A 110,900-nucleotide genomic window follows, 5' to 3' on the forward strand; every position below is an offset into this window, starting at 1 on the left:
AGACACAAAAGACCATTATATTAAATGTCCAGAACAGGCAAATCTATAGAGACAGTAAGTGGCTTAGTGGCTGCCTAAGGCTGGGGGTAGGGGTGAGGAGTGACTGCAAATGGACATGAGCTTCCTTTTTGGGGTAATGGAATTGTTCTAAGGTGGATTATGATGATGGCTGTACACTATATAACTATCCTAAAAATCATTGAACTGTATACTTTAAATATTACATATTGGTAAATTATACCTCAAAAAGCTATTTTAAAAAACTGAAAAAAAAAATTCTAAGTGTCTGTACAAATCCTTCCGTGATGCCAGCTTTCTCAAGGACATTAATTTCTATGCGAGGGGATCTACTACCCTGGAGGGAAGGTGAATACAGAACCTGCTTGAGCAATGACTTGTCCAGAGTCAGCTGCTACGTGTAAGGAATGAGTCAGATATCTTCTAAAAAGATTTCAGGAAGCTTTAAGGTCAATCTTTAAAAAAATTTAATAGCAGAAAGAAATAAAAGAACACCATCAATGACATATAATTTGGGCTATTTTAGAAAACTAACTGCTGAAATATTTACATTCTGAAAAAGATGCTTTCTTGTCAAGAGATTATTCAGCAGTATTTACATTGACCCAGTTCCTATACATCTTGATATGAAAATAAACTGAGCCCCCAACATGTGATAACAAGGCTTCAACTTTTATCTGTTATAAACTTGCAGTTAATATACAAAGATTTAAAAGGGCCTCTTACATCCTTAGTGTTGTTTCATTTATCTCTTTCCCTTTGCAGCAAGGAGATTCTAGACCCTGAAGGAACTCCTAACCCAGCGCCCACCTTCAGCACACTTGATTGTACCCCTTCTGTTGAGGAACACATGAGTGACAAGGACAGACCTCTGTATCAGATAATGTGTTGGCTCTGAAGCTGATAACCATTAAAAGACAATATAACTGAGCTTTCCTAAAATAAACCATTTATTGAAAAAAGAACCTTTTTCTTAAATTTCATTAATCAGCCTTTTGCATAACAAACCTGCGGCTTGCCAACAACAACAAAAGGTAAGGTTTCACAGTCAGTGCACTCGACAAACAAGAGATTAACAAGGCCCAGGACGCCTGATAACACTACAACTGCTTTTGAACCTAGAAAGGTCAAAAATACTACACTGATGTCACGGTTCTCAGTCACCCGAGAAACAGAGGTGACGGAGGCGATGGTCCGTGTACAGTAGTAATGGCACTTAACATGCAGCTTCTTTACCTCGTGGACACCATCACTCAGGAGGGCCCCGTGCCACATCGAACAAACAGGAGCAGCAGGAGAAGTGACGCTTGTCACCTGTGCAGTCTTCAGTCTTGGAAGGTTAAAAAGGCTTATACTGCTTCTCAGCACAGTCTTTATGTAAATATTACATACAGTAGTGATTACGAGAATTTTCCGAGTACACACACTACTAGGCCACAGACTGATCAGCTTCATTCTTCATCTGTGCAAACCTGTGAGGAAGGCAGGAGAGAGCTGAACCCTATTCATGCCACATGTAAGGTTCATAGGTAAGTCATAATCAGTGCATCCTGAAGCTCCCAGCACCGTGCCTGGCACAGAGCAAAGGCGTAATCAATGCAATGAAATGTCAGTGCTAAGTTACTGCTCTACGAATTGACTATTGAAAGCATTTTTAAGAACGTATTTGTACAATATCAAGTCAATAAAAATTGCTTATATACTTCATAAAGAATAAATACATTTTTATTTAATTACAAATCCCTAATATCTAGGCAGCAAATCCAGCTATTGATTACTTAATTTCACTCACCCAGGAATAATGTGACCCCTCTCTTGCATCTTCCTTTCCTGTATCAGGAGCTCCTCTGCAGGACCCTGTAAATGTTTTCTCCAGGTTTCCACTCTCATTCCATGTCTCCTCTAAATGCTCTCCCAGCAATATTTCTCTCTCTCAAATCCGTATCCTATCACAGTTCTCTCGAGTGCCAGTCCAAAATATCCAAATGCCTGTCTAAAATCCCCCAGCAGATATTCCAAATACACCTCGAACTCAATCTACCAAAGAGGAGACCATCATCTCCCGACCCAACCCTCAACCAGCTGCCCTCTTTACCTATCTTGGCGAATGGAATCTCAATAACCTGGTGACACAAGCCAGAGCCTGGGAGCCGTCCTGGACTCCTCCCCGTCACGCACCTTTCACATCCCATCAGTTACTCACTCACGGCCATTCTAACTCCTGTATACGGCTGGTAACTCACCCCTGACCTCCCACTCCCAACCCAGCAGCTGTGTCAGCAGCTTCCCAACTAGTCTCTCACCTCCAGAGTGACTGTTCTAAAACACAATTTAATCATGTCATGCTTACAATAAAACTGAAATCCCTTCATGTGGTCCCTGCTTACTTTCCCAGCCTTATGTTTTGCCACTTTCCACATCCTGTGCTCCATCAGTATGTACCTATACACAGTTCTTTGGCTGCTTTACCCTCTTAGCAGTGAGCCTTTCCATGTCTCTTCCATTCTGTCCGCCATACTCCTCCCTGCGTTTCCTGACCTGGCTAAACCCTCCCAAACAGCTCAGGCATCTCACTCTAAAGAAAGTAATAGGGACTTTCTTAACCACTGCGCCACCAGGGAAGAATCCGCCTGCCAATGCAGGGGACCCAGGTTCGAGCCCTGGTCCAAGAAGATCCCACATGTCCAGGGGCAACTAAGCCTGTGCGCCACAACTACTGAAGCCCACACGCCTAGAGCCCGTGCTCCGCAACAAGAGAAGCCACCGCAATGAGAAGCCCGCGCACCTCAACAAAGAGTAGCCCCTGCTCACCACAACGAAGAACCAACACAGCCAAAAATAAATAAAATAAATAAAAAGAGTAAAAAAAAAAAAAAAGAAAACAAACAGCAATAGCTGGGATTACCCGACTGGATTAAATTCCTCTTTTCAGTGACCCTACAACATGGCATATATACCATTATCACAGCTCTTAACATAATGCTTAGTCATTACTCCCCTGTCTCTACTCTCCCAGTAGAGATTAGTTGTTACTAACCTGTACTCAAGGAGACTGCGTACTCTAAAAGAGGGAAAATTGTGTCTTTCATCCAGTCCCATTTAAAATTCCATTTAACAGTCCCAAGTACACCTCAAACCATCCACATGGATCAAGGAGGAGAACCTCGACGAACATTTTCCAAAAGAAAAAACATACAAAATTCCCCGGCATAATACATTTAGTTCCTTTCCGTTTCAGATATAGATATTTTATATTTAAGTTTCCAAATTTCCTTAAGTGCCAGATGCGAACAGAACTCAAATATTTAAACAAGGAGAGGACTATACAGCAATCTGCCAAACCTTGACGAAGGAATGGTCGAGGAGCTGGCTGGCCGTCCACCTCATCCTGGGCTCACTTTCTAGGCAGTGAGAAAGGAATTCCTTTCCTTCTGGGCTTAATCTTTCAGGGATTGGTGGCTTATGCCCCATTCCCACTTTGTACATAATCTGAAAGTTGTGTTCATATTCATGCCAAGGTCTCTAAAAACAGAAAAAAAAAAAATCAGGTTTCAATACTACACGGCCATACAGAAATGCAACTGCCCAATCTCTTTTTAGGCATCTCAATGTTGATACATATTGAGGCTGGCAAACTTTTACTTAAAGGGCCAAACAGTAACTATTTTAGGCTTGCAGGCCATATGGTCTCTGTCACACCTATTCAATTCTCCCACTGTAGCGTGAAAGCAGCCTTAGGCTATAATATAATAAATGAATGGGTGTGACCATGTGCCAATAAAACTTTATTTACAAAACCAGGTGGTGAGCATAGTCTGCCTACCCCATTTAGGTGTCCAATTAGTCCAGCATTATCTAGATGCCATCATCATGTAAATAAAAAATGTAACATATAAAATAATATAAAAATGTCAATCAAACAAAATTCAACAGTTATCATACAGGGATGTTTAATATGCTACCTTGTTGAATAATCGGCATCAAATTATTAATAATTTGCAAAGCTTAGATTATTTTATTATGATTACAGGGAAATGAGATTCATGGCGGAAAGAACTGAGTTTGTATGGCATTCTAATTTGTGTACCATCGTTTAGTTGTTGAGACATATGTTCTTCAGTGTGAGAACTTGTTCTTTCTCTGATGCATGGCTTGACTGAAATAACAGATATCATGGGCATCTTTCTATGTTAATGCTAATAGAAATAATATTAGCTAATAGTTACTAAGCACTTATTTTCAGCAGCTGCGAGGTATAGCTGTATAATAATTTCCTACTAGTAACACTTAAGAGGTTTCTAACTTTTTTGCTTTATAAGTAATGGCTACACCCACATACACACTGTGCCTCTATATATTTGTATAATTGTTCATTAGTGGTATCTTCATCAGAAGATCAATTTTCAGATACTATGTCATACACAGCAGTTTGCAAATGCTTGTGCTCTACCTATTTGTCCTTCCCTCCCTCTCCCAGAGCCCCTGTCAACCACTGATCTTTTACTGCCTTTATTGTTTCGCCTCTTCTGGAATGTCATATAGTTGGAATCATACAGTACGTGGTGTTTTCAGATTGGCTTGTTTCTTTTTTTGCCCATGCCTCAAGTCTTGCAGGATCTTAGTTCCCCGACCAGGTATCGAACCTGCGCCCTCAGCAGTGAAAGTGCCAAGTCCTAACCACTGGACCACCAGGGAATTCCCCAGATTGGTTTCTTTCACTTAGCAATATGCTTTTAAGGTTTCTCCATGTCGTTTCATGGCCCAATCTCTTTTTGTTGCTGTACAATATTCCATCATGTAGATTACCACAGTTTATCCATTTGAAAGATATCTTGGTTGCTTCCAAGTTTTGGCAATTATGAATAAAGCTGATATGGGCATTCTTGTGCCAGTCTTTGTGCAGACGTAAGTTTTCAACTTCATGTTTCTCTTCACAGCTGCTCACTTCTCTGTGTTTTAATTTGAGCTTTATGCTTTTTTTGTTCCTCTGGGGAATTCTCTAAGTCAGGTATCTTATAAATATTTGGTTCCCAGTTTGTCACTTGTCTTAACTTACTTATCTTTTGACAGGTCATGTTCTCTATTTTGCAGGAAATGTGTCCACAGTATTCATAATGAGAGTAAAACCACAATTACTGCTCTGTTCACGTAAAGTGCCCTCCTCAAGTCCCCCTGCCCCGGTGCAGGCTCTGCTCACCTTGCCAGTCACCATCTCTATGACAACACACCCTAGACTCCAGACGTCGGCTGCACGCCCGTGGCCTTCTCCTTTTGCACGAGTGATGACTTCTGGAGCCATGTATGCTTTAAAAGTCACAGATATGGTGATAAGAATGGGTTATACATACAGCACCATGTAGTACTAGAGCCAAGCAATACACTAATATCGCCTAATATTCCACATAGAAGAAACAACTAATTTGTTCGGGGGTTGGAGGGGGGGAACTTTCTCTGAATTACATACTAAAAAACATCAAAACTTGAAAATAAACATTTCAAATCAATTTCTCGGATGGACATTTTAGGAGCCAAATTATCTTCTGAAAGACAATTTTGAATGTGCAAATACTCAGATAAATTGTATTTGCAATGAGAATATGAAATTTAACCTGCAAAGGAGGATGTAAAATTTTATGCCGTGTTTCTAAACAATCAAAACAAATAATCACCATTTAATCACATGTTGTTTTGACTAGAATAGTTTTAATAAACCCAACGTGAATGACAAGGTTTTTCTGGGAAGAAAAGAGGCCTTCTTCCCTCCTTTAAGTCTAAGGGAGAAATGTGATTTCCCAATCTGACAAGCGCTTTCGGGGGTGGCCCCTTCCCCGCCTGGTTAGAAGCCCTCACCTGCTCTCCACGTCCGCTGACCAGGAAGAAAAGGGAAAGCCGGGGTCCCAGCACACCAGAGTGAGCCCCAACGCAAAGACAAATCTAGCCGGACCCACCTGCTGTCCCCAGCGTGCTATTCACTTCACCAGGCATGGTCTGAGCATTGTTTTTAAGCTTTACTGAGCATCCAAAATCTCCCAGCTTGATTAGTCCAGATGAGGTAAGGAAGATGTTGGCACCTAACAAGAAAGAAGCAGTTGTGAGCCTCTAAAACACAACGCAGGCATTTTAAAGTTTACATGGTAACCTAAACTATCAGGAACTTGATTTACAAAAGTTATAAAGACTTATGAAACTTCACTTGCAAAGTGTAATCATAGAAAGATTTTAAGCCTTATTCACAAATGTTAATACACAGCAAAGAAATTTTAGTATTAGTGCAGACAGCTCTGACCAATAAATTCTGAACTGAAATACACGCATAAATTCTAACATTAAAAACCCAGGGAGATACTTAAAGAGAAAGTACACATAAAACACAAATGCTTGTGGCGGCAGTCCCTGAAAATTAAGAGTCTGTATATGATCAGCAGCGCCTGCAACAGAAAGCAACGTGTAGACAAGACCTGGCACACAGGCTGCTGGTCTGCAGAGCTGTATCCGAGGCCACCATTAGACTGATTTCAGACTGCCTGAAAAGAATGTTCTGTGACTGTCTCTCATCTCCGCAAGCAGTACACAGGCCCGGCCTGTACTCCAGTTGGAACCCGGGGTTACCGCTCATCTCCCAGGGCGGCTCTGCCTCCTCCAGAGGCTACCAGACGCGGCCACTCCAACCGGGCCACACAGCTCAGCGCTACGTGTCGACGGCACCTCCTTCCAAAAGTGACCCAGAGCCCCTCACGCTAGACAACCAGCCACACGATGAGCTGCAATCTGTTGGTCCTCGCAGCCCGAGTGCTCCCAAGGCAGGTGGTCCCCCCGGGAGCACACGGGCGCTAACGGCATGATTCTGCAGCTAGCTCACAGGCCCACACTCTCAGACACGATGAGCTACAAAGAATATCCCAAGGATGCACACGGACGGACTTGACTCAAGGACTCTCGGGGATTCTCTTTACGGCCGTGGCCAACGACATGAAGGTACCATTTCATGAGTGTGGAATTTGTGTCAGAACAACCGGAAACAGGCAATGCCATGGCGTGACCCAGAGCCATTTAAGCAAATGCCCAGAATGATCCCAGACAGCAAAGCAATGCGGTGGACGGGCGGGCGGGCAGCAAGACTGGGGTACGCTGGCGATTCAGGAGGAGCCGCCTCAGAGAGTGCGGACAATTCTTCCACCCAGCAAAGCAGATGACGGGTAACCCAGCCCCCTCTGAGGCGAATGCCTGGTCTGAAGTCCGGCCATTCTAGAGTCAACCTGTTTAGGCTGGCCTCAGACTATGGGACAGAATGGAATCCTTCAGTCTAGGGCCATTAGAGACAAAGCTAATTTGTCACTCTAATTATCCCCGAGACTCCCAAATACAGAGGTCAGGGGCACGGTGTGGTTAAGGTAAACGCAAGAGGGACAGTTCTGGGTCAGAAGCATGGCCACTCACCACACATGAGAAGGGAACAGCACTTTTAGTCAGTCAGCATGACCAAATCGATCTTTAGCAGAACTCTACACTGGAGGAGGGTGGTGTAAATAAACCCTCCCCAAGCTCAGCTGCACATCATAACTTACACCGGCATTCCTGATTCACCGTCACTTTACATATTCACGACGTTCATATATAACTACACAAGGTTCTTGACACAAGGAAAAGAAAGGATGCTCTGATCACGAATGTCTAGTAAATACACAGGGCAGGCGAAATCAGCCTCTACAATAGCAAGTTTCATTTTGGGGGTAATAGATTTGGCTAAAAGCAGTGCTGAACAGAACAGCGGACTTATACACTCCTAGACAGAGACACGTGTCCTGCACAGTTTCTTAATGCTGGGTTCTTTACAGAAGACTACTGCAAGTAAAGGTATTTCTTTGTAGAGAAGTGATGTGTGGGCGCCGGAAGAAGCGACGTGGGGGCAGCTACCGTGTGCTGGGCACAGCTGGCTCCGGCGGGGAGCTGAGTGTGGGCATTACCTTTAACGTCACGGTGAACTATGCCATGCTCGTGGAGGACATTGATTGCAACGGTGATCTGCTTAGAATACAGCCTGATGACGTGCTCCTGAAGTCCCAGCCTCGACACTTCCTCTAAGGTACCCTCGTCACAGTACTCCATGAAGATGTACATTTCTTCCTGCGGGAGGAATCAAATGCAGCCTTGTGTTTACGTGGACACTAAGTGAAGAACCTGGAACGCTTCACTGGCCACACCCCAGAGGACTCTTCTTTCTAATGGTATGCTACACTTGCCATCCTGAATACTGAATTCGTCTCAAAACGGTCATTTCTAACTCCCCTACAGCCGTGTCTCTGCCTGCCTCCTCTGTCTGGAATTATACAGCTAGTTGGGATAAGAACATCTCCAACTCACAGGTGATAAACGTCTATAATCCTCTGAAATTCAGTCCGCTATATAATCTCAGACAGGGACCAACAGGGCTGTCCCTATAAATATATTATTAAGTACTGAAACACATCCTTTTCAGATACGAATTTATCTGTGAAAAACGTAAAAAATCACCAATATCCAAATTCCCCAGAAGCTCATATTCCACCAAGATGCTCCAAGTGGTCCTCTTTCCCTCAAAGTGTTTATCTCTAAACACAAGGGGGAAAATAATCTGAGGTCTTAATTTTCTCTCATTTCACAATGGTTCCTTAAATACATATAAAAGAAAAAATGTTACCGAACAATGTACTCAACAGTGGTTCAGCAAAAAATGGAGGGAAAAAAAAGCGACACACAGCTGTGTAAGGGGCATTAGAGAAATCTTCTGGTTGGCAGGATGGGTTTCAGTGCTTTATAATGTCGGGTTAAATGACTACAGTCTACAACTTACATTTTAGGAAGAACTCCTCTAGTTTCAGAGAGAAGGCAGAAATGATGTAACTCATGGAGATTTCCTGATAATTAGGCAAAGTTACTGTGCTCTGAAATGAGAAGACCTGTGATGTAGGACAGGACTCCATCTGTGCCCTCACTGACCGCTCACACCAAACAGTGTGATCAAAGCTGGCTTACCCTATGCAGCTCCACACCAAAATACCGAACCAGATTGGGGTGCTTGATGCCTTCGAAGATTTTCAGTTCGTCTGCCGTTTCCTTGATAGTTTTGTGGTCGTTAGGTTGAAATCGAATCTGGAAAAGGAAAACTGCTGATTACTGTTGGCAACGTCACAAGCTAGAAAGACGCCGACTTTGAATGCAAGGGCCCGGATGCTGACGCGTCCACTGCCCAGCCCCATGGCACCAAGGTCAGTGTGTCTGTGACTTCACTGCCAGGCTTCCTTCTCCTTGTCGAATTAAACACGCCTGCTTTAGAATATGTGGTCAGATGACAGCTAATGGGATCATTTTCGTAACTACAGACTGAATTAACCAAAACATGAAACATTCAGGAAGCAATCACAGGTGTTTAGGTTCTGGGCAAGATCAAAAGAGGAGATAAGATTCTGCCCTCACGAAGTTTACAGCCATGCGGGAATGAGGTCATAAAGCAGCACGGGTAAGTGCCACACAGGGAAGATGGAGAGATGCCGCAGGGGTTGAGGAGGGGGCCACATGTGCCCGCTGCCCCCCTCACAGCCACTCGGGGACCAACGGTCCCACGGCTCTAGCCTCACCCCCCACGGCCCTCAGTGCCTCCCGCCGGGGCCTTCTTCAGGCGCTCCCTGCTCCTGCTTTCTACCTCCAGCAGATAAAAAGCTGTTCATTTCTGAACCTTATCACAAATCCCCCCCCACCCCAAGTCCCCTCTTGGTCCCAGTGGTGTAAATGCTAAGAAGCAGACCTCAGGCCTAGACGACTCACTGTGGAAGCACTTAGGCCAGCTCTAACCTCACAAACACAAGTTTTGTTTCCAAATCTCTACCACACAGAGGCCTCAGACAAAAAGGCCCCCAGAGGGCCGGAGCACCCACCTCCTTCATAGCCATCAGTTCACCGGTGTCCACGTTGATACAGGTATAGACCTTCCCATACTGCCCTTCCCCTGTGAACGGGAACAAATGAGCTGCTCTCAGCCAACAAAGCCAGGCCATTGTAACTCATTCAAACGTACAAAAATCTCTTCCAATTCCAAATCTGTATTCATATATCTATAACCATGCTTACTATAGTCTACTACAGCAAGATCTAAACTATTTCTGAATGTTCCCTAATAACCGTAATAACTGAAGTCTTAGGCGATCTTTTCACTATGTCTTACCTGTAAATGCCTGTGGATAGAGTAGAACTGACCGGTAAATCCCAGAAGAGGCATGAAGGTGAGTACTAAGCCCCCTAGTGCACACCTCTGAGCCCCTGTGGCCCTCAAGGAGGTCTGGGTGAGGTGGGCGGGCAAGGCTAGTGGCCAGGAGTAAGCCTGACTGTCGTCTCAATGCACCTCATTGCTGTACGTCCAGGCGTGTGGGATATTAGTGGGATATTCTACTAACACACCTTTTGGGACATTAAACTAAGGGGATATATGGCTGAATAAGACTGATAACAAGAATTAATACAATTTATAAAGGACTTGATTCTTTTCAGTGTTTTCTTCCGATAGCTCTACGAAAACTTCAATGTCCTGAGGCTCCCGGAGTCCTGTATTACAACTTTGTTTGCTTCTTCAGACCTAAATGCTCAACAGATAAATGCATTTATTTATTTATTTATTTTTAAATGAGAGTTTTGTTTTGTTTTTTTAATTTATTTTTGGCTGTGTTGGGTCTCCGTGGCTGCACGCAGACTTTCTCTAGTTGCGGTGAGCAGGGGCTACTCTTCGTTGCAGTGCGCGGGCTTCTCTTGTTGCGGAGCATGGGCTCTAGGCAAGCAGGCTTCAGTAGTTGTGGCACACAGGCTCAGTAGTTGTGGTGCATGGGCTTAGTTGCTCCGCGGCATGTGGGATCTTCCCAGACCTGGGCTCAAACCCATGTCCCCTGCATTGGCAGGTGGATTCTTAACCACTGCGCCACCAGGGAAGTCCAGATAAATGCATTTAAATGGGGGAAAGATCTGAAACATAATCAGCTCCTTCTCTCACACAATCTTATCGCTAATTATTTTACAAGAAACTGTTTCACTTGGAAAATAATTAATGTTTTAGAAAAGACTGTCCCCTCTTAATTTGTATCCAGTCTCGCTTCAATAATGATCTTGTGGGAATAAGATAAAAAGAATACAGACTAGAACAAACGGGTAAAAGTTAGGTAGTTCTCCACTAGCAACTTCTGGAGTTATCAGGCAAAACGATTCCATTTAATGAACCACTGAAAACTCTCTTTCTAAAGTCTCTTTTGTATTGTTCTTAGAAAACACTTTACAAATGAAACAAAAACCAAACCCCTCTGCAAAAGATACAATGTATATTTGCCACCTCCCTAAGAGAAAAGTACCAACCATGTAAGATTTAATCTAAAGAAGTGTAACTATTGCTATTTCTAACAGAGACAATCTTTGTGTCGTGTTCTTTAGTTTCCTTACCAATTTTGTTTCCTCTTTGCCACTTAAAGGTCACCTTCCTCAAGCCAACGTGCATAACATTGTCATAAGACTTAGGGGTGTCACAAACTTGACCAATGATATTCTTTCTCCTCATTTCTCGATACCTCTTTTCTTCAAACAGTCGGACTGACTTCTGAATAGCTTCTATGGGTCCTTGCCTAGAAGCGGTATCTGCAGGGAGAAGTGCAAACTCAGTCGTCCCAACCACTATAATCAAGTCAATTTCCAGCAAATAATAATAAAAACAGAGCAACAGACATTAGCACTCCAGCACAGCATTATCTATTCAGATACACAGCAGGTGAATTAAAGTCCATCAAAACCTAGCAACTTCAGAGTATATCACCCACTACAGAAATATGCACATAAAGCAGAAGCTACTCAGACAGAATCAATGATTTCCTGTAGCAAGAGCGTTGGTTAGACTCTGCAGGAACAACCCGCCTGTCTCCTCTCTCCAATCCGCTCTCAGTGACCAGGATTCTCTTACTAAAACATAAAATCTGATTGTGTTCTTTTCCTGCATAATTTATTTCACGGTTCATCATGACCTGTTTACCAGAAGTCCGAGGCCATTGTGCATGCAGGCTCCTTCCCGGTTCACTTCTCCTACAACAGGCTCTGGACCAGCCCAGCTGAAAAGCCTCTGTGGGTCACCCCAAACCGCTTCTCACCCCATCCCCTTGCTCACACTCTCCTGTCTTCTTGCTGTCAGAGCTCTGCAGAAGTACTACACCTCTTCCTGGAAGCGTCTCTGTTGGGAAGGAAATTAAGTTTTCCTTTCTCTAGAGTAAGGGCTCTGGAATCAGAATGCCTGGAATAAAACCCTGGCTTCACCATTTTCTAGGTGTTTGACAATCAGCAAGTTAGTTAACTTCTTTATACATCAAATTCCTAATCCGTGAAATGAAGGTAATAATACCTCATTCAGAGATACTGTGAGAATTTAATGAAATCACACACATAAAGCATTTAGCCCAGTGCCCGGAACATTAAAATACTTAGTAAATTTTAGCTATTGTTATTATTATTCCTTATTTTCCCATCAAGCCATCTCTATTTCTCCAACATATTTTATCATGATTTACAATAAGAAATATCTTTTACACATATAGATATCTAAAACTACAGTTTCATGAAACACTATTACTCTTTCTACATGTGACTAGGACTCCGTCCAGTTTTTTTTTAGTGCTGATTTTACACCCACTAGAGGGTCAAAACCCATAACGTGAAAAGCACTGCTTTCTTTATGTACATCTCTACTACCGTATTTCTCATACTGTACCCTCACTAGCCATCTAAGAGCCTGAATGTTCTGTCTAAGAGATCACTGAGGACTGGGATGATTGAAAGGTTACTTTGAGAAGAGAAATCCCCAGAGATTTATAATGGTCCCATTACAGCGTCTGACTACAATCGTTTCTTAAAAACATGGATCCTTGTTCCCTTACCTCAATACATGACACATTGAGTCTACTCAGCATTGAGTAAGATTTCATAGCTGTGAGGTCATGGACTCCACTGTCAAATATTTCTGGGAAAGGCCTACTTTTTTTTTTTAACAGGAAACATTTCTCAAGATTTCCCAGTCTTTAATACGTCAGTGTCAACTGTAACTCTCCCAAGAGTTCCCAAGTTTACTTGACAACAAAGTATTTGTTTTGAAAATTATCACAAAGACCTGGTATCCGTGGGAACTACTGGTTATGTGAGAGCCCCTGGAGAGACCCTCTTCCCTGTCACCAGGCTCAAGCTGAGGAAATCTCCGCCGAACTCCAAACCCTCTACCACACCTAACCTGCCCAGGCCTGTCAAATGTGGCATCACACTTGTTTTTGCTTCCATGGCTTTTTTAAAATCCCACCTTAGTCCAGTACCTTGTTTTACACCATATAACTACAATGGCATTCTAGCCCTTCTCCCTATTTTCCTCCCCAATTCAGGCCGGCAGGTCAAGCTTCCTCAGTGCCCTCCTTACCCCCACCCTCGCACTCCCTGAACATAAGAGGTTTTCCAGCTCAAGAGGCTTCAGGGGCTGCCCACCATCTCTGGGTAAGGCCTTAATCACCTAGCCCATCGCTGAAGAGTGGCCGTGATCGGGTCTCCCCTACCCTTTCAGTTCCACCTCCATTTACATCTACGCTATCCAGGCCGGGTCGGGCCAGGCCAGGCCGGCTGGTCTATTCTTCAGTCACTGGGCCTCCAGATGGGTTTCTCCTTGGGTACTTTTCCTCTTGGCCTGAGGCAGACCTCTTTCCTTCAGGGGCCAGCCCAAGCCTCACCCCTCCCTGGAATCCCTCCTGACTGCTCCAGGCCCGGTGATGGCTCTTCTGCTGCCCAGTCTCACACTTTTCGAAGGGGAGCTGTGGTGGGAAGAGCATGGCCGGGAGGCAGAAGGAGTGCAGTCTGGTCGCAGCTCTCATTTACGACGACCTCGGCCAAATTATCTAGCCCCTCAGAAACTTTTATCATTTACAGAAAGAAAACAGGTTCTATTCTGCCCATGACTCAAGACTGTTGTGACGAAGAATACGTGAAAGCATTTTGTGCTAGACCACAGATTTTTCTGCTGTTTATTCTTTGGGTTTATATTGATGACTTCTGGTTCATACTGATTGACTGCTTTATAAGATGAATGCTTTCTCTCAGCTTCTTAGCATAAGACATACATGGCTATTCATTCCGCAAATATTTATTATATTCCTACCATGTATAAAGAATTATGCTAAGGGCCCACCCAGGTGACATATAAAATGAACCATCACACTGCTTAAAGAATACAAAACTGAGTAAGACATGGTCCTGCTCCAAGGGAGTTTATAAGAAATAGGAAATGCACACAAACACAGCACAGACAGAAAGTGATGTCAGAGGTATAAAAAAGATCACAAAACATTAACGTAGAAGGTCTAATAATTCAGAAGCTAAAGCATATTTTAGCGGAAACTGCTCACCTTATGCTTAAACGTGTTAAGTTCAACATTCTTTCTCTTACCCTTAGTCTGACTGATAAGTGTCCGAAGTTCCCAACTTCTTCGAGTGGACCCACTTGAATCACCTTTTGGATATGCTGGTTCTGCAGAAAGTATTTTTTCATACAAATTAAGACTTACAAAACAAATAAGCTTATTTAATTCAGAGCAAGACTGAAATGGTGAGTAGCGATGATTAGTTACCATCAACCTGTCATTCCTGGTGGTTAATTTCTGTTTGAGGTGAGTGTGAAAAGCTGTCTCTACAATCATTTATAGCAAATTGCACCAAGCTAAAAAGTTGTTAATGGAGTTACAGGACTTTAACCACAAAAACTTTCCACAAGTAACAGACCTTAGAATACTGAGCAGAAACTGGATTCTTTGGGGGCCCCCCTCCCGAGGCCCTGCCCAGGAGCCCAGCAGAGCTACAGCAGGAGCAACCGTGTGGTTTCTGAGCAAAGACTCCTAGTTCTGCATTATAATAAAACTTCAGCATATCATCAACAAGCACAGTGCCACTTTATATTTTTAAAGTGAATAAGCGTGCTCAACAATTAAAATATCAGGAATAATAACTTTTTAAAATTATTTAGCAACAAAAAGAAAAGATGCAAATATAGCTAAAAAGGCATCTATTAAAAAGCCGACGTGTTCAGCACTAATCCTTCTCACAAGGCTCTGTCACTCCTTTTCGTCATTTCTTTTAAAAGGCCTTAACAGCAGAAACTGGTGGACTGAGACAAATGGTTAGGCTGACTGGAGATGCAGGTGACACCTTACACACTCACCATCTCGCTCCTCGGTGGGGCTCGAGTGACGACTCAGGGACCTAAACTGCAATTCGGCCGCTATGGAAGCCAATCGATCATTCTCAGGGACGCTGGAACCCCTGTTTTAATATTTTTGAAAATTAAGCTATCAATTCAATGGAACTCAAAATGAAAGATCTGTGAGATTCTTCCAGAGCAGGGATTCTCAACTGGGGGTAACTTTCCCCCCCAAGAACACCTGGCATCTAGTGGGTAAAGGACAATACAAAGGACAGTCCCAAACAAAGAATTATTCTCCCAAAGTAGCAGTGCTCCTACGGAGACACCTGTCCCTGGAGTTTGGAAGGAGAACACATGAGAACCTGACTGCATCATGTATCGTTTTATTTTAAAAACAGCAACGACAAAAAAAATAAAACAGTATTTACTAAAGTGTTATTGACATGTGCTGAAAGCTCCATACTTTAAGACCAGGATGGATAAAAAGTATGAGCCAAATCTGGCTAATATTTAAAATCATCACATTATATTTATGTACTTAATTCTATTTGAAGTGCTAAAATCATTACATGATACAAAGAGCTCAAATCTCTTAATGAGCAAATGTAAGGGAATACCTAGCAATTTCTCAAGCAGTAGCCAAGCAAAAGTGCAGAAGAGCAGGAAGCTTAACGTATAAAGGGCAAAGTTAATTTGCTGCTTTTCCAGAATAAAGTGTTCAGCCATCCAGAATGAATCCATAAAGATTAAATAAAGCCCAGAATTAAATAAGGGAAAGTGTTAAAATTATAATTCAAATCATCCAAAATAAATACAGTGTTAGTTTATTAACAAGTTTAGTGCATATTTTTTTAAATGAATGATATAATGAAGTATGGTAGCATTTATGCTCTTTTTTATTATAGACTGAGTAGGTTTAAAGTAACATGGTCTACTGGACAGACATTCACAAATTATGAAGTATGCACTGCTCCTCTATTTCCCTAAACTCTCATATCTGGTATAGTACTTGTTAAGTCTGAAGTGACGGGGACACCTTCCACTGCCATTAGTTCATCAAAGAGTCTTGGCACTGTTTCCTGGAAAAATCACTGATGCTGAAGTGAAGAAACACACCCCACTCCTAAGCTGTGCCAAAGCCTGGGACCACGGAGAAGCCACTCGACATTTCTAGTTTCCTGATTTCCCAGAGAGAAGATTAGCCAATTCGACATCCTCACATTTTTGCCAGTGTAACAGGCAAGAAAACACACTTAGATGAAGTGATGCACGGGTGGAACGTTTAACAACCAGTTGCAGGGGGAGCGGCAGGGTATAGACTTCAACAATTTCCGTGGTGTTAACAACTGGCTTGCAGGGTTCCTGAAAAATGAACAATCAGCTCTTGCAGACCAGTAAGAGGCAGCAGCGAAACTGCAAAAATGTTTTCTAAACAACAGTAAAATAACTGAAGCCCAGACTATTTCCTAAGTCAAACTGTATCGAATCAAAATATTTATCAGAAGCTGTGGGGCAAAGTAAAATTTCACCGTGGCTGACGTACCTCTAAGACAGGCAAGGGCTGCACACATGCCTGCTGACGTCAGAAAGCACAGGTACCAGCCTGCCTCCTCACAGCCTGTTCACGGCCCAGGGCTGCTCGGAGACCCCGGCTGAGGGGCACGTGTGGTCCCTGCACAGGCGCAGGAGGCTGGGCCATGGGGTTAAGGCTGCAGGCGGCCGGGAGGCTGACGACCCGCGGCTCTGCACGCCCTCACGGCTCTGCTGTTCTGTACCTACGGCCACACACACCACCACGAAGGACAGATCACTTTATTCCTCTGTGAACGAAGGCCTTCAAGATGGCATGTTACAATGGAAGTAAAATTTCTAAATCTCAAGGATCGTCCTAAAGCATAAACGAAGAACACTTCTGAAACACTGCTCAAAACATGCTGAGAAACTACTTAATGCAAAGCCTGGGGGACAAAACCTGGGGAGAGGCCGACTGCATGTATTTTAACTTCTATACTCAAGTACATTCAACGCACACACCGCCAACTTATAAAAGCCTCAACCAGAGCTCACGAAACCTCCAGTTCTGGAGAAATTGCGTGTGAACCACAGTTCTGGCCGAGTGTTCCCCTCAACTATGACTGCGTTTTAGGGCACATTGCTTCCCTTACTGCGTTAATAAAAAAGACAGTTTCAACCCCCCGCAGGGACATGAAGCGCGTGTGGAAATGTCTGCCATGAAATGTTCTAAACATGAGAAAAAGAGGGTAAATGGGAATTTGTTCAATGTTAATTGTTAATTTTTTTAATTGACTGCTTAAGCTATAAAGTACTTCGGCATTTTTTTTTAGGTTATAGACAGCTGTCGCTAAAAATTAGGAATATTAATTATTTTAGTAAATGAGCAAAATGGAAATATCTGTAGAAATTTTAGACTGTTATAAACTAAGTCTAAAAATATTTTAGTCTACTTTAAATTCTAAAAGCATGTGTCATGTTTCTGCCAACATATTAATATTTTTTCTTAGGAGCAGGATACAGAGCACTGAGTTCTTTCAAAATTTCATCTTTTTTGGTCAATTTTGTTCGACTCTATCATCATCCTTATGGGAAGATGAGAATAGTGACGGTGTCCATTCTACCAGGCACAAGGGGGGAATTAAGAGCCACCAAATGTCCTTTCTCCATTAAGCATACGAGACCTTGATGAAATCCTCTACCCTCCCTGCCCACTCCCCCCCCTCAAAGAAAACCCAGCTAGAATGGGAAAAACTGCCACAGCCTCAGTACTTGTACAGAAGACTTCATGCAAGAGACTTAAATTTTTCTGGAGCCTGCCAAACATCTGACAGCTCTCTCCAGTAATGATCTAGTCTCCATATGAGATACAAACCACATGAACTCATTTTTCCACTACTATAAACTACTTCTAATCAACAACTGTATAAATTAGGAAACCGAGTGAGAAAAGTAATCCTCTTAGAAAAACAAATCACCACCTAATGGTATTACCTAGAAGTCATCTTTGAGTGACTCCTCAGAAACTCCTCAGGAAAGGCACTATTTGCCAAAACTCTCCTATCAGTGGACCGGGTTCTTTCCTCTGACACTCTTTTCATAGTTATTATGAGCAGAGACTCCGGTCGTTTTGGTTAACATTTGTGCCAAAGGAATGTAAACATCAGGCAGATTACCGACTTGTGCTGGAGCCTTGGGACCACGACCCCCCACGGAGGGCCCCTGAGCGTCACACACCGCGGGGAAGCGGGACACTTCCCACGTGTCCCGGGACACATCCCCAAAGCTGAGGTCGCGGCGGCCGCGCACCAGGGCTGGGGGGAGGAGACGTGACGCTGGTCGGGGGGCTACCTGGTCTCATGGGCACTGCTGATGGGTTTGGGCGGCGCAGAGTCGCTGCCGGAGGGGCCGGGGCGACCGCTGGCGGCGGTGGCAGTGACAGTGGCAGCGGCGGGGCTGCTGAGGCTTCGCGTGTCTGCAGGCACGCTCCGGGTGCTGGGAGGAGAAGAAGAGCTTCAGGAACACAGGTGAGACGGGGGGTGGGCTCTCACGTGGTTTCCATTAAAAATAAAGTCGGGTGAGGAAGCCAAAAATAATTTTCAAATATAAAATGCAAACTGTTCTTTGAGATTCTGGTCTAGGTACGAAAAAGAAAAATAACTAATTTCGAACTAATTATTTTCAACAATAACTGTGGTCCTTTCCTAGCAAGTAATGTAAAAAAATAAACTTTTAAAAACTGATTATACAGGGGAGAAAAAATGCTCACTACTTCAAGATGCAGAAATGCCACCACATTCAAAGTAAGTATTTTGAATGTACTAGAGTTTCCGAACTCACTTTAGAATTTAAGTTGCTTCGTAGTTACGTACACATATAGAAGTCAAGAGTGGAAGGATCACTCCAGTTTTTTCTCCACTTTTAAAATGACATTTAGTTCCGTTTTTCAAATGTTTACCATGCTATGCACACTCAAATTTGTTTTCCTAAAGTTATTTTTCAAAGAAAGGAAAAGAAGGAATTATTCCAAAGCTGGAACGCATTTAGTAGCTTGAGGTTATAAATAAGCTGAGAAACTAAGTTATCTTGAAAGGTACAAGTCTGTTTCAAACTTGCAAGTCTTCTTTTGTAACTAAGGCACTGTGGTATGTCTTCAAGATAACGAAAATAAGAGCTTTTTAAAATGTATAAACAAGAACACAGAAAACAGTATTTGGTATCAGAGCAAAAGCATGAGCAGCTCCTGGAGCGTCAGAACGCACATCAGAGAAGAATCCATAAAGCGAGCAACTAGACAAGCACCAAATACCTGAATCCCTCTGGAGTTGGGATAATCAGATGCGGGTTAGGAGGGTCGCTATGGCATCGTGGTACCTTCACAGGACGGGGGCTGTTCCGATGAATGGCTGCCAGTGAAAAGAGCGACAAACGCAACTTGTTAAGGGGTCAGCAGAAAACTGTCAAACCAGGCAATTCAGTGGAAATGGGAGGTGGCTTGCTTTTGCTGGTGATCAAAATAAAACCATTTATATAAGTAAGAAAATCGTACTACATACACAAGTGCTGGGAAAATGTCACTTTCTGAAAGTTAATAAAATTATATTACACATTTTAGAGACCGATGAAAATGTGGTTTATGTGGCATTTCTCCACTAAAAAGGAGTTCTTTATGTTGTCTGAACTTTTAAAAAGATTCTGGTCAGGGGTGATACTTCAATAGGTCCTGAGCTGGGGAGAGGTCACTGTCATTTTCGTGAGTACTGGGAGTTTTATTTAATTCCTTTAAACCAAATCAGGAGGATGGACACTGGTTTAAATTGATTATTCTCTTCAGAACATGTTTTCTTCTCTTCTTCTTTTAAATATTCTGGTAGAAGGTAAATATGGATAAGATTTAAAACAAAGTTTAAAAACTAGATAAAATTTTAACCAAAATTTAAAAAGAGACCTTACCTAGCAATTACAAAAATGCTGACAATTCTACTTCCCCAATGACTAAATGTAACTAGTCATGAATATGATATATTTTGTCTATTTCTCCCTAACATGTTTTCCTCTGATTTTTAACTTTGTTTTAACCCTCCCTAGTTTTTTAAAAAATGTTATATTTTCTCTTCACATGTTAATAATTTTAGTCTACATATGTTTTACTCTAAATATGTTTATCCTAAATGAAAATACTTCCTTCTTCATGGTTTTTGTTTACTTTTAATAACACTACACAGGAGAGAGAGGAGTACCAAAAACGGAGAGATCTGAAGGGAAAACTTGCAAAACAAAAATCAAGTAATTGTTATAAAGAAATCCAGGCAATTTGTATCTCTGGCTCATTATCTCAACTATTACAACCCTGAATGGAAGTAATTCAATAGGCAAATTCAAAGGCAAAAAGAAAAAACAAAAATGATTTGGTGAGAATGCTTATGTCTTTAATTCAGCAAACGTACTGAGAACTACTGAGTCAAAAATTACTACAAAATTTTCCCATGAAGGTATAAAAATAAAGACATTCTGTTAAAACACACACACATATGGGGCTTCCCTGGTGGCGCAGTGGTTGAGAATCTGCCTGCCAATGCAGGGGACACGGGTTCGAGCCCTGGTCTGGGAAGATCCCACGTGCCGCGGAGCAGCTGGGCCCGTGAGCCACAATTACTGAGCCTGCGCGTCTGGAGCCTGTGCTCCGCAACGGGAGAGGCCGCGATAGTGAGAGGCCCGCGCACCGCGATGAAGAGTGGCCCCCACTCGCCGCAACTAGAGAAAGCCCTCGCACAGAAACGAAGACCCAACACAGCCATAAATAAATAAATAAACAAATACTTAAAAAAAAAAAAACAACACACACACACACACAAGTTTAACGTTCTTCATTCATGAAACAGAACATTTCTTTTAAGAGTATGTATATCTGTTACAAAACTGTGCTACTTCATTGAAAAGAAAATCCAAATGGCCAATAAACATAAAATAGATGCTCAAATTTCACTAGTGGTGAACATTTATCATAGAGATGTTTTTCATGGCAAAACTAACCAAACAAATAAGGAAATGGTGGAAAGAAGGGCAGAATATCCACAATGGACACAACGTAGCCACTAAAGAGAATGAATTGGATCTATACTTGTTGACATGGAGGGATTTCTACAATTGTCAGAGATTAATATCCAATGTGATCCAATTTTTATACAGTAAATGGCAGGGAAAAAAACAATGGCATCTGTGCTTGCGTGATTATATGGGCATAAAGAAAGGTGTGGTAGAATGCATCCGTGTAATTATATGAGTATACAGAAAATATAGAAGGTTCTATACCAGACTGTCACCATCTGCTTACAATGACAGAGTGTCTATCTACCCATCCTTACGAGGGTAGAGCAGAGGGAGAGAAAACAGTAAGCAGCAACAACGACAATGTGCTCTCACTTTCATTAATTCCTCTCGTAAGGAAAGAGCACAAAACCAAATGATGACTCCTGCCATGTGCAGAGCGCTACAATTCACAAAATGTCATTACATTATTGAACCCTCATTAGCATCTGATTTTAAGCATTAGTAGGGGAGGCTCAAAGATGTTCAATGAGCAGCCCCAGGTCACTCAACTGCCAGGCAATCTGGCTCTCCGTCCAGGACAGTTTCCACCATCCCAGTGGCTGAGAGGACGAAGGCCAACTCGTGCCCACAGGGAGTGCTGCGAACCGACTGTCCCACCCGCAGTGTGGGGCGAGGCAGGGTCAGCGGCTCACATGCCAGCAGTGACTACCTGTGAACTATGTGGGTATGAGGTTTTTTTCCCTTTGTAATATTTTTCTACATGTATGTTTACTACATACATTTTCTACATTGTAATTTTTTTCTACAATGAAAATGATTCCTTATGTAATAAAATACTTTAAAGAAGTAATTTTTACTGAATTATTTATCATGTATTCTTAGAGAAATATTTTGGGAAATCAGAAACAAAGTATTTATGATAATACGCTTAATCAAAAGATTGATGAGAATATAGCACGTTTTATATAAAATGTTCAAATAGTTTTATAAATGATAACTTTCATTTCATAGCAGCCTTGGGAGAAAAAGAGGTATAAACTGGGTGAATTTTAAAGATAAAGAAATCAAGCATTAAGACCTGGTCTACTAAACTTTGAGTAGCTAGCAAGTACCCTTTAAGATACAGCTGCTGCTCAAAAAATATACCATTTCTGAATTATTTTCTTTTGTGTAAATGAAATGTTTAAAATTTCTAAGTTTTCATTTTTGGTTGTTTATTACATATAAATATAGTTTTGCTTTGGTTTACTATCTCAAGAATAGGGTAAGACAGCCGTTTTCTGATACATATTTTGTTTTAAAGTTTCAACATACACTGTAAAGCTACATATCAACTGGAACTGAAAACTGTAATATAAGTATATTATAGCAGAACTTAACTTTTTTCTTTTTTTAAGTAACACCAAATAGGAATGGGGGGGGGACCAATTAGGAATTTTCTACATTAGTGAGGAATGGGTACTTGGGAAAGCTGTGAAGAAAACAAACTCATTCTCTTTCAAAAGGTGAGGAAGGAAGGGCAGAACAATTATACTCACCCACCTGCAGCAAGAAAGGCCTTGCTTCTTACCAGACAGCTATTTCTCCAAGTCTCTCCTCCCCAGAGGAAAAGAATTTCAGGGGGAGAACAGAATGAGAGTGTTGGTGTAAAAAGAAAAAAAACCTGTAGTTTAATACTGTGGACAAGCACAGACCACCTTGTGCTTGCATTTTAATCTTCCTGTTAAATTCAGAAAGACTACTGTGGAGTTCTCTATGTATACACCTCATTCCTGTAACTTTCATTGTCATTTTCCTGAATATTCTTAAAGAACCTCTATAGCATTTTAAATAACTGCAATGATGAGACAATGTGCTCACCCAAACCAGTAGGTTCTAGGAGAGGCGCTCTAACTGTTTTCTTACCAAGGTACAAACCTGTAATAGGACTGTGCGGCTTTCCTATTACATGGCCAATGCATTCATTCATCAGGGCTTGTAAACTCTAGAAACCAAAGGAAATGGAAAAGGAAAAGAGAAAAAAAGTACACTCAATTATATAAGTCGCACAAATTAGGCTTTCGGTATATTTAAGAGAAACAGGCTATCCCTAAGTAAATATTTTCAAAGTTAGTTTAAAAGAAAATAGGTATAAACATAAATCGTACATAATTTAAGATAATATACAATTCCATTTTTTATCGGCTCCCCACAGTGCAATGATGTACACAAACAAAGGACTTCTGTAATCACCTCTACTATTTGGAGGCTAAAACAAATGAATTCACATTTGAACAACATCTTTCTGATCTGATGGAATTTATCTGGATACTGGTGATAATATTTAACATTTGCCATTATGCTCTATACTGACGCACACTGGACTTCCCTGGCGGTCCAGTGGTTAAAACTCCGTGCTTCCACTGCAGCGGGCGTGGGTTCAACTCCTGGTTGGGGAACTAAGATCCCGCATGCCGCACGGCGACTAACACCGAAGTGAAACAGCTATTCCTTGTTCTTCATTAAGCTGCTAAAAAGCAGCAGCACTTTATAAAATACAAAACTGACACGTATTTTGTAAGTGCCAGGCTGCACAAACAACTGTATGCTGACTTGGTCAGCTGAACAATATTGTTATAAAAAGAGCACTGAATGTCCTACTCTGCTATTAGTGCTTTAACCTCTCAGCATTATCATTACAACTATGTGAAAATATTTAAGAACCGCTTTTAAATTAATAAAAAGATACACAATCAGAACTAGAGAGTGATCAACTTATTTGTGTTTTTTAAGGAAAAACACTTTAGAATATCCCATACCAGGAAGTCATCTTCTGGTAAAGCTGAAATGAAACCAGGTTCAATGGCTTGCAGAAAGTCAAAACCTTGAGTTGCCCACCTGTCACGAGGAAAAGTTCAAGAGTCACAAAACAATCAAGAAGATGCCATAGCCGTTTTAGTCTATACAATACTGAAAAGTAATCTGATTGGAAAATTACCATCTAGGACAAAACACATTTGTGTCTCTATCATCTGTCTCGTGTTGAGTAAGTTTACAGCATGTTTTGAGAAAGACAAATAGCTTTTTAGTAAAGGAACAGGTTACCAATTTCTTTTCCATTTACACTAAATAACGGGCGTAAATTTCATGAAGAAGAAAAGAAGATTAGCAATCAGGAAGACCTGTCCAGGGAGAATGTGAACTGCTTAAAGATAACTCATTTTGGAACAATTACAAAAGAAAAAGTTTTCCAAGAGTTATGGGGGTTTCTATGTAAATAGGTTCGTTTTTTAAAAAGGAAGAAAAAAACTGATCACCAAAGAATTCAAAATGCTTTTTGTGTCATCTGCTCAGAAATCCCACATAAAATATAAGAATGAAGTATCAGCAACCCCACATGGCTCATGAAGGAGCCATCCTACGTGGTCATTACCTGGGTCTTGTCCCTCTACCACTCTCACATTTAGTCAGGACGTAATTCATCCATTTCCGGGCAAAGCTTATATACTTGTCTCCTATCTTCTGTCTAAACTCGCCAGACATCAAACGAACGACTTCTTTATGATACTGTAAGAAGATTTCACGTATATCAAAATTAAGAAGAAAATGATTACACAAATACCTAAACACTATATAATGCTGTTTAAATGTCACTTTTCTAAAAACGAAAAGCAAAAGCCAATGAACTTCACATATTCTAAAAAGAGTGCGAAGAGTTATAGAGAAAATAATGTCTTAAAATGCAATTTCACAAATGTCTTCCTCATAAGTTGAAATTAAGAATATGCTTTTATGATATTAAACATCTCTTAAAGAAGGTTTTTAAATGTAAGTGGATAGCTGTTAACACAAAATAAAAACTGGGTAAATATCTGACAGTTTAAAAGTAACCCAGCATTTCTGATATTCAACAGGGATGTAAGATGCCATTCTTGACTAAGCTGTGATTACAATAATGAGATCATGAGATTTGCTGTACAAGATTCCCAATGCTTTCTGTAAGTAAGTTACAAAGCAATTGCAAAATTGTACTGGGTTTTTCCTCTTGTTTTGTACCTACCTCGAACCCAAAATTGTACCCTTGAATCATGGCTTCTCGGTAATACTGCTGCAACGTAGCAGATTCAGATTCATCAACTTCAGCGTCAAATTCTGAAGTGAACATGTGGTCCACTCGGTCAATGGCATCACTTATTCTGTTGCAAAGCTCTAATGCATCATTCTAAAGAATCCCAAACCATAATTAATCCAAAGTGAAACAAATCACACAATACTTATTGTATTTTAGAGGAAGATTTCTTTCATCATCACACAGACATTGACCATTGTAATATATTCCAGTCATATTTATTTTGGTTATTCAAAAGGAATGACCAAAAATAGAAAAAAATTTAGTATTTTCATTTTTATTTGTATTAGGTATTCTTAAAAACTTATGAAATACAAGAGGAAAACAGTCCATTTAAAATATAATGCCTAATTACAAGGTGGTCTTTGAATAGAGGCTTACAGCTTCAATATTTCTGCCTGTCAACCACCAGTTGTTTTCTCCCCTCGGTGGGTGCTCAAGTGTAAGTAAGGTTTCAGTTCCACAGAGTGAACTATGATTTCCAAATGACCTCCACAGTGTTATTAGTCGCACTGCCTTTCTTATCTCCCTGCTCAGGGGTTCTCAACGGGGGCCAATGTTACCACCCCAGGGGACACTGGCAACGTCTGGAGATATTTCTGGTTGTCCAAACATGGGGTGGGGGGTGGGGTGTTGTGAAATCTACTGGCATCTACTGTGCAGAGGCCAGGGGTGCTGCCAGACATCTTACAACACACAGGGCGGCTCCCCCAAACTAAGAATTATGGACTGGCCTAAAATGTCACCAGTATGGGGGTTGAGAAACCCTGCCCTAGCTCAGGCTTTGTAGTCTTCCCTAATTAATAGTGCAACAGCTCCAAATTGGGTTCCCTTTCCGCCCACCCTTAAACACACACGTATGTACACATGTCTCTATCAGGTAGTTCCTCTACATAGTATTCCAAAATATTCTTCCAAAATCTTCGACAGTTCTCTGGGGTTTAGAAGATGAAATCCAAAATCTCTCAACAGCCTGATTTTTGCCCACCTGATTTTACTAGCCTCATCTCTCACTACTTTCCACTGTATACACCAAGATCCAACCAAATCAGACTGCTTGATATTCAGTGAGCGTTCTCATAACCCTGGTCCACAGACACCAATGCCCAAATGTTTCTCTTATTGGTCCCTTCCCAATCTGCATCTTTTGAAATACTCCCAAGCTGAAATGCCTCCATGGCAGCAATTCCCAGATGCTACCAGGAGGATCTAATCTCTCCCTCCTCTGTACTTTAGTGTGACAGTTTAGATCCTTAAGGCTACAAATTCCTTAAGCTCAAGAATAATCAATATCTTATATAATTTTGTACTCTCCAGAATTCATTAACTCAAACTAAAAGAAAAAACAAAAGTCCCCTGCCCTGGTATCTGAGTGGGGTGACAATCTATAAGAAAGAATGTTTATAGATAAATAAGACAAATCAGATTGACAAAAGGGAAACAAACGTTTATCAAAACTACTTGTAATTTCAAGAAGTCCTTCTTCTTCAAGAAGTCAAGCCTTAATGTGACTGAGAAGACTGACAGGCTGTGGGAAAGTGTGCATGAGACCAAGACTGATAAATGGAGTGCAAAATAGGAAGCAGGTGAAAACGGGAAATAATGGCAGAGAAGGCAAGGCTCTGCCTTGTCATGAACTTGAAGGCCTTTCTGCCTGTCTGCAGCTAGCTTTCTCAATTAATTTGACTGAATCATCTGTTAAATGAAAGAATAAATAACTCTTCTTTTAAATTACACATTTTTGACTTAAGGTGCCTCTAGTAAATACTGGTAATTGCTAAAGGAGAAATAAACTTGGATTAGGAATGAGGAGACCTAAAAGTCCAATACTGACCAACCACGTGACCATTAAGAAGTCATGTAACGATTCAAATGTTTATCCTCTCCCATTCTAATGTTACACAGTTCCAAGAAAGATCGAGGAAATTTTTAATTTAGACATGGGAAAAAATGCGAAGAGAGGGAGAATGGGGAGGACACTTTAAGAGTTCAAGTCCCTGGAGTGACTTAAATTATAACAAACTGATTCTTCCCTAGCATTACACCAAACATAAAAAAATTAGCTACGGTAGAGTTGATGGTGAAATACCTTCAGCTGCTGCAGAGCTTTGGCGATGACGGGCTGACTGGATGTCTGCTCCTGGCGTAGAGTCATGAGTCCTTCAGTGGACTGCTGGAAAGTTTTTCTATGGATTATGAGATGGGCAGACTCCATGACGACTAGCAAAAGATTATCCACCTGGGAGGAAAAGCAAGCACAGGGCTTAGACACAGACCCACTTAGCTTTCCACTCTCGCCCAACCCCCAGTCCCCGAACACCACCAACCCCAGGACCACCGGGCCAGCAACCACCTGGTCAGAGAGTAGCTGTCAAGCGCAGTTGCTCCCATGGGGCAGCACACTGCAGTGGGCACTGACGGTTCCACTCTCCAGCGCAATGGGGAGGAGTCCCATGGGATTGTGTGGGCATGAAGTCTTTGAAGTACGCTAGAACTCCAAGAAATTCATTACTCCTGGAGCAGAGTGTGTGTCTGTGTGTGTGTGTGTGTGTGTGTTGAAGCAGCATGTGGAGATAGAAAATGCAGGAGTAAGAGTGGGATGAGATGAGGGGCCTTGCATGAAACAGAAATCAAGACTTTATGGTTTGTATTCTTTAAGTGATGGTCATTGCAGTATTTTGAGTAGACCTGTGATGAGATGTACGAATTGTAAGGATCATTCGGGAAGTACCAAAACAAGCAAACAAATACAGAATTGGAGGGAGGGAAGGCGAGGGTTGAAGCAAGGAGGGCCCTGCAACAGTCCAGGAAAGGGCTGATAAGGTCTGACCATGGCAGCTGCTCTGGGGATGCAGAGAAAGGCTCATGTACTAGAAAGGCTTCAGTGCTGGGGCTTGTGACTAAGTGGGAAGGGGGGGGAGGCTGAAATTATATGAACTGTCACATCCTGGTTTAAACAACTGAGTGGACAGAGCACCAGTCACTGAGACAGGGAATACAAGAGAAAAGGCAGATTCGTAGAGCTGAGGGGACAGCTGGCCAGGGTGCCCAGCTCTGGTCAGGCTGAGTTCAAGGTGCACAGGTGCACTCACCACTGCTGTTCCAGAGCTGAACACAGAGGCATGAGGAGGCTTCTTACAGTTTTAATTACTGAGCTACACAGATTGTCACGGCATCCCTGTTAGGTAGGCAGGTGACAACCTTGACTACAAAAATGAACACTTAAGTAGCCAGCAAATCAGAGTACTTGGAGAACTGGGATTTCTGGAACTACAAATTAAAGGAGTAGATAACTGCTTTCAGATCAGGGGTGGTTGGATCTAACTACATACATGGCTGGAGTAAGGAAAGATATAAAGAAAACATTTCAAATATTTTGGTATAACTGAACATACTTAAAGAATTTGCCCGAATATTTTAGTACAATAATGCTACAAAACTATCTATCAAAACATCAAGATCTATTTTGGGGAAGTGGATACTTGAGACTGCTTAAACCGATCATTCATGAGCTGCTAACAATTCCTTTTCCTAAAAGTATTTTACGTAAGCAATGCTGCTTCCAGGCAGCGGGGGAACGGTGGGGCAGGGACTGGGAATGAGACAGACCTGCATGCTTCTCAAGGTATCAACAGTCTCCACCTGAGGCACAATTTTGACAGGCTGTGCCTCCCACGTGGCCCAGCTGCCATCTGAGTCCTGAGCGCGGTCACTATGTTTGGTTAGAAGCAGATAGGCGTCAATTAGTAGTTCATATGAGTCTTTCGAGCAGTCCTTTCCTGCGGCTGCATTGAGTAACTGCAAAATAATACTCTTCTCCTCAGCAATGGTGTCTGGAACAAACACCTGCAAGTTTTCTAAGCCAGGAATTTGTACCTGGAAAAGAAACAATCCAAAATCTTGAATTAAAGAACATAGTATATTATAGAAAAAAAAAAAAAAACTAGAAAAAGACAAGTGGGTTTGGGCAAGGAGATGTGGGAAAGGCATTAATTAGAGCTATGAGGGGAATGGCAAGTCCCGTCGACCCTGGGCATCCACAGAGGCCTGGTTCCGAGATCCCCTCGGATACCAAAATATAAATATATACGCCCTTATATAAAGTGGCGTAGTATTTGCATGTAACCTACACACAACCTCCCGTACACTTCAAATCATCTCTAGATTACTTATAATACCAAATACAATGTGAATGCTAGGTAAAAGGTTGTAAATACAATGTAAATGCTATGTAAATAGTTGCCAGCATGTTGCAAATTCAAGTTTTGCTTTTTGAAACTTTCAGGAATGTTTTTTTCCCTAACTATTTTCAATTTGCAGTTAGTTGAATCAGCGACTGCAGAACCCGCAGATACGGAGAGCCGACTGCAACTCAGTTCAATGGGACCGGAGGAGGGAGAGTGTGACTGTACTGGGGGAGAGGTTTGGTAAAGTTTGTCCACGTACAGGGCATCCTCCAATTTCTTTATTGTCAACAACAAAGAGAACACTCATCAGGGGAAGCATGTCAGCCTGAAACAACCTGAGTGAATGCCGCTTTGCAGTGCGGTTTTTAGGCAAGGCTGTCCCCACAGAGCAACGCACTGCAGTGGGCACTGGCGACTAGGGTCTTCAGCACCAGGAGCGGACTCCCAGGGGAGTACGCCGGCACCATGTCTTTGAAGCAGAAAGTCACCTGACTCAGTGAAAGGCAAACAATGTTAATACAGATCCACTAATTATTCTTGACAGGGGCACCGTAAAAAGCCTTTTAAAGATCACTTTAACAAGGGGTACATATGTGATTACGTTGTGCAAGTCACACATAAACACACGTGGGATAAAACTTCCAGTGACATCATACACAGATTCTAAAAGTACTAAGCTCAAACAGCTTAAATGGGAGCAAAGATGGTGACTCAAAAAGTGGGTCTAGGGCTTCCCTGGTGGCGCAGTGGTTGAGAATCTGCCTGCCAATGCAGGGGACACGGGTTCGAGCCCTGGTCTGGGAAGATCCCACATGCCGCGGAACAACTGGGCCCGTGAGCCACAATCGCTGAGCCTGCGCGTCTGGAGCCTGTGCTCCGCAACAAGAGAGGCTGCGACAGTGAGAGGCCCACGCACTGCGATGAAGAGTGGCCCCCGCTCGCCCCAACTAGAGAAAGCCCTCGCACAGAAACGAAGACCCAACACAGCCATAAATAAATAAATAAATAAAAATTAAAAAAAAAAAAAAAAGAAGTGGGTCTAGTGATGGCCAGGACACTGACATCAAAGATTCATGTAGAAAGTTTGAATTGTTTCAGGAAATGTGAGGGCGAGAAAACAATTACTTAAAAGCAACACATTACTTTATAGACATTATTTTAAATATATATGTGTAACTAATTTGATAAATTATATTGTATGAGTAAATGTTTGGGGTTTTTCTTCTGCATTCTTAAAACAAGTTAGTAAGTCAAGTATGAAAAACTTTGTTTTTCTAATTGTTGCATTGGGAAATTACGGGACAGTCTTAAAACTGGGGTCCACATATGGCCTGCAAAGCCTAAAATATTTACTATCTAGACCTTTAAGAAAAAGTTTGCCTGTTTTAGAGTAAAGTAAGAAAGGTAAAATAATTATGCCACCTTAAATACATACCTTAACGTACTGTTTTGATTTCAGGACATCCAGAAGGTCTCTAACTGGGGCTGAAAGTATGAACTCTGCAGCTATTTCCAGGTCCTAGGATCACAGTTACAAAGAAACTTCTTTAGGGTTAGCTTTTTAAAAAATAAGATAAAAGAAAAATAAGAAAAAAATAATAATTAATCAGGATTGTTAACTCACCTTTCTCAGCATTTTAGCAAATCCAAGTGCTTTGGAGGCTCTTTCTCTAGCCTCGTGAAAGAGCTCCTTCAGTGCTCGACTGATCTCTATAACAGATCTCCTGCCAAGTTGATTGAAATCCAGTTAGAATACATTACGGTATGCCAAGAAATACACAACAATACAGATGAAGCAAATTCCAAATCACGTTAATGAAGACCGAAGATTTTAGAAGCAAGCAATTGGGAGTGGATTCATAATATTCAGAAGCTTGCTCCCTACAGCTTTCTAGAAAGTACTTGTATTTTTTAAACAAGTAAGGCACACTTAATAACCTCCAAATAAGAGTATGCTCAATCTTCTAAAGACTTCATTGGAATAATTCTTGGAGTTTGAAATAAGTTCTTGACTCCCAGCTCATAATCTAACTAAAAAGGAATATATATATAATAGTAGTGAACCAGTAAACGTTTAACAACCTGCTCCCCCCAAAAATATTGTCTTGTGTGGTGTTTGCCAATTTTCATGGTGTGAATACTCCCATCACAGCTGTTTTCAATCCACCAACAGGACATCACTGAGCTATAACTTGGGAAGAGATGTGCACAAGGCACGTGGCCTCTCTGGAGCCAGGACAAGTCAGCCCCACAAATCACTGCACATGAACCCACGTCTAGATCCATCCCTAGTAAACAACCAGAGCATTATCAGAGCCATTCTCTAGTTCACCATCTTAATTCTTGAATTCTCACATTTTGACTCTTCCATGTTAGCGTTCAAAACTGCAAGACCTTCTACAAACTAATTCACCCCATTTCTCAGCTATTAGGTATTTTCCCAGGTGACAGCCTATGTGGTCACTTCTTTCTCTAATCCTGGCATAAAGACATCCCAGTGTTCTGAAACCCAAAAATGCGTTTTTTATCAAATTTTGGAAAGTGAGAGAAAACATCTCTAGAGAAGTTAGTTCTGCCTGAGCACTTCCTAATGTTGACTCATAGGATATTGCTGATAATTGGCCACTAAATAGCTATATGAGTATTACATATGCCACAAAAACAGCACTTTAATGTGGTTCATCCTCAATGCCATCTGCACAGAATTGGAGGAAATGCAGTAGATGTGCAAGCCGTGGTTTCAGGTACTCAAGCTTAAAGTTCAACAGAAGGGATAAGCTTAGTATAAAAACAATAAAAATGTACCAAATATCAATTAGATGTATTCATGGACTGCTACAGAGTCTTTAAAGGACAGAAACAATTATTTAATTAAAGACATTCCAGAACATGTGAATGAATTCTACCCTACTCATTTTTAGTCAACTTAAACAACATTTTCTCTAAGGACACTGTTTTTATTAGGTTAAATAAAAATCACCTTCAAAGACAATTTGACATAAAACCATAACTAAGAGATCATATAAAAAGACAATACAGTAGTAAGAAATAAATCCCTTTATGTCTACTACCCAAATTCTTCAAGTCTAACATGATTTGGTTTCAACAAGGCTCATTTCAGGCTCATTACCAAGACTAAAACTACATGAAATAAAAAATGGGAGAGGAAAGAAAATGCAACTTCAACCTTATTTCATCTGAAGCACTACTATCATCAGCACTGGTCCAAAATTCTGCACAGCTCTCCTGTAAGCCAAATTCTAGAAAACTTCCTGTAGATTTCAGCAGCATTCCTGCAATGTCACTAAGGGAACAAAAACAACAAAAGTAAACCAGAGAAGAAAAACTGTCCTCACTCATTCTAATTCTTGAATGAGAAACTCAAAGACTCAGCTATTATTTTAATAGTTTAAAAATCAATGACAGTGAGAATTTTCTTTTAATATAAAATCATGATTAATGTGAAAAAAGAAATCTCTATTATGGAATGTATGTACCTTTGTTCTACGGCCAGTTTTTCATTATAAACCTTAAAATCTTAAATTACATTCACAGTAGCTATGTAATTATCACACAAATGTTATTTTCATCTTAAACAAATGTTCAAAATGGTATAAAATGGCCTCAAACATATATCTACAACAAAATATTTTTTAAAAGCTTAAAGAACTAAATGATGGCATAAGAAATAAAGTGAATTCCTTAAATGCCAATTGTTTTTAAAAACTTCCCTCACAGTTAGCTTTCATAGTCAATAAACATGAGCTACTCTAATCAGCTGATGCTTCTCATCAAGTATACAATCTAAATACTAGGGTTAAAATGCAAACCCAATCGTATAAAATAAATCTAAATGAGTTTAGTAAAAATTCAACGGCAGCTTACTGGTTTCTATGATGAAAAGGAGCTTATAACCTAGTAAAACAGAGCAGGTAAGTCTACAACCAACATCGGATGGGGCAGAAGGTAACTGCTAGGGGAGCTGTCTGAGGAGCGAGATGAAACCCAGCCAAAGGTATGAGTTCAATGGGCCCTGCAGGCAATGCAGAACTGTAGCAACTACAACAGTGGGAAGAGTGGCTCTGACAGGAAGAGAATGGAGGAGGGGGAAGGAAAGTCCAGGAAGAACAATAAATATGATCAAAGGGCATGACGATGTGTTAAGCAAGACGCATGTTTGTGAAAAGAAACTGTCAACCTGGAAAGAGCAGAGGAGGGGGGGATAAGACCAGGAAGGTAACCGGGCCATGCTGTGGAAGGCCCTGGATGTCATGGAACTGTGTGATCTTCCTTTGGTAGGCAAAGAGGGTGGGCTTTAAAAATAACCGAGTGGGAAAATGTCCTGATTGGAAACATGCTTTTAAGAGCAGTAGTATACAAGGATATTCAGGATCAATTTATTCAACAAATATTCAGTAGCTGTTATGGAGTAAGCAGTACAGAACAAAACAGACAAAATCCCTCCAGTGAATGAAGAAAAATAAATAAATAAAATTTAAAAATATATATACAGTATTTCAGATACTGATAAGTTCTATGGAGAGAAATAAAATAGGGAAGAAAGCTAAGGTGTACTTGCAGGTAGGAATTTCAACTTTTAATATGCAGAAGGTAACACTTGGCCAAAGACCTACAGGAAGTGGGGAAATGAGTCATGGAAATAACTGGTGAAGAGCAGTCCAAGTAGAGGGACCAGCAAGTGCAAAGAGCCTGAGGCCAGAGCAGGCCCAGCCTGCGAAAAACAGGAAGGAATCTCCCGTGGCTGCAGAGTAAGCACAGGAGAACCCAGGAGACGAGGACAAAGACGGAATGAAAAGCCAGACTGTACCAGGCCTTATGGGCCATGGTTTAGGCATTCTCACTTTTATCTGAGTAAGGAGGAGAGCCACTGGCATATTTGGAGCAGAGGTAAAAACGGCCTGATGTACATTTTAACAAGATCACTGAGAATAAACCATAGAAGATGAAGGGCAGAAGCAGAGAGACTACTTAAGAGAGCTACTACAGCAATACAAGTAAGAAATAACAGGCCAGGGCTTCCCTGGTGGCGCAGTGGTTGAGAATCTGCCTGCCAATGCAGGGGACACGGGTTCGAGCCCTGGTCTGGGAAGATCCCACATGCCGCAGAGCAACTAGGCCCGTGAGCCACAATTACTGAGCCTGCGCGTCTGGAGCCTGTGCTCCGCAACAAGAGAGGCCGCGATAGTGAGAGGCCTGCGCGCCGCGATGAAGAGTGGTCCCCACTTGCCACAACTAGAGAAAGCCCTCGCACAGAAACGAAGACCCAACACAGCCATAAATAAATAAAAAATAAATAAATAAATAAAAATTTAAAAAAAAAAAAAAAGAAAGAAATAACAGGCTGGGAAGAGGGGAAATAGGCAGCGGTGAGCAGAGGTCAGATTCTGGATGTGTATTCTGAAGGGACAGCCACATGGAATTAGAGGTGGTGTGTGAGAGAAAGAAAGGAGTCAGGGTTAATGCCAAGACTGACCGAACCTGGGAGAAATAGTGTATGAAGCAGAATGTTGCACTAACACAACAAATGCCCAGAACTAGAACAGTGCAGGTGGACAGTCCCACAGCAGAGGCAATGAAAAAGCTCTGGAGCTTCTCAGAACACGAATATGAAGTTGAAGGCCAGAGACTGCACTGAACGGAACCTGAAGGACAAGCAAAAGATAAAAACAAAAAGACTGACAGGGTACAAAGTGAGGGTACAAAGAAATTATATAACAAGAATTGGTAGTGAAATGAAACAGTAACCTTTTAAAAAAATTTCCTTAACAAAGCTTGACAGCCTGAGAACAGAAGATGCAAACAGAAGAAATTACAGGCAAAGCAGAACAATGGAAAATTAAGAAGGGGAGAGATGTTGAAAATGGTAGTGAATGCATTTTTTCATAAGGCTGACTATGAGAGCCAATCTGAATAGGAAAACAGGACAGACTGGGAACCTCGGCCTGAAGGACTGGATGAGTCCTGAGACAAGAGCAAGTTCACTGTTCACTCAAAATAAAGACAGAGGAAAACATAAAAAGAACTGGTGGTTAGGGAAGAAAAGTGAATACAACATCCTGAGATACTGAGCATGGAACAAAGACCATCAGGGTGAAGACAATGAGTTTCTGAAGTGAGAAGGAAACTCTGTAAAAGCTGAAGTCCTAAAGAGTGCACATAAAGGGAGGTGAAGGAAACATGAGCTGGGTGTAAAAGAACTCATAAAAAGGAAATGAAGAAATAAAATGGCTGATGGGGCAAGTGAGAGAAGGCAGCACCAAAGAACTGCAGCAGAGTTTAGAGCCAAGGAGAGGCCTGGTCCTCAGTCAGTCAGCAGGGGAGTGGCCCCCAGCAAACACCACGCACCCCACATTCAACACTCAGGTGCCTATACTCGAGAAGATACATTCATTTCCTAGAACAGACAGACCAGTGAGCACTCCCCCCCTCCCTAATGCTTTTCCTTGGTTTACGTTTCAATTCTTTCACCATATATAAATACCCAGTTTATAAAGAGATTCTGTGACTAGTACTACATTCCCAAAACCAGTATCAGTGAAAATACGTACTTGTTAGGCTTTGGAAGTGCCCACCAAGACTGATACAAAAGGTCTACAGGTCTACTCCACTTGTCAGAGGCCTTAAATTCTCCTCCTTTTGTATAACCAAGAGGGTGTACTCTAAGGCAGGATGTCTCAACTTCAAAATTGACATTTTGGGTGGATAATTTTTGTTTGGGGGGCTGTCCTGTGTCCTGTGCATTGCGGGATGTTTAGCAGCATCCCTGGCCTGTTCCCACTAGATGCCAGTAGCCCCTCCCAGTCAGTACAATCAGAACTGTTTCCAGACACCGCCACACGTCCCCAGGCGGCAAATCACCCCTGGCTGAGAACCACTGCTCTAAGGATAACAAAGCTTCGGCACACAAAAGATATGAATGATTGTCATTTTCATGTAACTAAACATTCAAACGTGTAGAATAGAACGGGTGAGCAAGCCAGGAGTACAAGTGAGAAAGGAAGACAGGCGTATAAGGATTCCTACCAGAAAAGTTTTCCAGCCTGTGCTTCGCCTCCCCGGATGTAATGGATTATTTCTTTGGTGAAATTCCATTCTTCTTCTAACAGATTCTTTAAACTATGAGACGCTTGAGGTAATTGCTGTAGCATTTGGATCCAGCTTCTCATGTAATCAAAATATACCTTAAAATACAAAAATGTAAAAGGAGATATCTGAGAATAGAATTCAACAACCCACAACCTTCATCTCTGTTAACATGAAAGCTATAAATCAGAAGGGCGAGTGGAAGAGGGACCACTGAGGCATGAAGCTCTGAGAGAAGCGAGATTCTGCATCACTGTTAACTGATGTCTAAATAGCATTTTTCTTTTAATTGTATAACTCAACTCCTCAGCAATTTAACACATTATTCACAACTGCTGCAAGTTACTAAGAAAGTAACTACAATATTTGTACTGTATAGAAAAGTATGATCAAGTTAAAAAAAATCAAAATAGCATACAGAAATTTTCATTATTAATATATTGTGAATAACATTCCTTTAAGAGGTTGGGACCTTTATTTCTTTAATTACTTACTTTAACTTTAGATGGTATCTTACGTGTTAAGAGGAGGAAATGAGCACACTTCTTCCCACTATACCTTCCCAACATCCAGATTTTCGTGATATAATTTTTCAAGGTTTATGACATATAGATTATGATCTATAACCAAAATACCCAATCTTTCTAAGGTGGGGTTTATGCCCACCACAAGTCCTCTACAACAGCTTTCCCAGTCCTCAATTCTTATCTTGATTTATCTGCTGCTTAGCAGGGTTTTACTATCAAGTAGATGTTCTCAAGACAGGTTAACAATTGTTATATTATGAAACATCACTGTTTGTGGATTCTTTTACTGAAAGGATAACTTGACTGGGTATAAAATATTTAAGTTACACATTCTCTCCCTCAGAACCTTGAACACATTACTCCACTACCTTCTAACGCAGTGTGTCCTGTTAGTATAAAGAAAACTGATGCCAGACTAAACACCACTCTCCCTGCTCCCTGAAGGTGGCTTCCTTTCCCTGCTTAGATGTTTACAGGACCCTTTCTCTAGTCTTGGATTTCAGTTATTTCACCAGGCTACATCTTAGGGTTCACTGAAATGAATATTTTCTGAGATTCAACAATAACTTTCAGTAGGCAAAAATCTGGGGTCTTTATTTCAAGAAAACTGCCTTCTCTTGTATCTTTGGATAATTCTGGGTCCTCCTCCATCCAGGCTGTGCAGCACGAATCTCCAGTCCTGGGTCCACTATGAATACAGCTGTGTGTGTGGAACTTGCAACTTATGGGTCTATGACCTTCTCATCCAAATGAAACAAGTCTTTTGTACAGCAGGCCCAGGACCTCCCTTTCCATTCCTGGAATGCTCCCTCACCTCCTTGGCTTCCCTGAAACCTGGCTGTCCTGAGAGCTGCACTTCTCCCTGACAACCCTCTCAAGGGGCAACTATCTTACAGTATATCTCAAGGGCTGCAAACAGTCGGCATCCTGTGCACCCCACTGCTACTTTCAAACCATCACTCTTACACAGTCTTACTTAAAAACAAAACAAAAGAAATACCCTACCCCTTTAAGATTGATGTCATCAGATATACCATCGACGCCCCCTCTGCACACCATCATCTACTGATTTTCAACTACCTGTCAGTCGTCAGACTCCAGGCTGTGGCTCAGTCTTCTCTCCATCCCAGGCTCAGCCACCAGCTGTGTGACTTAACATCAGGTGCACGACTCCCCGACACCATTTCAGTTCCGCTCCCCCATGGCCTCCAGTTCCAACCACCTTTTCTCCTCTCTGACAAGGTTTCGTTTCTGATCCTGCCAATACCAGAACCGCTCGAAGCCCAATTCAAACACACTGATGTTAACACCTCCTCTCCTCGCTCCAGTTTGTTTGCCCAACTCCCCCCTCTACACTGTTCTCTTCACTTTATCTGGAACTCCGGTCCACTGGTTCCTCTTCTTCCTCCAACTCACTCCTCTCTTCCTTGGGTCCCTGTCCTCCTTATTCAGCACTCCTATCAGTAAGCTCATGTCCCTGCCACCGTCCTACACCCTGCCATGCCTGGAATGCTCACGCTGCCTTTTCTCACCTGCCTTTTCTCACCTGCCTGTCAAGACAAGCCCAGCTCCCTTCCCCATCCGCACGGTCCAGAAGCTGAGGGCCACAAGTCCCACGGCAGGGGGGGAGTCACTCTTCCACACAGTCACATTCACCAACCACACGGCACACATTTCTGGTAATACTTGTACCTCTGCTCAGCTCACTTTCCTTCTCTCTACAACCACAAGTTTGAAACCTCTCCATTTTCCTCAAACTGCCAAAACCCATCCTAACCCACTCTCAGCCGATGATCTCATCTCTCTTCACAAAAAACTTTAAGTCATTAGATATAAAAGCTCTCATCGTCGGGAAATAAATAACAGAAACCTACATGCTGTTACCTACTATCCTTCCCTTTTTCACAGTAGAGGAGCTGTGCTTCCTGCTAAGCCCAGCACTTGTGTTTTGAGACCCGTTTCCTCGTGATACCCGAGGAAACTGACACCATCGGTCTTCTCCTTTCTCTTACATATATATACGCATGAGATTTTCTTTCATCTCTTTCCCTTAAAATCAACGCCGAAGGCTTTCCAATGGTCTCAGGTATCTTCGATTTTAAAAACTCTCACTGGACCTACCATCTTCACTATTCATCTTGCTGCACGAACTGGACAGCCAGCAATCACTCTCGATACCTCCCCCATATCCAATCCATCCCTGAGTCCGGCCAACTTCACTTCCTTCGTTTCTTTCGGATCCTTATGCTTTTTCCTAAATTTATGCTATTCCACTGTAATCCAGGGACTAGCGTGTGCACCTCTAGACTAGTCTCTGCCTGGTCTTCTCCCATTGACTCTGGATCCCCCCAGGCTGTTCCTCTAACTGCAGCCACAGTGGCCCCTTCCCAAGGCTTTCCTGGGAACCTTCGTTCCAAAGCTGCTTCCCTTATCCTGCATCATCACAGAGACTTTGCATCTGCTTCCTTCTCTGTCAGCAAAGTGTTCCTTTCAATCTCTCTCTCTTTTTTTTTTTTAACTAAAAAGTAAAGTGGCTTTACAATATTTTTACAAATAATACCCAGAATGAACAAATGTTAATATTTGGTCATATTGGCTTTGGATATTTTTTCGATGAGAAATAATACATCACAAAGTTAATTTCTCCTTGGGTTCTTTCTTCACTTCTCTCTTTCCTCCCTCCTCAGAGGTAACAATTACGCATTTAGTATGTCCCCTTCTGGTTTATATGTTTTTTAAAATAATCTGTTATTACACAAATTACAAGATACAGTATTGTTTTGTGTAAGCTTTCAAATTATTACTACATAAATTGGATTATAATACACACAGCAACTTTCAGATAAATTCCAACTGCCCCTTCCTGAGAGACTTGTCTCACCGCCCCATGAACTCAGATCTTACCGTGAGAGTCCATAAAAGACCCGTGTCTCTCCTTTGCTGTTTTTCACCATTGTAATGTTATGTCTGTACAATTATTTAATAGTCATTTTCCCCATCGTTCTTAAACTCCAAGAGGGAGTTTATGCTCCTTACTGAGCCTTCAGTACTAGGCACGATGCCTACCTGGCACACAGCAGACACCCAATAATATCTCTAGAATGGAAAACTGAGTCTTTTCTGCTCCTTTGTCCTTTATTCTTCTATAGGAACACTAACTGTGCAAGTCTGAGCTCTCCCTTGTGTGTCTCCTACAACTATCGCATCTTGTTCATCATTTTCATATTTTCACTCCTTTTAAGTTCTTTTTATGTGATTTCCTTCAATCTGTCTATCACATGTTCCTACATCACATATTATATTTACTGTTTTAGTTATTTCTAAAGGCCAGGGCCAGGGAAGTGAGCTAAGAAAGCTCACAGCTTCAATTTGGTTTTGCTGGCTCAAACAAATACTCACCAGTTACTTCCTTGGAAGTAACTGCATGCACAAGTTCCTCAGTTTTTCGAGTCAGAAGGCTGATGCAGCACAGAGTAAAGACCCCTCAGTCACAGATATCCTGCAACATAATTTGCTGATCACTGCTTCCCCTCGCCCTCTTAACCCATCTCTCACTCGGCGGTCTTCCCCGGCTTACAGGATAGGATACTGTCTGGCAGTATGTCCTCTACGGGGGCATGCCCTGCTGCCTCCTGACCATTCACACCCCAAGAGGCCACAGCTCTCACTCGCCGTGGACGGGCCCTCCGCATCTAAAGGAGGGCAGGCGGAGCAGTAAACGGCGTGACTGCCTCTCTGAAGGCCACGCTCTCCTTCCTTCCTGACAAAAACACTGACTTTGTTTGGGCTCCACCAGTTCGCAAAATATGCCCCTGCACTAATCCATCTAGCACACTTTGGGGCACAATTTTAAAACTATTGATAATTTCTAGTTCTTCATCTGTGAAATTATGGAGATGAACTAAGGCAGATGATGCCTCACACAGAAAATTGGTAGCAGAGTCAAAACTAAATCCTAAGCATTTCTAGCTCTAACTAGCTGAGAATTTTGGTACTTACTTCCCTTAATTGAGCTTTCTGACATCTCACAGGCACACCGAGGGCACTGGAGGTGGATGACCTGGAAGGCACAGCCTAATTCTCACCCTTCCTGCCTAATCTCACCCTTCCTGCCTCAGCGATTACATGGTAAAAGGTGTGGCGTGCGCCTCTGTAAAGCCATCTAAGACAGTTTGGAAAGCAAAGCACATTTTGTCCTTTTAAACTTCTGGTTTAATCATCCACAGAGAGAAAAATTAATTTCCTTGCTGTTTTTTTACCATAACTCTTCAATGAAAAAGACTTCCCTGACATAAGCAATATATACAGTATTTTAAAATGTAGTCACGTTTTACACATTCTGGTCTTTTATGTATTCTCCCAAACGATTAGGAAATCATTTCAGACTCAAAATTATTTCTCGTAAGATGCCAGATATAAGTCCCTCCCCAGCGACACTCTTCTTTCTCTCCTTCTACTACAGAGGCTGAAAAGCTAAATCTTTGCATTCCCAGCCTCCATTTCAGTGAAGAGGCCACACAAAGGTCTGGTCAGTAGGATGTAGGGGACATCTGTTGGGTGGGGCTTCCAGGAGAGCCTTCGCTGCTCTGCACTTAGCTGGCAAGGAGACTTTTCCCCTCTGCCTTTCTCTTTAGAAAGTGAGGGTGGTGTCTGGAGGTGCTACAGCCATCCTGAGGCAGGACACAATGAGATGTCAAGCAAGGGTGAAAGCATTCCAAAAACAATATGCCTACAAGCTTTGCTGTTTTCTATATTATTTCATTAAACTGCCACACTAAGTAATCGTCTGTGCATATACCCTAATGCCTCTAACATGGATTTACTATATACTAACACTCTACCAAACCTTACAGAAGACAAAAGCACTTCAATCACAGCCCCTGGCTTGTGCAGCTTTCAGCCTAATTAGGGAAACCTGAGGACAGACAGGTGGTACATCGCTAAGTATGAAATAGTGTGGTTATAATTAGAACCCTGTAAGAGTTCAGAGAAGGTATAGATAGGTGCATATGAAAGGTGAAAACTGTCAGACAAAACTCGAAAGTAAATCTTCAGTGGGCAGATAAGGAGGAAAGAAGACATTGTAAGCAGGAAGGAATAACAGCAGCAGAAGTACAGAGGCCAGAAGAGCACAGGCAAGCATGGCGTGTGCGAGAAGACACGCAAGTCAGACGTCTCTCCCCACTGTCCTGACCATCAGCATCTTGTGCAGATCCTCCTCAAAGGCGTCGATGTTGCAGTCGGTCTCCTCCAGGTGGTCCAGGACCTCGTGCAGCATGAACTGGTAGTACTGCTTCATCAGAAGGCCACCCTTCAGCACCTCCTTACACTCTCTCACCAGCTGCAAGACAACAGGCACAAGTTCTACCATTTCACACATTCTCACCAGATTATTTGTCGGTTTTCACACATTTTCCACCTAAATCCTCAAAAAGCTCAGGAAAAGAGAACCTTGCCTCTGAAAACCCTAAAATATTTTCCAGAGTCTTTGTCAGTTCATTTCACATAAATATCTCAGTAATCTCAACTGAATAATTAAAATAAATCAGTGAAGACAAAAGTATTTAACAGTATAGCATGAATACACAAAGAAAAATATACAGGCAGAAAACCGATTTGCTAAAATACATTGTTCTACACATAAATTTTTATAGAAAATAAATTCTACAGAAAAAGATCTATTTTTCTACTAGTTTACATTATAAGACAAGGGATACAAGAGAAACATTTCCTCATGAGACTGGTCATTTTTAACCAAAAACATAATAAAGATTCAAATATACTTACACACCACAGAGTCTGGTGGCCTTTGTAATAATTTAGCAAAGTTTACCTACCGTGATTTGTGGCTTTTACTATCAAAACACTCAATCACAAAAACAAACAAACCTAAGATTAATCTGATAAAATTAAATAGAAGTCAAGGGGGGAAAAAAATGAAAGAAAACAAAAGGATGAGTGAAACCGCCATGTGTAGGCCCAGGAGGTACTGTGAGAAGGGAGGGAAGGTGCAATGAGAGGACCTTTACTGTCCTTCCATCAATAACACGCTGGTCTCATGCCCTCAAATTCTAACCAGCAGGGACTGTGAAACAAGATCACGGTTGCACTAGTTTTAAGATACATTATCAAGACACAAAAGGAACCACGGTGCTGCTACAGGGAAAGTAAACTGGTACAAACTTTCTAGAATCTAAAAATGTATGACTCACTAGTTAATTTTTACGTTTTATACTCAAGCAATAATCAGAGATGCAGACTAAAACTTACATACAAATATATTTATCACAATATTATTCAAAACAACAATGGGGATTAAATAAGTTATGATGCACTTATATGGTAGAACACTAATGCAGCCATTTAAAATCTTATTTCTGAAAAAAATTTAAGGATGAAAACTCATATTCTTTTCTTTCTTTTTTATTTTAAATTATATGTGCAGAAAGTATGTACATACAGAAAAATAAATGGATAGAAATACACCAAAATGTTACAGTGGTTATCTCTGAATGGCAGAATAATAGGATAACTTTCATTTTTGTCTATCATTTTCCGTACTTCTCAAATTTTCTAAAATAAACATGGATTGCTTTTACAACAAGATCCCCTTCAAAATGTTTTTAAAATAATTACCCACAGTAAGAGAGCGATGGCTAGAGTTAAATCCATTAAAAAGTGTTAACATAAATTTCCGTTAAAGATGTCACTTAGGTGCTTACAACTCAATCTGAATGCATTAAAGCCAAAATTTCTATTTTATTTTTACTCTAGTAATGCTATCTTAATCTAAGTATTGGTTTTTTACTTTTCAAAATGTTTTAACATAAATTACTGTTTAATCCTCACAACAGCCCCGTTAGTAAAAGGTACACTTCCCCTTGTTTCAGCAGCTTATATTCCTGAAGTATGTATTTGTTTTGTGGGGAGGGGAGGTAAGTATTTCACCAAAACTTCCTAAATAACTGCTGCAACATGGAAGACAAGTGAAAAGTGTGGCCCAAGTGGATAGTAGGCGAGTAACGAGAACCAAGCTGGTGAGAAGGAAGCAGAGCGAAGGTGGACTCAGAGCTCGGACTGTGCTGGATGGGAACCGAAGCGATGACGGTGAGGCGCAGGACTCCACCTCCAGTTCCATTAGTCGCCCGGCTCCTCACCTAACTACACAAACAACGTCCAGTCCTATTTCGTACCTCTCGCACCGCCTGTCCTCCAGCTTGCACTCATCCCCTCTGCCCATCCTGCCATTCAGAGCCTAGGAGCCCCCAGCCCTTCAAACTCCATGCGGACGGACAACCACAGTCCACAAAAACCACAGTAACTGTTTTTCATCAAAATTTGAAATGGTTATTTTATATAGTGAATGTCAATACGGTCATATCATAAGGCATAAATATAAACGCTCTTCAGCACACATTCTGGTAGATACAACTGCTTCTAGCCATTCCTCTGTTACCCTTGGAGTAGCAAACTCACTAGAAAATCCCACCCAAAATTAATAATAATTAAGAAAGCAGAAGTTGTCATTGTTGCTTAAACCATACAAGTGCCTGAGCAAGCAAAACGTCCAAACACATCCCACCCCTGCATACTGCAGGCATTTACCTGCTTACATAACAAAAAAAAAAAATTTAAGAATTTAAGCTATCTCTTATGAATGAATTTTAAGCTTCCAGTCTTCAAAGACTGATGGTAATAGGACATAGAGGGTCATATCAGCACCACACTTTCATAACCTTTTAGAATGAGGAAGTGGAAGACAGAGAGGTGGAATCATCAACTCATCGTTGAAGGATGCATGGAAAAAAGAACATTTTAAATTACCCTAAACAGAGCAGCTTAAAAACACTAGCATACACTCATTTTCACTATTGGCAACAATCAGGGGGAAAATCCTAAAAATAAAAATGCTGAGCCTGTAGAAAAATATAATAAATGTTCAATATTTTTAAACAGTCTTTGAAACAAACCTGCTTAATACTCAAGAGAGATGGTTCTCCCGCAGGTCTCTGTTCCAACCTTAACTTGAGACATTCATGTATGACGTTCAGAAGGACACGACAGAGGACTAAGAAGGCAGGTTCGAATGAGGGTAAATCCATGGACTTTAGTTCATCCCAAGAGACAGTGCTGCACTTCTGCTCCGAGGAAGGCGGCGTCCTGGACAACTGCACATAATCAGAACCCCACATGGGATCCGGAAATTCAGAAAACTGTAACACAAATTCAACAAAGCTTACAAGAGCATCCAGGAGAACTTCCTACAGTTGTAGTTATAAACTATTATTCTCTATAGTTTGCTGACAAACCTATAAAAATCATAATTTTACAGGAAAAATAATCTTTAGAATAATTCACCATTTTCAACTGAGACCTAAAAAGCTCTAAAAGTATTAGAAAACCATAACAAGAACTAAAATGAAATTGTAATATTTTTATCAAAAAAGTATAGTAGGAAAAGAACCAAGTTCACCTTTTTCATCATACATTTTATCATACTTAAAATAATCAGAGCATTTAGTTTTAAGGCTATACACAGTATTATCCACAACTATCTCTAGACTGACAAAACCAGAGAATTAGTAAATTTGAGAAAAGATTACAAAACCAGGTAGCCATTTGTGTAAACATAAAAACTAGTGGGTTTAACCAAGTCTTTTGTCCATTTGTTCTCCTGAGCTATACCAAAGGAGGCTGAAAGAGAAAAATTCATAAAACTAACCTGGCTGGTCCCACTCAAATATATGTTATTTGATGTTTTCTAGGAATCCTACTGTTGCTCACCCATTCACACAGTCATCCCCATCAAACTCCTTATGCTTTTCCCCATAAAATGGCAGATTTGGAGATTTCTCAGTGTTCTTAAACCTCTGGCAACATCATCCTGACCAATCATTCAAAGGTCTTGCCTTCTCCTTCTATTGAGAAAACTGAAGCCATCAAAATTTGAAAATCTCAACTTTTCTTCAGTTTAAAACATCACCAATTTAGTTATTGTGCCTCCAAATGTCACTCATATCTGTGCTCCCTGTCATTGAATGAACTCTTAACTGGTCTCCCCCACTCACATTCTTTTATGTTCAACACATATTTATGCATTTAAATTAATACATACTTTAGTTTCCCGTAACAGGCAAGAATTTCTAAAATAGCTGCATAATTTTTAAAATGGTTACTTGTGATAAATGTGGTCAGGGTTAAGACATGTCTGTTTAAAAGCTTTAGGCAGTATAAATGCTTGTTTCTTCTGGTGTGGAGAACGACATCAGAAAAAATATTTATTTAGAGCTCTACAGAATTCAGCAAGCTTTCTAGGATAAAATTCTAAAGAATTCTTTCGGCATTCTCTGTAGTTCCAGCCTGTTGACCCATCTGCTTCAGGCTCACTGGGAAGGGACAATCCCTCCTTCTCAACAACTGCGAGACAACACTGCCTGGAGGACCAGCAGCCACGCCGGCCTACACAGCTGCTGAGGAGACAGATTCCTGCTGGTGTTGCCTGGGGCGTCAATCCCCATCCAGACAAAGAGGAACAGACATCAAAAAACTCCTGAGCACAGAAGAGGGGACAGCAGTTTGAACTAGGGACACCAACGTGAAGAATCAGAAAAGCTGACGGTGATTGAATGTAGGACACAGGAGACAACGACAAAAATACTCTAATGCAAGATCTCATTAAAGTCCTCTGGAAAAAAAAAAAAGACCAAGATTTCTGAAATAAATTCCATAAAGGGAGTGAAAATAGAATGAATGCTGTCAAAGTCTGAATAATAATTTAGAAATTAACTGCAGAAATGATCACTATAAGCCAGAGCAAAAGAAAAAGGAATAGAAATTTTGAGTGAAAAATAAGAGAAATGGAGAGCAGACCTAGGAGCTGTAACAGAAGAATAATAGGAGTTCCAGAAAGAACAAAAGGAAGAGGTGGAGGAGAGCTTTTTGCACAGTCAAGATATCACTAATGTGTAAAGAAGAAGGGGAAAAAACCTCTTTGAATGGGGAAGAACCCAAAGTACAATTCATTTACCTTCTCTAAAAAACTACCTGAGGAAGAACAGGAGAGTCTGGTCAAATGAAAATTGGATCAGAATAAAGATCTCAAGACAGAAAAAGAAAAATGCCCAAGGAAGTGAGAAGCCATGAATCTCGAAGAACGTATACAGGCAGATACAACTCTATGGTGATAATTTGGTTAAGGACTATAATTCAAGTTAGCAAGGAATACTGGAAACTGAAAAAAATAAGAAAGCATACTGTGAGGAAAAACCTGGATCTTAAACTCCCAATTATTTTAATAAAACACAGGGAGAGAGGAAAGGGGTAATAAGGTGCAAGAATGGCCTATTTGTTATTCTTTCATTCCAGTGAGAAATATAGTATTAAATGTAGTATAAAATCCCTGAACAATCCAATCAAACTGAAGAGATTCAATAATGTAGGGACATTAATAAAAACTCAATGTAATTACAATCATAATCGCAATGGCATTTTGTGTGGGTTAATAAATTTATTAAATAAAGTTCAGGTGTAAGAAAGTAATGTACAAAAATAAAAACAGCTCAGAAACTTTTGAAAAGAAAGAATGTATGGGAAGAACTGCCCTACACAATGCCAAACCTTACTAATAAACCTACTGTATTTAAAACAGAAAAGTTCTGGCACAGTAATAAACAGAGCAATAGAGCAGAGAAATATATCCAATTACCTATGATAATTCAGAATATAAAAAAGGCAGGCAGTTCAAGAAGTTGAAAAATAACAGATAATCCAATGAGTATTTTAGGGAATTAAATAAAGAATAAATACATCCTTCCCTTACCCTACACACTTATGCCTCACATTATTTTTTTAAATTAATTAATTTATTTATCTTTGGCTGCATTGGGTCTTCGTTGCTGCGCGTGGGCTTTCTCTAGCTGTGGCGAGTGGGGGGCTACTCTTCGTTGCGGCGTGCAGGCTTCTCATTGCGGTGGCTTCTCTTGTTGCAGAGCACGGGCTCTAGGCGCGTGGGCTTCAGTAGTTGTGGCACGTGGGCTCAGCAGTTGTAGCTTGTGGGCTCTAGAGCACAAGCTCAGTAGTTGTGGCGCATGGGCTTAGTTACTCCGCGCATGTGGGATCTTCCCGGACCAGGGCTCGAACCCGTGTCCCCTGCATTGGCAGGCGGATTCTTAACCACTGTGCCACCAGGGAATCCCAACCTCATGTTATTACAATTAATCATTTTTTTAATTACATGGCTATTTTAGAAATTTTTGCCTGTTAAGAGCAACTAAAGTACAGTCATCCCTCAACGTCCATGGGGGATTAGTTTCAGGACCCCCTGCTGATACCAAAACCCCTTATATAAAATGGTATAGTATAGCCGGCCCTCAGAATCTGCGGGGTCGCATCCATGGATTTCAATTTGATCTGTGGTTGACTGAATCCACAAATGAGGAGCCAGTGGATATGGAGGGCCGACTCTAAGTATTAATGTAAATATAAAAATATATGTTGAACCTATATATTTTGAAAAAGAGATTCCAAATGTTTTAGAACCTAAACACAGAGCTATACCTTAGGTTAAACCATATAAAATTACCATTTTTGTCAATCAAAAATGATCAAGTAGTGGCAATTTGACAGGTCAACATGATAAAAAGATTTCTGAAAAGACAGTGATGACAGTAGGATTTCAATTTCCCTTAGTTTCCCCACAAGGACAGAATGACTAAGACAACAAAATCAGAACTCCATGAGACACATTTACAATAAAACTAGGTGAAAGGTAACTTCATGAACCCCAAAATAGAAAGGGGGAGGGAAACAGATAGTCCCTGGACCCATGTGATACCTCATACCCACACACCACACCCAACCAGTACCCCAGATCCCTATCAGCATTTGTACAGGGGAAACAGAGGGGATTAACGGAGTGTCTGATGGGGCTAAAGGGACAAATTCCAAAATTACCAATGAATACTCAATAGAAAGCTCACTGCTTCTATTTGAGGGCTTCCTGACACTGGGAATGATTGTGGCACCAATTCCTGAGTGAAGTCAATGGGTGGGCAATAAGGTCTGAAGGGGCTAAAGTGGTTTACATCCCCAAAACTCTTGAAACTCTCAGCCAAAATTTCCTTCCAGGACAAAGCTCCACACCCAGAAGAAACTGCTGGGGTGAAATCCAACTGAACAGTAAAGGACAACAGAGGTAAAGGAAAGAGAAGGGCCAGAAACAGGGGGAGAGGAACACAGCCAGGAGACCTCAAAAAATAAGAGACGTATTACTTATCAATTCAGGAGAGCTTAAAGCATAAACCTGAACGCTTTCCTAACTCTCTCTTTTCTTAAAGTTCATAAAAACAAATATCATGTTTAAAAATGAACAGGAGAAAAGGATTGTGTTAGAATCCAATACATGGTTATTTTAAGGAAATAACTGTGAGAGAGAATAAGAGAGAGAATTGAGAGAGAATAAGGAGCAGAATAACCCTACAGACAATGAACGCATGCCAAAAAGACATGCCCACTAAGCAGATGAGACAGTGACCTGATTCTCAAAATATGCTAAAAGAAATTTTTAAAATCTTAGAAAATATAAAAGAACAACACAAATTTGAATTAGAAACACTCACAAACCAAATGAAAGAACTCAGAAAATAATTCTTCAAAAATTGTAAATCATTTCAAAAATAAAAAACTACATGGAACACAAGAGCAAATAAACAAAAGAGATAATGCCTTCACAGAAATATGAGGAAGAAAATTTTATTTAAAAAAAAAGAAAAGATTTGAAACGAAGTGAAAGAGAAGATAGGCAAAGTAGATCCAGAATACATACGGTAGTGGTTCCCAGAGAAGAAAACCAAACCAATGAAACAGAAAAAATTAAAACATAAAGAAATTCACTTGAGAGCTTCCCTGGTGGCACAGTGGTTGAGAATCTGCCTGCTAATGCAGGGGACACGGGTTCGAGCCCTGGTCTGGGAAGATCCCACATGCCGTGGAGCAACTGGGCCCGTGAGCCACAACTACTGAGCCTGCGCGTCTGGAGCCTGTGCTCTGCAACAAGAGAGGCCACGATGGTGAGAGGCCCGCGCACCGTGATGAAGAGTGGCCCCCGCTTGCCGCAACTAGAGAAAGCCCTCGCACAGAAACGAAGACCCAACATAGCAATCAATCAATCAATAAATCTTTAAAAAAAAAAAAAAAAGAATCTCCTACTATAAAGGATTAAAAAAAAAAGAAAAGAAATTCACTTGAATCAAAAAAAAAAAAGATAAAAACAAAACAAAACCCTGAAACTATATATTGAAAGGACATCATGTATTCAAAAATATCAATGTGGAAAAACCAGCACCAAGTAAAACTAGTGGAATTTAAAGAAAGACAATCTTTTAGGTATCCAGGTTATAAGTAAATTAATTAAATAAATAAACCAAGGTTCTTTTAAATGGAAACAAAAAAATCATATTGTCATCAGACTTTGCAATCTCAATGTTTCATGGCAAAAGACAATGATTAACATATACTAAGTTTATTCGGGGAAAAAAATATAAGCCAAATATTTTATGGCCAGCCAAACAGACTTTCAGGTATACATGTTGCAACTGTTAGGAATATCCAAGAACTCATGAAACATAATTTTCATGAGCCCTTACTGAGGAATCTGCTAGGGAATTAGTGTCACCCAACCACAATGACTCAAGGGACTCTGATATGAGATCTAAAAAGGAGCCTTAAAACAAAAGACCAAAACTATGTATCTAAATCTAAATCTCTATCTATCCATCCACCCATCCGTCCACCATCCACCCACCCATCCATCCACCATCCACCCACCCACACACTACTGTAGAACTAAGACTAGGTTAAGTGATAACTGTAAGGGAGAAAGTACTGTCAATAATGGTTACATGACCTAACGAGGTAGATACACCACAATTATCAAAATCTGGGGAGGAAGAGGAGGGCATATGAAATGTCTTAGCATTTCATTGGAAATAAAAGAAAATTACTTCAAATGAGAACCTGGGTTAAAAAAAGAAAAGGATAATTATAATATACCTCACAGCTGGGAACCAACAAATAACAACCAAAAAATGGGGGGGTGGGAGAGACACTAAGTGCATTACATAAAGACAATGAAACAATGATAACCTTAAGGGGTAAAAATAAGCCTGTCATATATTAAAAATAAATAAGGAAAGAAAATTGCATACACAAGCTTTATACTAAAAACATGTTAGAATAAAACCATTTTTTTAAAGCTTAACTATCCCTATCAGAGAAACCAGGCTTCTTTGAAAATATATTATTCCACAGATTTTTCTCTTAAAACCAAGTGTTTTACATAATTTTGGCAAAAATTAAATTTAAAAAGCAACACCTAAAAATAAAAAATTAAATTAAAAAAATCTATGAGTGGATAAACAAAATGTATGGTATTTCCATACAATGTAATATTATTCAGCCATAAAAAGGAATGAAGCACTAATACATATGATAATAAATAAATAATATGAATACATTATGCTAAATGAAAGAAGCCAGTCACAAAAGACCACATGTATGATTCCATTTATATGAAATGTCCAGAATAGGCAAATACAAAGAAACAGAAAGTAGATAAGCAGTTGCTTAGGGCTGAAGGTGATAGAGGGATTGTGGAGGTGACAGCTAAAGAGTAAGGGGCTTATTTTAGGGGTTATGAAAATGTTCTAAAATTAGACACCAGTAATGGTTGCACAACTCTGAATATAGTGTAAAAACTTCTGAACTGATCACTTTAAAAATCATGAATTTCATGGTATGTGAATTGCCTCATAAAGCTGTTATTTCAAATATACAACAACAAAAAAGAAGAGGCTCTAACTGTATGTCTAATTAGTGGCATAACAAAGGGAAGAATCATTCGAGTGTCTTTAAAACACTGTAATTTGATGTTATATCCCTAAAGGGTTGTACCACCTTAAGGATGGGGAAAAAAATCTTAAACTGTTTTTCAGTAACCACATTGTTGATGGTGTTATTCTGAGATTACTGTGAGTGTACTTTGGAATGTGTATGACACTCGAATGCTATCATTCCTGGTAATTTTCAGTGTAAAAGAAAAGTCAGAAGAGATTAAGTAAAAATCTGAAATCCTGAATTTGAATTGTTACTGTCAGTATGTACTTATTATATATATTGAGTGCGTGTTCTTCTGACTACTGAAGAGAACTAAAACAAGGACCATTTCAGTTCCAATGAGCAATGCTGGTGCCCAGATTGTGGGCCTGAAATACTATTTCCCAGTAAACGGAATGAGGGTTCCTTGAAGATACACCAGATTCCCAACCTGGAGTAAATGTACAATATAAGCCTAAAACAGCTTGTTATATCAGATATCAAAGACTATTCACTAGGGTCGTGAAGTAAGGACTTAAGCCAACTTGAATATGTTCCCATTGGCCAAAGATGGGACAATGTGAATATCAGTTACCATAATTACTTCAATGGATTACAATAATGAAGTCAGTGAATTGAAACATATAAAATATGTTTCAATTCATGAGTTCAAATATTAATAAAAAAATTAGTTGGTCACCAATAAATCAACTCATTACTTTGAAAAATGATAAATAAAAGGGAAAGAATCAAGCATATTTATCCTGCCATTTCTGTTCAGTTATTTCACTGGGTTACCAAATAATGGATGAGGACAGTTTCTCTTTAAAACAATATCTAATTAATAAAGCTACTAGTAAAGAAGAAGAAATGAGAGAATTAGAATATCATCACTTTTCAATCTTTAATGAATTAAGAGATCTAGGCAATGATCATCAACCACTACTGTCTCAAATAGACAGTCAGACATTACATGTGTCCTAATGAAGTAGTGTTAACCAGTTAACAAATCAATCAAGATCCTGACTCTGATTAGGCCACCAGACCATACAGTTAATTCACAGAGAACACAGAGAAAAAAGAAACATTGTAAAAGATCAGTTGGAGGTACAATCATCAAAATTCAGACTGGGGGAGACTCTACAGAATAAAGGACCCAACTTCTTCAATAAATATCAATATATGGCAAAAAAGGGAGGGGGACCTACAGATTTAAAAAGACTTAAAAAATATAATGAACAATTACCATGTGTAGACATTACTCGCAAACTGATTCAAGCTGTAAAATATTTTTTTAAAAAACCATGACAGTAATGTACAACAGAAATATGAACATGAGCTTGAAATCTGATGATATCAAGAAGTTTTTGCTATTTCTTTAGGTGTGATAATGGTATCGTGGTACATTTATAAAACATGCCCTCGTCTTTCAGAGAAATATATTGAAATATTTAAGGATAAAATATGATGATATCTGAGATTTTCTTCAAAGTGATTGAGGAAGGTGTCAAATGGTAGTAGGTACTGGCCATGAGTTAATAACCATGATGCTGGAATACAGATTTGAGTAGGTTCATAGTGTTATTGTTTGTTTGGCATACGTTTAATATTTTCCGTAACAAAATTGTTTTAACTATGTAAAAAGAATAAGCAAAATATATAGGAGAAATTTTTTATAATCTTGGAGTACACATAAAATAAGGTGACCATAAAACAGTATGACTACATAAAAAGTTTTAAAATTCTTTCCAGTGAAAAGCATCATGAAGTTAAAAGACAGTTTGGAAGAAAATATTTACAGCCATAATAGAAAAATGAATAATATACATAAAACATAAATAGTTCCAACAGATCAATAATTTTAAAAAACAGAAAATGAACACAACAAATGAAAGAAAATTCAAAGAAACGTCAGTGGGCAATAAACATGACAACAAACTCAATGTCACTAAAAATGAGGGAAGTTAAAGATATAAATGAAATTATAGATTTCCCTGATTATGGCTGCAAAAATGAGGGAAAATGGGATTTCTCCTACACTGTGGGGGAAAGCACACATTAGTACTACAACCTTTTTGGGGAGCAATCTGGCACTATCTAGGAAAGATTTAAATGTGCATATCCTATAACCTAACAATTCCATTTTAACTAACCATTCTTACAAGAAGAACAGACTATGTTCATAAAGGGGTATGTACAAGAATATTTGTGGTTTTATTTTTTATAACCATATAAGTGTCCATTCAGAGTGAAATGGTTATAATCATGGGGGAAATGCAAATCAAAACCACAATGACATATCACCTCACACCTGTTAAAATGGTTATGATCAAAAAAACAAGAAATAACAAGTGTTAAAGAGGATACAGAGAAAAAGGAACCCTTGTGCACTGTTGGTAGGAATGTAAACTGGTACTGCCACTATTGAAAATAGTATGGCAGTTCCTTAAAAAATTAAAAATAGAATTACCATATGATATAGCAATCCCACTCCTGGTTATTTATCTGAAGGAAATGGTTATTTATCTGAAGGAAATGAAAACACTAACTCAAAAAGTTATGTGCACCCCCATGTTGACTGCAGCACTATTTACAACAGCCAAGACATGGAAGCAACCTAAGTGCCCAATGAGGAATGAATGGATAAAGAAAATGTGGTATGTACACACACACACACACACACACACACACACACACGAATATTATTCATCCATAAAAAAGAAGGAAATCTTGCCATTTGTGACAACATGGATGGACCTGAAGGGCGTCATGCTAAGTGAAATAAGTCAGAAAGAGAAAGATAAATACTGTATGATCTCACTTATATATGAAACAAAAAATAAACAAAAAATGAACTCATAGATACAGAAAACAGATTGATGGTTGCCAGAGGCAGAGGGTAGAATAAAAAAAAGAGTGAAATAGTTAAATAAGTGATGTTAACACTCATGTAATGGAATAGCATGTAGTTCTCAAACGGAATTGAGGTAGAGCGACACACACCAATATGGACAGATCCAAAGCAGAGAATATATGGGGGGAGGGGTGTACCCACCAGTCATGGAATAAATATAGCATTATCACGTGGGGGTTTTTTGGAAAAAAAATTATCTGCATTATATACCAAAGATATATATTCATAAGCACAAAAAGGTTTAGAAGATATAAACCAAATGATTACTCTGAGCAGAGGTACAGGATAAACAGCAACTTTGTTTCCTTATATACTTCAAGAAATGAGTAAAACAAAAGAAAGCAAATTGTTTTATAAAATGAAGGATGAGATCAAAACAGTCTTTATGTTACCCTTCAAAAGTTAGTTTCTAGGGCTTCCCTGGTGGCGCAGTGGTTGAGAATCTGCCTGCTAATGCAGGGGACACGGGTTCGAGCCCTGGCCTGGGAAGATCCCACATGCCGCAGAGCGGCTGGGCCCGTGAGCCACAACTGCTGAGCCTGCGCGTCTGGAGCCTGTGCTCCGCAACGAGAGAGGCCCGCGCATCGCGATGAAGAGTGGCCCCCGCTTGCCACAACTGGAGAAAGCCCTCGCACAGAAACGAAGACCCAACACAGCCAAAATCAATCAATCAATCAATCAAACATATGCATCTGATTCAAGATCCTCATTAAAAAAAAAAAAAAAAAAAAGTTAGTTTCTATACTTCTATACTGGGGGTCATATCACCTACAGGGCCTGGTGGGGCTGTAAATGAGTGCGCAAGGGCGGGTGACGGGAAGAGAGTAAGACATCATGGGCACCGTGCAAAGCTGGAGCGAGCACACCAGGTGCTACCACGTGGGGATGGGGCCCACTGTGAACAGACCTCCCAGTATCTCAAGGAAAACAAAAATCAGGATTTTCATGTGAAATCTTCTATTCTTTTAAATGCTAGCTACTAAGTCAAAAAATATTTAAAGCACTGTGTGGGACAAAATATAACTTGGGGAGGCAGAATACTGTAATGATGAAGGGCAGGCTTTACAGCGAGCTCTGGTTTCACATCCTGGCCCTGCCACTTACTGGAGGTGCGACCTTGACCAAGTTACCTGACCAACCCCACTCCGTATATGAGTATTCAAGACCAGCTACTAGTCTTGTTGTTGCTGTCGTCATGGGATCCAGTTCCCCGCTGCAAGCTGAAGAGTTCTGCTCTACCTTTCATCTTTTTCATCTTACATCAAGTTTGATTCAGCTGGCTCACTGCAGTCAAAAATAATATAGTACAACTTCCTATTTTGCCTTGCGTAAGTATGCTTCCTTCAAGAAAACAAAAAACCTATAGGCAAATGAGGAAGCATGTGCTTGTTATCTGGCCACTTATTCAATTAAAAAGTTCATGTATGTTGGTGGGAATGTAAACTGGTACAGCTACCATGGAAAACAGCATGGAGTTTTCTCAAAAAACTAAAAATAGAACCACCATATGACGCAGCAATATATATTGTATATATATACAATATATCTGAAACAAAAACAAAAACACTAATTCGAAAGATACATGCACCCCAATGTTCATAGCAGCATTATTTACAATTGCCAAGATATGGAAGCAACCTAAGCGTCCATCAACAGGTGAACGGATAAAAAAGATGTGGAGTATATATATATACAATGGAATACTATCCAGCCACCAAAAAAGTGAAATTTTGCCATTTGCAGCAACATGGATGGACTTGGAAGGTATTATGCTAAGTGAAATAAGTCACACAGAGAAAGACAAATACTGTATGATATCACTTATATAAGAATCTAAAAAATACAACAAACTAGTGAATATAACAAAAAAGCAGACTCACAGATATAGAGAACAAACTATGTAGTGGCTACCAGTGGGGAGAATGGAGGGGGGAAGGACAACATGGGGGAAGGGGATTAAGAGATACAAACTACTATGTATAAAATAAATAAGCTACAAGGATATATTGTACAACACAGGGAATACAGTCAATATTTTATAATAACTATAAATGGAGTATAACCTTTAAAAATTGTGAATCACTATACTATACATGTGTAACAAATAATATTAGACATCAGCTATACTTCAATAAAAAATAATTCCCTCTACATACTGTAAAAAATAAATAATAAATAAAAATGAGTTAGGGCAGCTTTTTAAAAAAAGTTTATATAACTTTACTAATGAAATCAGACAGGTGATGATTGAAGCAAATAAAAATTAACTATGACAACTGTATTAATGAACACTGACCTTGAAGAGAAGGTAGGGGAGTACTGTAGCCTACTTAAGGTGTTTCCAATGGGCTGACTCTCAACTGCACTGGTGCTGGTCTGGATTCATATAAAGCACACTGGAGGTTAAAAATGTCAGTACTTATGTCCTACCTTGAGAGATTCTGACCTGCCCTATATCCAAGAAGGGTGAAGGTATGTGTATTTTTAAAAGCTCCCTGAGTAATTCTGATGTGCAGCCAGGTTTGGAAACCATTCGCATAAAGTCTGGTATCCCCAAATACTGGGTTTGAATCCCTCCAACAATCTACAGTTTCTGTGATTTGGGGCAAGTTATCTACTCTCCTTATCTGTAAAATATCGAAATAACAACAATGCCACTTCATTTGGTTGTTGTATCTAGCACATGGTAAGACAATAAATGATAGTTGTTATTATATATATATATATATATATATATATATATATATCTCCTAGTTTCTACATGCTTTACCAATTCTGAACATAAAAGACAACCTCTTCAAGGTTTCTTGTGCTTATGGGAAAAAATAGCATAATTATTGTTAGATCCAAAGACAAACAATATTTCATTGGCCGTTAAACTTATAATAATTACATGATCATTCTTAATTCAAAAAAAGTATTTAATAAAGTAAGCAAAAATCTTCCTAGAATTTGGAGTAATATGCATGGTAATATGTAATCAGTCAGACAGTTAATTTTTTTTGTATACTACATTAAAATATAATTTTTCATTTTATCTTCTCTTCCTCTAAAGATATATAAATTTCATGAGGTAAAGCAAAAAGGGAGGAGCATAAAATAACCATATCACAATCTATGGCTCAGATATTTTATGGGTATTTAGCATTTTAAATGCACAAAACCCAAAGAACTAACAACACAAAAAGTGACCTTTATAGTATATAAATTTTAAAATATCAACTAGGACACCAGGAGACCCCAGGACAGAACATAGACTGAGATAAATGAACCTAACTATATTACAAACGCATGGTATAACCTCACTGAAGAGGGTGAAGGAAAAGGTGCTGGCCTAACTAACTGTGGAAACCTGTGTTCTGTCTACATACTCTAAGGCTAAAGGCAAAAAGAACTGTACTTAACAATTCAACACTGTATTCTAGTTGGTAAATTTAGTCCTCACAGGGGTACTGGTTAGCAATTCTGAAACTACTTTACATGTCAATTAGGGTTGCACAAATATATAAATACACTGTGGGAATGGGAGCCAGGTTTCTCACTGCAAGAGAAATAAGTTACAATCAAGGCTAGGATGAAACCTGTGGTGCTGGATTAGCGCCAGAGACCTCAGTATGAACTCACATTTATTTTTAACAGACAGGTAGAAAGACAGATATAGAAGTAACTACAGGTCTGTGTGTATACATGGGTTAGAAGACATACCTGTATTTTCTAACTCTATCACTGAGAAGGCCTAGAAGCAATTGACACCCCAAGGGTAATGAACACATTCCGTGCCCAGATCTCCATTCCCAAAAACGATTCTCCAATAAAAGGTACCAGAACTCCTTAGAGAAACGGCTGATTTCAGGATTGGAACAGGGGAAATACAAGATGATGCCAAAAAGTAAGAAATTGCTCAAAAAGCAAAACCACACACACACACACACACACACACACACATACACACACAGGATGGGAGCATATCACAAGGATAAAGAAGTCACCTGAAAGAGCTCCAATGGCTAAAGCAGGAACAATTTGAGCAACAACAAAAAACAACAAGAGCATTGGACTATAATCCCAAATAAAAAATAAACATTTATGAGTCCATACTGAGATAAACAATTGAATAAAAAAATGGGAAAGAAGAGGCAAATCTTCACAGAAGAATTCCAAGTAATATATGCAGATACTCCCCACTCCCGGAGGTGGAGATTAATTCCTGTCTCCTTGAATGTGACTCACTTCTGAAGAACAGAGCGTGGACAGGGAAAACTAGTCACTTGTGGAAGAACCTGGCAGACACCACGTTAACCAAGTGATCAAGGTTAACATCAGCAGTGATAATATAAAGCCATGAGGGCGCTTTAACTCTGTGATTCTCATAACCAAGGCTAGTATTCCAGTCTGATCATGAGAAAACATCAGACAAATCCAAATTCAGGAACATTCTACAAGCCATCCAGGTCATGAAAAATAAGGAAAAACAGAAACTATCACAGATCAGAGGAGACTAGGAAGACACATCGATCCTGGAACAGAAAAGGGACATTAGTAGAAAAACAGAAACCCAAATAACATCTATAGTTTAGTTAACAGTATTTTGTACCAATGTTAGTATATTAATTTTGACAAATGGATCAGAGTCGAGTAAGATGTCAATATTAGAGGAAGCTGGATGAAGAGCATATGAAAACGCTATACTATCTTTGCAAGTTCCCTAAAAAATCTAAAATTATTCATGATTACAAGTGTACTAAAAAAAAAAGAATGCAATTGCATGGAGGTAGTTTTGACATGAAGGATAAATCTTTTATATATGTTTACATGGTTTCTTGTTTTAATCTTTAACCTAAAATTGAACTGTAAATAACATAACTAAACCCACAGCTACAGTAACTGTTGGGAAGGACACCTAGAAACTACTGGACTGAGATGATTCTTACTAAGTTTTAAGGAAGGTTGGGAAAGGTACTCTACAAGTAGTATCTGATGGAGAAGGAGTAGAAATCGGAGGCTAGAAAATCTCTATCATAGAGGGACACCAGCACATATTATTATGAAATGGCTATCAGACACATTCATTCCTAAGACTTGAGATCAACCATGCTTAGATTAGAGGAATGTATATTATAGCCAAGTGGGAGAAATAAGTAGGAACAACAAGATCCTGGGATGCTCTAAGTATCAAGGAAATAAGAAAACCAGGAAATAAATGAGTAAGCATGAGAAAGAACCAGGATCTTCTCTGGGTCCAAAAACAAAGAGGGAAAAAAGAAAAAAAAAAACAAAAAACAAAAAACACTTTCTCTCATTTTTGACTCTTACATTATGTTGTCCTTGCTGCCATGAATAAAATTTTGGCTGGCCTTGTTAGTTCAGTTGCTTAGATCTTCCTAAGTTTTATTTGATAGCCTGAGATTCATTTACAGCAGTTTCTCTAGATAATTATTTTCGAGATCAAAACAACTGTCTTAAAAAGTGAACTTCAGAAACCAACCCATTTGTTATTCAGAGACTGTGTATGTAATTAGAAACATGTCCTGGGACTTCCCTGGTGGCACACTAGATAAGAATGTCAAGAAAAATCTCAAATAAACAATCCAACCTTACACCTAAAGGAACTAGAGAAAGAAGAACAAACAAAACCCAAAGTTAGTAGAAGGAAAGAAATCATAAAGATCAGAGCAGAAATAAATGAAATAGAAACAAAGAAAACAATAGCAAAGATCAATAAAACTAAAAGCTGGTTCTTTGATTAGATAAACAAAATTGATAAACCTTTAGCCAGACTCATCAAGAAAAAAGAGGGAGAGGACTCAAATCAATAAAATTAGAAATGAAAAAGGAGAAGTTACAACAGACACCGCAGAAATACAAAGCATCCTAAGAGACTACTACAAGCAACTCTATGCCAATAAAATGGACAACCTGGAAGAAATGGACAAATTCTTAGAAAGGTATAACCTTCCAAGACTGAAGCAGGAAGAAATAGAAAATATGAACAGACCAATCACAAGTAATGAAATTGAAACTCTGATTAAAAATCTTCCAACAAAAGCCCAGGACCAGAAGGCTTCACAGGTGAATTCTATCAAACATTCAGAGAAGAGCTAACACCCTTCCTTCTCAAACTCTTCCAAAAAATGGCAGAGGAAGGAACATGCCCAAACTCATTCTACGAGGCCACCATCAACCTGATACCCAAACCAGACAAAGATACTACAAAAAAAGAAAATTACAGACGAATACCACTCATGAATATAGATGCAAAAATCCTCAACAAAATACTAGCAAACAGAATCCAACAACACATTAAAAGGATCATACGCCATGATCAAGTGGGATTTATCCCAGGGATGCAAGGATTCTTCAATATATGTGAATCATCAACGTGATACACCATATTAACAAACTGAAGAATAAAAACCATATGATCATCTCAACAGATGCAGAAAAAGCTTTTGACAAAATTCAACACCCATTTATGATAAAAACTCTCCACAAAGTGGGCATAGAGGGAACCTACCTCAACATAATAAAGGCCGTATATGACAAACTCACAGCAAACATCATTCTCTCAATGGTGAAAAACTGAAAGCATTTCCTCTAAGATCAGGAACAAGGATGCCCACGCTTCCCACTATTATTCAACATAGTTTTGGAAGTCCTAGCCACAGCTATCAGAGAAGAGAAAGAAATAAAAGGAATACAAATTGGAAAAGAAGAAGTAAAACTGTCACTGTTTGCAGATGACATGATACTATACATAGATAATCCTAAAGATGTCACCAGAAAACTACTAGAGCTAATCAATGAATTTGGTAAAGTTGCAGGATACAAAAATTAACGCACAGAAATCTCTTGCATTCCTATACACTGACAACAAAAGATCAGAAAGAGAAATTAAGGAAACAGTCCTATTCACCACCGCAACAAAAAGAATAAAATACCTAGGAATAAACCTACCTAAGGAGGTAAAAGACCTGTACTCAGAAAACTATAAGACACTGATGAAAGAAATCAAAGATGACACAAACAAATAGAGAGATATACTATGTTCTTGGATTGGAAGAATCAATATTGTGAAAATGACTGTACTACCCAAAGCAATCTACAGATTCAGTGCAATCCCTATCAAATTACCAATGGCATTTTTTACAGAACTAGAACAAAAAATCTTAACATTTGTATGGAGACACAAAAGACCCCGAATAGCCAAAGCAATCTTGAGAGAAAAAAACGGAGCTGGAGGAATCATACTCCCTGACTTCACACTATACTACAAAGCTACAGTAATCAACACAGTATGGTACTGGCACAAAAACAGAAATACAGATCAATGAAACAGCGTAGAAAGCCCAGAGATAAACCCACGCACCTATGGTCAACTAATCTGTAACAAAGGAGGCAAGGATATAAAATGGAGAAAAGACAGTCTCTTCAATAAGTGGTGCTGGGAAAACTGGACAGCTACAAGTAAAAGAATGAAATTAGAATACTCCCTAACACCATACACAAAAATAAACTCAAAATGGATTAAAGACCTAAATGTAAAACCAGACACTATAAAACTTAGAGAAAAACACAGGAAGAACACTCTTTGACATAAATCACAGCAAGATCTTCTTTGACCCACTTCCTAGAGTAATGGAAATAAAAACAAAAATAAACAAATGGGACCTAACAAAACTTAAAAGCTTTTGCACAGCAAAGGAAACTATAAACAAGATGAAAAGACAACCCTCAGAATGGGATAAAATATTTGCAAACGAGTTAATGGACAAAGGATTAATCTCCAAAATCTATAAACAGCTCATGCAGCTCAATATTAAAGAGACAAAAAGCCCATTTGAAAAATGGGCAGAAGACCTAAATAGACATTTCTCCAAAGAAGACATACAGATGGCCAAGAAGCACATGAAAAGCTGCTCAACATCACTAATTATTAGAGAAATTCAAATCAAAACTACAATGAGGTATCAGCTCACACCAGTTAGAATGGGCATCATCAGAAAATCTACGAACAACAAATGCTGGAGAGGGTGTGGAGAAGAGGGAACCCTCTTGCACTGTTGGTGGGAATGTACATTGATACAGCCACTATGGAGAACAGCATGGAGGTTCCTTAAAAAACTAAAAATAGAATTACCCTATGACCCAGCAATCCCACTACTGGGTATATACCCAGAGAAAACCATAATTCAAAAAGACACATGCACCCCCATGTTCACTGCAGCACTATATACAATAGCCAGGTCATGGAAGCAACCTAAATGCCCAGCGACAGACGAATAGATAAAGAAGATGTGGTACATATCTACAATGGAATATTACTCAGCCATAAAAAGGAATGAAACTGGGTCATTTGCAGAGACGTGGATGGACCTAGAGACTGTCATACAGAGTGAAGGAAGTCAGAAAGAGAAAAACAAATGTCGTATATTAGACGCATATATATGGAATCTAGAAAAATGGTACAGATGAACTGGTTTGCAAGACAGAAATAGAGACAGATGTAGAGAACAAACGTATGGACACTAGCAGGGAAAGCAGTGGGTGGGGGGGGGTATGAACTGGGAGATTGGGATTGACATTATACACTAATATGTATAAAATAGATAACTAATAAACCTGCTGTATAAAAAAAATTAAATTAGAAAAGAATCCACCTGCCAATGCAGGGGACACAGGTTCAATCCCTGGTCCAGGAAGATCCCACATGCCACGGAGCAACTAAGCCCGTGTGCCACAACTACTGAGCCTGCGCTCTAGAGCCTGTGAGCCACAACTACTGAGCCCGTGTGCTGTAACTACTGAAGACAGTGTGCTCTGGAGCCTGCATGCCAGAACTATTGAGCCTGCGCGCTCCAACTACTGAAGCCTGCGCACCTAGAGCCCGTGCTCCGCAACAAGAGAAGCCACCGCAATGAGAAGCCCGCACACTGCAACGAAGAGTAGCCCCCGCTCGCCGCAACTAGAGAAAGCCCGCGCGTAGCAACGAAGACCCAATGCAGCCAAAAAAAAAAAAAAAGAAACATGTCCTGAGAAAATGAATTTACAGAAGCTAGGGAGCTATAATGTTATCTAATTTTTAACAAACTATTAAGGCTGTTTATGATATTCATATTATTAAAACAATCTGCAAACAGAATTTTTTTAGTATCACTAGTTGCATTTTTAAATTTAAAGATATTGAAATATAATAATAATTTTTAAAGGAAAACTGTTTTATAAAGCATGTTTACAAGCCAAGGAGAATTAAATATTAGATATGTTAGTTATAAACACAAGTTGTAAGTAACTTAATCATAAGAAATAAAAATATAATCATAGATAAGAGCAATCAAATATCATGAGTATAATTCTTCTTTTCTACAAAATCCTTCAACTATATTCATTCATATTATCACATAAGCCATAAAAACTGTGCAAAACAGAAGATATGTAGTGGGCACAATCTATAGTACCAGCTGGTCAAGATGTTTCTAACAATTAAGAATGAAAATTGTCCTCAAACCTAAAAGGTTATCCACTGCTTAAAATGTATGCCCTTAAAAATGTACAATTATTTGGCAGAGATTAAAAAGTAAAATACATTTAAAAAATAAAAATACAGACTTGTCTAGCCCCTACTGACTTACAGTTAGTTTCAAGGGGGGAAAAAAAAGTGTAACAACACTTCTTAAAAAAAATAGTTTATATTTGACTTCTATAGCATTTTACTATTTATACAAGTATCTTTTCAAGCCTCACAACAACCCTGTGAGGTAGGTAGGGAAGTATTATTATACCCATTTTACAGATGTGAAGACTTACGGTCAGAAAGATTGTCATTGACATTAAGATATGTGGTGAGAAAGAGTAGCATCAAGGAATGGAATCCAGTTATTTGACTTCAAAATTGTGGCTCTTTCCCAGACATACTTAGTAAAAAGACTAAAACAAAACAAAACAAACCCAGAAGGGGAGTGTACATACATTCATTTACATTTGTATACATACACTTCGCCTTATAGAAATTATGTCCCTGAAATAGGAATAAAAATAAAGTCTTACTTTCCCATTGAGTTAATTATAATTTGGAGGCTTATTTTTTATTAGTTTGGATTAATCTCCAATACAGAAGAATTTTAGCTCTTGGTTATTCTTTCATTATTTTACAAACACAACATTTTATAAACCAAAATTTGAAACAAGAGGGGCTTCTGTACTGCATTTTTTTTTTGAAAAGTAAAAAATCTCAAATAATTCTAATAAACATCTTTAATTCACACACTTTGAATGTGTATGTATTTCTTTTTTTTCTATAACAAGGATAACTTTCTCATTCAGTTAAATCTCAACTGGTCAAACCAAAGGCATTCAACTTTGATAGGAATGCAAAGCTATGGGCTACCTCATCATCTTTTTTCAGCAAGGGTTCTAATAGAAAATGCAGTGCGCTCATTCTCTATCTCTTTCTTGCTCCAACACATCTAATGGATGCAAAGCTCAGCAGCAGTGATTCACTGCCACAGAGGGTCCTCAGGGGAGAGGAAGACAGTCTGGGAGAGCGAGCGTTAACGCAGTTTTAAGAAGCCCTGACACGTCTCCCTGAGCCCTCACCATAAGCTCCTCTCTCCTAGGAGAACCAGTGAATCAAAGATGAGGTAATAATGCCAGGACTTTTTCACTGCTATTACTTCAAAAACAGTCCTTCATAATAACAATTAATCAACCCCGTCCTGTCCATAGGTGTCCTTGTTAGAACCTAACCACTCTCCAGCCAAAAACCTAAACTAAAGTAAGCTATTCACCTTCTGAAGCATATGCCAAATCTTTACTACATATCTAGTTCTGCTCTACTGACTTTGAAACTTGCACTATAATAAATTCTTATTATAAAATAGTCATTCATGGACTAAGAGGGAAAAACATTATTTGCCCTAATAAAAAGATGTACATAAAAAATCATTCAGAGTCAAAATACTGCTCAAAGAAAATTCATTTTTGAGATTTCTAATCAAAATAATACTCAAAGTAAACTAACCTCTTAACAGCTACAAAGTATTGATTCATTCTGCAAACATCCGGCTATATTATATGAACACCTGACCCCTTCTCCTAAGGGTTCATAATCTGGCCATCAGATTAAAACTTCAAATTCTGCAAATTCAGGTTCTCTTCCAATGTTTCCCATCTTAAGGAATACCTTCAGTTTTATCATCTGACTCCACAGCAAGCCAGATTGTGTAATAAACCAAAGTTTAAAAAAAGTAAAAGTATATACGATATGTATGTGTTTAGCTATTAAAATTTAGAATCACAGCCCTACTCACGTAATTAGGGATCTCAAAGATCTGGGTGCTTTTGGTTTTTGCCAGATGAACATGCAAACTCACCACAACAGAAAAATTGCTTATACTCTTTCACTCTCAAGAACAATATCCAACAGTATGCCCCTTTCTAGTTTTACCACCCTTAATGGTAAAGAATTTCTGAGATATAAAGCTATTAAAACCAAGTCTGTACTATTTTCAAATCAACTCCTCTACTAGACATACTCCTCTCACAAAAATCTTCTCATATCGAAACATGTCTTTGATAATAATACTTCCCTTAAACTTGCAGCAACTACACTAAACACTGTAACCTTACCAAATAGTGTATACTTTTCCCGTTTGATCATTCTTGGCCTTCTCTGTAATTCATCTCTCTTTAAAATCCAGTGACCAAAACTGGACATGCAACTCAAAAGGAAGTAAGCTATTGCAAAGAATAGAGAAAGAACTATATCCATGACCTTGGATGCCATACTCGTTTAAAAATATTTTAGCATCATGTTGACTTTTTTACTGACTCATATTCAGCTTGTGGTCACCCATGATTATGGCTTTCTTCCCTCTTTATTTATACCTAGCCTGTCCTTCTCCATCCTATATTTAATCGTTGGATTTTTTTCCCTCCACACACTTAATTCACTCAGTTTCATATAGTTTTCACAGATCCACTTTCCCTTTTATCACAGTGCTTTATAGAAACGTTTAAATCTGCAATTTATAATAACTACCATTTATGCCTTAAAAATATCAAGACTATGAACACAACTTTGTAAATCCACTATACTTCAATGAAAAAAAAACAAGACCATGAAAGTACATATTATATATAACACAACATACATTGTAATTTACAAGTAATAGTGGAACTAAGGACAAGATCATACTATTGCCTACCGGAAACCTACCTCCACTGGATGGTCACTCTTTACCAGTGCTATACGTGCCCTTTGCAAGGAACCATCCATCAGCTTGTGAAGTCTTAAAATTAACTTTCTTAACCCCATCTGCTTCAGTGCTTTGTCTACAAATGGTCTATAAATAGAAGTCAGACAATGTCTACTAAAGCCTGCTTCTGTGCTGCAGTCTGGTGTTCCCCAGCCAACAGAATCGTCCTCAGATTCAAGCCTCTCGAGCTTCTTAGTTACGCAATCCGGTGACTGGATGTTGAAACTGTTGTCAATGGGCTGCCTGGTTTCTGGTCCCCTTGGATCAGAGATTCGTTCTTCTTCACTCTCATCCGTACTGCTTTCCAACTCTTTCAATTCTCCTTCTGTGTCATCACCCTCATCTTCGGGCTCATTGCCTTTGGATGATCGTGGGGAAGGGATTTCAAACACTGGCCAGCCAATGTCTGATAAATTCTTGATGCCCAAAACAGTGCCCATAATCCTTAATTTCTGATTTAAGTCTTTTGTGATGTTTAACCACAAACAGAGTGCCTGCACCCTGTCCTGGAAGTCTTTTGCAGCGTATTTTTCATAGTCCTTTTGAAGAGCCTGCAACGATGGATAAAGTGCCTCTATGTACTCCAGCAGCTCCATTATCCGTTTGACCTGCTCAAATGACACCCTCTGGCGTTGGAGATGCTCATGATAAGTTGAGTAACCCACAACCTTTGTCCCATGAGGGGCTCTGCACTGCCCTTCTACCGAAGTACCATTAAAACTAGCTCCATTTCTAACAAAGGCAAAGCTCCCATAATTAACTTTGAAAGTAAGGATTTCATTGATAATATCTGGGATGGCTTGACGGGCTGTATATAAAAAGAGGTCCTGGTCATTAATGGTCCGTCCTGCGTGCCAGGCTTGTAGCTCTAACCAGATCAGTTCATTAGATCGGTTAAACCAGAAAGCAGACGTATTTTCCTGTCCTCTTTGCTCCCTGTCCTTCTTCTTTGAGACTGAGGTAAGCTTTAGCAGAAGTCGTAGAGTTTCAAAAAATTTTAAGCGATCTGCTGGACAGTCAGTCCTAGAAGTCTGGCGTGCAGTTCTGGCTATCGGCATGGGCACAGACACTGGAAGCTTAGCATTGCTGCAGCCAAGACTGAGGTAAGGCTTATTGAGATCCACATCTGGCATTGATTTTTTGGGCAAAGACCCACCCACTGGGTCCAACATGAACGAGCACTGGACGTTCTTCTTATGATCCGGCTCTGTCGTTCTAAGAGCTGCTCGGACCTTTTTCTCCTGCTTATAGCTGTATTCTTCCACATTCTCCACAGTTTTTCCAGTGTCTTTATGTGGAGGTTGGTTTGGTGCATTCATTTTTTCTATTAAAAAAATAAGCAGAACATTATGTTACTCTAAAATATAAAGTTATTCTCAATATTTCAATGACTGATATTCACATGTACTTATATTTTCAGACTGTTATTGAAGAAAATAATCATACCATATGCTGAAAATTAAGAGAATACACACACACACACAAAACACTTCTCTCTAAATCTTTAAAAAGGTTTTACCCGTTTTCCCTGTTACATAATACTTGCTATATTCTCTAATATTCTCCATTACTAACCTAAAACCATCTGCTTACCTCTCTACTACAAAGTGCAGTCATCCAGCTAGTCAAATCTTCACAAGTTATCACCTTAAACTTAAGAAGGGAGAAACAGTATGGCAGATCTGACAGAAACCTGATTTAGAGAACACATCCAATTCCTGCCTTTGCCATGAACTGAAGTATCAACTTAGAGCAAATCAGTTAAGTTTTCTGGGTTACTTTTCTCATTCGTAAAATCAAGTAGATTGAGGAAAGACCACTTAAGGCACCTTAAGATTATTCTCATAAAACACTGAAAGACAGATAAGCAAAAATGTTTACCTTAATTTATTCTATTCCTTGATTTCTTCTTCGCCACAAACAGGTGAACAATAACATTTTAAATTTAACATTAAGAAAACTGAAGACATATAGCCTAATTTAGTATAATTTGCCTAGTTTATTATACTGGCACATAAAGTCATTCAAAATTAATGCAAAGGAAGTAAACATCACACTTTCCCTTCACGTAACTGTAAAAAGTTCTATTAACTTAATTCCCAGGCTTTGAGATGAACACACATCTTCCTTCCTGTTTGGCATTTCTGACACTAGGAACCACCCTACCTCACTGAAACCCCTTCAGTCTCTTGCTTTCTACACACAGCACTCTCAGGGTTCTCTTCTACCGTCTGAGTCCCTCCTCTTCAAATTCTCTCCTGGGAACTTGGCTCACTCCATTAAAAAGTTAATGCTTCTCAAAGCCCTTCTCTTAGGTCTCTTCTGTCTCACCTTCCCTCTCCCTGGGTGACCTCCTTCACACCCACGTCATACACTGATGATGCCCAAGCCTATAGCGTTGTCCCCACGTCCCCTCTACACTCAAGGTAAACTGTCTCATTGAATCTAGGACACACATTTTGTATTTTAACTTCTCTGAAATTAGAATATGTTTTATAATTATGGTGATATAAATAACTTTTAGGAATATATTACCTAATATATTTCATTTACATTTTCCTTTATATATATGCACCATAGTAATAAATGGTTTTTAAAAATCTATTACCTAAATATCAAGAAGTATAAAAGAGTTCTTTAAATAAAAATTAAAAATTCTAAGTGTAAGAACACACTGTGTCATCAATTATAAGCATTTTTTTCTTAGTATATAATATTATAGTATGCCTTTAGATTTGATGAAATAGAGTATATTTATATGGTTACAGACTAACATACCCAAAATCAATTCACCAAAGAAAATTTGTTTAAAACCAATGTATTTCCAAATCAATTTAAATTAAATTAGTTTTAAAATAAGGATTTTAAAACAAGTATTTCCAAGAGCACTTCCAACCTGATTTACATTATATTCAATTTCTTTTATGATCCATCAAAAAGGATTTTACTGTCTGTAAGGATTTGTGTTATATTTTAATATAAAACTATTATTACTATTATCTTTTAAATTAGCAACACTTTTTAAACAATAGAACTTTTATCTGTAGTTTTAATCTACTTTACTTCTAAATGTCTTAAAACGTTTTATACAGTCCATTCAAGAAATTTCTTCACTCAGAATTGCTATCATCAGAAACAAGACAAATAACAAGTGTTGGCAAGGAGGTGGAGAAAAAGGAATCCTCATACACTGCTGTTGGGAATGTAAATTGGTACAGCCACTATAGAAGGTTTCTCAAAAAACTAAAAATAGAACTACCATTTGACCCAATAAATCCACTCCTGGATATACATATCCAAAAAAACCCCCAAAACACTAATTCAAAATGATACACGCACCCCGATATTCACAGCAGCATTATTTACAATTGCTGAGATACAGAATCAACCTCACTGTCCTTCAGCAGATAAATGGATAAAGAAGATGTAGAGATGTGTGTGTGTGTATACATACATATCAACACATACAGTGGAATACTACTCAGCCATAAAAAAGAATGAAATTTCACCATTTGCAGTAACATGGATAGAGTTGAAGGGTATTATGCTAAGTGAAATAAGTCACACAGAGAAAGACAAATACTGTGTGATATCACTTACATGTGGAACCTAAAAAATACAACAAACTAGTGAATATAACAAAAAAGAAGCAGACTCACAGATATAGAGAACTAATGGTTACCAGTGGGGAGAAGGAAGTGGGGAGGGACAAGATAGGGTTAGGGGATGAGATACAAATAGCTAGGTATAAAATAAATAAGCTACAACAATATACTGTATGACACAGAGAATATAGCCAATATTTTACAATAACTATAAATGAAATGTAACCTTTAAAAATTGTGAATCACTATGTCATACATCTGAAACTTATATAATATTGTACATAAATTATACCTCAGTAAAAATTTTTTTTAATTTTTTAAAAAGTCGAGTTTTTTAAAAAAGAAATTTCTTCACAGTTTTATTGTTTCTAGCTACAAATACTTATCAATCCTCATTTATAAAAAATGTGTCCAGGCCAGCCCTTTGCCTCCTCTTTGCTGTTTTGTTTAACTGTGTTCTTTACACTTTTATTAATATAGCACATATATATCACTCATTTCTACTTGGTAAAGCAATGGTTATTTGAAAGCAAAGCTAACAAGTACTTCCAAATTTAACTCCATTATATTTTATGTTTCAAGATATCAAATCATACTATACTTTCTTACTATGAAAGGCAAAATGATATATACATGGTATCAGGGAGTAAGACTGGAGATAAAGATAATGAGTTTGTTTTGTAATATATTGAATTGGAGGTGCCTATGGGACATTCATGTAGAGATGTCTGTGGATAACTAATATATGAGTCTTGAGCTCAGGAGAGAAATCCAGAGATACCAATTTGGAAATTATCAGTATATACAAATGTTGTTTAATACCAGGAGAGTACACAAGAATATCCAAGAAAAGTGTGCAGAAGAGAGGCAAGGCAGGCCTAGGAAAGAATGCTATATTAACTAATACGTGCATCCACATGGTTTTGAGTCAGAGAAGTCAAAAACTTATGTAACAAAAAACTATTTTGTTAGCTTAGGGTTTAGGATTCTAAGAAGACTTTACAAAATGAATGTAGGGTAGCATTAGTGACCAAGGCCAGAGAACGTCTGCATATAATTTATAACTTAAAAGTAAGTGGGGGCTTCCCTGGTGGCGCAGTGGTTGAGAGTCTGCCTGCTAGTGCAGGGGACACGGGTTCGAGCCCTGGTCTGGGAAGATCCCACGTGCCACGGAGCAGCTGGGCCCGTGAGCCACAACTACTGAGCCTGCGCGTCTGGAGCCTGTGCCCCGTGACGGGAGGGGCCGCGATAGAGAAAGGCCCGCGCACCGCGATGAAGAGCGGTCCCCGCACCGCGATGAAGAGTGGCCCCCGCTTGCCGCAACTGGAGAAAGCCCTCGCACGAACCGAAGACCCAACACAGCCAAAAATAAAAAAATAAAATAAATAAAAAAAAAAGTAAGTGAACAGTGAAAAAGTATTACTTTCCTTATATAAATTATAAATGTTCTTCTAACCCATGATTTAAAGGTCCTAAGGGAAACAAAGGGTGAACTGAGAGGAGCTGGGATGACCTGAACAACACAGAAGACTGAGCTACGAACTTCAAGTCCAAATCTACGCTAAGTTTACCATGCAGCTAATAGTCAAAGCATGAAAATATCAAGAGATGAAGCTTCTGAGCCTTGATCTTTATTCCAACAATTAAAAGGACTTAAGGGGGGAAATGCCACAATCCCATTTTTCTGTATAAACAGAATCGAATTTTAGCAAGCTTAGAAACCTAGTTTTTGTAGATTATACACAAATATTGTGAAGCCTATCTTACAGCATAAAAAATGGTATATTACACAATTTTTTGAAATTCTGTATTCAAAATTTTGGTTCAGTCTTTGGACCTACAATGTGTGTAAAGGAAAGCAAATGGGGAAAGGAGGAAGACGGGACAAAGAAGCTATTTTTTTTTTTCCAAAACAAAAAACCAAGTTGGTTTTTTAAAAAAAAAACACACAAATGGAAATAGGTACATCATTAAAATGACATAATTTAAATTTAAAATAGACTTAAGCCCCAGTCTAGCTACTGTGCAAAAAGAAAATACCAATCTTTGTTTGTTTAGTTTTCTGTTAATACTAAATCCCTCTGCAATGAACAGAAAGTCAAATACAGAGTTTCTGTAAAGGAGAATGGATCAAAAGTATATAGAATGTTTTATACAAGTTCTAATTACAGTACTACGAAACTAGTTCATAATGACTTAAGTAAGACTAATGAACATCTGAGCTCCCAAGTGGCTATAAATTAAGTGGTACGACTTTGTAGTACTGTTAAAACAAACCTTCCAAGAAGTTACTGTTTCCTTTGGCCAATCACCAATAACTCCTGCCAAATCAGAGAAACATGAAAGGAAAAGAACAAAAAAATGTATAACGAAACTGAACGCAAACAAATGACAAGCAATATTGGTTCACTTGTTTAAACAGAATAAGACCGTCAACTGAATTCCCCACAATTCACACCTAGAAACAGCTCTTTAGAATATGTATAAAATGTATTTTTTATCAAGTCCTCGCAATTCTTACGTTCTTCCATACATGTATGTCAAATTCAAAACACTGGCCCTCCTGGATCTCTCAAACGAGGAAGCAGAAACAGGTGTCTGCACTCTACTTTAAACGTGAGATGACCTTTCGAGCAGTGACGCACCAGGCTCTCAATGTCAACAATCTGAAGGGACTTAGACATCTTCTAATTCAAGGTTCTCAAGCTTTAGCAAACATGAAGACTCACTCAGATTCCTGCTACAATGCAGATTCCTGGGCCCACTCCCAGTGTCTCGGATTCAACCTGGCCAGAATGACACCACATTTGGGAAAACACTGCTCTATTCAAACGCTGCTTTACCCATTTATGAGGTAAGGGCTTACAGAAATTGTCATCATCTTTACAACAACACTGTGACGGAGACTCCCGCAGAACATGGATGGTCAGACAGATGAGACATGTCGGGACCGGGACCCTAACCCACGTTTGTGTCATCAACCACCTTTACACCTGTCCAGCTGCTCACAGGGCAGGGCTGTCTGCCTAAGGAAAGGTTAAGATGCTGAGTGCCATAAAAGACAGATTACAGTGGGCTGACTGATACGTGGAAGCTCCAAATAAGACCAGGTACTTGACTGAATGCCTTGAAGAATGGGTTCATCTTAAATAAGGGTAGCAAGGAAGGCAAGAGAATATTTTAAGCCACAGAATAAACATACAAAAAGAGACAAAAGCAGAAAAGAAGAGAGTCTGGCTGGCATAGTGAGTCTACATGTAGATGGGTAGACTGGAAATATAAATTAGAACCTTGAAAGTCAGGCTGAGTTTGGATTAAAGAGCTGAAATATAGATTTAAGTCCACTCTAGTTCACAAAGAACATTTCTCTTACTATACAGATAGAATCTGATTTATAACCATTTTACCAGATCAATTTTATAGCAGTATTATATTAAAAAAAATAAAACTTGCTAATCTCACTATGTTAGCAAAAAATCACACACATTTACATACACACACACACCTTGAGATATTTGCTAATGATAAGGAGATTAATGTGTGTACATGTATATGCATACATGTGTGTATATGCACACATGTATATGCCAGATTACAGATTACTATCTCTGTAATCTGGCTCTTACAGTATTACATTACTCCTGCAAAATGGGGCTGATAATGATTACAAGGCAGATTCACCCTGAAAAGGGCTTTGGCCTGGGTGTCTTCATTCTTATTTAACCTACTTAAAACTATGAGATGAACTGGATTTACTTCCTTCTGCTAATTAAAAAGAACAAAAATTTAAGGATGAGATAGTTTGTCTCTTCTTAAACCAGCCTTAAGGAGAAACAGCTACACATGGGTAGCTACACATTATGGTCCAAAATTTATCAAAATCTTAATTGCTGTAGTTTGGTAGCTATTTACCATTATCTAAAAAATATGATCTGAAGTAACACCACAGTTAAATTCTGTTACTCATCAAAGTATGAAATCAATCCTGGTCAGTGAGTTAATTCAAGAGCTGAACTGGTACGTTACATCTGTCAGGATGTCACATAGCTGGTATTTTTTAGGTAATAAAGAGCTAACCATCTTTACCTAGATATCATAACATTGTTATATATTTAATATTTAGCACAGCTTCTAAAAGCAGAAGTTAACATTTTGAAAACAAAAATATCTTTAACATTCCCAGGGAAACAAAATCAGGAAAATGCAAAAGTCGAATAAAATAATTTTAAACACATCTAAAGTCCATCAGTACAAAGAAATAAAACATTGTGGGCAGTGGTGACCTCACCTTTGTCCTACATCCCTAGGCCCCCTCCTCAGGCCTCCCCTATCTCAGACAACCAGTACGATACATATTGTTTTGAACTTTCCCGTCTGTGGTTACCCACTTGCGTATCATGAAAGGAAATCACAATGAGTGACACAAGTCTTTCTGCAGAACTTCTCATGTTTATTTGCAGGAACTTCTCTAAAGTCTACTCCCAAAAGTGCGTTTGCTTGGGTCAAGGATATAACCAACCTCAGTCTGACTGTATTAACAGATTACTTCCACACTGGGATTGAGACAATTTACACTCACACCAGCCTTGTAAGAAAGCTGCCATCTCCTCATATCTTTGCTAGTATTTGATAATGCTCATCAGGGTGTAGTAAGTATTAGAAAGAAAACCACAGGCCCCAAATGGTGTCAGTCACATGCTAAAAGCCCATGATGGCAAACCTATATTTTATACGTTACTTCACTGCAGTTCCAACCTCTCCCAGAAATGTAGTTTTAATTGAACAGTCTAGAATTTTCGGGTCAATACCAATAAAGTAACCCATCAAGTAGGCCCTCTACAGTCCCCCAGAGGAAGAGGTAATCTGCATGATAAAACCCCTGCCATCCCTCCCCACTCCCATAAAAAAAGATGTCTGGTCAAAAAATAATCCTTTCTTTTTTTTTGCTAATAGCTCCCTTACTCCACCCTTTTTCCTATAAAATCCCTTCCATTTTTGCACAACCACTCAGAGCACCCTTCTAGTTGCTAGATGTAATGCTGCCTGATTCATGAATAAAGCCAATCAAATCTTCAAATTTACTTGGCTGAATTTTACTTTTTAACATAAGAAATATATTTGGGTTTTGTCCAGGTTCCTGACACAGAGCTCCTAAAACCCTTGGAATTTTCTGATAGAAGTGTCTTTTTTATTCATAAGGAGCCCCTATCAATCACACCTCAATTTACACTAATGAGGCAACTTAAGTGATAAACATAAGTAAAGTGTGTTCCTGAGTTCTGTGAGCAGTTCTCTCACGGGAACCCTCAATTTATTACCAGTTGGTCAGAAGGTTGCCTGGTACTAAATTTCCAATTATAAAAAATAAGCCTATAACAACAGTAGTTGGTTATTTTGAGCCTAGGATAATAAGAATACTTAAAGAATCATATCCATATAATAGCTCATGACAATGGCTACCATCACTAAAGACAACAGTGTTAGTGGTCACTCTACCCACAGAACCGTGAGCACGATAAAAGACGCTTTCATAACACTAAGCTTTGGGGTGGTTGTCACACAGCAACAGATAAGCAGAAAAACGAAAATATTATTGGTGATGTTAATTAAAAAGATGAGTTCAACTTTCACTGCAGTTCTAAAGTGAATCGTATGATTCAGGCAGCCTTTGCTTGTTGCAGAGAGAAAGAAATAATGCGTCAGTTCGTATTTCCTTGGAAAGCTTTTAAAATAAATCTGACCAATCTAATTAATTTTAAAAATCTCTTGAAAATACTGAGAGACCAATACACTATTATGATTGACAAATGAGTTTGAAATACTGGTCTCCCTGACTCAGCCTTCAGGCCGTAGCACAAATGTCACTTGTTCCAGAAGTCTTCCCAAGCCCAGGTCTGCTCAATCCCCTCCTGTGGGCACCCACAGAAGCCCCCCCTCTCTCCCCTCCACTCCAGCTCTACCACACAAGATGGGACTGCCTGCTCATCTCTGTGATTCCTACTGGAGACGAGCAAGGGCTTAGCGATCATCTAACGCAATACCCGCCTATGGAGTCACTGAAGTTCCGAGTCAATGGAAAGAATGAAGGAGAAATAAGGGAGGAATGGAAGGGAGGAAGGAAAAAGGGGATGCGAAGAGGAGGTAGAAGAAAGGAAAGAGAGGTAAAGGCAAAAAGAAAGGGAGGGAGGTGAGGAAAGAAAGACCCGGGGAAAAAGTAACTATGAGGGCAACATATAGAGTGAGAAGAAGGAAGGGAGCTAGGAAGAGCTACAAGAAACGGAAAAGCCGGACAGGACTGACCCAGGCTGCAGTCCCAGCTCCATACCTCGGTAACTATGTGACTCAAGACTCAGTGTCCTGAAAGGAGGGGCACCAATTAATAAGGGTACCGTCAATGATATAATTATTTAATTCTACTTTGAAATTTAAGGCAAGTAGTGAGAAAGAAACCTTTAGCTCACAATAATAATGACGACAGCTAGTAGTTACTGAACGTAAAACCCTCACAACACCGTAAGGCAGATTACCTCACAGATGAAGAAAACGAGACACGGAGGTGGCATATACAGAAGGCGGCAGAACCAGGATCGGAATCCAGGCAATCTGGCAACCAAGTCTGTGCTCCAGTCCACCACGCTCTGCTGCTGCAGCCAGCGAGTTCTCAAGCACTGTTTGTTCTACCAGCCCAACACAAGCAGGCCATCACCAGAACAGTAACATGGCCCACCTGCCCAACACGGTTGCTTCCTTTCCATCTTTTTTTGGTGTTCATGAACAAGAATGTTGACAAAAACAGTTCACCGGACAGCAAACATACTGCTTTCTAGTATATGCATGACTGGGACAGTTAAAACTACACGCCCTAGAAACTCTCTGTGTCACGTCCTCAACCATAAATTGAATAATGATATATAGAACCTACATGTCATTGGGTTATTACAATATTTAAAAGATAACTCTTTTGAGGAGCTAAGCGCAGTGCTTAGGTAAGCGCTCAAGAACTGTGAGTGATAACCGGGCAAATGTTGCTACAAATGATTCGGCAGCCATTAAAATGAACAGCACAGGTTATTCTATGGTACAGAAAGTTCATGAATCATTAAACGAAAAAGGAAGCCAGCTATAAAATAGTAAATATAGTATGATATCGTATCACAACACAAATATATGCACGTAAAGCGACTACAAGGCAAAGATGGTAAAAGCTGTTATTTCTGCATATTGGGTTTACGGGTATTTTTCTTTCTTTTTGTCAGTATTTTCTAAACTCCCTACGACAAACATGTAATCTTTTGCAATAAGAAAAAACATAAGTTATTAAGAACTTTGGTGCCCTAGGTCTGCTATTAGATAGCTACAAATCAAAAGGTTTATGAGCATTCTTTCTTCACCTGCAAAACGGCAGGAATTCACGTGGTCTCTGAGACCCCTTCCAGATCTAAAATTCTGTAATTTTATGCAATAAACAACTGAAAGAAGTTGAGGAGGAAAAGAAACAACCTTCCCTCTTCCTTCTATCTCTGACACAGCCCAGAAGGACAGCAGAGCTCAACAAGTATCCAGTGACGGGTTTTCTGACTGATTACTAAAGACGTACAGTCATGTCAAGTACCGCATTCAGAGACGCTTAACCCCTGCTGCTTGTACTGGGGAAAAAGTCCAAACTGAGGACCAGGAGAACTAGTTCTAAAATTAGTCCTGGGAGTTCCCTGGTGGTCCAGTGGTTAGGACTCTGCGTTCTCACTGCCGAGGGCCCAAGTTCAATCCCTGGTCAGGGAACTAAGATCCCACAAGCTGTGTGGCATGGCCAAAAAATAAAAATAAAAATAAAAATAGTACCTAAAATTAGTCCTGCCACTATCTCAAGCCTTCTGGCCTTAAGAAGTTGCTTTAAAACACTGGGCCTCACTTTCTCAATCTATAAAATGGGGGGACTGTGTTCTCAACTCTGGTTCTAAAATAGTATGAACAAGTGAAGACAAAGCAGATGTCCTATTGGCATCATCGCATTCCACCACCACGAAGCAAATATGTATTAACTAATATTGGTTCAGTAGATACTGCTTCAAAAGGAACTTCTGTAGGCATTTGAGAAATTTATTTGAGAAAATGGAAAAGGACTGATTTTAAAGATAATATATTGCAATGGAAAGCTATTACTTTCCAAAGGGGGCAAATGCAGACCATAGGTTAACATCCTACTACAAATATAGCTTTAAAAGAAAGTAAAAAAAAAATCATCTTCCCTGTGGGAAAGAAAGACTATTTATTACTTAGGAATTCCTCCTTGGATAAGACTTCACTCAAGCAAATAAGTACAATAAAGTCCATTTCTCTTACCCTTCTTCTTTCTTGAGGAAGGGCTATGATAGGGACACAGAATGAACTTGCCGGCATTAAACATGAGAGATCAATGTGTGGAAGAAATGTGTGGGAAAGGGAAAGAGAGGAAGAAAATGAGCTAAAGAAAGGGAGAAATGGAAATGAGTCTCTTTTCAGTAGGGAGAACATGTGATAAGGGGAAATTTCTCAGAGCAGACAAAGAATGATATCCCTATCTTGCACAGTAATAGGTAGATGAATTCTAGGAATCTATGAGATCAGTTTTAGGACAAGTGGTTTGTTGAATTTAACAGAGAAATTCTAAAACCGTAAGGCTTGAGTGACCTGAGGTTCCATGCCAGAAGGCAGGTACAAGGAAGCAGGTCAGCATGATTCAACTCCTCTGCCGCAGAACAGAACAGCTGTGACGTGCTCAGAGGAAGGAAGAAATGGAAACAGAGAACAGTCTGAGGAGCAGGAACAGTTTCCAGGAGCAGAACACTATCTGGGCTTTGGGATTCCAAACAGGAAGAAAAGTAAAACACAGATTCTGTGCATGATTATAAGGTGGGACACCATCCAGGCCCTGTGCTTAGTGGGAACGAGGGCCCCGTACATGAGGGCAGCATCATGGTCACGGGCAGAGCACAGGTCTCAGGCCGCCTAGGGAATCCTGGGGAAGAAAGCCTGGCCCTGCCTTTCCCAAACTGCCCAATACATCATGTCAGGAAGACAGAATCTAGAAGTTTCAGCCTAAGAGATTCAAAGAATAAAAGAAGGGCATCTATCCCGTACACCAGCAGCCATCCTGGACAGGCACGCTGATTCATCCACGTGTGTCCTCTTCCATGTCCTAAAAGGAATGCAAATGCCTCACACACTGACTTTAACAACTACTCAGGACAAACCTTTCTATCTCTGGAGAATTATTTTCTCTTTTATTAACAATATTGCTAATGGTGATAATTCAAAAATTTAAAAATAAAACTTTAAGGCAGCATAAAATCAAATTTAAAATAAGAGGAATAACTAACATTACTGTAGAAAAAGCATCTATCAATAGTTACATGTTACATAAAGATTATAAACCAAACGTGCCACGCCCTCTCAAATATATCTTTTTAAGTACAAGACTTACCTTTCAAATTAGCTCGACAGGTGGGCCTCCCTACATTATTCCTCTGGTGTTTGGTTGACAGGCGCTTCATCTGCCGAGGTGTGCTGGGGGGAGAGGTACCATAAAGGTTCTCTGTATTTGTTTCATCTGAAAAGTCCTCAGGATCAGACTCAGAATTCTTACAAGCTGAATCTCCCGATGTGTACTCTTGTCTATGGAGGACAACAAGTAGAGAAAATATTCAGTCATGTATGAAGGGAATTCAAATTTCAATTACTTAAAATTCCTTTTAAAAACTCTCCATAACACTCTTCTGTGGATATGTCTCTTCCTCAGCCTTGTAATCTTTCTCCTCTATCTGTACTGGGAGAAACTCACGAAGAGAACATAATGACCATGCTCCTGCTCTCACCACGAATAAAGAGAACTGACGTGCAGTTCCTGTTGCTTAGAGAATTCTTTCTAACATAAATGAGGTTTAAAACTAAACACTTAAGGATCAGGGAGAAAAAAGCAAAGGACTAGAAGATACAAATCAGCAGAACTAAGCATCACTTACGTGCTAGTTGGTGACAAGCTTAACTGCTGAGTGGGCAACTCTTGCCCTGACTTCGGAGTCCCACTGCTTTTGCTTTGCGAAGCACACACAACAGAAAGCACAACCTGAGCAGCAAAGCAGAGAGCACTGATGACATGTGGTAGATCAGGGTTTCTGTGTTCTCTGATAAACACTACAGTGCAGCACTCAGGTTAGGCAAGTTGAAAACTTCCCTAATATGGGAAAGGAAATAGTCAATCAAGTCCAGGAAGCACAGAGAGTCCCATACAGGATAAATCCAAGGAGAAACATGCCAACACACATATTAATCAAACTATCAAAAATTAAATTCAAAGAAAAAATGTTAAAAGCAGCAAGGGAAAAACAACAAATAACATGCAAGGGAATCGCCATAAGGTTAACAGCTGATCTTTCAGCAGAAACTCTGCAAGCCGGAAGCGAGTGGCAGGACATATTTAAACTGATGAAAGGGGAAAACCTACAACCAAGATTACTCTACCCAGCAAGAATCTCATTCAGATTCGACAGAGAAATTACAACCTTTAAGACAAGCAAAAGCTAAGAGAATTCAGCACCACCAAACCAGCTTTACAACAAATGCTAAAGGAACTTCTCTAGGCAGGAAACACAAGAGAAGGAAAAGACCTACAATAACAAACCCAAACAATTAAGAAAACGGTAATAGGAACACACATATTGATAACTACCTTAAATGTAAATGGATTAAATGCTCCAACCTAAAAACATAGACTGGTTGAATGGATAAAAAAACAAGACCCGTATATATGCTGTCTACAAGAGACCCACTTCAGACTTAGGGACACATACAGACAGAAAGTGAGGGGATGCAAAAAATATTCCATGCAAATGGAAATCAAAAGAAAGCCGGAGTAGCAATTCTCATATCAGACAAAATAGACTTTAAAATAAAGACGGTTACAAGAGACAAAGAAGGATGCTACATAATGATCAATCCAAGAAGAAGATATAACAACTGTAAATATTTATGCACCCAACATAGCACCTCAATACATAAGGCAAATGCTAACAGCCATAAAAGGGGAAATCGACAGTAACACAATCATAGTAGGGGACTTTAACACCCCACTTTCACCAATGGACAGATCATCCAAAATGAAAATAAATAAGGAAACACAAGCTTTAAATGATACATTAAACAAGATGGACTTAACCGATATTTATAGGACTTTCCACCCAAAAACAACAGAATACACTTTCTTCTCAAGTGCTCATGGAACATTCTCCAGGACAGATCATATCTTGGGTCACAAATCAAGCCTTGGTAAATTTAAGAAAATTGAAATCGTATCAAGTATCTTTTCGGACCACAACACTATAAGACTAGATATCAATTACAGGAAAAAATCTGTAAAAAATACAAGCACATGGAGGCTAAACAATACACTACTAAATAACCAAGAGATCACTGAAGAAATCAAAGAGGAAATCAAAAAATACCTAGAAACAAATGACAATGAAAACACAACGACCCAAAACCTATGGGATGCAGCAAAAGCAGTTCTAAGAGGGAAGTTTACAGCAATACAATCCTACCTCAAGAAACAGGAAACATCTCAAATAAACAACCTAACCTTACACTTAAAGCAATTAGAGAAAGAAGAACAAAAAACCCCTAAAGTTAGCAGAAGGAAAGAAATCATAAAGATCAGATCAGAAATAAATGAAAAAGAAATGAAGGAAATGATAGCAAAGATCAATAAAACTAAAAGCTGGTTTTTTGAGAAGATAAACAAAATTGAAAAACCTTTAGCCAGACTCATCAAGAGGGAGAAGACTCAAATCAATAGAATTAGAAATGAAAAAGGAGAAGTAACAACTGACACTGAAGAAATACAAATGCTCATGAGAGATCACTATAAGCAGCTATATATCAATAAAATGGACAACCTGGAAGAAATGGACAAATTCTTAGAAAAGCACAACCTTCCGAGACTGAACCGGGAAGAAATAGAAAGTATAAACAGACCAATCACAAGCAATGAAATTGAAACTCTGATTAAAAATCTTCCAACAAACAAAAGCCCAGGACCAGATGGCTTCACAGGTGAATTCTATCAAACATTTAAAGACTAGCTAACACCCATCCTCTCAAACTCTTCCAAAATATTGCAGAGGGAGGAACACTCCCAAACTCATTCTACAAGGCTACCATCACCCTGATACCAAAACCAGACAAAGATATCACAAAAAAAGAAAACTACAGGCCAATATCACTGACGAACATAGATGCAAAAATCCTCAACAAAATACTAGCAAACAGAATCCAACAGCACATTAAAAGGATCATACACCATGATCAAGTGGGGTTTATCCCAGGAATGCAAGGATTCTTCAGTATACACAAATCAATCAATGTGATGCACCATATTAACAAATTGAAGAATAAAAACCATATGATCAACTCAATAGATACAGAAAAAGCTTTTGACAAAATTCAACACCCATGTATGATTAAAAACCCTCCAGAAAGTAGGCACAGAGGGAACTTACCTCAACATAATAAAGGCTATATATGACAAACCCACAGCCAACATCATTCTCAATGGTGAAAAACTGAAACCATTTCCACTAAAATCAGGAAAAAGACAAGGTTGCCCGCTCTCACCACTATTATACAACATAGTTTTGGAAGTTTTAGCCACAGCAATCAGAGAAGAAAAAGAAATAAAAGGAATCCAAATCAGAAAAGAAGAAGTAAAACTGTCACTGTTTGCAGATGACATGATACTATACCCAGAGAATCCTAAAGATGCTACCAGAAAACTACTAGAGCTAATCAATGAATTTGTTAAAGTAGCAGGATACAAAATTAATGCACAGAAATCTCTTGCATTCCTATACACTAATGACGAAAAATCTGAAACAGAAATTAAGGAAACTCTCCCATTTACCATTGCAACAAGAAGAATAAAATACCTAGGAATAAACCTACCTAAGGAGACAAAAGACCTGTATGCAGAAAACTATAAGACACTGATGAAAAAAATCAAAGATGACACAAACAGATGGAGAGATATACCATGTTCTTGGATTGGAAGAATCAACATTGTGAAAATGACTGCACTACCCAAAGCAATCTACAGATTCAATGCAATCACTATCAAACTACCAATGGCATTTTTCACAGAACTAGAACAAAAAATTTCACTATTTGTATGGAAACACAAAAGACCCTGAATAGCCAAAGCAATGTGGAGAAAGAAAAATGGAGCTGGAGGAATCAGGCTCCCTGACTACAGACTATACTCCAAAGCTACCGCAATCAAGACAGTGTGGTATTGGAACAAAAACAGAAAGACAGATCAATGGAACAGGATAGAAAGCCCAGAGGTAAACCCACGCACATATGGTCACCTTATTTTTGACAAAAGGAGGCAAGAATATACAATGGAGAAAAGACAGCCTCTTCAATAAGTGATGCTGGGAAAACTGGACAGCTACATGTAAAAGAATGAAATTAGAACACTCCTTAACACCACACACAAAAATAACTCAAAATGGGTTAAAGACAGAAATGTAAGGCCAGACACTATAAAACTTAGAGGAAAACATAGGAAGAACACTCCATGACATAAATCACAGCAATATCCTTTTTGACCCACCTCCTAGAGAAATGGAAATAAAAACAAAAATAAACAAATGGAACCTAATGAAACTTAAAAGCTTTTGCACAGCAAAGGAAACCATAAACAAGACGAAACGACAACCCTCAGAATGGGAGAAAATATTTGCAAACGAAGCAACTGACAAAGGATTAATCTCCAAAATATATAAGCAGCTCATGCAGCTCAATGTCAAAAAAACAAACAACCCAATCCAAAAATGGGCAGAAGACCTAAACAGACATTTCTCCAAAGAAGATATACAGATTGCCAACAAACACATGAAAGGATGCTCAACATCACTAATCATTAGAGAAATGCAAATCAAAACTACAATGAGGTATCACCTCACACTGGTCAGAATGGCCATCATCAAAAAATCTACAAACAATAAATGCTGGAGAGGGTGTAGAGAAAAGGGAACCCTCTTGCACTGTTGGTGGGAATGTAAATTGATACACCCACTATGGAGAACAGTATGGAGGTTCCTTAAAAAACTAAAAATAGAACTACCATACGACCCAGCAATCCCACTACTGGGCATATACCCTGAGAAAACCATAATTCAAAAAGAGTCATGTACCACAATGTTCATTGAAGCTCTATTTACAATAGCCAGGACATGGAAGCAACCTAAATGTCCATCGACAGATGAATGGATAAAGAAGATGTGGCACATATATACAATGGAATATTACTCAGCCATAAAAAGGAATGAAATGGAGGTATTTGTAGTGAGGTGGATGGACCTAGAGACTGTCATACAGAGTGAAGTAAGTCAGAAAGAGAAAAACAAATACCGTATGCTAGCACATATATATGGAATCTAAAAAAAAAAAAAAAAAAGATTCTGAAGAACCTAGGGGCAGGACAGGAATAAAGACGCAGACATGGAGAATGGACTTGAGGACATGGGGAGGGGGAAGGGTAAGCTGGGATGAAGTGAGAGAGGGGCATGGACATATATACACTACCAAATGTAAAATAGATAGCTAGTGGGAAGCTGCTGCATAGCACAGGGAGATCAGCTTGGTGCTTTGTGACCATCTAGAGGGGTGGGATGGGGAGGGTGGGAGGGAGGGAGATGCAAGAGGGAGGGGATATGGGGATATATGTATACATATAGCTGATTCACTTTGTTATACAGCAGAAACTAACACAACATTGTTATGCAAATATACTCCAATAAAGTTGTTTAAAAAAAAAAAAAAAGCAGCCTGAGAAAAACAACTTAGTTTGGAAGCTTTAGCTAAGAAACAATACATAATGGGGGGGAGGGGTAGGAAGAGAAATCAAACTAAAGTTTATTCCTTTTTTTCCTTTTAAAAAAAACCATTTAGACACAAAATCTAGGAAAATAAATACTAGTGGTCAGCTCAAGAGAACTTGCATCATTTCAGTTAACTAACCGAAAGCATCCAAAACCTCATTCTGTATCAGCTCATGTGAGATGAGCTAATGTGGTCAGTTGACTGGTTCAGAATGTTCCCATGGATACCAATTATTTTGGATGGGGAAAGTAGTACAAGGTCTACATCAGCTGCCCTGAAACATTTTTCTTACTTGTGTTTGAAAACATACAAATGTGAAATGTCTTTCTGGTACTAAACTTCTGACAGTCACAGAAAACAATGTTGCATTCTTTTAACATAAAACTTTGCTCAAGTACCCTTCACTTGACATAGAATCCGGTCTAAGAAAAGCATGTCTTAAACTCAACCCAAGGGGGTTTAGTGTAGTTTTTAAATGAAACATGTGAACGACAAAAATTCAAATAACTTGGGGTTAAACAGTTCTGCTCTGACATAGTAGGTAAAACCACATGGTGCCTGAAATAGCTCATCTATAAAATGATGAAGTTGCATTAGATGAGCTTGAGAACATCGGTGGTTTTGCAAAAGCCCTAAAAAACAAACAAACACAATACTTCATTAAAAGTTCTTTAGCAAAGTCCTTAAACATAAAATATTTTATTCCCTATGAGTACAGTTGTCACCTGTGTGAAGTTGTCTCCTCCACCTCCACCTCCCCATTAACCTATTCTCTATTAAGTAATAATTAAAGGGAGGCTTTTGCTACTGTGGGAAAGGGAGGAGGGGTAGGCACAGGGGTTGGATTTTCTAAGTTTCTTTTTTAAAGAACTTATACACAATAGTTTGCTTGGCCTGCAGTATAAATTAAAAGGAGCTAAGCTAAGTCTGAGGTGGCACGGTTGGTGTATACTGTAAGAGCCAATTAATACTTAGCTGATCTTTACTATCGGCCGGTAGTTGAACATTTATCAGCCTACCTCCAGGTAAGCTGTTATCAAATCTCAAGTTTATCCAACATTCACTATGTAACTTTTGCATTGATTCAGAGTGTAGGGTCTTTACAAACCTAGCACGTCTTCATTATTTTTCAGTATGGACACTCAAACTTTTTTTTTAACTAAAATTCTTTTTTTTAAATGGAAGTAGACATTTTAAAACAAGATTTTCTATGGAAATGAACAGGAAACTATCCCCCCAACTAGACCTGAAGCTCCATGAAGGCAGGGACCTCATCTGTCTTGTTTACCACTGTTTCTCCAGTGTCCAGAACAGTGCCTGGTGCAGATGACATGCCCAATAACTGTCTGCTGAATAAATGGATTTGTAAGGTTAACAATTTTATCTTTGATACTTCAGACGTAATTATTATCTAAATTCTATTTTAATAAAATCACATTTAATAATTTGAAGAATGTAAATTTTTAAAGGCTACAAGAATTAAAGATAGGCTTCTGACAATAATGTTGTTTAAGTGATACTGTAACCCTAGGTGGTAACATGACTATTTACTGACCAAAACAATAGCAATGGAGTATGGTATAAGGAATAATGGTTCTGGAATCAGAATAACACGGGCTGAAATCCCTTCGTTCCCACACTTAATAGTAAGAATACAAGTTTTAATCAAATTATTATGTTTGCTTACAAACACTTTCATTTATTGGAAGCCTTATCCAATATCACTGGGACTTACGGTCAGGCAGTTAATTTTTCAAATACATATTAAAAGCATTAAAAATGAGACATGCAAATAAAAAATTTGAAACATCTGTGTTGGCTGTTACTTTGCTGGCCTCCCAGCATTCACATCCTTGTATAATCACCTCCTCTTGAATGTGGGTTGACCCTGTGACCTGCTTTAACCAATGCAATGCAGCAAAAGTGACTCTGGGTCAGTTCTGGGCCTAAGCCTTAAGAAGGCCACCTTTGTACTCCAGGGCATGCGAGCCACCATGTAAGAAATCCAACTACCCTGAGACTGCCATGGTCTTCAAAGCCTAACTAGCCAGGTGGAGAGGCTGCATGAAGGAGAAACCAGATAGGTCAAAGTCTTGCTAAGCTCCCATCCCAGCTGACAGCCAGTGCCAACTTGCTGGTGTGCGAGTGAGGCTATTTTGGACCTTACAGCTGTCCCTGAGCCCAAGCCAACACCATGAAAAGCAGAAGAACCACTCAATACCGTAACAGATAATAAATGGTTTTTACTTTAAGCCATTAAGCTTTGGTGTGGTTTGTTAAATTACAATAGATAACTGACACACATACAAAACTTAAACATTTTATTTTTCCTTTAAGCCCACGAATGGGTTTAAATCTGCCACGACTCTGACGAGGCCACAGACTTGTCTTTTCGTGGGAGTCCCTGAGAAGAGTCACGAGTCAACTTTGTCACATACACCACAACCAAAGCGCTGCATCTGCCATCCCCACTCTCTAGTTCTTTAAAACGGAACAAGAATTTAAAGATTTTCAGAGGGTAATTTTTCTGGATTACCTAAACGTCAACAGTTCTCTCCTATCCCTAATTTGATGGTAAGTTTCTTTTCATGACCTATCTTGAGACTTTCCAAAGCATTCCAAATTAGTTTATACAGAAACTACAATTCTCTTTTGCATTCACATCTCATATGTCTGCATAATAGTTTACTAAATTCTGCAATTACAATTAAAGCATACAATAGACCTAAAAAGATTTAGGAACAAACCAGGAACTCTTGATAAGCATATAGTTCAATTGATGGGAACAGAAAACCACAGGCATTCTAGAGAGAGCCTATCAGTCATAAGCATTCATGATGCTGTGAGCGTCAGTCAATATGTCTTACAGAAGAAATGGATAGGGTTAGGTCTTAGAAAGGGTTAGATAGATGAGTGTATAAGGCCTGCCTGGCTTAGATCTTCTAGAAGTCTTTTATTTCACACAAAGATTTATACAAGGTATACTTTAGCAGTCCTGATGTAGGTCGAACAAAATAGAACACAAAGATAGAAAACATATATATATATATGAAGAAAAATTATCCCATATGGATAAACTTTACTCATCATTAGAAATAAAAATAATTATAAGCTATTTTAAAAATATTTTCAGATGAAGGCTTTCAGAAAATAAAATCATAAAATCATATAAACAAATATTACAAAATGCTTTAAAGACTTCATATTATTATTCTTCACTTCTGGTTAACCAGAAGATATCCAAAAAGAACAAGAACAAAAAAAAAAGAGAGAGAAAAGTTTTAGGTATTTAAAAACATATGAGTCATGCTATAGATAAAAGACAAATGTGATTATTTCTATTATTTCTGCAATTTTACTGCCAACAGTTGAGTATTTAAAAACAAGGGGACAGGGCTTCCCTGGTGGCACAGTGGTTAAGAATCCTCCTGCCAATGCAGGGGACAAGGGTTCGAGCCCTGGTCTGGGAAAATACCACATGCCGCGGAGCAACTAAGCCCGTGTGCCACAACTACTGAGCCTGCGCTCTAGAGCCCGCGAGCCACAACTACTGAGCCCGTGCACCTAGAGCCTGTGCTCCTCAACAAGAGAAGCCACTGCAATGAGAAGCCCACGTACCACAACGAAGAGTACCCCCACTTGCCGCAACTAGAGAAAGCCCGCGCGCAGCAACAAAGACCCAACGCAGCCAAAAATTTTTTAAAAATTAAAAAAACAATTAAAAAAATTTTTTTTAATAAAACAAAAAAACAAGGGGACAAAGAAAGACATTTTTAAGTGTGCTTTCTTATTTTTGCCAGTTCTAATGCCTCCAAAAAATGTGAGTATATCTATTGATATATCTTTATCCAAGCTTTGCAAATCAATACTAGATTGTATGTGTACAGATTAGCAAGGAGACAATCAAAAGGGAATAAAAACTCTTCTTAGGTGCACCTGGTTGTTCAGGAGTGGATGCAGGGAGCACTTCTTTCAATACAGGAAGTGAAAATAAGCACCACTTCTGTCTCATTGTGGATGCAATTTACAATGAAATGCCAACAAAAAAAGATTTAAAGAAAAGCAACATAAAATGATGATTCATTCAAAGGTGTTTTTAGGCTTAAGTAAAGAGAACTCTGGGACTAAGGCAGGGACATGTGAAAGATGAAAACCTGCGTCAAAGCTGGGAGGAAAAACAAACAAAGAGGCTTATTCCTATGCCAAGTGCACCTAAAACATTTACGAGTTTAAAGAGAAACAAGACGAATGTTTAAAACTTTAAAGATAGCAAAAAAGGGCTTCCCTGGTGGCGCAGTGGTTGAGAACCTGCCTGCCAATGCAGGGGACACGGGTTCGAGCCCTGGTCTGGGAAGATCCCACATGCCGCGGAGCAACTAGGCCCGTGAGCTACAATTACTGAGCCTGTGCGTCTGGAGCCTGTGCTCCGCTACAAGGGAGGCCGCGATAGTGAGAGGCCCGCGCACCGCGATGAAGAGTGGTCCCCGCTTGCCGCAACTGGAGAAAGCCCTCGCACAGAAACGAAGACCCAACACAGCCATAAATAAATAAATAAATAAAAATTAAAAAAAAAAAAAAAAAAAAAAAGATAGCAAAAAAGAATTATGATCTCCCTCTACTTTCTCTTTCTTATAAGTGAGAACATTTTAAAAATCCCCTTATTCTAATTTGAATTTATATCTGGAAAAAGTATTTTATGTCATTACTTCCCATGTAATTCTCAGAAATCGAGTAACTGAAGAGCCACTTTCTGTAGGAAACAGATGAGTTGTCTGAATCGCCTTAACTTATCTTTTTTCTAATTTAAATTTTAAAAAGTTCCTATAAATATGCTCTATGACACACAAATACTTCCAAAAGATGAACTCCAACTGTTGAGGGATAAATCGAGGAAGAAATACAAGCGTATGAGATACTCTCCCAGGGTTTTCAGTGAAGAAAAATGGAAAGAAAAGTGGGAAAAGCAATTAGGACAATTTGGACATTAAATGTCTCACCTCTGCTTTGACACTAGCACAGAAAGAGCTCATTTATGTGGAGACCAGATCTTGGTTTCCAATACCACGCATCAACAAAAGAACAAGGACTTCTTGGAGAAATGGCTGATTCCAGGACTGGGGCAAGGAAGATGTAATACGAGCTTGAAGTATCTTGTAAGTGCAGCAAGTGAGGAAGTGTTCAAAAAACAAAAAACCAATGGGATCATGTTAAAAGGACACAGGAGCAACCGAAAGAGCTCCCACTGGCCAAAGCTGGAACAATCTGAGCAAGAAAATAAATGACAAAGCACTGGATTCTAATCATGAATCCATGAGTCCATATGGATATAAATAATTACTATACAAATAACCAGGAGAAGCGACAAATCTGTACAGAAAAAACCAAACAATTTATGTAGCCAAGTGACCAAAGCTAACATCACCGGTGACAAGTCATGTTGAGAGCACGAGCTCCTGATCTGATGAGAAGGGCACTTCGCCTCTATGGTCATCTTCCCAAAACCCATAACGCCAGCCAAACCATGATAAAAACACCAGACAAACCCACACTGAGGAACAGTGTGTAAAATACCTGACTGGCACTCCTTAAAACTGTTCAAGTCATCAAAAACAAACAGAGTCTGAGAAACTGTAACAGCCAAGACACGGATAAGGAGACATGATGACTAAATATAATGTGGTGTCCTGGACGGGATCTGGGAAGAAGAAAAGAACATTAGGAAAAATGAATGAAATTGGAATAAAGTACAGAGTTTAAGTAAATAATAATGTGCCAATATTGGATCATTGGTTGTAACAAATATACACTGTAATGTAAAATTTAACAATAGAAGAAACTGGACACAGGATATATGGGAATTCTCTGTACTATCTCCAACTGTCGCTAAATCTAAACTATTCTAAAATAAAAAATTTATTTAAAAATTAATTAATATAATGACATTATATGGAACAGTTCCATGACAATGCTGAAGAAATTTGGGTTACTGTACAGGTATAAAAAACTAAGAGCCAGGACTAAATGAAAAATGTAACGTTAATTATAAAATTAAGCCATTCTTTATCAGTATGACCAAGATTGTGGTTGTAAAACAATTTTTAAATGGTAGGTGAGGAAATGCCATTTAAAACAGTGACTTCCTAAACTGGGATATGCATCAGATTTCTATTTACGTTTTTCATCAGCTATATAATTTGTCACACAGTAATGAACAATTTTCATCATAACAGTGTAACTACTACCTTACATACCGAATACCAACCATCTGCCAGACACTAAACATCCGACGTAATCTCATTTACTCCTCATGGATTAAGGACTGTGGCACCATTTTAGGAAAGGATACTTTGCCCAGAAGGCCCATCCTCATTGATTATGAGAATTATCACAGTCTCATCATCAAATACCTATCGCTCAATTAGGCAATCTACAAATGCTATGCCATTTGGTCTTCCCAACACCACTGCAAGTACTATCACAATCCCTATGTTGCAGAATAGGAAAAGGAGTTGCAAAGGTAACTTGTCTGCTCCCTGCGAAGTGTCTGCGCAGAACTGGAGCCCTGGTCTGATCCCAAGGCCCAGGACCCTCCCAACTTCAGCCCAGCCCTCACTCCTAGGTCACTGGGATGTCTGCCTTCTCCCAAAGGCAGGCACAGAGGAGTACCTCCCCTGTGGAAGGAGGTCCCTACTGGCTGGAGAAAAAGCCTGGGGACAGTTCAGGGACAGAGTTCTCTGGTCAGCTCTGGGGCTCCCTTCTTTGGTGAAGTCTTTTAGCCACTCTAGGTCTATACTTCCTCACCTGTCAGCCTAGGTAAGACGTTGAGTCTGAACTCCAGCCTAGGGAGACACAGCGTGCTTGATACAAATGAGAGGGGGAAAAGTGAGAGTTTTGTTTGGCCCGCTTATGTCTGCATATCAAATAAAAGGTGTAACTCAACTCCACTCTCCCTCAGGTAGCTTCCTACCGCCCCTAACAAGTATAGGAACCACACCCTGTCTTCCCTGGAACACCAAAGTACTATTCCTCTAACAGAGGACTCAACAGACCAGGCTGGTGTTTCTGTTTCATGTAAATCTGTGTGTGTTTAATACTAAAAAAGTGTAAAACTACACACTAGAGGGAAAGAAGAACAGGTCTTTTAAATTAGAGGCCAGTTATTTGGAATTAACAACAATTAACTTTGTTTGAGAATGGATTTTGTGTAAGAGATAGAAAATGATATAAAATTTTTATATGTATGTTATTTTATTTCATTCCCTTTCAGTTTTTTGTTTCTTGGGTCTCTATTCCAATGATTTATTTATTTACAGTTGAAAACACATATTAACTGTTTCATACTGCACTATGTGTGCATGTGCGTCAACTACACCATTAGACCTTCACTTCATTCACCATCAGCCCTACTGGGCAAGCGCTGTGCTAGGAGTTGAGAAAATATACAATAGTGAACAAGACAATCACCACTCCTTCCCTCTTGAAGTTTTCGACCTATAGAAAGAACTAGGTATTTAGCATCTAAGTACACACACAAAAGTCTTTAAAGTGCAGTTCTTCATTATTCTGTGAAGGAAGATTACAAAGCATACGAGCAGACAGGATCTAGCCTGGAGAACCCACAGGGTGATAACAAGGACTACATCTCCAAAGAAGGAACACTTAAACGGAAACTCAGAAGCTCTGAAGGCACTGACCAGAAGAGGGAGGGGGAAAGTGGCTGAGACAGAAGAGCCCACAGCTCATTTGAGCAACAAAAAGGACATGATGGCCTAGAGTAGAGGGCAGACCAAACAAGAGCACCCAAAGGGGCAGGCAGTCATCAGATTACGCTAAATCAGATTCATCCTAAAAAAAAGGTGCAGCCACAAAGAGCATTAAGTAGGGGAAGGGCATGAGTGAACTGAACTTTCTCGTCAAAGTATTTCCCATATCACCTTACACTAGCAGACAGGCATAAAGATATAACACACAAGGCTTCTCAACTATTCAATCTTAAAGTCAATCTAAACAACTATTCTGTCTACACTAGTCCAACAAGCAAGACCAATTCACCTGCCAGGAGCCACAGAGGAGGAAAAAAAAACAACAACAAGAACTGTTCACTTGAGAGGAGTTATGAAATCCTTAAAAATGGCAAGTTAACATCTAAGAAATAAAACACTATTCAACATCAAAGATGTAATTAAAGACACAGACAAAAAGTTTGTCTCATGAAAAATGTAACTTTCTTCTAACTAAAAACTATATAAACTGGGGGAAATAATTTTAACAGACCTAAAAATATTTTAGAAAAAAGCTCCTATTTTTAATTTTATAGTTTTCTTCACTAAGAAGAACATAATTGGTAACTGCGGTTGAATACATAAGGCTAATGTGAAATTAACTGGAAATGTCAGGCCTGAAGGCCCATGAGTATATAAATACCACTCACAGTTTCCGAAAAGAAGTATCTCACAGTATATAATTAAATGCAACATGTACAAAATATAGGGAATGTAAAAAATAAAGTATCAAAACTATATTACTTTATATCTCCATCATAGAGACTATGAGTCCTTTGAAACTGAATGTAAATTTTAATCACATCCATTTTTGGAGTCAAGAGTCCATAGTTTTATCAGATTCTCAAATGTAGTCTACGACCCAAAAAGGGTTAAGAAGCATGGACCTAGACAATATTTACCACATTCAGCAGGGTTCTCCTTTCAAAATATCTCATCCTGACATATACTAAACAGACATTCAAAGGATAAAGGTATCAGATGCATAAGTAATTCAAATCAATACTCAAGCTACAAGGTTGCTTCCACCCGCACTAGGCAAGAATAACAGCCCCCCTCCAGACCACACACACTGGCTTTGCCCAAAGCTGACTTCTAAATCACATCAATGTCAAGTTAACCAAATAAGACAGCAATTTTCAATCTTTTGTGACACTCTGTTGTTTTACGTTTGGAATGACACTGTCCTCCATGCTTCTTGTAAAAGTGGTTAATTAAAATAAATTAACATTTAATTTAACAGCCCAATTAATTTAGGAATAATTAGAAAAATCCTTAAATAAATGGTTCATAATCAAGGCTACAACTAAATACAATAAAGGCAAAGCCTCTAGGAAAAAAAATTTAAGCAAACATGGAACACAATGGTTTGGTGAATGAGGTAAAAGGAGAATGTTTCATATAATACAATACTAGAGACGTGAACGCAGAAGAAAAAAATTACAAGAATAAAGTCATTGGGACTTCCTTGGTGGCACAGCAGTTAAGAATCCACCTGCCAATGCAGGGGACACGGGTTCGAGCCCTGGTCCGGGAAGATCCCACATGCCACAGAGCAACTAAGCCCGTGCACCACAACTACTGAGCCTGCGCTCTAGAGCCCGCGAGCCACAACTACTGAGCCTGCACTCTAGAGCCCGCGAGCCACAACTACTGGAGCCTGCGATCCACAACTACTAAAGCCCATGCACTTAGAGCCCGTGCTCCACAACGAGAAGCCACTGCAATGAGAAGCCCGTGCACCGCAACGAAGGGTAGCCCCTACTCGCCTCAACTAGAGAAAGCCCGTGCGCAGCAACGAAGACCCAACGCAGCCAAAAATAAAGAAATAAATTTATTTTAACAAAAAAAGAATAAAGTTATTTATAAAACTGGCATACAAGGGTAGAAACCATGGAAGAACAAGAGATTTAAGCAGTGATTTTCCAGTGATAATTTTGGGTTTATCTTTCTTGAGGCTCATTGAACTGTTTGAATCTATGGGTGTATAGCTTGTTCATCAAATGTGAAACATTTACAGCCATATTCCTTAAAATATTTTTTTCAGTTTCCCCCCCTTGCTTTCCTCTTTCAGGAACTCCAATTACAGATATGCTGAGGGCCTGATATTATCCCATATGTCGCTGATGTTCTATACATTTTTTTCTGGTCGGTGTACTCTCTGTACTACATTTTGCATAGTTTCTGTTGCTATGTCAACAAGTTCAAAATTTTTTCTACAGTGTCTACTCTGTTGATAATCCCAACCAGTAGTGTATCGGGCTTCCCTGGTGGCGCAGTGGTTGAGAGTCTGCCTGCTAATGCAGGGGACACGGGTTCGCGCCCTGGTCTGGGAAGATCCCACATGCCGCGGAGCAACTAGGCGCGTGAGCCACAACTACTGAGCCTGCGCGTCTGGAGCCTGTGCTCCGCAACAAGAGAGGCCGTGACAGTGAGAGGCCCGCGCACCGCGATGAAGAGTGGTCCCCGCTCGCCGCAACTAGAGAAAGCCCTAGCACAGAAACGAAGACCCAACATAGCAATCAATCCATCAATCAATCAATCAATAAAAAAATAAATCTTTAAAAAAAAAAAAAAAAGAAAGAGCTGTGTATCACTAGGTTCACTGCAGTGCTATCGAGGACAGCAAGAAACTGGTAATAACTTAAACGGTTTATAACATAACCATAAAATGGAATTATAGAGCCATTTTTAAATGATGTTTTAATATTTTTACTAACATGGCAAACGCTCACAATATGCTCAGATAATATATCATGCCCACCTCAGTCTAGAGGGACCTCTTCTCACCCCTGTATAATTTACTTGGCAATTAATCATTCTTTTGATATCTTTTACTGCTATAATAAACTATTATTTAAATCATTCACCACATCCTTTCACATTTATGCCTAAGGAGATAGCATATAAAATAGAGGACCACAGACTCTGAAGCATAACAAGGATGAATGTGTCCTGACTCCAGGTATTCTAAACTAATACATCTCTCCCTCTCTCCCACTCTCTCCCTCTCTCTCTCTGTCTGTCTCATTTATTTATTTTTTGGGCCGCACTGCACAGCACGCAGGATCCTAGTTCCCAGACCAGGGATTGAAACTGCGCCCCCTGCAGTGGAAGCGAGGAGTCCCAACCACTAGACCGCCAGGGAAGTCCCCTGAACTAATACATCTCTGAAAGACTCACTTTCTCCACCTGAAAAATGCACATCTATTTTACAAGTTCATTGTAATCATTATATAAAACATGTTATACTATTTGAATGATGGTACACAGGTAGATGATAGATGTATATTTATCACCACTTCTGCACCAGACCATGAATTATAAAGCTTCCATTTACCTTATCTCTTCTCCTTAACTAAATTATAAATTCCTTGAAGACAGGGCATGTTTTACGCTACACTTACACATAATACAAGTATTATGTATCTGCCTAGGAGAGTGTGAGAATATTCAGAAGACAAGTGCCATTTGAAATGACTGCAGTAGAAAAGAGAGGAAAGGGCAGTTGATACACAGGAACCAATCTACTCAAAGGCAAGAAGTTGAGAAAAAAGATGCCATGTTCAGGAACGGGAAAGATGTTCAGTGTGGATGAGGTCTATTTGGCCTGGACCTTAAGCTTAAAGGAGTTTCAAATTTAGCTACCGTTGAGTGGCAAATTTGTGTAGGGATGTACTGAAAGGTCTGCTCACAAACAGACTTTAAGTGAAATTCATGGCCTCCCTCCTACTTCTAGCTAAATCTAAGGGTAGGGAGATCTCCAACCCAGAAAGCTCCCTGGACCAGGGGGTAGGGGAGAGGGGAGGGGAGTTGTTATTTACTGGGCACAGTCTCCGTTTTGCAAGATGAAGAGTTCTGGAGATCTGCCACAGTGTGAATGAATATACTTAAACACTACTAAGCTGAACACCTAAAAATGATTACAATGGTAAAAAACAAACCCCCGCAAAACCCTGAGTGAATAAAAACACCCTGTGATACATTTACACAATGAAGTACTTTATAGTAACAAAAATAAAAGAACCACTATCACCCAAAACAACATAGGTGAATCTCATGAACATCATGTTGCATGAAAGATGTGAAATATCACTAAGTGTCAGGGCAATGAGGAGAGGAGGGTAGTGACCGTGCGGGGGGCAGAAGGGGTCTCTAGGATGCTGCTTTCTTCACACAGGTGATCTTTACAAGAGCAAGTTCACTTCTAGATAATTTATCATGCTACGCATTTCATATATATATTATACAAATGTCTGTGTTACATTATACAACAGCAAATATTACACAAAAATTTAAAATAAAAAAACCTGAGGGAAACTACCAGGTCTCACCTAATTGGTCAACTGGCCTCTCTTTCTCTTTCATCTTTGTATTATCAAATTCTGTTAAGTGCCTATATAGTTGCCTCTATGATATATAATTCAATATGTAAAATTCTGTACTTACAGAGGAACAGATTATACCTAAAATATATATAGGTATACTCTTTAATATTGCAATTCCATTTCCAGGATTTTATCCTAATAAAATATCTTGGATATACATAAAGACTGAGCCAAAAAGAATGTTCATAACATTGTTGTTTATAATAGCTAAAGAAATGGAAACACCCTAAAAGTCCAACAAAGGACTAGTTAAATTAATTAAGATCACAAGCAGCTTCCTGGAATAGAAACATCAGAAAACACTCAATGGGAGTCAGGAGGCAGTTGCTACACAACAGAGGCTCCCACTGGCAGACACAGATTACCCCCAATACTATGTAATAAGAATCACTCCATCCCACTTTAAGTTTTCCATCACCTACGGATAGGTGCTTGTTTTACTCGGCTGCTTCCCTGAAAGCATCTAGCATCAGCTACAGTCCAGGGTGCCTGTCTTCAACAAAGAAGGGCCATCTCAGGGCCTGTGGAAAAGGACTCTCCCATGTATTATACTTTCAGGTACAGGCTTCCGATGGCCTCTTTAAACAACTCTGAGATCACACCAGTGGAATGAGTCAGGATTTATAGAACTCTAGTCAAAGTAATTCAAAAACAGTTAAATTACAGTATTCCAATAAAGAGGAATATTGTTTGTCATTAAATATGTTTAAAACATGGGAAAGTGCTCATGATATGGTAGCTTCTAAAGATAAAATGTATGGAGGGGAAATTTATATATATATATATATATATTATATATATATATATATTATATATATATATATATATAAAATATATGTAATATACATATTGGGTTGGCCAAAAAGTTCCTTCCGTTTTTAAGTAAAAATAAAAGACACATTCTTCATTTTCACCAAGAACTCTATTGAACAGCATATTCACCCTTTTGTTCCACTACCTTCTGCCATTTTTCAGGCAACTTCATAATTCCATCTTCCCAAAACTTTTTACCTTTTTGAGCAAAGAACTGTTCCAGGTGCCTCTTACAGTCTTCCAGGGAATTGAAATATTTCCATTAAGAGAATTTTGTAAAGACAGAAAAAAATGGAAATCCGAAGGTGCAATGTGTGGTGGAAATGGCGGATGAATCAGAACTTCCCAGTCAAGCTGTAACAGTTTTTGCCTGGTCATCAAAGAAACATGCGGTCTTGCGTTATCCTGATGGAAGATTATGCATTTTCTGTTGACTAATTCTGGACGCTTTTTGACGAGTGCTGCTTTCAGTTGGTCTAATTAGGAGCAGTACTTGTTGGAACTAATCGTTTGGTTTTCCAGAAGGAGCTCATAATAGAGGACTCCCTTCCAATCCCACCATATACACAACATCACCTTCTTTGTATGAAGACCAGCCTTTGCTGTGGTTGGTGGTGGTTCATTTCGCTTGCCCCACGATCTCTTCCATCCCACATTATTGTACAGTATCCACTTTTCATCACCCGTCACAATTTGTTTTATAAACGGAACGTTTTCCTTACGTTTCAGTAGAGAATCGCATGCGGAAATACACTTAACTTATGTGGAACCCGAACATCAAAGCGATTAATGTAACCAAGCTGGTGCAAGTGAATTTCAATGCTTGATTCGGGTATTTTGAGAATTCGGTTATCTCCCTCGTGGTATAACACTGATTGTTTTCAATTAATGAGAACAATCGACTTCAACTGGTCTACCTGACCATGGAGCATCGTCCAGCGAGAAGTCTCCAACACGAAATTTCGCAAACCACTTTTGACACATTCAGTCAGTTACAGCACCTTCTCCACACACCATACAAATCTTTTTTTGTGTTTCAGTTGCGTTTCTACCTTTCTTGAAATAATAAAGCATAATATGCTGAAAATGTTGCTTTTTTCCTTCCACCTGCAATATTAAAATGGCTACACAAAAATCCACCAATTTTTCTTTAAATGCATGCGGATATGTTAGGGTATATGTCACAATACAACCTAACAAGATTGTCTGGAATGAAATTAAAGACAACTAAGCACTGCTAGAGCCATCTTAACAGGGGAAAAAAACGAACGAACTCTTTGGCCAAACCAATATATAAATCTCACACACACACACACACAGAGGTAAAGAGGTAAAGCCCAGGAAAGAAATATGCCAAAATGTTAATGGTGACTATTTTTAGATGGTAGGATTATGACTGGCTATTTTCTTCTTTATACTTTTCAGATTTTTCTACAATTGACACGTGTTACTTTTATAATCAGAGAGATTTCTAACTGATTTAGAAAAGTGATTTCATTCACTTTTCTAAGGCAACAGCTAGACCAATTTGGAAAATATTACTCTTAAACATAATGCATAACATTTAAAAAAATGAAAACAGTAGTAATCTAAGTTGTAAAGACATGTCAAGTTAAACAAACAACTAAAAAGAAGTTCCAGAGAAAAAAGACTGAGCTGTGCCTAATGACCTAAAGGAGTCATTCAACCTGTAGTGTTAACACTTCTGATTTTAGTGGCATGATTTATGACCCTTGCGCCAAAATTCCAAACACCTTTAGGAACAATATGCAAAGTAATCACAGTTGAAGCAAAAGAGGGAATTTGGAAAAGCCAGGTCCCCAAATCCTCTTTCTCCTATGACTTCAACAGACATAGAAAAAACAAATGTTTCTTGAATAAAGATTACTGCAGCTATTTTAAAATGTACCTAGCCTCAAAACATACTTGATGGCTTTTTATGAAAATTAATTACAATGGACTTCCTCCCTTTTCACTTTAAATGAAAATATAAAGAGAAAAGAAATTAATAAAGAGAGCTAACAATTACTGAGCACTTTATATAAAAGGCCATTATCTCATTTAATTTAGTTACAACCTACGAAGGAGGTGCTATTATTATTTGATTTTCAAATGAGCAAACTGACTCTGAGAGAAGTTAAGTAACTTTCCCCAAATCAGAGGCTACTAATTAAAAGGTAAGATTCAAAGCCTGTCTGTCTAGTACCAACACCGCTGTGCCCTCCAATATATCCACTGCCTCCTCCATCCAACAAGTACCTGTGGAGAGCCTACCAATCATTAGACACTGTGCCAGGAACTGAGACCTAAAAGTGAGCCAAACAACCACGTCCCTGCCCTCCTGGAGTCTGATGGCTATTGAGGCCAAACCACCGGAACTAGGAAGACTCAGAACAGAAGGACTTAATCTAACTTATAGTGAAGGGGTATGAGGTCAAGGGAAGGCTGACCCTGAAGTAAGCAATGCTTAAAAGAAGACCAGGAGGAGGAGGAAGAATTAACAAGGCAAAGAAGGAGAGCAAAATATAACACCCCAGGTCATCCTTTTCTTAAAAATATACTTGGGGACTTCCCTGGTGGCGCAGTGGTTAAGAATCCACCTGCCAATGCAGGGGACACGGGTTCCAGCCCTGGTCCGTGAAGATTCCACATGTTGCAGAGCAACTAAGCCCGTGCACCACAGCTACTGAGACTGCACTCTAGAGCCCATGAGCCACAACTACTGAAGCCTGCGCACTGCAACGAAGAGTAGCCCCCGCTCGCCGCAACTAGAGAAAGCCCGCGTGCAGCAATGAAAACCCAATGCAGCCAAAAAATAAATAAATAAATAAATAAATAAATAAATTTTTAAAAAAAATAAAAATATACTTCACTGCAGTGAAAACTGCTGTACCCTAACACACACACACACATACACACACACACACAGAGCAGGAGAGAATGAGTTCCTTTTTTTTCTTTTCTTGAGGACTGCTCTACTTGAAAAAAAATTAAAATACATATTAGTGTTTCAGAGAAAAATGAACAAATTATCTAATGTACTCATATATTCCAACCCAAATTTTACTGTAAAATTAATACCAAATTTTAAACTCATCTTTACAACCCTTGTGTTTAAGGATAAGCAACCAAGAGAACAACCTTGAGACACAAGGATAAGATGCATTCTTCTTCTTGTCTTTGGGAAATAATGCTGTTTTCAAAGAAGAAACAGTTGGATCCAAATCGTGCCTAGCTTCTTCAAAATGCCTTTTGATCATTTAGTGGATAAGCACAATGCTTGTTCTCCTGATTCAATCTCAAGGGACAAAGGACAAAGTATTTACAATAGCATCTTTTAAAAATTTTGGTAGAGCCGTGTTTTTCAAAATAAGGGTCACAACCCATTTGTGGATAATAAAATCAACTTAATGAGTCATGATGAACAATTTTTTTAGTAGAAGAGAACAAAACAAGAATTATCAGCATATATCATATATTACAAGGTCAAACATTGTTTCATAAATTTTTGTTTCAGTTATACAGCACCCACATACTGTTGTAAAACATATTTCCTACCATAGGTCACAATCACAGCCAGAGTTTCAACATCACCACCCCAAGACAGAAATTACAATCTTACTGCCTGATTGACCTAAAGACTGAGCACAGAAAAAAATAACAAGATCTCTAAAACGGTTTGAGCGTTGGCACCTCTTTATTCTGTGAACTTGAAATAAAGTTTCATGGGAAAAAAGTTGCGTACAATGAGTTTGGGGGAGATTTCAGGGTTGGGTGTTTTTTTTGCATTTTTTTTTCTTTTTCTGAAAGCGAATCTTTCATCACTTCTCCACCCTGTAAAGTCCAATTAATCCAGAAAACATAGTATTCCATCCATGGTTGGTGTGTTGGGCCTGAGCTGAAGAGCACCTTTAGCTCTGGACACTAACGGGAGCACAGTGTGACAGAAGGAACGGGAGGCAAGAGCCTGGAGACCTGGGTCCTAGGCTGTGACCCTGGGGAAGCTGCAGCCTCTGTAGGCTGGTTTTCTCACCTCTGAAATGAAGGGCATGGCTCAGATGCCCTGGTCCAGGAAGATCCCACATGCCACGGAGCAACTAAGCCCGTGCGCCACAACTACTCGCGCTCTAGAGCCCGCGAGCCACAACTACTGAGCCCGCACACCGCAAGTACTGAAGCCCACACGCCTAGCACCTGTGCTCCACAACAAGAGAAGCCACCGCAATGAGAAGCCCGCGCACCACAATGAAAAGTAGCCCCTGCTCGCTGCAACTAGAGAAAGCCCGTGCACAGCAACAAAAACCCAACACAGCCAAAAAATAAATAAATAAATTTATTTTAAAAAAAATTTTGTGAGAAAACCAAGTTATACCTATATTTTTATGTTCCTACACAAAAAGACTTCAGAATTTTAATGGTACAATAAAATTAATGCATGTATTAAATTTTCTTCCAAACTATTTCCACTGAAAGACTAAAAAGGTTGACAATTTCTATTAATTTTACATCTCCAAACTAGTTGTCCTCTAATAAGCCCTGTTGAGAACATTCTACAGTTCAGCAGTATCCTCAAATAGCCTGCTCACATGCAAAAAGAAAAAAAAAAAGGCTCCACTGAAAACATCAAATCTGATCAGCTTTAAAGCTTAGCATCTACTTTTTTCCACAGAACGCTGATTTCTTCTGAAATTATGCTGAAATGAAATCCTCTTATGAAATGCGTTTGAAAGAATGCCTAATATATTCTTAATATCTCTCCCTGCTACTTTATAAACATTGGGCATCCATATGATCCATGAGACTAACACTTCTACTGATGTCTGCAAAATACGACAAATGAGTGTTCTTACAGGTCAAAAATAAATTTTCATTTTGCCTATGCCATTAGTGAATAAATATCTAAAGGCAACTTGCACTCCATACATGAGTGTGAGGTCTGTGGGAAATATGACTGTACCTACCACACCTACTTTCCAGAGAAATAACGTTCCTTTTAAAATACAGTGGTTTCAACCATGCCTCTTAAAAAGGGGACAGTATTTTAACATAACATACATGTTGAGAATATAGTTATAGATCGAAGTCATAATTCTACGACTGTAAAGGCCACCATAGAGCAAGCCCTTTGTTACTGCTGCTGTTGCTTGTATCTCAACTACAAACTCTGTTATCCAGGATGAACTAAATAATTAAAGAAAACCAAATGGATATCGTCAGCTCAGATAGTGCACCTATACTAAAATTTTAAAAAGGAAAATTTAAATTAATTTAAAATTTGGCAACAATAGTCTCTTTATATAACATATAGAATCTCATCAATTTCAATTTTAGGAACAATGCAAAGTAAAGAGACTTAAAATTATAAATGTACAGGAATTTGGGCTCTCTAGCTTTTTATTGTAAAGTAAAAACATGTAACGTTCATTGTAAAAAATTTTAGGAAAAAAGTAGGATGTATCCCTTCAACCTTTTTTCTAGACACATATATACTTTTTCTTTAATGGGTTCATACTAAGTATAAGGATTTTAAGAAGCCCAACTCAAATTATTAATAGTTTATGCAGAAATAAAGAATTTATCAATTCACATATCAAATCAAGAGAAAAATGGGGGTGAATGTAGCATAAAAGGACAATAGCCAAAGACTTCTTTTGGTCTCTTCTTTTCTCTGCGGTTCAACGTCACTGTCTGAAACCAAACGAGTTCTCTATGAGATGGTGACTACAGCTTCAGGGAGCTAGCTCTAGGCTCAGGACTCCACAGTATACATTTCAGTTACTAAAAAGAGCTTTTCTGTCCCCCAGCTCCAATTTGAAAAATCCTAGGAAAAAACTCGAATGGCCTGGCTTGCATCAAGCGCCCATCCCTATAGCCAGGAGTGCATAAGCCGAGGGCAGCTCCAATCTGCACCATGGAGCTAGAATCAAGAGAGGGGAGGCCACGGGGTTGGGTGAGGGGGCAGGACAGTCACAGCTGGTGGGGAGATGTATACGAGCTGAGCAGCCACGTCAAATACTGGCTACCATCTTCTGCACATGCTGTTGTATAATCTGCTTTTCTCATTGAACACAGTGGTGGGTATGTATAAATCTGAAGTACCTGAGAATCTCTTTAAAAGTAGATACTCAGGTCCCACTTGTATGAAGACTTACCTAGAAGGAATTATATCATGAGCATTTGCCCATGTCACTGAATATTCCTTAAAAACATGGTTTTTAATAGCTGCACAGAATTCTCGTGTAGGTCTAAATTTTTTAAATTTAATTTTACAGACTTCCCTGGTGGCACAGTGGTTAAGAATCCACCTGCCAATGCAGGGGACACGGGTTCGATCCCTGGTCTGGAAAGATCCCACATGCCACGGAGCAACTAAGCCTGTGCGCCACAACTACTGAGCCTGCACTCTAGAGCCTGCAAGCCACAACTACTGAGCCTGCATGCCACAACTACTGAAGCCTGCGCACCTAGAGTCCGTGCTCCACAAAGAGAAGCCACTGCAATGAGAAGCCTGCACACCGCAAGGAAGAGTAGCCCCCGCTCGCCGCAACTAGAGAAAGCCCGCACACAGCAACAAAGACCCAACGCAGCCAAAAATAAATAAATTTATTAAAAAGAAAAAATAAATTTAATATTATGACAAATCCAGAAAAACCACATACCATCATGATCTTTTTTGAACACAATACTCACAAGAGTCAAAAAACATTTTATGAAAGCACCAACCACTGACATCTTTGCCACACCTTTTTCAGAAACTACGCCAAAGGATTCTTTGTCGGGGGCAGGGTCAGAGGAGTGGATTATGAGGAGGGTGAAGACAGTTAGGTGATCCTCTGAGACTTACCATTAGTCAAAATCTACCACTGAGGGTTTTTTAAACAGACGTCTTTAAGGGACAAGGATACAATATACCTCAAAGTAAAGCAGGAAAAGCAAGGTTTGTCATAATCTAATTAAAGTAAGACTGAAGATTAAAAACAAACACACTATAACCTAACAAATTGAGGGAGGTTAGTGACCAGAGGGAAAAAAAAAAACAACAGCTTGTGTGAAGTCTAGGGAAATGAAAACCTAAGAGTAAGACTCTTGTCACCTGCCTCTCATCCTAGAAGCAGGGGGTACGCCTGTTAGGGATGCAAGCCAACCTGGTCTGTTAACATTAGTCACTAAGATCATTCAACTAACTTCCCTAGCTGATGTCATGCTTACCAATCAAGCTCTTAATTATACTTTGGCTTTCTACAGGCAAGAGAATATACTGACCCACCAGGTACAGACAAAGCCAAGTAGGAGCTGAAGCACAGTACCTGGACCTTGCTTACCTTATGCTGCCCAGGGAATGCCAGCTTATAAAGACCCACAGCAGTCACTGGCCAAACTCTTTTTCTAACATTTCCCCCATTTTCTCTTTAAAGAAATTATTTCCAATGGCCTACTGACTGGAGGCATCAAAGTGTCTTTATAAACGATACATACCACCCGGTCAAATGCGAAGGCTAAAACAACAGCATGCTAGGAGTAAAAATGATAATCACTGAAGAATGAGGAATTATTAAGTAACAGGAAGTTATTAAGGCAATGTATCCAGTAAACAATCAAGACTTTATAGCCCCTTATTTCAGTAGGGCTCAGAACAAGATTTACAAGACATTAAGAGAACGCACGTGAAAGAAGTAGACGCAACTTCTAACAATATGACAACTAAAGGGAACCACAAAGTCCTTCTTGAAAGACGAGCTGTCCCTATTTCAGAACATGAAGGAGCTTCTGCTATCACTGGAGCCCTTTGTTACTGCTGTGTGGTCCCTGCTTCTCTGCCTAAAGCCACCCCTGCCAACGGTATCTCCCCCAGTAAGGGTCTCAAGCCACGCCCATCACTGATGCTGCCGGGAGAGCCTGCAGCTGCACCGTAAGGTGGGTTTCGCTAAGGAGAATAGATAAGTGACATCCAATGGCAAGACTGAAACAAGCAGGCTCCAAGGGGACATTCAAGGAGAGGGAGAGATCAAATCACCTAGGAGGGACAGAATATTGAAGTACTTTTTTAGTAGTGAAACCCATTTTTTCAAATGAACTTATAAGAACCATATTATAAAAAGTAAATAAAGTCACTGGTTTAAAAAAGTTATTTCATGTAACAAGTACTTTACACGGGTCAATAAATGAGAACAAGGAGGCTATTTTTTTAAATAAATTTATTTATTTTTATTTATTTTTGGCTGCACTGGGTTTTCGTTGCTGCGCGCGGGCTTTCTCTAGTTGCGGCGAGCGGGGGCTACTCTTGGTTGCGCTGCGCGGGCTTCTCATTGCGGTGGCTTCTCTTGTTGCGGAGCACGGGCTCTAGGCACGCAGGCTTCAGTAGTTGCAGCACGCAGGCTCAGTAGTCGTGGCTCACAGGCTCTAGAGTGCAGGCTCAGTAGCTGTGGCGCACGGGTTTAGTTGCTCCGCGGCATGTGGGATCTTCCCGGACCAGGGCTTGAACCTGTGTCCCCTGCATTTGGCAGGCGGATTCTTAACCACTGCGCCACCAGGGAAGCCCAAGGAGGCTATTTTTAACATAAACATTTTTATGAAAGCTTACAGGAGATAGGAGCAGTCTCCTATCAGCCTTAATAGCCAAGATCTGCGTTTTCTTTAAGTGCAGATTCAAGAAATCACAAAAGTAAATTGTTCCAAATTAGTTTTAAAAGCTCTCCTTATAATCTCAGGATCCTCCTACAACTGACCCAGAAGCTTAAAAAAGAAATTATAAGGAATGCTTATTTCTAAGTTTAATCACTAACAATAACAACTGCTATCCTTATCATGAATTATTTATCAAAAACAAGGACAAGAAGTATCCACCACTGACAACAGGCAGTAAAACCATAAGAGCACTATCGCTTCTCAACCTGTTTTGTGTTCCCCTGCCATTGCATAACTCTCACGTCAGCACGCGCTGCGCAGATGTACTGGGCTGGCACCTGCCGCACTGCTGCACTGGCCAACAATGCCGGCCTGCTTTCCACAAAAGACCTGTGCATCCGATCAGCCTTCCTAATCAATGACACATCGACAGGAAGTGCATGAACAAAGATGGCAGATGGAGCTTTATTCTGGTCTGTCCCCAAACCAGTTAACCTAGTAGCACAAGTCACATTATTGGTCTCCTATGCGTTAAATGTGGCATCTAGCATTATTTGAAAATGCATGTTGAGCTTCTTTAAAATGGTTAAAAACCTAAGTAAAAGAAATTCAAATAAACAACTGCAGAACTCCTGAAGCATCTTTTACTAATGATCTACAGTAAGTTGGTCAGAGGTCAGCTCTGTGTATTAAAAAGGTGGTGGTGACAATGAGGGCATATAAAAGAAAAAATAACAGCTTTGTCAAGTAATGTTTTACAGATTTGCTATTGTAAAATTAACTGCAATGTTGCTAAGAAAAATACTTCTAAGATCTTCTTGTTCGTACACTGCTGTTCACTTAAAGTTGGATGAAGCCGATTATCCTGACCTATTTCTACTATAACAAAGACAGACACCTGGCTGAAAACTCAAGGTTTCTTTTTATCATTAGAGAAACAGTCATTTTTTACAGCACATTTGCAGTTCTCTCTGTTCCTTTTACCTAAGGATGTTCACATCCATTTTTTCCCAAATTATAGTTATACAGAATTATAACTTCTGATCTGCCCGTTTGTACAATGAAATCAACTCTCTTCTTCATGGCGGTTAAGAGCAGGGAATGTGCAGCCAGACCTGAGTTCAGCACTAACTGTGAAACCTTGGACAAAACACTTAACTTTGTGACTCAGTTTCCTCATCTTAAAAAGAGACAGTAATAGTATGTTCCTCATAAGGTTGTTGGTCAAGATTAAATGGGTTAATAGAAGCAAAGGAAATGGCACATTTTAAACGATTAGTAAGTGTTCGCTATTATTATTTTTAAAGAAAAACTTAAAGGAGTCAAAATACTCAAAGTATGAATCTACTAACAAATTTATATGATAAACTTTCTGACAAAAGTTCTAAAAATGTGAGATGTATTCCAAAGGACCAAAATGAATTCTCATTACACCATGTACCATTATTTAGAGAAGGTGTTCCCTAAAAGTTCACAAGAGTATCTCGGAAGTACCTCAGAGTTAAGGAAAATGAAGAACGACTTTCTTCACAGCTTATAAAAACAAAACAAATCTGTTTGGGCCGACTGGGTCATAAGAAGCACGAATGTGGTTCCTGTATTCAGTTCTAACTACAGCTGCAGACTTTGTTTAAAATTTCTTTAAGGAGGAAAAAGAAAGAGGACACTTAACTCCCTTATTCCTGCAACTACAGAGCAAGACAGCAAGATGCAAGAGGAGACGTGGAAACATTTTCATTACAGGGGACAGGGGGCAGCAGTTTGCAAGTTTACACTGGGATGCAAAAGACAGGGGTAAGAGGGCATTTGAACATACAAACGGAGGCATATAAGAGGGAAATTCTTAGTTATGGTGAATTTCATCTCCCGATCAGAAAAATGACATAAGAATTCATTAATAGAGCCCCTAGGGAACAGAATGCAACGAATGCTTTGGGTACCAAAGTTCCATATTAGAGCTCCCTGTGGGAGCAAAGTTTTGGACAAATCAATCCTTCACTTGATGTGCACGTGTGAGCAACAATCTGCACAACGCTACTACTCACGGCCGGGAAAGGGCCCTAAGAAAGAGAAACCAACCTGTTTGCACAGCCTAGATGCAGTTTCTCACAGGAGAGACAGCAGGCACACTCGGGGGGAGACAAACGGAGGGCAGGAGGAGAACGAAGGGGAAACAGCCAGTGTGCATCTGCTTCACGAGCGTCTACCTCTTTACTCGAGCGGGGGCGAAGGGGAGGTAGCATTTTCGCTTAGTAACGAGGGGCGTAGTTTCAGCGCGGCGCCGGTTCGGAAGCCTTGGAGGGGGAAGGGGAAGGGGGAGGGGAGGGGGGTCCCAGTCCCGGCAGGACCAGGGGCGCCCCCGCTACACTCCCGCCCCGCCGCATTCCCGGCGCGCGGCGAAGCTGCAGGGAGGGCCGGCGGGCTGAGCGCTCGGCCGGACCCGCGGCGCCCCGGCAGAGGTCCCTGGGCCGACCCGGCCGCCGTGCCCTCCGTGCAGGGCTGCACCCCGCCCCTCCGGCCCGGCAGCCTGGACGCTCCCGCACCACCTGGCGGGAAGCAGAGGCCCCCACGCCCCCTCGGGCCCCCGACCGAGCTCGGGCCAGGACGAGACCCGCTTTCTGCGCCGGGCCCGCCGCGGCAGCCCCACTCACTTCGCCGCCCGGCAGCGCTCCGGCTCGGGTTCGGGTTCCGCCGGCGGCGGCGGCGGCGGCGGCTCCTCCATGGCGGCGGCGGGAGTGGCGGCGAAGGCGGGCGGCGGGACCAGCTCGGCGGCGGCGGCGGCTTCTCTCATCCGTGCACGGAGCCCCGCATGGCCGCGGCGGGCAGTAAGCTGCAGCCTGGCGCGGGGGACCGGAGCCCCGGAGTGCAGGAGTGACTCGGCTCCGCCTCCGCCTCTAGCCCGCCGCAGGAGCCGCTCGCGCCGCGGCCATCTTGGAGACGGCGACCGGGCAGCGCCGGGCTACGGCGGGCGGCGAGGGACAAGCTTCCCAGGGAGGCGGCGGCGGGCGCCGGGATGGACCGGCGGGGAAGGGAAGGGAAGGGAGGGGAGGGGAGGGGTGGAGGCGTGGGAGACCGGGCGGCAGACAGCTAGCAGGTTGGGGTAGCAGCGCTCTGCCCCGGGGGCCGGGCCTCGCCGCCGTCTGGCTCCGCTCGCGGGGAGTGTGCGGTGGGCTGTGCGCGCCGGTGCTCCCAGGTGGTCGGCGTGGGGCGTGCACCGAGGGCCCCGGGAAGGGCATCGCGGCCTGGCTTAGGCGGCGACTCCTGACTTTTAAGTGCTTTGTGAACTTTAGCAAGAGGATCGTCGCCAAACGTAGATGCTATCCTCAGAAACAGGGGTGGATGTAACGCTCACCGCTCACGCGCGGGCGTGGAGGCTTTGGGAGACCTGTGAGTCCTGGGGGGTCGGGGGTGCACTCCGATGAAAGAGCAATCTTCAACACACACACAAGACTCAGGGTTCTGAGACTGTGTAAACAGAGACTCTGGAAATGCAGAACATTAAAGTT

The 110,900-nt window shown here is 39.7% G+C and overlaps 1 protein-coding gene across 3 annotated transcripts; it reads right to left on the minus strand.

Annotated features, from left to right (window-relative positions):
• Positions 1-468: 468 nt before the first annotated feature.
• Positions 469-110,369, minus strand: MAP3K4 (mitogen-activated protein kinase kinase kinase 4). 3 transcript variants are annotated; one of them, XM_057527996.1, is made up of 27 exons: positions 110,046-110,369; positions 80,335-80,525; positions 67,230-68,593; positions 45,201-45,443; positions 42,425-42,571; positions 36,644-36,801; positions 32,787-32,903; positions 31,224-31,323; positions 31,035-31,118; positions 29,022-29,288; positions 27,502-27,651; positions 25,344-25,505; positions 24,717-24,850; positions 24,103-24,181; positions 23,210-23,288; positions 19,563-19,659; positions 18,605-18,748; positions 15,260-15,360; positions 14,492-14,572; positions 11,473-11,664; positions 9,930-10,000; positions 9,031-9,147; positions 7,983-8,142; positions 5,967-6,089; positions 5,216-5,322; positions 3,361-3,540; positions 469-1,490 (listed from the first exon to the last, which is right to left on the minus strand). In XM_057527996.1, the coding sequence occupies exons 1-27, from the start codon at positions 110,183-110,185 to the stop codon at positions 1,470-1,472; spliced, it is 4,809 nt and encodes a 1,602-aa protein (XP_057383979.1). In that variant the 5' UTR covers positions 110,186-110,369; the 3' UTR covers positions 469-1,469. The 3 variants fall into 3 exon arrangements, with proteins under 3 accessions (XP_057383979.1, XP_057383978.1, XP_057383981.1); XM_057527995.1 differs by lacking the exon at positions 110,046-110,369 and adding an exon at positions 109,474-109,661 and having other exon boundaries at positions 23,222-23,288; XM_057527998.1 differs by lacking the exons at positions 18,605-18,748; positions 110,046-110,369 and adding an exon at positions 109,474-109,661 and having other exon boundaries at positions 23,222-23,288.
• Between the last annotated feature and the right edge of the window lie 531 nt (positions 110,370-110,900).

The sequence above is a fragment of the Balaenoptera acutorostrata genome, chromosome 14 (assembly GCF_949987535.1).
Source record: "Balaenoptera acutorostrata chromosome 14, mBalAcu1.1, whole genome shotgun sequence".
NCBI lineage: Eukaryota > Metazoa > Chordata > Mammalia > Artiodactyla > Balaenopteridae > Balaenoptera > Balaenoptera acutorostrata.

Excerpts from the sequence above, each read along its gene's own strand:
- MAP3K4 (XM_057527995.1), bottom strand. The coding sequence starts at position 109,637 with ATGCTACCTCCCCTTCGCCCCCGCTCGAGTAAAGAGGTAGACGCTCGT. Across the intron at positions 8,143-9,030 it reads TTGGTGTGGAGCTGCATAGG|GAAGAAATGTACATCTTCAT; the intron begins GTAAGCCAGCTT and ends TTCCTCCCGCAG. Across the intron at positions 6,090-7,982 it reads AGTTCACCGTGACGTTAAAG|GTGCCAACATCTTCCTTACC; the intron begins GTAATGCCCACA and ends CTTTCTTGTTAG.